Raw genomic sequence first — 144,179 nt, forward strand, 5'->3', positions numbered from 1 at the left:
GCACATCGGAGAAAGGTGTGCAATTTCTTCAGAGTCATTCGATCCCCTAGTGGAGTGGTGCTTGAGGAAGTTTGAGCCATGGATGGTAGTGTTGGAGCTCGACATTCAGCACAGTTTGCTGGAAGATCTAGAGAATCTAGAATAAAGTAATTCATGACGTAGCTAACTATTTTTTTTAAGTAAATATAATTATATTCAAAAAATCATGAAAAGGAAACTGGGTGATGAGGGGTCACCGAGCTTCCAGTACAAGAAATCAGTACAATAAAACTATAAATGCTAACAGAAATACAAGTGCGTCAGTGGGCGCCATTAGGCAACAAGCCTTTACGTAGCCCGCAAACCCGTACCCAACCACTTGAGTTGCAAACGCTTCAATAGCCGACTCCAAATAGTCTGATGCATCAATGCGGTGGAATTCTCATTGCCTCAGAATATCCTGTTATTCATTTCTAACCAAACAATCCACATGACAAGGAGCCAACAACACCACAAGAAAAGTCATTGAGAGCCATAGCTCTTAATTTTCGCTGCAATGATTAGGTGATGTAATGGTGCATTAGACCCCCCATGGTATGCTCTTGCCATCCCAAAAGTAGCTAGTTAAACAAAAGAGCCGTACTAGAAGAGATGGTGTGTGTCCTCCACATGTACAAGGCATAATACGATTAGAAAAATAAAAACCTTTCTTCAAGTTCACATCCATTGAAACTTTGTCCAAGAGAACCAACCAACTAGTAAAAGCAACTCTTGTTGGTAGGCCATGACCTCACAAGGCATAGTTTAGGAGCCATCGTACCATGAGCTCAGAGACAAAATCAAAAGCAAGCTTAAGCAAGAGTTTGGTACCCTTATTCACATTCCAAGATAATTAGTATGGTACTCCATCATGCACCCAGGGGGGAGGGGGGGGGGGGAGACCCATTAATTGCATCCATTCACGAGAAACCAAATTGGAAGGAGAAGCCCTCAAGGTTATGTCCCATACCCTACTAGTGGACCACCTCTCCGCAACGAGGCATCCTTTATTCCTAGCTTCTTGGTAAAGAGAAGGGTCCTTCCAAACAAGCGTGCTTATCCCATTGCCAATCTTCACCATTGACCCATCCACAATATGCTCTATTTGTTTGCACAAAGATTTCCAAATACTGGAACCTACTTACCACTTATAGTTATTAGACCACCACCAAGGCCACCCATGGAGCTTATATTTGGCTTTCATAATCACAACCCATGCTTTATCCCCACGACACAAAAATCAAAGCCACTTAATATGGAGGATCACACTCAAGGTTCTCAAATCCTGAATATCCAACCCCTCATTATTGAATGGTTTAGAGAGAATATCCCATGAGACAAGATGGGGAGCCTTACCTAAATTAGGTCCGCACAAAATAAACCTCTTTAATGACCTTTGGATTCTCTTGTCAGTACTCTTTGACATGCTTAGGACTTGAAGAAGATGTAAGAGAATGAAAACCAAAACATGACGCACCAACACCATCCTCCCAAGTGCAACAAGAGCTTGCCCCAACCTACTTTTTGTCATCTTATTCACCCTATCCTCGACATTGGCCTAGTGTAAATCACGGATGACCCCGAAGTGCAAGGGGACTTCCAAGTAATTGGGAGGTAAGGAAGACCTTTCACTCCCAATTAAGATAGTGGCAGTCGTAGAAACCATCTCATCTATATTGAGTAGAATAACCTGACTCTTGGACTCATTAATGTGAAAACCATAAATCAATGAAAAGCATTGTAGGATCAACCATGAGTGCCATAAATTCTGTAGTGAGGTCTCCCCAAAGATGAGAATATCATCAGCATAAAGAAGATGATTGAACTTAGAACCCCTCTGAAAATACCATTCATAGCCGCAACCTCAAGTAAAGAAGTGAGTCCCTAGATAACAATGTCAAAAAAAAGAGGGGAGAGAGGGTCTCCCTGTTTAAGTCCACGACAAGGGGTAATCTCTTCTCCTTACCACCATTCAAACTGATGATAGTGGAAGACGAAGTCACAAGGCACTTTATCCACAAAATCCAATGATCACTAAACCCCATCTTCCCCAGGCAAGTGAACAGAAAAACCCACCTTATAGAATCGAAGGCCTTGGAAAGGTCCACCTTTAAAACAAAGGTTAATCTCTTAGACAAGTGGATATGATGCAAGGCTTCAAGAGACAACACCACTCCTTCATGAATCTGCCACTCAGGAATAAAAACACTCTGAACCAAATAAATGATCTTATGAATAATCCTTTTCAATCTTTCAACGAAGGCTTTTGAGATGGGCTTATATACACAACCAAGGAGAGCAATAGGTATCAGCTGCCCAATATGATCTACCCCCTCTTCCATAGGAATTAAGACCATCAAAGTCCTATACAGATCCCTAGGAAGTTTCGCATTTATATAAAATTGTGTACACAACCGCAGAAAATCTGCCCCGCACACTTCCATGATAGTGCAAAAAAACTCCATAGGGAAGTCATCTATACCCATCGCTTTAGATAAAGGCAATGCCCAGACCACCTGTTTAATTTTCTCACTAGAGAAGGGGCTCTCAAGAGAGAAAGCATCTACCATTGAAAGAGAAGGAAGTAGAAAGTTGCGCAAACAGTGAGAAGAATGTATAATAACACAGAAATGCTCATTAAAGAAAGAAGTTACCTTTGGCAAGACTGCATCACCCTGTACAGGAGAACCATTAATAGAAATAGCTAGAATATGATTAAGGCAATGCTTGGAGGATGTATAAGAATGAAAATAGCCAGTGTTTGCATCCCCATGTTGTAGCCACTACAATTGGCTCCTCTGCTTCCATTTAATTTCCTCCCTCAAATGCCATTCTTTAGTATTCTGTGACAAACCTTCTTGGGATAAAGAATTTAGTTGTATCTCATGATGTGTTAAATCATCTCCAAAGGAGTGTTGGAGGGCGCGCAACTCATCTTCCCAGGAGTTGATTAAATCAAACTTTGCCCTATCTTGTTGTTTTGATGACTCAATAATTTTGGCTCTGATATACTTTAAGTGCTTGGCAATGCATATAGCCGCCCAAGTACTATGTGGACCCATAGACCACCATTCTTTTAGACGATCATGAAACGGTAACACTCCAAAATTTTATCCCAAAAATCATATTTTTTTTATAGTTTGAAAATTATAGCGAAAATTGGATAAAGAGATTAGGTGTGTTGCGGGTTACAAATCTTTCAAACCATTCACCATATCAACTTGAATTTAACATTCACATAATTAATTGAATTCAATTCCACAAATTAAAAATAATATCAGAGTTTTAAATGTCCAATTGACACATGAATGTCCAAAATCTAAAACTTTGTAGAAAATAAAAAGATTTGGCTCATGTCCCACCACAACATCCTGCCATCACAATGGTCCTCTACTCAATACCTGTAAGATATATATTGGGGTCAGACTCATCAAGTCCCAAGTAGGAAGTACTATGCAACACAAGTAAATCAGAACCAATATACATGATCATATTCTCATAGATTCACACAATACATGCCCTTCAATAGCAACGTGCATTCAATCTCGAGCATGCAAAAATGAGCCTTTTCATGTCATGCCCCTTTAGGCAATTAGCACCTGCAGAAACACAATATTATATGTTGCATCTGCATGTTCGTTTAGCATTTAAAAACATAGGCTCAAATCATGCATTCATTGCATGCATTACTTATCTGGTTCATAGACGGTTTGAGACTCGCTTAGGTCAATATCTGCTCTGTTGTTTTGACTATCACTGCTCTATGTTCAGTCTCAGAACAGAGCTCAAACTTTTATATAATGTGCAAAATTTCACCAGCTTTCCAATGCAGCAAACCATTTGTAAAAACTTATTCGAATGAGAGAAACACGATCGATTTAGGCTCATACATGATTTTCTGTTTCGACAGTCACTGTTCAGTACAAAATATGCAAACTTTTGTCAGCTTTCCAACACCACAAATCATTCATAAAAACTCTTCTAGATGAGAGAGATATGATCAATTTACCGGACCAATGTCGAATTTCACACACAGGTAGAAATAACACATTCGGATGAAACGACTAACACATATTTGATATCTTCTTTTCACTAATTCTTCAAAACAAAAATCAGTAAAATTTTTGCTTTTTTTTATGGGTTGGGTTTAAACAAAACCCTAATTTTGATTTATTCAAGGTCACCAATGGTTTTGAAACAAAAAATCACATGTATGTTCTTTCAAAAAAACCAAAATTGCTTTTAGAAACAACAACTTGGAGTGTTCTTTCTCATATTTATTTATCAATCACGACGGTTTGAATGCATGCATATTATTCGTATCAATTATAAATTAGTCTCATTTATACTTCTACACCTCACTGTAGACAGTAATCGCTATAAATAATAATTGTTGCACACACACTATCATAGTAATCACTAACACAATAATCACTATATATAGTAATCACTATACATAGTAATCGATATCATAGTAATCATTATACATAGTAATACTGTGATCATCGCAAAATTTTTTCTCTCTCGTTTTTTGCTGGCCTTCCTTTATAGAGGAAAGGAGAAAACTCGAGAAACCAAACTTCCATTGCAGATCAATAGTGGGAGAGAGAGGCCAGCGATCGGAGGATGGAGGGCTCAATGGAGGCTTCCAGAATGGGGTTCGTTGAAGATTGAGGGCGGAGGGGAGAAAGGTTCGTTCAGGATGGACGATGGTGAGAACCCTTCTGCGATGGAGGCTTCTAGAGGAAAGATACGCGGGAGAAGGGCGAGCCTGCGGCCGTTTGTGATTTTCCCTTTTTCAAAAGGGAGGTCCAAAAAGAAACTTTTTTTATAAAATAGTTCAAAACTGAGGTTTTCAGCAAAAAGCGTTTTAAAACCTTGAGAATCATTTGTTTTTTTTGTAATTTTTCCCAATCTTTTTGGTTTTTTATGTTATCTTTCAAATTTTTTTGTATTTTTAGAATAAAATCCTAAAGTTTGTGATAAAACAAAGATTAAAACTAATTTTTTTGTGTTTTTGCAAAAATATTTACAAAAGGGAATTTTTCTGAGGATTTAAAAGCTATTTTGAGAAAAAAAATTCAGAAATGGGTTTGGATCCGGATTTTGAGAAAATATGGATTTAAAACACTGGATTCGGATCCGGAATCAAGTTGGATACATTAATATGGAATTTATTTCAGAAAATTTGAAGAATAACCGAATTTTGGCTTTGAAATTGCTTTTATCTTCTCAGAGAATGAAACTAGGGGAAAAAAGGTCATCTTTGTAAATTTTTGAAAAATTTGGGGTGTTCACAAATACCTATTACAGTAAATCATTTACAGTAATCGCTATCATAATAATCGTTATACATTAATCGCTATACATAGTAATCACTATCACAGTAATACCTATCACAATAAATCATGATAGATAGGATCGATTTACGTACCTTGGTCACAATTTTCTCCTCTTTATCCCCTCCCTCCATCCTTTGCCTTTCTTGTTGCTCCGTCACCTCCCACTACTTTTTTACTTCTTCCGTCCTTCTCTTCATCGCCTCCCTCCTCTGCTTTTTAATTTCTTCCTTCCTTTCCCTTTTCCTTTCCCTTTCCCTCTCTTCCTCCTCTTGCTTTTTTCTTTTCCTTTCATTTTCTTCCTCCTCTTGCTTCTTCATTTCTCTTTCCTTATCTTCCTCATCCCCCTTCTCCTTCATTTGTCTTTCCTTGTCTTTCTCATCCTCCTTCTCCTTCCTTTGCCTTTCCTTCTCTTCCCCGTCCTTCTCCTTCCTTTGCCTTTCCTTCTCCTCCTCATGCTGATGCTTCTTCCTTTGCCTTTCCTCTTCCATCTTCATCATTTGTCTTTCCTTCTCTTCCTCCTCCTTCTTCTTCTTCAATTGTCTTTCCCTCTCCTCCTCCTTATTCTTTTTTTGCCTTTCCCTCTCATCCTCCTTTTTTTTTGTCTTTCTCTCTCCTTTGCCTCCATCTTCATTTGCCTTATCTGCCTTTGCTTTTCAAAATATTTCTACTTCATCAATTGCCTTTCCTTCTCTTCCTCCTCCTTCTTCTTCAATTGTCTTTCTCTCTCTTCCTCCTCCTCCTTATTCATTTTTTGCCTTTCCCTCTCCTCCTTCTTATTCTTTTTTTGCCTTTCATTCTCCTCCTCCTTCTTCCTTTGCCTTTCCCTCTCCTCTGCCTTCTTCCTTTGCCTTTACTTTTCATTCTCCTCTTTCTTCTTCCTTTGTTTTCCTTCTCTTCGTCATCTTTTTTCTTCTTCTTTATCTTTAGTTCTTCTTCATTCTTCTTTTGATCTTCAGCCTCAATATCTGATGGATAATCTTTCGCATAATACAATTTCAATGCTTTGTCTCTGTCTTTATCATTCTCAATCTTCATTATATTTTGGTACCTTTCATAATGCTCATATAGATAGGACTGGAAGATAACTTCTCTAATATTCATCCCATAGAACGCCGGGGGATTTCTTGTCTGACGAGCTTTAGACATTGCTAACCTACACAACACATAAATTTAACTACATCATTATATGTTACAACTGTCTCCCCAAGTATATAATAATACAAATTATTCCATTCGTTACACAATCACCAACATTACAAATCATCACAATATTTGACTTCCTAATTAAACATTGTTGTAAGATTTAGCAAACTTACGTACAAATCAAGGTAACTTCATAAATACACAGCTTTAGTGCTTTAAATATATAAATCATTGTTGCTTCAAACTTACAAATCGTTGTATAAATCGCAACCTTCATAAGTACATATCGTTGTAACGTTTGGCATCATACGTATACATTGTTGTAGGATTTATCAAACTTAAGTACAAATCGTTGTAGTTTCATTAAATTGTTATTGTTTCAAACATATAAATCGTTGCTACATCGAACGTACATATCGTTGTAGAAATATAGCCTTCATAAGTACACATCGTTGAAATGTTTGACCTTCATAAGAACAAATCATGCTAACTAATTGTTTTTCGATGCTCAGAAGGTGGATAGGTACAAATCGATTTGTTTCAGTATGAAAATAGGCGTTATTTAGCATGAATAGTAAAACCAGTTGTAAGATTTGACATTCATATTTATAAATCGATTTGTTTGGATAACGAAACCTTAGTAATCCAACAGTGGAGGAGAAACACCCATAAGGTAGACGTATGTGATGGTGGCAATGATGTTGCCACTGCGCAGACGACAGCAAAGTATGCTCCAGCGACAACAGACGATAGAAAAGGGTGCTCCGACGACAACAGACGATGGAAAAGGGTGCTCCGATGGCACCAGAAGACGGTACAACTGCTACTCCGATGGCAGGAGACGATGACAAAGTTTGCATTGTCAAAGAGAGTCTGTTATAGCAGATGGTGCAAAAGTTTACTCCTTAGGGAAAAAACGAAACGTTTGGACTATAACGAGTTAACATCATTCTCAAACCGGCGTTTCACTTTTCTAGATGGAGGATCTCAAACAGCCGTTTCCCTTTTTTTGAATGGAGGGTATTTTTGTCATCTTTCTGAACCGTCATTTCATGGCAAGATTGACGGAAAAGGGTACTTATGTCTTTGCAATCACACCAAATTACGATGCTAAGTGATGCAGATACACAAGGGGATACGAGCCCCATGAGCTTATATATGTGGTGCTCATTGGGACCCCCAACACGCACTGTGGCTAACAGACGTCTTTGGGGGGGGGGGGGAGGACATATAACCTGCTTCGCATCTCTACAACATCTAGAGAAAGAAGAGAGTATTCATGGACATAGGTCTTTACAGACCGAACCACATTAAATCATGTGTTTTTGCGTGCATAATCAAACTTTGATATGGTATCAAAGCTTTCTTGACAACACCATGGAAACATCTTCTTTGAGCTCACCCTCGATGTCAGGTTCATGTTCTATTTTCGATTTGTTTCAGTCTCTGAATTCATTACAACATTTTTTTTACTACAAAGCTCACATTGGAATTTTATATTATGTGGGAGTTTCTGTTCCTCCTGATCTTGAGCTCATACGTTTTGAAAGGGTATAGGACGGCTCTAAGCTGTTCCCTTCTGAGTTCATTACCACTTCTGATGGATAACAAGCTGCATGGTTATATGCTACTCATACATGCGTGAGGACACATTCATAGCAGCCAATACTTTGACTGCATCCAGTGGTGGTCAGGAATCAAACTTTCAAAAATCAACTACGAGGTAGTCGTGACCTGTTTTATAGAGGCAGCTATCAAGGAAAGAACAATAGAGGCCAAAGGGTTTGACTCTAGCCGTGGTTATAGGCAACAAGAGGGTACTAATCGGGTCGTGCGTCAGATCTGCGATAAACCCCATCATGCTGCAAATCAGTGTAGACATATCTCACTCTTCAAGGTGAAAGTATGCAGCTGCATGCATATCATCTAGGACAAGCTTTGATCGGAGATAACAACTGGTACCTGGGCTCAGGTGCCACTCATTATGTCACCAACGATCTCAACCTCTCGGCTCATGCAAGTTATCTGGGCCTAGATATGGTAAAGATAGGTAATGGTACAAGCTTGTCAATAAAGAACAATGGTTCTACATATTTCTCAAAATAAATTTGTTATTTGCTCAAAAGTTTGCTGAAGATAACAATGTGATGTTTGAATTTCATCCATCTTATTGTGATGTTAAGGATCGAACATCCGGGACTCATCTTTTTCTAGGGTCGAGTGAAAGTAGTCTGTACATGTTGGATCTCATCGTGATATCTCAAAAGGAGGAAAATGTTAGTGAGTGTGCCACGTTTGATGTGTGACATCAAAGAATGGGGGGACATCCAGATACTGGCATTATGATTTTGCTACAACAGTGTATTTGATGAACCGTGTGCCTTCTAAAATTGTAAAAATTTGTCTCCTCTGAAAGTTCTTTTTAAAAGGGAACCCAATAATTAATTTTTCAAAGTGTTTGGCAGTGTATGTTTTCCTTGTCTTAAATCATATCAAATCAACAAAGTGTGTTTTTCTAGGATAAGCCTCTCCAGACATGGGTACTATTGTCTTGATATTAAAATAGGAAGAGTCTACACCTTCAGACGTGTTTGATGAGTCTAATTTCCCCTTTTCAAATATCTCACATAGGCCTTTGCTTAATCAATCCATGAAAGCTCCTATTATACCCATTGCACCTGTCTCAACCTCACATCAAAATGTCCTTGACATAGAACCGAGTTCACCTACGCTGCCACCCTCTCTATTAACCAAAGTCCAAGTCCTAGTCCAAACAAAAATGTGGCCTCAAGTGGTACCTCTTGTTCTTCTTCAAGTTCTATAATAAATCTAGTTATTGACATAGGTTCAAAACTTTGCCCAACATCAAGAGCCACGGCCTCTCCAAACTGGTTATGTCTGATTATCAGATTTGAGGACAAAACTTTGAACCCAAAAATATTTATGTCTACTAAGTACCCTATTCCCTACGGCTAAAACTTGTTTCTTACAAGCAGGCTTCTACAGATTCTCATTGGCAAGAAGTGATGAAAGCTGAGGTTAATGCCTTTCATAAGGATGCTACTTGGCCTTTTGTTCCTCTTGCTCCATGTCAGCATGTTAACATGTATACAAAATCAAGTATAGGTCTGGTGGTTTTCTAAAAATGTATAAAGCCCGGATTGTAGCAAAAGGGCTTAATAAAGAAGAAGGCATATATTTTTTTGAGACTTTCAGCCCCCTCTTGTGAAACCTAATACCATTTGAACTTGTTTCACGTGGCTGCTGTTATTGTCAATTTGATGTGAATAATGTATTTTTAAATAATTTTCTTTTAAAAGAGGTTTATATGAGTCAATGACTTGGATTTGAAGATCTAGACTGACCTAGTTATGTTTGCAAGCTTCTACAGGCACTTTATGGGCTCGAACATGCTTCAAGGGCCTGGTACTCACGGTTGCTTACTTAGAGACCTTGGGATTTAATTAGAGGCTCGCACACAAATACTTGTTTGTTCATTTTATCATCAATTTTGAGTAATGATGCAGATCACCTGCTTCCAAATTAAATTACAAAAAAAAGTACAAATAAAATTGATGATGGGTTAATGTATTCTCAACCAGTGTCAAGTTGGTACATCCATATCGAGTTATGTAGCTCATATTGTCAGTCTCTACCAAGCAATATAGGGTTGAATCACAAGCTTTCCTAAAGAAATAATAGCCACAGCACTAATAATAGCAATGAACTGTCTAGTCATATCATAGCTATACAAAATTCCATACCATGCTATAAAATTAAAGCGAAATCCAAGAGCTAACTATAAGAAATAAAATAATAATTAATATGGGGTTTAGAAAAAGTCTTACCAAATGAAGAGGGGAGGGGCGTGTTGAAGACTCTCTCTCTCTCTCTCTCTCTCTCTCTCTCTCTCTCATCACCAAACAAAAGGAAAACCCTAAGAATGGTCAGCAAGACCTTGAAGGGTCCATTAGTATTCTATTGTGTGTGGTTTGGCCAAGGGGAAAACCCCTCCCTCTTTTTTATTTTTTATTTATAACCCGAAAAAACCGCATCCAGTAAGATCTGGTCACACTGGATATCATGCCATACCTACGGTCATCGTGCCTGCCCCAAGAGCCTATGCTACGTGTTGGCTTGCACAATCCCCTCACTCCTCTTATGACCGCCCTTTCTGGGCTCCCCTCCTTACCCGCCAAGGTGGTGGTGGTGGTGGTGGTGTCATCGGGCACGGCTTAAGGCAGCCTGATGTGGCAGCCATCTATTGGTCATTACTTGGTGAACCATGGGTGAGGGGGGGTTGGACACCACAATGGGTCATATGGCGTGTTGGATGGCGATGGTTTGGTCTGAATCTTGGAGGGGAGGTAGATTACGTGAACGAGTAAGAGACATGGAGTTTCTGTCTTCTTTCTCCCTTAAATTATCATAACATCCTCCTGTTTTTTCCAAAATTACTTGCACGTTAGATCTCTTCAGCCAAAGTGCTTAGTGGTGGGGCCAATGACAAGGAGACTTGCCAATAGGAAAAACAAGATAAAAGACAAAACTGGCTTTTGAGCTGGATAAATGACAGAATTACCCTTGAAGCGTTTACATATAATCATATTGAAACGCCCCTTCCCCACAAACATTTTGATTTTTATCTGATAGTGAATGTGGAACAGGTTCCATACTGGGCAGATCAGGTGCAAATTTTTTGTGTTCTAAAATCACAACCGTCCGTGCCTTCAATCACTACCATTCATTTTGCAAACAGTCTGGTTCACGAAAAAATGCTGAATGTCATTATTTCACAACGAATGGTGAAGATGAAGTCCCCGGAAAAGATTTGTATTTTGACAAATCAACGAACTAAGGGTGTATTTATATATTTACCATTAATTAAGAGTCATCAAGTATTCATGTGTGCCACTGCACCACGTCCCTCCATCTTTATCTGACAGCCTGTTAATTGTGAGGCTCAACAGCAGATGGAGGGCAGCGGCACACTCAAAAGTGTGCAATGGGATTGCACCTGATCTGCAGTTCAATACTTGAGCCTTTTAGACTCCTCTTTCCATCTAGACTCTTCTTCTCAACCTTTCGTTCATGGACACCATTCACCACAGCTTTTGAATATGTGGGACCTGATCCAGTTGACCCGCGATCTCTAACAAGTTCTTCCACAGGTGAAACACATAAAACATCTTTTGTGTTGGTGCATTTAACCATGTCATGTTTATACAGATATGAGTATGAGTCAAACAAAGACGCCTCTATGATCAATTGGTGTAACTCCACGTGGCTGAATTAATTCAAATTTGTACGTGGCTGATTTTTGTTTTGATGTCTTAGTTTTTAGTAATATTTATTTCGTACATAATTGTTCACCTGTTTGGAATCATGCTCAATTGATAAATAAATATTTTATGAAAGTCAGTAATAAGCTATTATTACTATAACGTGTCTTCGTATGATCATGTTCACGTACATCTTTATTGATTCATATTATGTGTCGTTTCAAAATATAGAGACCAAAGAGTGGTATCGTGTGCATATGTCAAAATGACCAAGCCAACTTTTTTTATGACATTTTAATTAAGTAGAAAATAAATTTAACAAAAACTAATATCCGGCCACATTTTCTAACAAATAATATACAAGACGACATAACACGTGGATATGTTGGAGTATCTCTGTGGTATAACTTTCACATGTGCTGATGTATGTAAGCCATAGTGACAAGCGTTTTTTTTTTGGCAAAATCTTGTTTTTCAAAAACTCGTGAGAAATTGAAAAAATTTAATAAATCTCATGCTTTTTCAGCAAAATCTCGGCAATAAAAAATTTAATTAAAAAATTTTTTTATAAGAAAATATTAATAAAAAATATTTAAAAATAAAAATACATGTTTTTTTATGATAAATAGCCATTTAAAACATAAATAACATGTTTAAATCACAGTATTTATGTATTTTTCATAAATCTCACGAAATTTTGAAAATCTTGCAAGAAATTACCTTTTAAAACTTTTAGGGCAATTTCTCGTTATATTATCGCGAGATTTTCACAAATCTCATGATATTTGTCACTATGGTGTAAACTAGGATCATCCTACCCCCAAAAAGTCAAGGCATCCATTAGCTCTTCAAAGAATCATAGTTGAACTTCTTGCTTGATTTAAGCCAGTAATTACTCAGTAAAATAGATACCCGAATTTTGACGATGCCCATATGCTGATGTTTGGAAAAGTTTGTTTTTAGGTTCTTTGGAAAAAAATAAAACTTAGCAATTTTACACCTTAGCGTAGGAAAATCCCAAAAAACTAGAACCAACATAGTATTTTAGGAAAAGATTGCCCTAAAATGTCAAAACCCTAAAAATAACAAAATCCCTATTTTTTTCTTTGAGACACAAATGCAAAATTGACGTCCCATTGTCCATATGGATTTTAACACCTTTTGGTATGGGGCAGAAAACCTAGTTTGTCATCTCTATCAGAGTTTTATCATGCAAGCAAAAACACATGATTTAACATGGTTCGGTTAATACAAACCTATGTCCACAAATACTCGGGTTCACGTTTAATATAGCATGTGAAGGGTTCACATACATGAATGCCATGCAAGTAACCCCCCACTCTCCTCCCACTATAAATTAAGGCACGGTTGTTTGATGAGGACAACTAAGGTGCTCTTTTTTTCTCATTTTGGTTCAGGGTCCTGCTCACTATCGACTTGATGACCTAAGCTCATCGTGGACCCATATTCGAGGTGTCATCAGTGAAGAAATTTTTTAAATCTATTGGGGCAAGAATTATCAATTTAAACAAGATTTTATCTTAGGACATATGAATTAAAAAGTTTTTTATGGGTCTTGGTATAATGAACTCTATTGGAAGGCCACTAAAGATCTTATGTGATAATGAAGCTACTGTGTCTTTCTTGAATAACAACAAAAACTCCACCTCATGTCGGTAGATGGGGTTAAAGTACTTTGTTGTTAAAAAAATTATTGAGAATCATTTAGTATATATTAATACAATCAGTATGGAGAAAATGATTGTGGATCATCTTACTAAAGGGCTAGCATCGAGATTATATTCTCAACATATAAAAGAGACGGGTCTGTTTGATTCCTTATGATGTATGATAATATATTATGGTTATGTATGATCATATTTATAAAGCTAAATTGATTCTCTATGATTTTTATATATTGTTGATTCTATATAAAGATTTTTTCATTTGAGTAGAGTGAATAGCATAATAACAATATTAAAGGACCAATAGAATAGGTTAGAGACCAACTTATTCTTAACAAGCTAAAACACTAAAAATAAATAATATTATAGTGCATGAAAATATGATATCTCATATAGAGGTGTTCATCTTCATGACTCATATGATTTATTTTTATGATACAGGATAGCATGCGAACACATATGAAAGTTGAATCAAGATAATGGTAAAGAACTTCGATTATGTATCTTTTTGTGTCAATAGGTCAAGTGAAAGAATGTTGATTATTTCAGATTGGGTTCAACCATGAGTGATCATGTTTGACACAAGGCACTCTTAATTAAGGCACTAGTGGGGAGGGGGTTACATGAATGTGAAGGATTCACATTCAATATGGCATGTGAAGGGTTCACATACATGAATGACATGCATGAAACCCCCACTCTCCTCACACTATAAATTGAGGCATGGCTGCTTGATGAAGGCAACCAAGGTGTTGTCTTTCTCTCATTTGGGTTCATGCTCACCATCGACTTGATGGCCTGAGCTCATCGTGGGCGTCGATGGGCTGAGGAAAATGTTGATCACCCGCATCCACTGAAGCATCATTCGAATCATTTAAAGCCACATCCGATAAGCGGCTCTTTCGTGATTCATTTTATGCTAACAGGGTATACTCCTCGGTGGGCAGGAAGAGTCCTCAAGAGTTTTACCAATGAAAGGCTTCCCGATGTGCAATTGGTGATGGGGGTTTTCTTTGGATTAATGTTTGCTATCCTCGTGGGTAAGGCAAAAAACCCTCTAATGAAAATTTGTAATATTTTTATTTTTTTCCAATTTTTATGCATATATGACTCTTCATATGTTATCTGCATCTTAAGTTTAGTAGAAACTGTCCTTTGGATCATGCTTTTATGACCTATATGTCATAATTTATGAAGGTTGAAATATCAAAGGCCTACAATATACCAAATTTTCAAACCTCAAGAACACATATTTTTACGGTGAAAAACTATGATTCAATGGTCCATTCCTATCATTTTGACTATGCTGAGCCTGAACACATCCATGATATTAGATTTGGTCAAAACAACCTTCCTACATGAATTCAACTAGGGGTGTTCCTTACCCACGAGGGCAGAAATGCTATATCGTTTTCTTTTGGCCTAGCTAAAAAAAAGGCACATTCTAGTCATTATAATATGCTATAGGGGATTATACCTGAGCGTGCGAGCCTACTCTTGATTGAACAATGTCGTCATTTTCTTGAACTTTTGTTGTTGCTCAAATGATTCATTCACAATGGTGATGTTGTAATAATGTCCATCATTGAAGGTCTATACTTTCATAATTCCAATTTTCAAAAGGACCGCCTTGTTAATAACGATGATGAGTTGTTAGGAGCTTCACGTACACACTCTAGAAATCAAAAGCTTAAATTTCAATTCTCAGGCCTCTAACATCACTTCTAGGGTTCTTAATTTCTTTTCCCACTCTGTGAGAAAATTTCTGATGATAGATGAGGTTTTATATCGGGGGATCAGATCATCATTCTCTTCCTACTTTCTTGGTTTCTCTTCATATTGAACCAAGCTGTTATCATGTTCCAAAATTAGGGTTTCAGCGTGAAGTTGTTCATCAGCTAGCATGGTTGGTTTTCCCTAAGTAGATCTTATCACTGCTCATTTTAACACTAAGATTTAGGAAGGGTTCATCTTAATAAGCTCTTTTAAGTGGAATTTGATTCTACCATCTAAGTTTATAGGGTAGAAAGAAAGGGATAAAGATACATGGATGGTGTTGCTAAAGAGGAAACCCTTCCTCCTGGGTTCAGATTTCATCCAACTGATGAAGAGCTGATAACATACTACCTGAGCCCCAAGATCTTGGACTCATCGTTCACCAGCCGCGCGATCGCAGACGTGGAACTCAACAAATGTGAACCATGGGATCTTCCAGGTGAGAAATCTTTGTCCTGTTTTCCTAGTTATGGATAATGGTCCCATGTGGTCACCACTTGTTCATGGTAGTTGTGATCGTTGTAGTTTCTCCTCTTCTGATGGTCGTGGCCATGGTTTTACATGCATATAGACATTACACATGGTTCTCTCAGTTCATATTTCACCAGATTTACTAATTAATGCAACTATTGCAGTCATGATCATGACAACATGAAGAAAATCACCTTCTTTCAAAAAAAACGAAAAAAAAAACATGCAGAAAATCATCATCTTGTTTTCTTCGTCATCATAACCATCATCAGCACTTCCATCATCATCATCTTCTTCTTCACCACCAACATCAGCATCTCCATCATCATCATCATCTAGTTCTTCTTCCTCCTCATCCTTCATCATCATCATCTTCTTCTTCTTCTTCTTCTTCTTTTTCTTCTTCTGCTGCTGCTGCTTCACCTTCACCACCTCCATCACTGAAATCATCATCGTCTTCTTCTTCTTTACCACAACTAAAACAAAGAAAGGAACAAATTGCCTACAAAATCTTCCTGTTCTATGTAATGGGTTTGAAGTCGGTGGGCTTGACCTAATGAGTCCATGGGTGCACTCAAATCCATAACCATGTCGACTGAAATGCCTGGATACTCATAATTCCACTAACTTGAGCACCAACAAGAGCAAGAAAGCATTAGATGCAAACAGCAATTTCATCCAGAGGTGGTGAGTTTGGAGATTGATAAAAAATCATAAGATCACTGATCTATTGATCATAAATCGACTTTATTGTGCGCTCAAGTTGGGAGTAAAATGTATATATGATCAGTTCAAATGGGGTAAAACCCGATCTTGGGTGATACATCATCGAACCACAATTTGAAAAGAATTGCTTGAGAAGATAACCCAGTGGATTAGCTAGTCGTTTCTAACCTATTCTTGGCTCTTATTCAAAAGATACATACAAGACTCGGTTCTTTGTTAAAGGGACAAGTCTAAAGCAAGTCTTTTCTGGAATTTTAGTTCGGTTTCTATTGCTATTGTTGGAGAAAAAATTTGTTGGTATTCTTGTTTCGGTTTGTGGTGGTGGTGTTACTGTTGTTACTACTGCTACTTAAAAAAAGTATACTACTACTGCTACCAACACAGCGACAACCGCCATTACTTCTGACCTCTTTTACGGGCAAAATTTGCGGATACAATCCCTGCCGATGGGCCGTTCTAATCTTCTCTATGTAGTACACCTGAGAAAAACATATATTGATAGATATAATTTATGATACGAAGCATTGACCACATATTTTCTGATTTTTTGGCATTGCGTTGTCTTCTTCTTCTTCTTCTTCTCCTTACTATCAGGAAAGGCAAAAATGGGAGAGAAAGAGTGGTACTTCTTTAGTCTCCATGACCGGAAATACCCGACTGGACTCCGGACAAACCGGGCGACGGATGCCGGTTACTGGAAAACCACTGGGAAAGATAAAGAGATCTTCAATTCCACCACCTCAAAACTGGTAGGCATGAAGAAAACCCTAGTGTTCTACAAGGGGAGAGCTCCCAAGGGAGAGAAGAGTAACTGGGTCATGCATGAGTACAGGATCCAACCAAAGGCCACCTTCAGGTCCGCCAAGGTAAAGCCTGTGTACAATTTTTTTCCTTCAACCGAAAATATCGTGATTTAATAATATCGATATTAACATGATAAGAACACTTTTTTCATATTTTTTATATGTTTTCTTAAGAGTTCTATATATGTACACATTTCTCTTTTTTTCATTGAAGGATGGAAAAACCACCATCGGGATCAGTCGTGCTGGCTAAGCTTGACATACATACGGATGCTGTTCCGACTGTGGCGCACGAGAGGGTGTTGCGTCTTCTCCCCCGAACATGCAGTGTAGCTACAGTGCATGTTCGGGGTCCCGATTGAGCGCCGCATGACGCTCAGTCGGTTGTACAGGACCTCGTACACTTGCCTGCACGCGTACGGGGTCCGTGCACCCGACTGAGCGCCACACGGCGCCCAGTCGAGACCCCAAACATGCACTGTAGCTACAGTGCATGTTAGGGTGGGGGAAACATATAACCTCCCTGGGTGGTGCACCCCTTGCTCCTCAGAGAGTCACCAACTTCGGCTGAGCAAGAGCTTATCCCTTGCCCTCACTAACGCATAATGGAACCCTAACCACCCGACTAGTAGTCAAGGCCAGCCTTCACTAGAAAAGCAAAAATGTTTAATTATTGCAACGGATTTTGTGGCCGACAGTTTACTGATACTGAGATTTGTAACATTGGTCAAACCCACTCATCCACCTCACCTTCTCAACAACATAAATGAGGCCCTTCACATGCATGGCTGAACTGATACCCACAAAGTTGTCTTACATGTTACTTTATTTTGGCCAAGGAGAAGCTTAGCTAGGTTCGGTCACTTTCTCAATATCACAGTCTAGCTGAACCATGTTGAGCATATATATGACACTAGCTAGAATGCACCAAGAAGCTAAGGCTAATTAAGTTGCCTGATCTCTCATTTTCTAGCTTGGCGAGTTTGACTGTCGCTGACTCTTTCATCTCAGGTATGCAGGTGCCTTTAACTGGTGAGCTCTATAAGGTCTTGGATGTTAACGACCCCACCCCGGGTTTACCTCGTAAGGGGGCAAGCCCACTAAGTGACCCAGTTCTTGGTGAGGGTTTTTCATCATTAAAAAAAAAAGCTAAGCCTAGGATCAGTTGGCCGGCTCTTGACTATATACGGTAGGTTTTGGTTCACATGCAACCGAGCTGGACACAATGAGAATGAGGTCCATGGCGTGGTTGCTGGAAACCATACCAGCACCACTGAGGAAGACGTCCTTTTAATTTTCCCACTGATTTACTTATAGATGAGTCCAGTTTCAATTAGATCCAGATCGTGGTAGAAATTTGGAACACAAGATTTGCCTGCAATATTGGGTTCACTAGGAGTTGGCTTCTTCAACCTGACTTGACATACTTGTTGGACCCACTATGGTGCATATCCAGCCTACTATTGATCTATGTCACAGGAACACACCATTTAGAGTCCCTTGTCTAAGGGACACGACCAGTCACACTATGGCATCTACGGATGTCATTTATTATTTTTAAATTTGTTTTCTAATCATTTTCAGTTATATTTCAGTAAAAATGTTTTGAATATATTAAAATATAAAAAATTATTTATTCATCAATCAAAAAATCAAGAGATTTCGTGTCATTGTGTTCTATTTCTAAAAAAGTTTGCAAACTTGCATCTTGAACTCTCATGGTTCTGCCCGTGCGTTTGTGACATAGCTATCGGTTTATCAGTAAGGCTAGAACAATGAACAAAGATGGGACTTCTTACTCCAACTCATAGCAATAGCAAACCTTAGGCTTGTATTGGACTAGCTAATTATATTTCTTTCAAAAAAAAAAAAACTATCGGATCGATGCCTTAGTTGGTGAGGCCAGCATAGTGCCTTAGCCTAGGTAACCAAGTCTCTATGGTTGACTTGGAACCTTAGTGAACAAGGTCCTTGTCAAGCCAAATCTAGAGTCAAGTCTGTGTATTTGGGTTCTTCCAGTTGGTCAGGGCAATATGGTGCTCTAAGCCTAGTCAATGTGGTCACCAAAGAGGGATATGAAGATAGGGATGACATAGGGGATGAGTGGAACCGATTTTGTTTATTTCCTCTAGCTAGATTGCAGTCCTTGATGATGTTTACTCTTGAATTTCACTCCGTTATTTTGGCATGCGTTGTTTTGCAGTTATTTTACTTGGTCACCGTGATTATAGTTAAAATAAAATGTTTTACAGGACGAGTGGGTCGTTTGCCGTGTCTTTCAAAAGAGCTCTGGGGGGAAGAAATTTCCCCAAAACCCGGTCCAATTAATCAACCCCTTCAACCTTGATGTGGGCCCGGCAGCTGCACTTTCAAGCCTTCTACAGCCAGATGCATGCCATGTCAACATGGGGAGAGGCTATGTCAATAATGCTGACCTAGTGGACCTGACCAGCAGGGTCTTTAGGGGCTCAGTCAACATGAACCTCCTCATGGGCCAAGGACAGCTACCATTCCCAGCAGGCTTCCAGCAACCGGGTCTGAACCTCAACTTCCCTACCTTGCAACCGGGTGCACTACCGGCTCCGCTGGTCAGCAGCCACCACCAGCCGGTGAAGATGGATGTTCCCACTTCAGCTATGTTGGCAAACATTGCCACTTGCTTTGGTCCAGATTTCAGCCCTGCCGGTAACATGCAGTTCCAGTCCGTGGACCGATGCGCGGATATTGGAGCATACTGGACAGCTCCATACTAAACAGGAGTTATACAAGTACCTTTGCCTGATGAAGATATCTTAATGGTACCTTATGATGCTGCAAGTGCCCCTTAGAATTTCTCTCTTTTTTGTCATTTTGATGAGCTATAGGCTGGTTTTGTTATCGTTTGAGCAAAAACATATGTAGATTTCCAATTTCATACCCCCTCTCTAAATGGAATGGTGGTAATAATAGCATGGTTATCTTTTTCTTATTCTATTACTTTGCTAGTGCACCCAACACTATTGGACCATGGTTTACACCATAGTTACCAGGATATGAAATGGATACGATAAGCGAAACTCAAAGCAGAAGTGGGGAAGCGAGTATTAAAAGGTAGCATGAAGCGGGAAGCAGGATACATTTGTGAAGCGATTATGAAAGTGCATGAGAAACGGAAAAAGAAAATGCATAAGAAACGATGTAGAGCAGGAGTAGAAGCGAATAGAAAACAACATAAAAATAAGAAACTACATAGAATTAATGTGCAAGCTTTTTATTTTATTTTGATAAGCAAGCTAGGATTAGGCAGACCCCCACCAGTTATACAACCGTACCCTTGGTTTTGAACTCGCAACGTCCCAACACAAGGTAATGTGCACTAATTGCTCCAACCAGACAAGCGGAGCCCACGTTGGTATCAATGTGCAAGCTTGAAGCTTGTTAAAACAAAAAAATATTATTTTTTGATATGAAAAACATAAGAAGGAAGGGAGCCAGGATCAGGTGCCATCACATGGCACACTTTGAGTGTGCCTCTGCACTTGGCTGCCCTCCATCTGCTTTTGGGCCCCACAACTGACAGACTGTCAGCCAAAGATGGAGGGCATCAGGTGCAGCGGCGCACTTCAAAGTGTGCCATGTGATGCCACTTGATCCTGGCTTGAAGCGAGGAGAGAGCTAGGGGTTGTGGCAGGAAGCAAGAGAGAAACACTTATGAACCGAGGGGCCGGAGACCGCATTTTGCGGGACTTCCCCTACTTCTCGCAAAGTGATGTGCTTCACACTTTGGAAGCATGTATCGGGGTCACTATGGTCTGCATGCCTGGTTAATGTCCAGCCAGATCTGACCTGCTGACAACCCTAGACATGCATACAAGGGTGTGGGAATGGGACCATATCCAGGTTTATATGTGGTCAAACTTGGGAAGACACCCAGCTCAAACTAATAACCAGGCCAACCAGAAGGCAGCCATAATCATGATGTTAGGGATGAGGATGAAGATGACAAAGAGAACATGAATTTGGTCAAATAAAAAAAATGATAATAACAATGTTGACCATGATTTTTTCCTTTCCCTGGTAAAAAATAATACATGATTATATATAATAGCCAAATATATCCTAGTTTTTTTTCTAGATTATTGATGGGGAAGAGAATGAAACTCCAAATTTTCTACGTGATATCAATAACTAGTGTAACTATGAATGTCTCCAGTCTTATAAAATATAGCAAACTATATGAGAATAGCCCTAGTAGTGATTATAATTATCACAGAAACGTATGATTGACGGACAGCCCTTGATGAAAGCAAGGGCAAAGTCAAATTCCACCGATTGTTTCATTTGCAAGACCTTCTGGTCACGAAATAATTGGTGAAAAGGAAATTGAAATGAAAAAAAAAATCCCCAAGTGGGGGTTTGTCGTCCATTAGGATATCTTTAGACTTGTTTCCCTAAGTCGGTTACACAATTGCTTTCATTTTATGAATTTGTTTAGCATTTTCAGAGACGATCTGTCATAAATAAACTCAAGGTTGGCAACCTATCAATTTTCAATTTCAAAGTGGTCAGCTTTCATAAAATTTTAGTCTAATCCTGGGGCCCACACATGATTTACTTGTGTAGTTGCTGATGAGGGGTAGATCCAGGTAATCCTGCTGCTCCCAAGCCCAACTAGCTTGTTGTTTGACCTGGATCTGGATCCAAATCTGACAGAATGCAGCTATTGAGATATACAGCTATTGAGAAACATTATTCACCAAATCCGTAAATATGAATGGATCCTAAATATGGAAAGCAATATACTTGACATGGCCCAGGTATAGGCAGAAGTTAGATCCAACTTAATTGCACCTGCTTGTGTTGGACCAAGGCAATGTACCTTTCACCGACTCAGATCCAACTCATTCTTAGTCTGGCAAACAAATCTGATGCATATCCTCACGTGAGTATCAAATCAGTCAGATCTGACCCTTTGAAGCCCTAACATAAACCAATAAATAAATTACAACTTTTTGTGGTTGTCCTATAACGAATTATTATATTCACTATTTGTTGATATCCTGAAATCGTAACCTGTTAAGAAAGGGTACATGTTTCTTCACTATATCAAAAGGTGTCCTTGAATCAGGGGACTTGATATGGTTGTTAGCACAAATTAGACTATTTTCAAACCTGTGCTCTTCAATCATGGACCTTGATGTGTCAATCCAAACCAAGTTGTTTTTAAAATTGTCATGATTAACCAATTATATATGCTTATTCAATCACTAACATCATGATTAACCAACTATGGTTATTTAATAAGAGATTAAGTCTAAAAAGACTTATTTTTATCAAACTTGCATTTTCTTCATTTTGTTTAGTCATTTATTGGGTAAGCTGGGTTCTCATATAAAATCATTTGGACCTTCTAAGCTTGAATTAATTAGAAGTAATTGTTCAGACGCTTGTTTTCGGTTAGGATCTTTACACCCACCAGGCTTAATTTAAGGATTACCAAAGGACATGCTTAATGTTAGTTAGCGACAAAATGCTGCGTATGTCAGTTGTAATGTTAAGATCAAGGTTGTTAAATGTGATGAGGCGAAGCGAGGCGTTGAGCCTGCGCTTCGCCTCTGAGGCGTACGCCTCTCACAACACTGGTTGTATGTCGGTAAACTTTCTTGGGGTGCTGATGATCATTTACGCCTTGTGGGCTCTCAAGGAATGGAAGGCCGAAGAGAAGGCCGATGGTAGCATCTCCGAATTGCCTAAACCATGGTAAATCCCGTGTATACTTTTTTTTATATTTACTTTAAGTGCATCACAGCAACGCCTCAGTACCTTGAGTGTGCGCCTCGCCTCTGAGGTGTACGCTTCAGGTACTAAGGCATACGCCTCTCACAACACTGGTTAAGATCACTGACCCAGTGTTTCCCTCGACTCCAGAAAAACAGTTGATTTCCGAATAACTAAACGAATTACTCCTGAAAACCAGTCTATAAAGGCATGGTTATATATATATATATATATATATATATATATATATATATATATATATATATATATATATATATATAGAGAGAGAGAGAGAGAGAGAGAGAGAGAGAGGGTAGGTGCCTGATGCTTTTTGTGCCTACTGCATGCCCACAGAATTTGGATAGGAGTTTTCAGGTTGTTTTTCAAAAATCTGACCCTACAGATGTGTTCTGCAAGATTGATTTACTAGGAAATCACATTTGGATCATATTTTTTTGAGAAAAAAATGAATTTTTAAGCATTGAATATTTTTTAAAATTGTAGACCATTGAATTTTGGATCTTATTAAATCCTAACTTGGTGTTGGAATCTGACGATCCAAAAGTCAATTCCCACAAAATAAAAAATATAGATCATATGGTCAGATTTTATAAAAAAATAGAAACAATCTTTCCAAAGCTTGGTAGGCACGGGGTAGGCACAAAAAAGTATCAGGCACCTACCCCTTTGTATATATATATATATAGAGAGAGAGAGAGAGAGAGAGAGAGAGAGAAACACTTTGTTGGGAGGGAGATTTTGGTTAGTAGTACGTAAAGGGCCAAAACACGAGAGTAAATTAATGTATTTATTTTTTAAGTAAATTGATGTATCGTTGTGTCATTAGGTCATGTGAAAGCTACTACTCTTAAAAGATTGAAATTAAGATGTTAATACCTTCTTTTCTGGTAGGTATCTAAAGTCCATGAAGTTACCCTTGTGAAATGGAAAACATAAATAATTTAATAATTTACTGTTTTCTTTGATCTACAAAGATCTGTGCGTGTGTGTGTGTGTGAGAGAGAGAAAGAGAGAGAGAGAGAGAGAGAGAGAGAGAGAGAGAGAGAGAGAGAGAGAGAGAGAGAGAGAGAGAGAGAGACTGGTTTATTGAATATTGAATACTAACCTGTTATAGGTTGCCCTAAAAACTTGGTCCTTTAAACGTTCTTCCAAAGGGGTACTTTCCACTGGACAGTTGCATTATCTACACAAAGAATTGCACGTTGTTCTTTGACATGCGTTTATAAACAAAGTGAAAGGAGACAAAGGGAAAACGCATAGAAATTTCATGAGAGAGAGATGAATATTATGGTTCACGAATAATATATTTTTCAACCAAGCTCCAAATAAACAACAATTTTATTTATTTAGTTATTGACTTGCTTGAGTAGGCAGGGAGTTCGGTTCCACTGATCCCCTATGCCATCCCTCATCTTCATACCCTTCTTAAATCTTATGATGCAAGTTGTTTTGATCAAATCTGACCTTATAGATGGATTCGGCATGGTCTATTTAATAAGAATCGACCAATGAGTTATATTTTTTTATGAATATTTATTATTTTTAAATCACAAATTTGTGCTTTATAAACGTTGATTTTTTAATCAATCTTCGAAAAATCCTGCACACAAGTCGGGTATAAAGATAGGGTATAAAGAAAAAGACGTAGGAGATGAATGGAACCGATTTCATAGGAGTGGGTTAAGGCAAACATCATAGCCGACCTATCCACAAATTATGAGTGTTTATTGGTACAATTTTGTAAAACTAGCCAACCAGGCCACAGCTGGGTTTTTAGCCAGTTGCCAAGAATTAAGCAAGACCAACGTCACGTCATCACCCATTCTAGTCCTTTACTAAGCTTAGGCATCGGATCAATCTTAGAAAAGGTACATGGTATTAACATAAAGAATAAACAAGGTATTGAATGAAATTTGAGCTTCATATGCATGAATGTTGTAAAAAGAATAACCGGAAATGGGTATATCATACTATATTGCATTGTTAAGATACGAAAAAAAACATATTTACAAATTAAAAATAATATATATATATACATATATATATATATATATATACATATATATATATATATATATATATATATATTAAAAATCATAGAATCAATAAAAAACAAATTTAAGCATTAGAAACAATTACACATAAATATGCATGTGAAACAGTATGTAACTAACAAAATAAAATATTTACTACTAAATAGTCACATTAGATAAGAAAACAATTCTCATGAAAAGGCCACGTTCGCAAAAACCAATTCCCTAGAAAGGCATTTGTTTCATCATGCCCTTTTCCTATGAAAGAACCCTCTTTCGTCTTTCCTAGGTGAAGTGGAACAAACATCTCCATGGAAAATATATGGTCAAATCCCTTAAACAGATGCAAAAAAAAAAAAAGGTTCACTCCTCTTCCCACGGGAATGCCCTTTCCCTCTTGTGCATCCCTTGCAAGGGAAAGTAGCTGCCTTTGGGTAGGCATGTAACAAACTCACCTCTAGGGGAGGCCGGATGAGTATAGGTCCCACCCACCGTGTAAGTCATGTGGCATTTATTTCATCCTCTGCAAAATAGCCCTAATTTCATATGCAAGTGGGGCTTAATAACTGCGAGTCTGCGACTTAATCTGTTTCATCACAAAAGCCAAGAGTTGGTACAAATGTTTTCAACACTCCAAGTCCTCTGAGCAAATCTTGTGAGAAATCGTTCCTGGAAGGCTATGCTGTGTCAACACGTCATAGCTGATTGGGCAAATAGAAGCAGAAAGTTGCAAAGGAAATGGTCGTTATACATCTGCAAGGTTAGATATATTTACAACCCTGAAATCAGGTTTATATTTAAAAAAGACGATTGTAGGTACAATCTAGTTGGAATCTCACGATGCAAGTTGTTTCTGACTCGATCTAACCTTGCAGATGCATGACGACCATTTCCTTGGATCATGTTTTTTCAAGGGAAAACACCTTTTTTTAGTTGAAAAAAATTGGTGCGTTTACAACCATCCATTTTTGCATCACCAAAATAACCTCTATGCAGGTCCGACTCTGGCGATTCAAAAGCCAGTTCCCAGTAAAAACATGTAGATCACAACAATTACGCATAACTGGTAGAACGAACACGCTCCATAAGCCAAACTTGTCGTACAGGTTACGATCATGTGCAGCGAGTCTCATAACCCAGAAACCAGTACATACGAACACACAATTTGCAAAAACCAATCTCAGAATATTTAAAAGGAAATAGTATAATTCATTTATAACAAACAGACCGGGAGGGAGAATAGGACCAAAGAACATTATTGCCCTACAAAAATTACAGATAAATGACTACCCTTTGAAATCTTAAAGCTGTAATCCTGAAATAAATAATCGTTCCCCGCCCCCCCGCCCCCCCCCCCCTTTCAGTCATTTTCACACGATTCACAACCCACATATCTCGATGTCTACAGTCAGGATCACAAACCGGTAGAGGTCAAGAACACAAGAGCGCAATGGTCACATCCTACCATCTGCAAATCACAAAAGAATTTTATCAACACAATATTTGTGGTAGAATTCCAGAACTGCAAAACCAAGGTACATTAGGACTTTATCAAATATACAACTTAAACAGTGGCACGCAAAAAAAATCTACTTGGATGAGAGTTGATCAAGATCAGCAGACTTGGTTTCCATTCCCGAACAACGGAAGGCAGCCTTACTGCAAAGACGGGTCTCAACCCAGTCACCAAGTTTACAAGCCACATTTCTCCAAGGAGTATGACATGGGCCACGGCCTTGATTCCTAGCCTACAATGACACTACCTCATAACCTTGTGTGATGCAAGGTGATTAAGAACATATTGGCAATTTCTGGAAGAGATATTAAGATAATTTAGCTGCTAGATAAGCAGAAAACTTTTTCCAAGGGCATCTTACATCATTTTAGTACTCAAGACATTTTCTAATCTTGGATATATATATATATATATATATATATATAAAGGCATATCACAGCATCTCCTTGAAAAGAAAAAACAACTAAGAACATAGAAACCATTAAATGTGGCACACCGCATGTAAAATACGAAATGAGACATAAAAAAGAGTAGAGAAACGAAGTGATCTAAAACCAGAAAGAATGCATGAAATTCCCTCCACTGCAGCATATGAAGTCTGTAGAGGAACCTTCAATGTTGCATGTTGGGGTTCTCTAACTTGTCCGTTTTGCTTGCCACATATAATCCTAATTCTTTTTTTTATATTTACACAGAAAAACCAGCCCCAGGATCAGAGACCTAGCCGCGCTGGCTTTATGCCGCAGTCCTGGAAGCATAAAACTCCGCAGGCTTACCTCTTGCCCCCAGGGACGCTTCGGCTTGCGCAAGGGATGACACCCATGGGACTTGAACCTAGACCACCTGCCTAGCGGCCTAGGTCCCATCCTACTAAGCCAAACCCCTTTGGGGCATTCCTAGTTCTCTTTTTCTTAGTAGAAATCTACAAACCCAATGACCCAGCAAGCTCAGTACGACCATAGAATATTAGCTAATTTACACCCTTCACAAGAGTTGCACATGATATCATACAAACACGTGAAAACATGAAATGTAAAGGACAAAGTAGACAGGCAAACCCAGATGGACTGAAATACACAGCCTGTATCACAACAGATCGAACACACAACTAAGACAAATATCATATACGGGTTCACATCATGTGAACTACAAGGAACCTAAGCCAAATTAATCACAACCATTAAAACAGAATGTTAACTGCATTCAGGACAGATGCTTATTGGCATTAATCAATCCAAAATCAAATGGACAAGCTAAGAGTGATCCTGCTATTCTGGGCATGAACTAGAACAACGATCTTGACCTCATTGGATCTGCTTAGCTTTTCAAAATATCTATCATTTTTTACATCAAATACTGTGAAGTTCTACAAGAAGAAATACTTGAGGCATATACATACCTTGTAAGGTTCTACTTCTCTGCATGTCTACGTTTAAACCTGCGGTGAACATGGTGGCCGTTCCGAACAGGCACCTGCCCTCTCTTACTGCTAACATATGAAATTGAACTCAATACGATCAAAGTGAGAAAACATGATGACAAAAAGTAACAGATAATATCATTCTGCTATGAGATTACATTCTGTAACACAAATCAAACATTAACCTGAATAAGGAGCAGTAGACCCTAAAGATGATAAGTATTGGCAGAGCCAATAAAGCAGACGCCTGCAAAAGTTTTGATAATAGTACATCAATGCTTTCTCCTTTACCATATTAACATGCACCAAATAAAACATGAAGAAATACCGTAATCAAGCATACCATAAACCATACTAGCTCCTTCGTTGCTAAAGCCCTTGTTAGTTCATGTTGCTTCAAAGATCTTCTGATGGAAGATTGAACCTATGACATAATCAAGAGACGTTACATAAAAAAGTGACAAAAAACAGTACTAAACTTAGTATTAAACACGAATGCACTGATCCAGTCAGAACTAAATTTTCATGCTTCAAGTGGTGATATGGAGTATGGACAAGCCATCTATAAGACAAACAGTAATGACAAGCCCCAGTAATAGCAACCACCTTGTCATCTCTCAACATGCCCCTCTCAAGAAGACCAGTTGCATTCATCCATATACTACAACAGGATGTATAACAATACAGAAACAGATTATCTATAGCAGAAACAAATCTCACCCAGATCAACATAGTATGGTAGTTCATCTTTATAATGCACAATATACAAAGTACTGCAGTCCAGGCACAACAAACTAACACTCATAAGCCCAAATATGTAGCAGGAGGATTCTTAACCTATTACATCATTTAGATTGAGTTCACATTGTTTGAAAAAGCAAATAAACAAGGGGAATAATATCCAATAATGATTTCATTAGCAGCCTGGTTATGTCTGGAAAATGATGAGGACCTGTTACTTAAGTTGGATGTCTCTCTGTTCACCTTTGTGCACAAAAGATGGATAGCAAACAACACTACTGTAGTGGGCTCTCATGCACGCACAGAGATGTCCAAGTTTGGGATGGGAAATATAAAGCCCCTCATTTTTTTCCTACAACTAATGGAGCCTCACCTGGTTGAGTTTCAATCAATATTGGCATCTTTGCCTAAATAAAGCTCCAATCCATATAATTGCAACAGAAATTTTCATAGATGAGGACCTGTTCTTTAACAGCAGATAGAAACCGGAACAAGCAAACTATCATAAGCACCATAGAAACATGGGGAAATTCTTTTATTTTCTTACGGTAAGCCACCAATTAATAACACGTATATTTGAAATTCATCAAGTCAAGCTTCATGCAAATCAGACAGACATGCTGCCAGCCCCCATAAGAAGTGTGTTGCAGCATAGAGTATGAGCATCTCAACTGGCTCCAAGCAATCACATCTTACAAGTATAAAACTCAAGTACGCTACTGCTTGGTATCATGGGTTTGATTGGCTCCAGCACCAATGATTAACTTATTATCCAAGACACACCTTACTTATCTACAAAGAAAATGGCCAACAGAAAGTTTTGGGACAAATTGACATTTAAACCACAAGAAAAACTAAACAAACAACAATATAAGCAGAGTCCACCAGACAAAACCTTCAAGACCGTAATTAGTGGACACTTTGTGATACAAACTAGATAAGCCTAGATAATTTATTTAATTACCTCTCAGTAGACGAGTTTGTTTCACATGTTCACTTACCAACTAAATTTCCACTTGTTCATTATTAATTTAATCCTCCAATCATGTTATGTGCATGAACTTAACACATGAAGTTCATATGCAATATTTCCAGAAAAAACATACAAGTACGTCAAGAAAATTATCAACTGCCCACTTTCATCATCAATCTCATATTAATAGCAAAAGAACATAAAAGAGCAGCTTATTTCCAAGATCATTTTGAAAAGGCTGCAGCTCTTAAAGTTGAAATCCCATCATATAATGATTAGCTGTAAAGAGTGTTAAAATGTAAAACTGTACATATATGTATATATAATAATATTATATTATATATATATATAAATACATTTTTCATTTCTTTTTTTCTGTAATTTTTTTCCTTTATTTTTATTTTTTGTCTTTATGTCATCTAGTTCAGTTTGAACTAGAATGACTGTTGCTAGTCAAGTCCTGTCCAGACTTGACTAGCAATAGAGCTGTTGGACTGACACAGTCCAACAACTCTTAATAGAGCTGTTGGACTGTGCCCAACAGCTCTATTGAGTCCTCTTTCAGCTGTGTATATAAAGGGGTGCAGCCCCTCTTGTATTTTACTCCAATGCTTCTTAAGCAATTGGTTTTTCATATCAATAAAGAATACATTTTTATTTTTATTTTGTTTCCAGTTATACCCTTTTTAAGGGTTATGCTTTAGTGTCATTCTTGACACTTGCTCTTGTTAATCTAAGCTCGTGTTTCGAAGATCCCCATTTCATTTCATGGTATCAGAGCCGCGGAAGTACTAAATCTTGAGGAAAAGCTGCCTCGGTTTCCGTGCCCGTTTGCAAAAGTGTTCGCCACTTGAAGAGAAGTGTTTTATCACTTCATTGGAGAAGATTTCACATCTTGTTGTATTGTTTTTTTTTTTTCTTTTTAATTTTCCTTCTTGTTTCTCTTCTATCCCTATTCTTTCTCTCCTTGTAATCGATGGATGACAATGATAAAGTCACCATCATGCCTATGAAACTAAGCGATACGAACTATGTAACATGGGCTTCAATCATGAAGCACCATATATGGGGAAAAGGCTTATGGGGGATTGTGGATGGTTCCGATTCGGAACCTAAGCTATCTCTTACTAAAAAGGAGGGAGATAAAGAGGTCCCTCTATCGGAAGAAGAGAAAATCAAGGCTATTGCCTCATACGAGAAGAAATGGAAAGAATGGAGAATATCTCATGTGAAGATAATGTCATGGCTTATCAACAGCGTTGACATTAAAAAATGCTCAAGTCTTGTCAAATTTGATCATGCCGATAAGGCATGGGAATACCTTAAGAATATGTATTCCCTTAAAGATATTGCACACGTGTGCAACCTCCAAGAAAAAGTTCGAATGATGACACAAGGAGACAAAACTATTCGTGAATATTACAATGGGTTGTCCGAACTTTGGGAAGAACTTTCCCTTTTAGAACCAAAGTGGCATTGTGCCGAAGACATCGAGCTTCGTCAGAAACAACTCGATGCTGAACATTTTTACCAGTTTATCACTGGATTAAGGCTGGAATTTGAAACCACTAAATCGGCCCTACTTCACCGGGGAAAAATTCCTTCTATTGTTGAAACTATTGAAGAGTTAACAATGGAAGAAAATCGTCTCCGAAAAGGTTCTTTAAAAATTGAAGATGATTCCGTTTTAGCCGTGTCTAGACCAGGGAATCATGTTCGATCATATAGGCCTCCTCACTTTAACCGACAAAACGGTGACTATGATAAGAAGAAAGTTATTTGTCATCACTGTCATGAATCGGGACACTACAGACCACAATGTCCCAAACTTAAGGAGCTGAGAGAAAAAAGAGCTGCAATTGCTGGATCGGAGCCTAAAGATCAGGATGCACCAGTTTCCCTGGCCCAACTAATGGAGATTCTTCAGCCTCTCATCAAAGGTGACTCTTCCTCATCTGAAGCTTCAACCGGCGCAGCAGCCTCATCTTTTTCTGATCTAGGTAAAATTTCTTGGCTTCTTGACTCTGGTGCATCTTTTCATATGACCCCAAATAATCAAAGTCTATCCAAATGTGTTAAAAATAAAACAAGTGTGTCAAAGGTCTTTACTGCTGATGGGACTTCTCTTGAAATAGAAGGAATAGGAAATTTTGAAAAAAATTATAAAACAAAAAAAATTTTTATTCCAGAAATTAGACATGTTCCCAAATTAAATTTAAATCTTTTATCTGTATCTCAAATTTCTGATTATGGGTGTAATATTTCTTTTTCTTCTCATGGTTGTTGGGTACAGGATCGCCAGTCAGGCAAGCTGATTGGGGAAGGCCATAGAGAAGGAGGACTTTATTACATGGATTTTTTGGAAATGCCGAAGAAAGCTTTTTGTTATAATATTCAAAAAATAGAGTTGGAACTGTGGCATAAGAGACTTGGTCACCCACATATAGCCAAAATCCAACATTTTCCAAATCTAGGGAAATTTTGTAACTCTGAATCATTTGATTGTAAAGATTGTATTCTCGGCAAAATGAAAAGATTACCATTTCAGAACAGAACCTTTTTCTCTTCAAGACCACTTGAATTAATACACTCGGATGTTTGGGGTCCTGCACCAGTAATTTCTAAAGGAGGATTTGTTTACTATGTTATTTTTGTCGATGATTTCTCCCGACATACGTGGATTTACTTTCTCAAACATAAGTCTGAAGTATTTTCATACTTTCAAACTTTTCATAATATGGTTAAAAACAAGTTTCAAAATGATATTACTATTTTTCGCACAGATTCAGGGGGAGAGTTTTTATTCACAGATTTTCAAAATTATCTTAAATTGCATGGCATCACACATCAAAGATCTTGTCCTTATACACCTCAACAAAATGGACTGGCAGAACGAAAACATCACCATATTATAGAAACCACTAGGACTTTATTAATAGCAAATCAAGTCCCGAAAGACTTTTGGGCAGAAGCTGCCTTAACTGCCACCTATCTCATTAATAGGATGCCATCTTCTTTGTTACAAAATATCACTCCCATTGAAAAACTTATGAACATTTCTCCAGACTACTCTAGACTAAGAATATTTGGGTGCAAATGTTTCATATTTACTGACAAAAATGATAAACTTTCCCCTCGTGCGATTCCCTGTGCCTTTTTAGGATATGCTGAAAACCAGAAAGGTTATAGATGTTTTGACTTCAAAAATAATAAACTATATGTGTCTAGAAATGTTTCCTTTCTTGAAAAGGAGAGCTTCTTTGATTTTAGAAAATTAAAAGACGTCACTGAGTACTCCTTTTTGCTAGATCTAACATCAACATCTGATGAATATGACCTTGACTGTAACTTTGATGATGATCAAAGAATTATTGATCTTAATGTTGAAAATGAAGAAGTTCATAGAGATACTAGTATTCAATATTCCAGGCGACAAGAGTCTAATCCTCCATGTGCACTTGAGAAATATTCTAACATTCCAACTAGACAATCATCCCGAATCTCGAGGCCTCCAGGAAAGTTTGTATCATACGAGTCTTTCTCACCCACATATAGGGCAGTTATTGTATTAATTCACTCATATGAAGAACCATCCACATATTTTCAAGCAAAAAATGATATCAAATGGATAGAAGCCATGAAAGCTGAATTAGATGCACTTGAAAAGGCTTCTACATGGAATATTCAAGATCTTCCTCCAGGGAAGAAAACTATAGGATGTCGATGGGTTTATAAAATTAAAACCAAGAGTGATGGTACTCTTGAAAGATATAAAGCCCGTTTAGTAGCCAAAGGTTATGCCCAAGAATATGGGATTGATTATGAAGAAACCTTTGCTCCGGTGGCTCGTATGACTACTGTCCGAACCTTAATTGCCTTAGCTTCTATCAAAAAATGGTTTATTTTTCAAATGGATGTCAAAAATGTTTTTTTAAATGGAAAGCTAGTTGAAGAAGTATATATGGAACCCCCTCCTGGTCTAAGTATTCCTAAGGGTAAAGTCCTTCGCTTAGAAAAAGCTCTTTATGGACTTAAACAAGCACCAAAAGCTTGGTATGATAGGTTTAGTCGTGTTATGATTGATATTGGTTTTCAATTCTGTTTAACTGACACTGCTTTGTTTATTAAGAATTCTGATGCAGGGATCATTGTGCTTCTTCTCTATGTGGATGATATGATCATCACCGGAAGCGATAAACAGGGAGTTGAAACAATCAAAACACTTCTTAAATCTCATTTTGAAATGACTGATTTGGGCTTGTTGAGATATTTTTTAGGCATTGAACTTGCTTATTCTCCTAGAGGATATTTATTATCTCAGACTAAATTTGCTTTTGATATTGTTTTCAGGTCTGGTATTACTGATGATAAGAAAGTCGACACTCCAGAAGTTGTTAATGTTAAAATGAAGATTGATGATGAAGAACTTCTTGCAGACCCTACTCCTTACAGACAGCTTGTCGGGGCACTTTCCTATCTATCCATTACCAGACCAGATATAGCACATGCTGTTCATACAGCAAGTCAATTTCAACATGCTCCTACTTCTGTTCATATGGGAGCAGTCATGCGTATTATCAGATACATCAAGTCCTCTCTTTCACGAGGACTTTTCTTATCTTCCTCCTCTTCTCTTGATTTAATTGCATATACTGATGCTGATTGGGGAGGTGATCCCAATAACAGACACTCAACCACTGGCTTTTGTGTCTTTTTAGGGGAATCATTAATCTCGTGGAGGTGTAAAAAGCAGCAGAAGGTATCTCTCTCATCCACCGAAGTTGAATACAGAGCCATGGCAACCACGACCATGGAAGTAGTTTGGCTCCGACGACTGCTTGCTGACATGGGAGTTGAAGCAACAAAAGCTTCACAAATGTGTTGTGACAACAAAAGTGCGATCTACATTGCCAGTAACAGAACATTCCACGAACGCACCAAACACATCGAAATGGATTGTCACTACGTCAGAGAGGAATATCTACACGGGATAATTGATCTGCCATATGTCACTTCAGAATATCAGTTAGCAGACTTCTTTACAAAGCCTCTCGCTGCTCCCCGATTTCACTTTCTCTTAGACAAACTTTCGCTCATTGTACCGTAAGTTTGAGGGGGAGTGTTAAAATGTAAAACTGTACATATATGTATATATAATAATATTATATTATTATATATATATATATATATAAATACATTTTTCATTTCTTTTTTTTCTGTAATTTTTTTCCTTTATTTTTATTTTTTGTCTTTATGTCATCTAGTTCAGTTTGAACTAGAATGACTGTTGCTAGTCAAGTCCTGTCCAGACTTGACTAGCAATAGAGCTGTTGGACTGACACAGTCCAACAACTCTTAATAGAGCTGTTGGACTGACACAGTCCAACAACTCTTAATAGAGCTGTTGGACTGTGCCCAACAGCTCTATTGAGTCCTCTTTCAGCTGTGTATATAAAGGGGTGCAGCCCCTCTTGTATTTTACTCCAATGCTTCTTAAGCAATTGGGTTTTCATATCAATAAAGAATACATTTTTATTTTTATTTTGTTTCCAGTTATACCCTTTTTAAGGGTTATGCTTTAGTGTCATTCTTGACACTTGCTCTTGTTAATCTAAGCTCGTGTTTAGAAGATCCCCATTTCATTTCAAAGAGGAATGACATATGTGCTTTGATGGTACTTTAAAACAGATACCAATGTTCATGCCACTTGGGCAGATTTGTAAAATTAATATCATAATGGGCACCACCTTTGAGCAGCATGTTTGCAATATTAGTACAAAAAGGGTATTTTCATTTATTAACCCTGACAAGAATACAGCTATGTATATCTAAGGAGCCGACCCCTGAGGATAATTAAGAAGGATTTCTATTCAGGTTATATGTTCTATTTTCTCTCTTCCTCTCTCTCTCTCTCTTCATTTTCATTCAAGTGCAGTGATTCTACTCTATTGCTTCGGTTTTTTAAAACTATGGCCCCCGGAGTCAACAATGGGAAAGTGAATGAAAATCAAATACCCTAAGGCTATCCCTTGGGAAGATGTACTTGGAAGGAATTGATGTAAAAAATCCAGGAAGAAATGTGTTTGGGATCATCTAGCAACTCCTCCAAGGATTCATGTAGCCAATTCTTTCGATTTTCTGGGAAATAGTGAGCCTAAGATAATTTGCTGGAGGTTTGAAGGGAAATACAAATTGGTGGAGAGAGCTTCAATTCCCTTACGCCAAACATAAAAAGAAAGGGGAATCCTTGATTCCCAAAAACCTTTCTGGCTCTCTTAATTCTTACCAAATCCACTTCCTAAACAGGTCCTGATAGCACACAGTACTTTAGAGAAAATTGATACTGACAGCAAAGTTACCTGGTGATGATAAGTGGTTGCTGATTTCAGAAACTTCCCATAAGCATGAACTACTCTTTTAGTATAGGGCTTCAAAACAACCCTAGCTTTGTCAGCATGAGGTTTTGTAATAGTAGCGACCTGATCAACATAGGGCTTGGAGAGCTTCTTCACTTGCTGTTATAACATGATAGCCGATCACAGATGATAAAGTCCATAATTTATCAAAATGGAAAATGTTGGATTTTCAGCAGAGTAATGTTCCATTAATACCTTCAGGTAGGGATTTGCCTTTTCTTTCGCTTTGACAACATGAGGTGTAATGACAGCTTTTGAATCCTCATAAACCTTAACCATTTTAGTTGTGGCAGTTTGTACATGCGGCTCAATTGTGGTAGATAATATCACCCATTTTTCCTGCAAAACTGGAACCCATTTCTGCACAGGAAATGTAAGAATCATGATGTCAATATTATAGATACAACCATATGTAGTTAGCACAAAAAGCAGTCATGAAAGCCAAAAAAGAAAAAAAAATCATGCATAACAGGTTAAATGCATCAATGATTTGCTCGGCAGTTTACATCAAGGCTTCATTAATGTCCATGGCCTCGCATGGATGTCACATGTTCACCTAAAAGGAGTGTATCATAATATGTCAGTCTTCCTAAATGCAACTAATAAATGTCTTTTTGTAGAACTTAAAATACCCATGATGGTGAGATTAATACACAAGACCTCCACTGTCATGAGCATAGAATTTTCTGCGAGCCCGTGCAGCGCCAAACTGCCCAGTCTGGTCAGCCTAACGGCCAAAGGCCTCACACAAACTCATTTACGTGTGCTGAATCATTTTATTGGCCCTACGCACCAAAGCTGATCAAGTCCATCTCCTAATGCATATTCTACCTGGTCCATGCCACTGGCTCCGGGCATCATTCCTTAGCACATCGCCATCGTGCTCGATGAATAACAAAAGGGGTCGCCGTCCATCGCCTCATGCATATTCTACCTGGTCCATGTCACTGGCTCCGGGCATCATTCCTTAGCACATCGCCATCATGCTCGATGAATAACAAAAGGGGTTGTCGTCCAAGTCTAAGGAAGGGGTGACACTCAAACCCAACCGAACAACCAACCAATCCAAACGACAACGCCGCACTTCTAAGCCTGCAGTGCGACCTCCTGATATCATCACTCGAGAAGGCTTTGCCGGTCTATAACGAACGGGGGAAGATTAATCTCAAGATCGCCCAGCCTTTCGGCCAGTTGATAGTTGTTACGGCATAACAAGCAACACTACCCAGATTGTTCACTGACGCCTAGGCATTCACTCGTCCAGCCCTGAGTCACCATACTCGGTTGAAACTACCTAAGGTGATCCCTGGGGAATTAGCCCTAACTCACACGCACCCCTGTGCATCCAAACAACTCGCAAGGCATGAAAAACTCATCCAAGTCGAGAGGTCCTTAACCAAATCTCCAAAGGCAATATCCTCTGATCCGCTGTCACTGCTTAACCAAACAACGCTCCACGTCTGTGCCGCTACACACTGTTGCCTATTGCATGCCATGCTACCACCGCACGTCACCGATTAAGCCAACGCATACTGCACGTTCCTACACTCGATGCATTTTCCACTCAGTAGAGCTCTGCACTGCACATGCCCCATTTTGAAGGCTCGGTATAGGAGATTCTCCCCCACCCAAACCATTATCGTCCTCGACAATGTCAGTGCAGGTAAGAACACGGCCCTTACTAATACGTCATTTTTTCTTTGCACTTATCTTTGGTCTTTTTTTTCACCCTACTCAACTTGTTATGGTTTCCATCCACCATCGCCGCCACCTTTAGCACGCCAAGTCTCATTCCTCAACGCATCTCAAATCACTTAGACAACGATCTTTCGCTCTATCAACATCGAGTATTCTTCGTTCGTGGGACCACAGTGTAGTCTCATACACAAGCGGGTCATCCTCGCCCGCATGAAAAACTTGTCGTCTTCACACTCATGGTTGAGACGCCTTCTGACCCCAACAAGAGTCCAAGCCCTTCGTGGTCCTCGCAGAAAAGAGAGACCATCAATGCATGCCGCAAGGATATCAACTCCCTTAAAGCACCGACTTGTGGTTTTTCAATAGTCCAAACTAGTCCTCAAGTAGGGTGATGACTACTTGCATTTCACCCCAAAGAGGTCCTTCAAAGTGTCTTCCTGGTCACTCGTCCACACAAGAGGCAACTCACGGCCCAATGCCGCAACTCACATCTAGAGCCAGCACGCTTAAACTTTCATCCGGAGACAGCAAACATGTTCCTATAGTAACCAAACCGACGAGCTACGAATAACATTTTTTTCCGCACACAATCCACAGAGGAAATGTCAAACTCAAGGGACCAAAACAATGAACATTTTGCTCAAGATGGGCCCTCCGCTAACCTACAATCTCGAGAGAGAACATAAAAGTTTGATTGAGTCTCCCATGCTCAAAGGTGCAAATTTGTCCAGCTGAATCCAATGTGCATTCTCTCCAAGAACAAGGCAAACGACACGCTTCACTTGCGATCCTGACGCACAACTAGTAGGAATCTTTGGCTTATCAACGTTCTCTTAGCCAAGTGAACAACTGTTAAAATGTAACATATACATAATATAATATAATATAATAATAATAATAATATGATATATTATTATTATATTATATATATATTTTTCTATTTTTATTTTTATTTCTTTTTATTTTTTTATGTTATTTACATTATCTAGTTCACTTAGAACTAGATAATGGGCTTTGGTCAAGTTCCAGTTGGAACTTGACCAAACAATCTAGTCGTTGGAACTAGTCCAACGGCTAGATTTCTAGTCGTTGGAAGAAGGGAGAGCTCCTTATGAGCTCTCCCCATTGCTCTTGTATAAATAGGGGTTCAGCCCCCTCTTGTAAAACCACTTCTTGTAATGCTTTTTAAGCATTTTCTTACATAAATAAAAGTGTGTTATTTATGTGTGTGTTTCCATTTTTACCCTTTTGTGGGTTTGCTTAAAGTGTCTTTTAGACACTTCCTTTTGAGTGATGTGCATTCGTGGAAGATCACAATTTCAATACATGGTATCAGAGCAGCGGGATTATTAGATCTTGGAGAAAGGCTGCCTCGATTTTCGTGCCCCTTGTGCAAAAGGTGTATTATCACCTTATTCTTGCAAAGTGTTTCGTCACTTGGAGAGAAGTATTTTATTACTTCATTATTGGCTGCAAAACGCATCATTTGAAGGGCTTCAACATCTTTTGTATTGTATCTCTTTTCCTTCTCACATTTTTTTTTCATTTCTTTTCTTCTATCTTTTCATTTTCTCTTCTTGTAAACGATGAATGACAATGATAAAGTCACCATCATCCAAATTAAGTGACACAAGTTATGTAACATGGGTTTCAATCATGAAGCACCATATATGGGGTAAAGGCTTATGGGGGATTGTGGATGGTTCCGATTTGAAACCTAAATTATCCCTTACTAAGAAAGAGGGAGATAAAGAGGTCCCATTATTAGAAGAAGAGAAAATCAAGGCTATAACCTCCTATGAAAAAAAGTGGAAAGAGTGAAGAATGGGACATGCGAAAATAATGGCATGGCTTATCAATAGTGTTGACATTAAAAAATGTTTCAGTCTTGCCAAGTTTGAACATGCCGATAAGGCATGAGAATATTTGAAGAATATGTATTCCCTTAAAGATATTGCACATCTGTGCAATCTTCAAGAGAAGGTTTGAATGAAGACCCAAGGAGATAAATCAATTCGCGAATATTACAATGAGTTGTCCGAACTCTGGGAAGAACTCTCTCTTTTGGAACCAAAATGGCACTGTGCCGAAGACATCGAGCTTCGCCAAAAGCAACTCGATGATGAACATTTTTACCAGTTTATAACTGGGTTAAGGCCGGAATTTAAGTTCACCAAATCGACTCTCCTTCACCGGGAGAAAGTTCCTTCTATTGTAGAAACTATAGAAGAATTAACAATGGAGGAAAATCGTCTCGGAAAAAGTTCCTCTAAAGCTAATGATGATACCGTCTTAGCTGTATCTAGGCCTGAGAATCATACTCACACTTACAAGTCACCTCATTTTGGGAGGCAGAATGACGAGTTTGACAAAAGAAAAGTTATTTGTCACCACTGTCATGAACCTGGGCACTATAGACCTCAATGTCCAAAGTTAAAGAAAAGAGATGAAAAGAAGGTTGCAACAGTTGAAGCCGAGCCAAAAGATCAAGATGCACCCGTTTCTATGGCTTAACTTATGAAGATTCTTCAGCCTCTTCTCCAAAGGGTATCCGCTTCCGCTGAAGCCTCAACTGGAGCAGCAGTCGCAGCTGTATCCGGTCCAGGTAACTTTCCTTGGCTTTTAGATTCTGGTGCCTCATTTCATGACCCCAAATTATAAATGTTTATCCGAATGTCTTAAAAATAACTCAAATATTTCAAAAGTCTTTACAGCAGATGGAACATCTCTCGAAATCAAAGGAATTGGATGTTTTGAAATAAACAAAACCTTTTGTATTCCAAAAGTTAGATATATCCCAAAACTAAATTTAAATCTTTTATCTGTTTCTCAAATTTCTGATTATTGATGTAATATATCCTTCTCTTCTGATGGTTGTTGGATACAGGATCGCCAATCAGGAAAGCTGATTGGGGAAGGCCATAGAGAAGGATGGCTATATTACATGGACTTTTTGGAACTACCAAAGAATGTTTTTTGTTTAAATATTCAGAAATTGGAAACAAACTTATGGCACAAAAGACTTTGCCATCCTCATATGTCTAAAATCCAATTCTTTCCAAGTTTGGGAAAATTTTGTAAATCTGAAAATTTTGCTTGTAAAGACTGCATTCTTGGTAAAATGAAAAGATTACCGTTTTCTAGTAAAACATTTGTCTCTACAAAACCCCTTGAGTTAATACATTCGGATGATTGGGGACCCACACCAGTTATTTCTAAAGGCGGTTTTGCATATTATGGCATCTTTGTTGATGATTTTTCTAGACATACTTGGATTTATTTTCTTAAACATAAATCTGAAGTTTTTTCCCACTTTCAAATATTTTATAAAATGGTCACAAACAAATTTCAAAACAATATCTCCATTTTTCGCACAGATTCAGGGGGAGAATTTATGTCTGGAGAATTCAAAAACTATCATAATTCATATGACATTATTCATCAACGATCTTGCCCAAATACCCCTCAACAGAATGGTCTAGCAGAACGTAACATCGTCACATTATGGAGACCACCCGGACTTTGCTAATCGCAAGTCAAGTGCCTAAAGGGTTTTGGGCTGAAGCAACTCTAACTACCACTTATCTCATAAATAGAATGTCATCTTCTTTAGAAAACATATCCCCGATTGAAAAACTTTATGTTGTAGCTCCAGATTACTCCAGACTAAAAGTGTTTGGTTGCAAATGTTTTGTATTTACAGACAAGAACGATAAATTCTCTCCTTGTGCAATCCCATGTGCTTTTTTAGGATATGCTGAAAATCAAAAAGGGTACAGATGATATGTCTTCAAAATGGTAAATTATATGTGTCAAGAAATGTGACCTTTCTTGAAAAAGAAAATTTTTTTGAAAGTGAAAAATCCAAGGATATTACTGAATATTCCTTTTTAATTGATTTAACTTCAAAATCCAGTGAAGAGGATGTTGAATGTAACTCTGACAATGATCAATGTCCTACTATCTATGAAAATAATAGTGAAGACCAAACCAGTAGGGATGTTAGCTTACAGTATTCAAGACGAAGAATTGGAGAGCAACGACCTCCATGTGCGTTAAAAAGTTTTTCTGAAGCTCCTTCTCGCCTAGACCTCCTGGAAAATTTGTCTCTTGTGAATCTTTTTCACCCTCGTATAGGGCAGCCCTTGCATTATATCAATCCTATGTTGAACATTCCTCATACTTTGAAGCAAAAAATCATGAAGAATGGATTGAAGCTATGAAAATAGAGTTAGATGCATTAGAGAAGGCAACACTTGGTCCATCAAAGACTTGCCTCTTGGAAAGAAACTTATAGGTTGTAGATGGGTCTATAAAGTCAAAACCAAAAGTGATGGGACCTTCGAAAGGTACAAGGCACGACTCGTGGCCAAAGGTTATGCTCAAGAGTATGGCATTGACTACGAAGAAACCTTTGCTCCCGTGGCCCGAATGACCACAGTTCAAACTTTAATTGCTTTAGCTTCTATCAAAAAATGGCTTATATTTCAAATGGACGTCAAAAATGTTTTTTTTTTAATGAGAATCTTATTGAAGAAGTGTACATGGAAGCTCCACTGGGTATCAGTCTTCCTAAGGGTAAAATTCTTCGTCTTAAGAAAGCTCTTTATGGTCTCAAACAGGCACCAAAAGCCTCGTATGACAGATTTAGTCATGTTATGACTGATATTGGTTTTCATTCTTGTTTGACTGACACTGCCTTATTTATTAAGCAATCTAATGTAGGTATCACCATTCTTCTTCTTTATGTGGATGATATGATCATCATTGGAGGTGACAAACAGGGAGTTGCCAATATCAAAACTCTTCTTAAAACTCATTTTGAGATGTCTGACCTAGGACTATTACGATATTTTCTAGGAATAGAAGTTGCTTATTTCCCTAAAGGGTATTTGATATCTCAATCTAAATTTGCCTTTGATATTGTTTGCAGGTCTGGCATTACAGATGATAAGAAAGTAGATACTCCAGAAGTAGTTAATGTTAAAATAAAAATTGATGATGGAGAATGACTTGAGGATCCTATTCCGTTTAGACAACTTGTTGGAGCACTTTCCTACCTTTCCATCACTCAACCAGACATCGCACATGTTGTACACACAGCTAGCCAATTTCAGCATGCTCTCACTTCTGTTCACATGGGAGCAATTTTACATATTATAAGATATTTAAATAGTTCCCTCTCACGAGGACTCTTCTTGTCTGCATCGTCATCTTTAGATTTAATTGCTTATACTGATACTGACTGGGGAGGTGATCCTAATAATAGGCACTCAACCACTGGTTTCTGTGTATTTTTAAGAGAATCTCTCATATCGTGGAGGTGCAAGAAGCAGCAGAAGGTTTCTTTTTCCTCCACTGAAGTTGAATATAGAGCCATGGCAACCACCACAATGGAAGTTGTTTGGCTCAACCGACTGCTAGCTGATATGGGAGCTGAAGCAACACAAGCCTCAAACATGTGTTGTGACAACAAAAGTGCAATCTACATCGCAAGCAACCGGACTTTTCATGAACACACCAAACACATAGAGATAGATTGCCACTATGTTAGAGAGCAGTACTTGCATGGCACCATTGATCTACGATATGTTACATCAGAATACCAATTAGCAGATTTCTTCATCAAACGTCTTGCAGCTCCCAGATTCCACTTCCTTTTAGACAAACTTTCGCTCATTGTAACGTAAGTTTGAGGGGGAGTGTTAAAATGTAACATATACATAATATAATAATAATAATATGATATATTATTATTATATTATATATATATATATATTTTTTTTCTATTTTTATTTTTATTTCTTTTTATTTTTTTATGTTATTTACATTATCTAGTTCACTTAGAACTAGATAATGGGCTTTGGTCAAGTTCCAGTTGGAACTTGACCAAGCAATCTAATCGTTGGAACTAGTCCAATGGCTAGATTTCTAGCCGTAGAATGGAGAGCTCCTTATGAGCTCTCCCCATTGCTCTTGTATAAATAGGGGTTCAGCCCCCCTCTTGTAAAACCACTTCTTGTAATGCTTTTTAAGCATTTTCTTACATAAATAAAAGTGTGTTATTTATGTGTCTTTTTATATTTTTACCCTTTTGTGCGCTTTGCTTAAAGTGTCTTTTAGACACTTCCTTTTGAGTGATCCAAGTGCATTCGTGGAAGATCACCATTTCATTACAACAACCATACACTTCCGCTTATCATCGACAAGATGACCCATACCACCCTGCCGACAACTTGCTTTTGCTGCGCAAATTCACATAAATGGGACAAACCATCTCTTGTTGGTTTCCAACTTACAAACGATCATTGCCCTCTTCAGTGTCGCAGTCATCCGACAACAAGATCTCCGTGAATCTTTCTGCTCTAATGTCAATTTATCACAGGCATAGAATTTTTTGCGAGCCCGTGCGGCACCAGACTGCCCAATTTGGCCAGCTTAACTACCAAAAGCCTCGTACAAACTCATTTTTGTATGCTGAATCATTTCATTAGCCCTACACACCACCCCGTGCACAGTTGCCTAAGCGAAAGCTGATCAAGCACATCTCCTCATGCATATTCTACTTGGTCTATGCCACTGGCTCTGTGCATCATTCCTTAACGCATCACCATTGTGCTCGATGAATAACCAAATGGGTCATCGTCCAAGTTCCAGGAAGGGGTGACACTCAAACCAACCAATCCAAACGGCAACGCCGCACCACTAAGCCTGCAGCACGACCTCTTGCTAGTGTCACTCGAGAAGGCCTTACAGGTCTGTAATGAATGGGGAAAGATTAATCCCAAGACGGGTTAGCATTTTGGCCAGTTGATAGTTGTTACGTCATAGCAAACAACACTACCTAGATTGCCCATTGACACCTAGGCATTCACTCGCCTAGCCCCGAGTCACCATACTCGGTTGGAACCACCTAAGGTGATCCCTAGAAGAATTAGCCATAACCCACACGCACCCCCGTGCGTCCTAACGTTACGCATGGGAAACTCATCCAAGTCGAGAGATCCTTAACCAAATCCTCAAAGGCAACATCCTCTGATCTGTCGGCAATGCTTAACCAAACAACACTCTGCATTTGTGCCGCCACACACCGTCGCACCAACGACGATATTGTTGCCTATCGCACCAACCCATCACCGATCAAGCCAATGCATACCACACGTTCCTACACTCGATGCATTTTACACATGCCCCCATTCAGAAGGCTCGGTCCAGGACATCCACAGTACTTTCAATTTGTCATGGGAGAAAAAAAATTTGAACTTGCTAACATCCACATGAATCACACTGACAACATTCTTTACGTAATAAAAAATAACAGGTGATGGAAGGTCTCCCAGATCTAAAAAGAATGTTAAACAAAAAATTACATTTCAGGTGATGGAAGGTTCCCCAGTTATAAAAAGAACATTAAAGTTACATTTCAGCTGCTTGTTGAACATTTCTAAAACTTAAAGAAAGATGTTAAGATCACATCTCAATTGAAAACAACAAATAAGTTGCAGAATTCAATAAAAGACCTAATCTATGCATCCAAAGAACCATTTGCCTACAAGCTTCTTTTTCATTCCACCAGTCTTCTTTTCCTTTTCCCCTCACCAAGCAAACTCCTAGGCCATCTTCTGGCAGTGAAACAATCAAATGGTTATCTAAGACCAAATGGCTAATGGTCTTCCGAATAAGAGTAACCAAGCGTATATGAGACAAACTAGCATTTTTGTGTAAGAATGATACAAACTAGTATGAGCATCAAATACTAGTTGAACTTCTTCCCACCATATATTAGGAAATATGCTTACAATCATCCTATAAATAAGGCGAGGCTTTTCCAATGAAAGATTACAGTTTGCCTTTAAAATTTTATGAGCAAACATCATTGAAACAGGATAGTATAGATATTTTTATGGAAAAGAAAAAGACAAGACTTTATAAATCCCATGAAAATTTCATAACCTTTTATTGGTATCACAGAAATTCATGTCAAGTTTTCAGATATATGGGCAATAGTATATATAAAAGCTCAGGAACATTTGTAGATAAAGTGTCATGCCACTGAGCCAGACTTACTGAGGGTAAATTTGAGTTGAAAATTTGGCATTTTTTCAGTCCAGTCTGAAAATCCAGACAACAACAACCATGCCTTCATCCCAAAACAATTGGGGTCGGCGATATGAACCAAAAAAGAAAATCATTCTGGGTCTTCCACATGAATCCTTCTCCTCCAATCATTTTTATCCAATGTCATGTCCTCGGTGAGGTTCAAAGCATTCATATCCTTTCCTCTCATCTCCATCCATGTCTTCCTAGGCCTACCCCGACCTCTTTTAACTAATATATTTTCTCATTTCTCCATCCTTCTAACTGAAGCATCATTAGGCCTTCGTCGAATATGTCCAAACCACCGTAAACGATTCTCTCTCATCTTATTTTCAATGGGTGCAACGCCTACCTTCTTACGTATCTCCTCGTTCCGAATCTTATCTTTTATTGTATTTTCACACATCCATCTAAGCATACGCATCTCAGCTACACTCATTTTTTGAATATGATGTCTCTTGGCAGCCCAACATTCCGTACCATATAGTAAAGCGGGCCTAATAGCCATCCTATAAAACTTTCCCTTCAACCGCAATGGCATTCTACGATCGTACAACACTCCAGTTGTATTTTTCCATTTCATCCACCCAACCTTTATCCTATGATTTACATCTCCATCAATTTCTCCATACTTTTGAATGATAGATCCCAAATATTTAAAACAATCATCCACCGGTATTTCTTGCTCACCAAGCTCCACTACACTCCCATCACTACTTCGTTGCTTACTAAACCGACATTCCATATATTATGTCTTACTCTTACTCAACTTAAAACCTCTGGCTTCCAATGTTTGTCTCCATAATACTAACTTAGCATTAACCCCAGCTCTAGACTCATCAATCAAAACAATATCATCAGCAAACAACATACACCACGACACATTTTCTTTAATTGATCTCGTAAGCTCATCCATCACTATAGCAATAGGAAAGGGCTTAAAGCAAATCCTTGATGTAACCCAACCGTTATAGGAAAATTGGTTGTCACCCCTTCACAAGTGCGGACATTGGTTACTACTCCTTCGTACATATCTTTAACTATACTAATGTACTTGATAAAAACACCTTTCTTCGCCATTATCCACCAGAAAACGTCCCTAGGTACTCTATTGTATGTCTTATCCAAATCAATAAAAATCATATGCAAATCTTTGTTCCTCTCTCTATTTCTCTCAATAAGTTGTCTAAGAAGATGTATAGCTTCCATAGCTGATCTTCTAGGCATAAAACCAAATTGATTCTCCGATATCATGACAACCTCCTTCAACCTAGACTCAATCACCCTCTCCCAAAGTTTCATAGTATGACTCATGAGTTTTATACCACGATAGTTTGTGCAATCTTGTATATCACCCTTATTCTTATATAGAGGCACCAAAGTACTCTTCCTCCACTCATTGGGCATCTTATTTGTCCGCCAAATCTTGTTAAAAAAATTTGTCAATCATTCTAAACCTTTCTCTCCCAAGCATTTTCAAGCCTCGATAGGTATACCATCTGGGTCAACTGTGCTTTTTAATTTCATTTTCTTCAAAGCTTTTGTAATTTCTTTCTTTTGAATCTTGCGCATGAAGTCACGATTCATCTCATGGAAAGGAATGGAGAAGTCTCCAAGATCCTGAGCATGACTTCCATTAAATAGCTTATCAAAATAATCTTTCCATCTCTCCTTAATCTCCTCATCTTTGACTAAAACCCTTTGTGTTTCATTTAAACAAAAATTGTATTTAAGCATCTACAATACACACACTTTTCAAAGGAAGGGTGTGCCTATTAGTAATCATAGTAATGATCCGATCGCTGAAATGAGCAGTCCTTAGAATACAAGGCCTTGGATCTGAGGAAACTCTAAACTTGCATTAGGTTTAGATATTCTCAAATGAAGCACAAAGGAAAAGAGGGAAGGAAGTTGACTATTCTTCTCTTATCAAAGAACAAGAGTCCCATTTTCTTTTTTTTAAAGGGTCGACCTATGTCACCTGGGTGTGGGTGCGGGTGCGGGTACGGGTACAGGTACAGGTACAGGTACAGGTACAACACGGCAATTCCAAAAGGTGTGGCTACGGGGACACGGCTAAATATATACTGAAAAATATATATTATATATATGTAAAATATATATTATATATATGTAAAATATATATTATATATATGTAGAATATATATTATATATATGTAAAATATATACTATATATATGTAAAATATATATTATATCTAAAATATATCCTAAAAATATATATTTTATATCTAAAATATATACTGAAAATATATATTATATATCTAAAATATATATTATATATTGAAAATAAAATATATAATATAATACAATATAGGATAATATAGGACACGACAAATGCCATGTCCAGGTACCAGTATCGTGTTGACACAAGTACGACACCCTAAGTGTCGTGTCGCGGTAACATAGGGGTCGACTCTCACTATGTTACAAGGTAAGAACAAAAAACTAAAATATACATGACTAAACTACCCCTAATAATGAAATAATATACAAGGGAATACATAAATAGAGGGTAGCACAAGACTAGTAAAACGATATTTTACATAAGTCTCAACACTCCCCTTCAAACTTGGAATGAAGTAACGGGATCATTCCAAGTTTGGAAATGAAAGAGTTAAAATGTGAAAGAGCAAGACTCTTAGTAAACACATCTACAACATGATTCTTTGAGTTCACATGTTCCATAAGCATAACTCCATCTTCGTAAGCTCTCCTTGTATAATGACAATCTATTTCAATGTGTTTGTTTCGCTCATGAAACTCTATTATTTGCAATATGAATAGTGCCCATATTGTCACAATATAACTGAATCTTGTCTACACTGGAGATTCTCAACTCATTCAATAACTATTGTATCCAAATAATCTCAGCAATGATTTGAGTCATAGCTTTTTATTCTTCTTTTATGGATAAAGAAACCCTCTATTGTTTCTTGCTTTTCCATGAGCAAGGAGCTTCCAAAAAAATACAGAAGTCAGTGGTAGAGTCGATCTCGAGTAGAGCCTTCAAAATCAACATCACAAAAGACTCTTCACACTGTGTCTGATGATGATGAGAAGAACATACCATAGTGCATAGTGTCTCACATATCTGATGATCCTGAGTACAGCGTGAAATGAAACAAGATGTGCACAATTACAATGGCAACAAAAGCCAACACAAGTGCACAAACACAAGAGGGTTTCTTAATGGATCGATTACAATCATATAAAAGAGATACACAAAATCACAATCTTCACAAGAACATATTATAAAATAAATATTTTTTTATTACCACAAATATGCTTATAAAAAGCATACATACTCACATTCAACGGGCTCTATTTATAGAGCCTATCATAGAAGAAAAGGAAGGAAAAGGGAGGCAATCCATCACTTGTTGGACTACTTCCCAACAGTTACATTTTAAATCTATTACAAAAAAGAAAAGAAAATAAAAGTAAAAAAGACTATACAGTCCCTGCTCACCAAAATATATATTGTATTTTAACATTCCCCTCAAACCTATGGTGAGATCACCGAAAGTTTGTTAAGAAGAAAAAGAAAACGTGGTAGAGGAAGAGCTTTAGCGAAGAAGTTCGCAATATGAAATTTGGACTAAACATATAGTAAAGTAATTGTTCCCTTTAAGTGTTCTTCCCGAACGTAGTGACAATTCATCTCAATGTGCTTCGTTCGTTCATGAAATGTGTGATTGTTGGCTATATATATAATACTTTTGTTATCGCAGCATAACTTTGAAGGTTCTGAGACATCAACAGTCATATTTAAAAGTAAAGATCTCATCCACACGACCTCGGTTGTTGTTGTAGCCATCGCCCTATATTCAGCTTCTGTGGAAGATAAAGACACTTTCTGCTGCTTTTTACATCTCTAGAAAATAAGAAAACCACCTACAAACGCACAAGAACCTGTAGTTGAGTGTCGATTATTAGGATCTCCTCCTCAGAATCAGTATAAGCAATAAGATTTAAAGATGAGGAAGATGATAAGAATGGCCTTTTAGATATAGTCTTCTTGATGCATCAGACTATTCTCAACACAACACTCATGTGAACTGACATAGGCACAAGATGAAACTGACTTGCAGTACGTATTGCATGCGCAATATCTGGTTTAGCAATACACAAGTTCATTAGTGATCCAATAAGTTACCTATAATGAGTTGGATCATCTCATAAAACTGTCTTCAGCTCTCATTTTGGCATTAATCACTTTAGAAGTGTCAATATATTTTGTGTTTGTGATTGCCGAACGTGCAACGATATCAGCTGCAAACTTTATTTGAGACAAAACGTATCCTCTTGGCGAATATGCTACTTTAATACCTAAAAAGTATCTCAAAAAAACAAGGTCAGGCATATCAAAAGATTTTTTAAGCATAATTTTAATTTTCTTAATTTCTTTCAGATCATTCTTAGTGATAATCATATCATCAACATATAGGAGCAAGATGACAAGCGAAGTAACTGTAAATCTTATAAAAAGAATAGTATCAATATAACATTATTTAAATCCAAAATCTAACATAGTTCCACTAAACCGATCATACCATGCTTTAGGGGCTTGTATAAAGCCTTCCGAAGACGAAAACCCATATCATTTTCAATAGTCGGACAAGGAAGAAGATCCATGTAAACTTCTTCATTTAAATTTTTATTTAAGAAAGCATTCTTAACATCTAATTGATATAAAGGTCAATTTCCAATGGATGCTACTGCAACTAGAGTCTTACCTGTGGTCATGCAAGCTACTGGAGCAAAGGTCTCCTCATAGTCTATATCATATTCCTAAGAATACCCTTTTTGCAACCAACCTCGTTTTGTATCTTTCTAAGGATCCATCACTCTTTGTTTTGATCTTAAATACCCATCTACATTCTATTGTCTTCTTTCCCTTAGGAAGATCTTAGACTTTCCAGGTATAGGCCTCATATAATGCATCTAATTTTATTTTCATAGCCTCTACCCATTCTTTTATGTCTTTGACCTCTCTATAGTTGGATGGCTCATGATATGAGTGAATCGCTAGAAGACATGCCTTATAGTTTGGGGGAAAAGATTCATATGAAACAAACCTACTTGGAGCTCTAGGTATTCGTGCTCGTTCAGATCATCTAACACTAGTTTCTCATCTATATTTAGTGGTTGGCTATATTTTTCAAAAGCACATGGATGCTCCTCGTTATCACGTCTAGAGTATTGTATAAGGTTATGAGTTGGTTTTCTTTCGTCAATTGGTTTATCATTTGGCTCAACATTATCACTAACTTCATCATCATCATTTTCATTATTGAACTTAGGCAATAAGTTCAACAAAAAGGCAAAATCGGATTCTTAGGATTTTCAAAATCAAATCTCTTTTCTTTTTCAAGAAGTAACATTTCTAGATACATAAAGTTTATCATTTTTTGAATTATAGCATCGATAGCATTTTTTATTCTCAACTTATCCAAGAAAAACACATTTAATAGCTTTAGGAGAGAGTTTGTTGTACTTTTCAAGAAGCACAAAACATTTACATCCAAAAACCTTTAATCTTTTCAAACTGAGATTAATCTTAAAGAGTTTTTCAATTAGAGATTTGTTTTCTAAGAATTGAGAAGTCATTCTATTTATCAAATAAACGATGGTGAGAGTGGCTTCAGCCCAAAACTTCTTTGGAACTTTCTTTGAAATAAGTAAAGTCCTAGCAGTTTCAATAATATGACGATATTTTATTTCAAAATTTTCATTTTTTTAAGGGGTCCTAGGACAAGATGTTTTATGCAAAATATCATGGGTTTTTAGATAAGATTGAAATTCATTAGAAAGAAACTCTCCTCCTGAGTCAGAGTAGATCTTAATATTTGTTTTAAATTGATTTTTAACAAGATTATAAAAGTCTCTAAAGCACGAAAAAACTTTGGATTTGAACCTAAGTAGATCCAAGTATGTCTACTAAATGATTGTAACGCATGATACAAATGCATAGAATCTGATAATAGAAGCAAAATTCTTGATATAAGCTCCAGGTGCAAATTTGGCTTGGGACCATGTTGGAATGAGTATGCAAGAGCCCAAAACTAAGAAAGGTGTTGATCTACTTTTTTGAAACATATAGCTTTGATGAAAAAGCATTACTCAACAGAGAGGGCCTTGTTAAATTTCTCACATAATCATACATCAAGCCTGACCAGTATACTGATCAGTTCAACCATATTACAACAAGAATTTCAAACAGTCTGTGCTACAGAGCCCCATATATGGACACGTGTCCAAGTCAAACCTATATCTAATTATGACAGCCCACATATGCACCTGCACAACCCCATACCTGGCCTGTTATCAAACCTCACAACTGCATGCTTGCACACACACACAAATGAATTGATGTATGTATGCATGTGTTGTGCATGCAAGCTTCCATGTATCTGTCAACATAATTATGCATTAGGGAGTTAAAATCCACAAACACCGGTGGATGGTATCAAGTGTTAAATTGTAATTCATAAGACAATGTATTAGCTGTAGGGGCATATTCATGTTTTTTAATATGATTGTAATTCCTGTACAGTCTGTTTAAAAAAGATAGAGGTTGGGCTGATTCCCAACGTCTCTAATAAGAGCCGTTGGGAATAGCCCAACGACTCTTTAAGTATGCTTATAAATAAGGGCTATGTGAGCCCATTTGTGGTGTAAAGCTTATAAACACTGTGCATTTATTTTGTCTTAAGTGTTTGAAGTATCAAGTTATTTGAAAACTTGATTGTTTGCAAGGATTCTTCACATGGTATCAGAGCAAGGTTGGAGAAAGAAAGATCGTGTGGATTCTCACTTTTTTGGGTGTCTCAAAAAGCGTGCCTTCGATTTTCTGATGATTGAAGTGGATCCTCTTGTTCATCCAATATTTTAGAAGACTCTTCTACCAAGAAAGGTCTAAAAATCCTTTGTGGTACGTATTCTTTTTCATCATCTCTCATCTCTAATGGGTGAAAAAGACTCATTTTTCTCTTGGCTTCAAACTCAATAGGTTCAACTATCACGTTTAGGCCGGAAACATGGAGTCTCATATTAAAGGAAAAGGGCTTTAGGGCTATGTCCAAGGCTCGATTCCCGAACCAGAGCCAAAGATAGAATCTAAAAATTTTTAGAACTGACTGGTGGAGAATACCTTTCAAGTGAATTCAAAAATTATTTTGAAAGTCATGGTATTCTTCACTAAAGATCTTGTCTCAAAACCCCTCAACAAAATGGATTAGCCGAAAGAAAGCATAGACATATAATAGAGACAACTCGAACATTATTTGTTTCTCAAAACATCCCAAAAGGTTTTTGGGCTGAAGCGGCTTTAGCATCTGTCTATCTGATAAATCGGCTACCTTCTAAAAACTTGAACAATATCTCGCCTTTTGAAAAATTGTATACCAAAGAACCTGACTATAGTCGGTTGAGAATTTTTGGTTGCAAATATTTTGTTCTTACTGACAAGAACGACAAGCTTTCACCAAAAGCCATTGTCTACACTTTTCTTGGATATTCTGAAACTCAAAAAGGGTTTCGTTGTTATGATATTAAGAATGACAAGCTATATGTCTCCATAAATGTGTGTTTTCTGAAAAAAGTTAATGGTTTTGAAAAGAGTGAACCCTTTGAAGAAAACATGGATTACTCTTTTTTATTTGAAATGTTAGCACATGATGATGATAGTGATGACGATTTCATTCATAATGACGTCAATGATAAAGAAGATGGCTCTTCCCATCCACCGATTTCTCAAAATAGAAATGAAAGAGCATTGAGAGATCCTATAACATATACCCATAGAGATAGAAACAGTTTAAGGAGTGCAATTGAAAAATTCAGCGAACCTAGTGGGTCTAATTCAACAAATGATGAAAACCTACGAAGAACTGAGAGAAGTAGAAAGATGCTTTCTAGGTTTATTTCATATGATTCGTTTACTCCTAAATATAGAGTCTGCCTTAGCGTCATTCATTCTTATATAGAACCCAGAAACTTCGAAGAAGCCAAAAAGAATGATGAATGGCTGAAAGCAATGGAATGTGAGCTTTCAGCTCTCAAAAGGACAAAGACTTGGGAGTTCTAAGATCTTCCTAAGGGTAAGAAAGTAATAGGGTGTAGATGGGTATTTAAGGTAAAAACTAAAAGCGATGGATTTCTTGACAGATATAAGACTCGATTAGTTGCAAAGGGATATAGTCAAGAATACAGAATTGACTATGAAGAAACTTTTGCTCATTTGGCCCGAATGGTCATTGTCTGATATCTCAATATTGTTGCCTCAATCAACAAATGGAACATCTATCAAATGAACGTTAAAAACGCCTTCCTTAATGGTGATCTGAATGAAGAGGTATATATGGATGCTCCACCAAGAATGGACTCCCAAAAGAAAAGTGTTTCGACTTCGAAAAGCACTTTATGGTTTAAAACAAACCCTCAAAGTTTTGTATGATAGATTTAACTCCGTAATATTAGAAAATGTTTTTTCTTCCTGTTTTACTGGCATTACCTTATTTGTTAGAAAAACCAATGCAGGGATTGTCATTCTGCTCTTATATGTGGATGATATGCTTATAACCGGAAGTGATTCTAAAGGAGTTAAAAGCATAAAATCAATTTTGAATGATAGGTTTGAAATGTCTGATTTGGGATTTCTAACTTATTTTTTGGATATTAAAGTAGCAAAATCTCATAGAGGGTATTTTTTATCTCAAACTAAGCTTGCCTCTAAGATTATTGACAGGTCAGGTATTACGGATGATAAGGTTTGTAAAACTCTTGCTATAGTAGGAGCCAAAATGAAGATTGATAATGGTATTCCTCTCTCCGATCCCACCCCCTACAGACAGCTTGTGGGATCTTTGATGTATCTAAGTATTACTAGACCAGATATTTCTCATGCAGTTCATACTGCAGGTCAGTTCCAACATGCACCAACATCAGTTCACATGAGTGTCATCTTGCGAATTGTGAGATACATAAATGGCACACTAAACAAGGGAGTATTCTTATCATCTTCTTCTGAATTAAAATTAATTGCTTATACTAACTCTGACTGGAAAAGTGACCCAAATAACTGCCACTCCACCACTGGTTTTTGTGTGTTTTTAGGAGACTCGCTGATTTCATGGAGATGTAAGAAGCAGCAAAAGGTGTCTCTATCCTCAACAGAAGCTGAATATCGTGTCATGACGACTACTACTATGAAAATTGTATAGATTCATCAGCTATTAGAAGACATGGGGATCTCAATAGAAGGGCCCACCAAGCTATGCTGTGATAACAATAGTGTAATATATATTGCCAAAAATCATACTTTTCATGAGCGGACTAAACACATTGAGATGGACTGTCACTATGTTCGAGAAGCGTATCTGAAAGGAGTTATAGATCTTCCATATGTAACTTCAGAATATCAGTTGGCAGATTTCTTCACAAAAGCCTTGTGTGCTCCGCGGTTCAATTTCCTCCTTGGCAAACTTTCGGTCATCTTGCCCTAAGTTTGAGGGGGGGTGTTAAATTGTAATTCATAAGACAATGTATTAGCTATAGGGTATTTTAGTTATTTTTATATTTTACGCATATTCATGTTTTTGAATATGATTGTAATTCCTCCTTTTTATTTTTTCTTATTTTTGTAATTTTTTTATTTCTTATTTTTGTTTTTTTTATGTAATATTTTTGTACACAGTACAGAATACAACAATCAGCCACTGACTGTTGTACACTGTTTAAAAAAGATAGACGTTGGGCTTATTCCCAACGTCTCTAATAAGAGTCGTTGGGAATAGCCCAACGACTCTTTAAGTATGATTATAAATAAGGGCTAAGTGAGCCCATTGTAAGAATGTATTACAGTAAGGAGTTGTCTCCTTAAGCTTATAAACACCGTGCATTTATTGCACTTCTTTTATACTGTAAAGCTTATAAACATTGTGCATTTATTGCACTTCTTTTGTGGTGTAAAGCTTATAAACACTGTGCATTTATTTTGTGTCTTGAGTGTTTGAATTATCGAGTTATTTGAAAACTTGATTGTTTGCAAGGATTCTTCACATCAAGGTCACTACATTATCTTGCCTCTAACAAGTAATAAAATTCTATGAGATGTTTCAGATCAACCTTGTCCAGTCAAAATACTGCATGGGTGCCAATATGGTTTTCAAAAAATTGTTAATGGCAAAACCATTTTTGCAGGTGTATTGAAGCATCCACACACCCTCTGCTCAGACAGAGGCCATTTTGAAATATCCATGCTACACAATTAAAATCAAATATTTATATATATATATATATATATATATATAATTTATAATGATGTAATAGGTAAATACCCATTAGGGGTATTTTGGTCATTTAAGTCCTTGTAATAGGTTGTGCTCATTATGGGTACATTAGTACTTTTACTTTATTCTTTTCTTTTTGTCCTTTTCTGTTTTCATAAGGACTATTTGGTTAAATACCAAATAGATCTAGTCAACATAGAGTTGACTAGTCAAGAGAGCTGTTGAGGTCTCTTGTATGTGTATAAATAGGGGCTTTTATCACCTTACATTTCTTAATGCTTCTCTTAAGCATTCATGCTCAATAAGATGAATATTTTTTATGTTTTGTGTTCTTCTCTTTAGTTCTTTAATGTCTAGAGTGCACTTAGTGCTTGTATTGTGCCTTTGTGGTCTTGCATTGTCCCTTAGTTCGACTACTTTGTGTTTATGATCTTGTAAGCCCTTAGAGGCCCTCATTTTGATTTTTCACATATTTCATTACAGACGCTATAACAATAGACACAACAAAAGAGCATTTGAGGTACAATCTCTGGAGAAACCAACAAGGCCAACACTGGCTTTAAACGCAGTAACTGCCTCAAAGCGTTTTAATCATAGCTAATGACATTACTACTTGGAAAATATGAAATTGCATGATTCTCTATGTGAATCTTAAGGATGGTGTTTGCATGTTATCAGGTTTTCTTAGGTGTCAGGGTGTATAATGAAGTGAACAAGAGGAGATGGAAAGTGTTTGGGCCCATTAAAAAGCTCACCAAATGAAAAATCCATAATTAAAACTGTAAAGTTAAATTGCCTTGAAAGATGGAAGGTTTTGTAGAACTTACTGAATTAATTTCTTCAACGTAAGGCTTAGCCCATTCTTGAACCTTTGCAGTGTTTTCCAGTGCCTAAAACATTTATAAACATATGGACTATATTACAGGTGATTAAAGAAAAAAGTCAAGAATGTAACAACTGAAGCTGTTCCACTGGAAGATTATCAATGCAAGACAACCAGCTATCAAATGAATTTGCATCTATAGCACGATCAAACAAAAAAAGCAGTACCTTTTGAGTAGCCATATCCCAGGTAGGCTTTCCATAATCATTCCAATGTTTTGCTGCAGAAGACTGCCACACAAAGTTAGCATCATTTTGTTGAAATAGCCAGTCACCACTTCAGGACAATGAGGATCTTGTCAAACTCACCTGAAATTGAGCAGAGTGTACTGCAAGCCAGTGTGGCAACCATGAACTTTTGACCTATTCACAAGTTCATAAATCCTAATTTGATTAATTAACAGCAAATAACAAAAATGTAGTGCAGGAAACTTATGACACGGTATAAATTAAGATATTTATTGTAGCTTAGAAACAAAATCTCAGGAACCTACCAGCTCTAATTTGTAATTTCCCAGAAAATATTACTCAAGCCAACATTATAGGTTTCCTTAAGGATGTGATATATTAGGAAACCATGAAAGCAAATTCATAGAACGCATTTCCCACTCAGTGAAAGTTATTCAATTACACTCCATACTCTAATGACCTTCGACTGAAGCCAATTGCATTGATAAAATAGAATCACAACGAGATCCCCTACTTCGAACTAGGGAAGGCGATGAATCAAAACATAGACCAGACACCCAAGAGATCACTAACCCAGAGTGCGAGCCATGTCCAGATTAATGAGGTGAACCTACATTTCGTATTTTATGCACATAATCTGCATAATTAGCAACTCTGTATCTGATAGAATTTGGATCTTAATTTTAATCCATTTTTTATGACTTACTAAGACCCACATCCATATGCACTTCATATAATGAGGACAAGAATTGGTTTACGGCCTGCCTACCTCAGACAGCTCTTTGGCCTTTGATTCAGCATGTTGCTGGGCGTGCAACATCTTCTCCTGAAAAATAGGAGCAAGCACACAGTGAGCCAAAAAAAATGGAATGAACAATGAGAAAAGTTATACATGAAAACCTACCTCAGACAAACGAAGTGCCTTCTCCAATTTACGGATCTGGTTCCTCTGTTCTTCACTTATTTTTTGCAACTACATAATGATAAAGAATATAAGCACAGGAGACCCAGTGGCTTGTCTGTATCTAAAGAATTTATAAAAATAACACATCAAATCACACTCAAAACAGGTATTGAGTAGGTTCGTTCACCAAAATTTTCAAGAGCAAAACTTCTACAAAGTCTTGGTAACAGAACATTATAGCATAAGCACTGAGCTAGGGGCAGCCAAAAGTATGTTGGAATCTTTTCTTACCCTCCCAAATCTGATATTCCATGTCCGTTTATTTGAAGGTTGTTAAGTTATTTTGATTTGACTCAATGCAAGCAGCATTGAGTGAGTATGCAAATCAGTAAGTAATGATCAGAAATACACTTAAACCATAGTTGCCAGAACTGGGTACCAGTACCTGTATGCAAAGGTGTAGAAGTATCAAGTACACTTTCTACTTGAGTTGCATATTTGCAAGATTTCAACTTTGAAATGAGTCTTTGATATGGTTTTTAAAAGAATTAATATATATTTTCTAAAATCTGATAAAATATAGGAATAATACTCCACTATATATTTTTACACAGACACCTAAGAATAGCAGCAGCTAACAACTTTCATATTTCAAATGATTCTCGTATTGTTGATGTTTTTAATAGTTCAAAATATTAGATAGGTTTAAATGAAAATGGCATGCTGCCATTTTTTTTAAGAAATGTTGGAAGAAATGAGTTCGATACCAGGCAATCAGCAATCCCTTACATTTCGAGGTGGACTAGTATATTGATCATTTAATAGAAAACTAATCACCCAGAATCATCAGAGGTTGTCTTATAACTGTCCAAACCATGACACAAAATTAATTCACCACACGACAAGATAGCATGCAATTAATTCAAGACCAATGCATGAAGAAATGGCAGCAGATATTCCAGAAAATACAGCAGAAAATAATAATGAAAATGCAGCCATCATTGCATCACAGGATTCCTCCTTACTGGTACAACGTTCAACTAGAACAATTTGTCATATTGAACATTTTTTTACTTAGGAAATATTCTTAGTTGAATCCCAGATAATTCATTAGAACATATGAGACCCTGATTTTACAATGATGCCAAAGATCACCCTCAATAGATTAAAGCCATGAACTAAGAAATGGTTGCATTGCATCAGTGTGGTACATCAGAAGTTGATAGATCCTTTGACAAGAATATGATAGGATCCAAATAGGTCTATAAAATCATATACAAATCAAATGGTACTGTTGAAAGGTATAAAGCCCGGTTAGTCATAAAACATTACATGCAAGAGTATGGGTCAATTACAAACAGACGTTCAGCTCAGTCACAAAGATGAGAACCAATACTATATTATTAGTAACTACAATATATAGCTAGTATATGGAACAATTAGACATTAAGAATGTTTTCCTCCTACATGGAAGTCTGAAAGAATATGTAGTAGTTGGCTGGTTATAGTGAAGGTGATATAAGATTGACGGTATGTGAATTGGAAAAAACCATATGTGGACCCAAACAAGCTTGCTTGTGATTCGAGAGTGTTTGTAATGTAGTTTGCGAATATAGATTTCATGGATGGTGGATTATTCTTTATATGTATTCAAGAAGGATAAATGCATAACAATTATCTTACCATATGCGGAAGATATAGTGATAACAGGGTACCCCCATGCACATACATCAGAGGTTAAACAATTGTTACATGAGAAATTTCACATAAAGAAACTTGATCCACTAAGACATTTTCTTGGGGAGGAAGCAGATCGAAGGAAAGATTGTTTGTGCTCTCACAACACAAGTATAATCAAGATCTCTTCAAGTATGAATTACTGTAAACCCACTAGGACACCTGCTGCACTAAGGAAGTGATTCCAAGATAATAAAATCTTATTGATTGTAAAGAATTTTATAGAAGTCTTGTCAATACCAAAGTTGTCAGTCGAGGAAGTGGGAGCGAGAAGCAATTCGAGAAACGGAAGCTGAAAGCGAGGCACTTTCAAAATTTTAGGAAGAGGGAAGAGTGGGACGACTTAGAAGCGAACCGGGTATGGTCTCGGAAGCGAACCGGAAGCGAGGGGGAAGCGAAAAAAAAAAGAAAAAGAAAAATACAAAAAAAATGAAAAAAAGGGGGGAAGCGAAGTGCGCTAATTTGAAAGTGGCACGTTTCGGAAGCGCGATGTTTCGTGCTTTCGAAACGCGCTTCGGAGAAGTGCACTTCCCCATTCCTTATGACGCTTCCAGTAACTCTGGTCAATACCTTGCAGTACTTTTCTTTTATCAAACCTAATATTGTTTTGTTATGAACTAAGCTTATCAATCAATGCATGCCCCAAGGACTTCCCACATGGAATCGGCAAAGAGGATTTTATGGTACTTAAAGCAACCATAATGGATGGTATTATATATAAGGTTCTTTAATAGTGGGCTCTGTCATCAATTCCATTGAAAATCATTGCTTATTCAAATGCAGATCGGGAAAGAGAGCCCAAAACTAGAAAATCCACATTGAGGTATTGTATATAATAGAGTGTAATGAAAGAGCAAAAAATATAAATAGATGCCTCTTATGGGCTTACAAGAACACAAGAACACAATGACCACTTATGGGTCAATACGAAACTCATACACATAAGCCACTTATGGGATTGAATCACAAGTAATAATAATGAATATTATTGAGAGATTGGGTGCTTGAAAAAGCAATGCCCATTTAAGGGGAAGCACTCCTATATATACACAAAGGACAGACGATATGGATTTTGGGAGCATCCCAACAACTATATTTGGGCAATGACAATATCGCCCATTACAAAAACAAGAATTTACAAAACAGAAAAAAATAAAGGAAACAAAAAATATACAAATACACTAGTGCCCCTAGTGGGAACAACCTATACAGTGATGACAGAGATACCCCTATTGGGTATTGTCTATTACAATGATATATATATATATACAACTTAACATTCTCCCTCAAACTTACGGTGTGATCACAGAAAGTTTGTCAAGTAAGAAGAGAAACTGGGGAGATGGAAGCTCTTTTGTGAAATAGTCAGCTAGCTGAAATTTCGATGCTACATAGGGCAGGATAGTAGTCTTCTTAAGATATTCATCATGAACATAGTGTAATGAAACGGAAAATACACAATAAGGTGCCTCTTATGGGCTTACAATCATACAAAGAGAGCACAAGCAAAGACCACTTATGGGTTAATACAAATCACAAGCACAATAGCCTCTTATGGGCTTGGAACACAACATAAAAATATAAGATTTTATATATTCAAATGTTCTTGATAACAAGCATACATAATAAAGGGAGAGACACCCTTTATATAGACAAAGGAGACCACTTATAGCTGTTGGGATGCTCTCAACGGCTATAAATATAGTTGTTGGGAGCTCCCAACAGCTATAAATATAGTTGAGAGCTCCCAACAGCTATAAATATAGCTCTTGAGAGCTCCCAACAGCTATAATGGTCAATGACTATTAAGCCCTTACAAGGAATATAAAAGACAAAAATAAAGAAAATAAAAATAACATACAAAGGACTAAAGTGCCCCTAGTGGACACAATCTATTACATGGACTGAAAAACCAAAATACCCTTAACGGGTATAACCTATAAAAATGACAGAAAATATATATACATATTTATATTATATATATATATGTACAAATCCTAATATACACAATTTAACACATAGTAGCAATCCATCTCGATGTGCTTGTCGCGTTCATGAAATGTATAATTGTCGGCTATGTAGATGGTGTTTTTGTTGTCACAACACAACCTTCAAGGTGATTGCAGATGCATCCCCATATCTCCCATTAATCTTCTCAACCACACGATTTCAAATGTCATGATGGTCATTGCGTAATACTTAGCTTCCGTTAAGGATAGAAACACCTTCTATTGTTTCTTGCATTTTTAGGACACCAATGAATCACCTATAAACATACAAAAAACGGTAGTTGAGCATCTATCATTAGAGTCTCCTCCCTAGTCAGAATCTGTATATGCAATTAATTCAAGTAGAGAAGAGGAAGACAAAAAAATTCTCTTAGAGACAAAATTTTGTAAATATCTAATAATGTGCATAACAACACTCATGTGCGCAGTTGTAGAAGAATGTTGAAACTGGTTTGTTGTATGCACTACATGATAAATGTGGATCGGGTGATCATTAAATATGTAAGGGACCCAATCATTTGCCGATAAGGAGTGAGGTCTTCCAACCCATCATCGATTTTCATCTTTGCATTGATAACTTCATGAGTATCCACCCTCTTTTCATCTGTAATGCCAAACTTGTTAATAATCTCAGTGGTAAACTTGGATTGAGTTAGAAAACAACCACGAGCAGAATATGCTAGCTCAATCCCTAAAAAATATCTAAGGAACCCTAGATCTGTCATTTCAAAACTTTGTTTCAAAATATTTTTTATATAATTAACTCCATTTTATCTCCTCTAGTAATGATCATATCATCAATGTAGACAATAAGAATAACAACACTTGCGTCAGAGTGTTATACAAACATAGTAGTGTCAGTATAACAAGACTTAAAACCAAATTTAATCATAACAGAGATAAATCAATCATATAAGGCCTTAGGAGCTTGTTTCAAACCATACAAAGCTTTACGTAAATGAAGAACCTTTTCAGTTGAAATTTCATATCCTAGTGGAGGATTCATATATACTTCTTTTAATTCCCTATTTAAACAGGCATTTTTGACATCCATCATATAGATAAGTCAACTATAAGAGTTCTAACAGAGGTCATCATAGCTACTGGTGCAAACGTTTCATTGTAGTCTATTACATATTCTTAGGAATAATCCTTAACAACTAACCTAGCCTTATATCGTTCAAAAGAGTTGTCACTCTTGATTTTAACCTTATATACTCATCTACAACCTATGCTCTCTCTCTCTCTCTCTCTCTCTCTCTCTCTCTCTCTATCTACCTAGTTCAAATGTAAATTCCTACAAGAGGCCGAAAATGACAAATCTTACAATGTCATCATCCCCAAACTACTTACCTCATGTGCAATCATCATTGACACTCCCTTCAAGCCATCTTACAGTATCATCTCCAAACTATATACCTCATATGCAATCTTCATCTGCAGCAATACCTTTTGTAAGTGTTGTTCTTTACTATATAAAACACCATTTGTTTCCTTTAGGGTTGAAAATGGTTTTCACTAGTAAACTCAATTGGTGTTGTGTTACTTTTGATGTATTAAATGACTCTTGTTTGGATTCTGCATCTTAAGCACAGACGTGATGTTATTAGCTCATGTGTGCTGGTACATGTGTAAGTTGTGCACTTTTCTTGCATAGTTTTTGAGTGTCATGATTCTTGTGATATGTGCTTTAAATCTTTACTCTTAAAGTAATGGATTTGTTATCTGATGGTTGCTTGTTATGTTAGACACATTTTAGAGACAATGAATGGGTTGAAGATACACCTGTGATAGTTGTTTCCTTTGCTTATTCAATTGTTTTTAATATTTGGGCAGGTTTTGTAATGTTTGACATGTTTTTTTATCTTTTACTTATTGGTGATTGATTTTATGTTGCATACATGTTTGTTACTAATTTTGGTAGTTCATTTGCATATTTTTTAAATTTTTAGATTTTTTTAATTAAGGTACCAACTAGTCCACCCTAATCCCGCATAGTCTCCGACTAGTCTTTTTAGGGGTCCACCGACTAGGCACCGCCTAGTGCTTTTGACTACATAGATCTTTACAGTCCACCACACTATCTTCAAATACAAAGAGCAATCAAGGAGCACCAAGGCTCTGATACCATGTAATGAAAGAGCAAAAATTACAAAAAGATGCCTCCTATGGGCTTACAAGAACACAATGACCACTTATAGGTCAATACAAAACTCATACACATAAGCCACTTATGAGCTTGAATCACAAGTATAAATAATGAAATATTATTGAGAGATTGGGTGCTTGAAAAAACAATGGCCATCTAAGGAGAAGCACCCAATATGGTTGTTGGGAGCATCCCAACAGCTATAAATATAGTTGTTGGGATCTTCCAACAGCAAATGACAATATTGCCTATTACAAAAACAGGAATTTATAAAACAGAAAAAAAAATAAAGGAAACAGAAATACACAAAGACATTAGTGCCCTACTGGGCACAGCCTATACAGTAAAAAGACTGAAATACCCCTATTGGGTATTACCTATTACAATGATATGAACATATATATATAATTTCTTGGAGCAGCAATAAGCAATGGAAGGTGGTTTGATGGAGTACGGGGGCAAAATATAGTCATGGCAGCCATGACATCAAAAGTAATGTGAGAAATTTACTACCCACACAATATCAAAGTCTGTCATATTCAAATGATAAACGTGCAGTGGTAAATCTTTGAATTGAGTGCAGCACAACAAAATCAAGCAGGATGAGCTAGAAAATCATGTTATACAAGAGAAAATTGAATCTCAGGAGCTTAAGGCACATTTCATCTATGTAAAAGAAGTGGTGGATTTGTTTACAAAGGCACTTACGAAGCTAAGTCATTGGGATTTGAAGAGCAAACCCTTCATGGTCATAAACCATGTATAGCTTGAGAGGGGTTATTCAACCACGAAGTGGATCTAGGTCAAATCCAAAATACAGACCCAGATCAATGATGAGCACTTGGTAGAACAGAGATTGCTTGCAGTACGGATGTGCCTTGATGGTGTGGCACTTTTATAATGTTATTTTGTATCCTATATGGTTATTTAACTGTTTGGGATATTTTTGCAATTTGTCTCAATTTCTACATCTTAATGGGATGTCCAGTCCTAACACAAAATACAGGGTTTTAGACTTTCTGCAAGTCATCCTCATCTCTTGTCCTTTCTACATCTTTATTCTGATTGTTATCAAATAGCTTATTACTACAAATGGAAATAACAAATACCCATGCACTGGTCAAATTGTAATGGTACCCTAATATACAAGGCAAGCGCCCCTCCATAACAAAGTCCGAAAGACAGCATAACATGATCAGTGCATGTGAGTGATAAGAAATCCTTCTATTAGATGGACAATTTGACATGATGTGCAACTGAAATAAGCACCTTAACATCACAAATGTGTATAATAAAATAAGGCAGAAAATGGTTCAGCGTTAAAAAAAAGAGCACAAATAAATGATAATGACAATTGAAAGTCATTTATTGGTTAACAACTCCATCTAACAATACAGATACTAATGCTTCCTATCCAGAATAGCAGCTCCCATAAACCGAGGTCTTACATTTCCCATTTTAGTAGACAATTCTTTTGTTTTCTTCTCAGCATCACTTGCCTGAAGTTCCACAACCTGTTGCTGCCTATTTTGTAGATCAATTTTACTCTTCAAAATTGCAACCTGCCAACCAGATAGATAACATCAATTAAAACCAATGAAGAGAGACCAAATTTACAAAGCCAATCACATGAGGAAACTGCTTCCTATCACCTGGTTTTCAAGTTCAGTGGCTTTTGCACGAGCCTTTCCAATCTGTTCTTCTGCATCTGTTGCCCCCTTTCTCTACAAAGCAAGATAGGAATATGAAAATTCATTAGAATAGAAAAATGGAAAGGTTACCCAACCCCAGCTTTTATACAATGAGAAAATGATCAATGTTTGGAACCAATGATTTATGACAAAACATTTTACAAAGGGTAAAAATATCCACAATGAGAACAGAAATTATGGCCAACAATAAGTGATGCCTCATGCACCACGCAAAACATTAAAACACCAACTATACATTTGGTCATATCCATTGCTTACAATCAACCAATAAAACAAAAACGAGGCGACGTGACCACATCTAACTTTCTTATCTTACATGAAATCAGAGATAACCTTTGTCCAATTGCACAAATAAAATTTGAAGATAAATCAATGATTTCACACATTTTTAAAAAGCATGAGTAAACTACTGGATGACAAGCATACTTGAAAATTTTAGGAATTTCAACACAAATAGGTTTGCAAGTGCATACTTCATCAAATCTTCCCAATTTCAAATAACAGCTCTAAATTCAGCTCATGGCATAAAATGTTACCCAATTTCCGGAACTAGAAAGAAAATGTGTACGGATTCGTCCTAGATTATCCAAATGTGTGGCATATAAAAAGTTCTAATTTTTCTGGAATGTAGATATCCCTGTCCATTAAGCATTTATTTCCACCCAATTCGCACAATATCTAAATCCTACAAATGTCACCTATGACTTCTAGAAATTCGAAGTTTGATTTTGTCTCTGTTCCATGTGGTCAGATCCAAGTTGGTTTACAGGCGAACCTGGATCTGGACAGGCAGATACCAGCAAAACAAAGAAAAGCAGGTCAACCAATTAACACTTGGCTTGGGTTTGAACTTTATTTTTGGCAGGTACTCAACCCGAGTACTTTGCATGTGGCTTAGCTAAAATACATATATTTTACTCTCATATGATTGACTTGAACGACCCAAACCTGATTACATTGTCAGGTAGATCGCATGCCCCAAATCGTAACAGATTATCTGACTGTTGCCAGCCCTATGTAAAATCTACATGATTAAACCAACCTAACCCGATGTAGTACCTGAAAAAACAATCTAGGTGCAACCACCTCTGAGCCACCAATTCCTAACACAACCAAGACCAACTTGCTTATCTTTATCTGAACTTAACTTAGCCTTGGCCCATCCCAACCACAGCCGAACATGGACCTGTTTACCCCATCCACTGAACTCAGGGAATGGTCAACTCAACCCAACACCCAATATAACCAAAGCCCCATTATTACCCACTAGGGTCATGGGCTGTAGACCGCAGGTCACTAGGTCGATAGGGACTCCACGCACAAGGTAGGACCTTTGTGAGAATCCTAATAACCAGCCACAATAATCAAAATAGAGAGGTTAGCAGCGACATGCCCAACCTTTAATCCCAATCCAACTCATCTTTTGTGCAACTTTGACATAATTCAAAACATGCAGTAGTCTAACTGAAACCAACACAAGCCCAATTTTGTCCAAAAAAACCTCACATTAACCCGACCAACCCAATTCAAGTCCCAAAGAATGACGAGATAACATACTAAAAATGGGTTGAAACAGTTTCATCTGGAGTTTTGATTAGGATATCACATTCTCCAACTCTAATCCAAATGTTAATAAAAGCAGGAACCTAACAGTAACATCCAAGTCCAGGAAATCCATGTCACATGAATACTATGTTTCTTTAAAACATTTGGCATTGTTCTTTAAACTAGAATCCTGTCTATTCCAATGACAGGTTACTTGAGTCCCCCTTTCATATGATTAAGAATAACGTTGATGACAATCGACTTGCATTAAGAGTATTCAAGGCTGAACCTTGATAAGCCTATCAGATGAGTTTAGCAATATATACACCCTACAAGAATAAAATATAACACAGAAACCAAAAACTGTAGTAAAATAGCTCTAGATCGAGATGAAGAAAGAGACCAAAAAGACAAGTTATTCTTTACATTAGATAAGGGAACTGTAATCAACACCATGTTCTGCAAATGAAAACATCAGCTCAATTAAATTTAAAATTTAGGACCAACACCAACCTGAAGGGAATCAATTTCATTCTGCAATGATGCAAGATTCTCCAACTTTTCCTGAATGATCTTTTCAAGCCGAATGATCCTATCATCTTTACTTTTCAGCTCTTGGGTTTTCTCTTCAATATTAGACTCTTAAAAATAAATAAACAATCACAACTATAAGCTACATGTTGGTTTAATAACAAAATAATAATAGTAAAAGACATAAAAACACAAGGCAAATCTCTATTTGAAAGATAGTTCTAAAAGAATAATGAAGATGTTAGTTAAGATACTGATGAAAGTAACAAAGGCAGAAGGATAAGTGAGTAACATGAGCATGATATACCATACACCTGAGCGTATCAGATAATGTATGCACTAATACTGGTTTCCAGATATCAGGCAGATAGAAGCAAGTGTTGTTGGTGTTATTAATAAAGATGGATCCACTTCCACTTCTAATTCTACCAACATCCTTTTTCTTGCATAAGAAACAGTACAAGCATGCCCTTTAGATGGATGTTCCACAATTTAAGTTGTTTGCCAGTCTTAAACTCAGATTGTCCCACTCCAAGCCTTCAGCTGGCATCAGCCTGTTATCAGCTGGGCTGAAAAGTGAAAACCAAACAGACAGGTTACGGGAACCAACCGTAGATGGTAAACGTGACTAAATTTCAACCTAAGCCACTGTCCCATGATGCCAAGAAATACAAGTGTATTCCTTGTCTGATACACACACGAGTGTATGTGCAAAAGTGCGCATAGAATATTTGAAAAACTGGTTGAGAGAGAGAGAGAGTTAAAATAACTACCACGTGCACATATTTCATCCATACCACTAATGAAAAATATGTTTTCTTATTTTACATCAGTAGAAGACCTACCTATTACCTAAATATCTATTAGATGGGCCACTCCAATATATCAGTCAACAGTTTTTGCGGAGTTGAGGCACATAATATCATAAATTTTTACTAATTCTGGTTAAGCTAAAAAAAATAGCTGTTCAACATTTTTTGGATTATGCTGGTCTTTTTCTCTTAAAAGCGCACTTTCTATACCCAGGCTTTCAACCACATTTTGTTGAGATTGGGTAAGGGAAAAATGCTTTAAATGTAGCTAAACTAACTGGAATATTCTTACTTTAAATATATCTAGACCAATTATTTGGACCAGTATGGTGCTGAAAATATGATTCTTTACAAATTTCAATCAAAATCAACAGTGAAACTTAGTGCCTTGTATCTCAGACTTAAAGTATCAGGTTTGGCAAACACGTTGGCCAACAAATAAACCACTGATGTTTGAAAAAATGGAGATGTGAAATTTAATTTTTTAATAGCTGGGATTTGTTGTCAGCCCCAAACAAAATCTGATCCCTTGAATGTACTCTAAAGATTTGGATTTAAGGGATTTAGACACAATCATGTTCATCTGAGTAAGTTTTATGGAAAAAATGAAATGGTATATATAAGGAGACATAAATGCATGTATTCCATTAGTTTTAGTATTCCAATATAATTTTTCCATATTTCTTAAAAAAATATTGGAGTCTCTAGTCAACCGACTAGTCCCACTGAGGCACCGAAAGGCCTTTTAAGGGCATTGTGCCTTGGCAGAGCCCAATTGCTTGTTACTACCTAGTTTTCTATCCATGATAGAATTGGTTGTAGATTAGCTCATGCCACCCATTGCTTCTTATGGCTACTTCAGCACATCCAACCTGTTCACACTAGAGTGGCATCATGTCACTTAATGGAATACAAAACCACCTCAAACAACCTTTCTCACTCTTCTTATCTAAGGGAAATGCTATTAAACTTCCTCAAATATATGCACTTTAGTAATTTTCTTTTTCATCCATCAAGTCAACCAACTTGAGACATGCATATCATCTACAGGCATTTACCTTAGAGTTGTTTCGCCCAATAGTATCAGATCTGCTGCATAATGCAATACGAGCACCCCTACAGTCTGAGTAGTTCACATTCATTGCATTATATATTACTAGCGTGCTTCGTATCATCAGTCTGCACCAATCTTGTTATATTTATCATGTCATACAAGCTGAACATCAGAACACACTGTACTGTCTCAATCAAAAGAAGATGCTTTATTGCAACCATATGAACCCCACACCTCTAACTTTGCAGTCTATCTAGTGCATAACTCATCATTACTCATCCACTTGCACATTGTTGCCATCTATGGTTTTAACAAGCAAGGTTTTAAAACTCGCCGAGTCAACTCGGCTGACTCAGCTCGGCCCTCCAGCGAGTCAACTCGGCTTGCCTTGACTCGGCCGAGTTCTGGGATATTTGAATTTTGATTTTTTGGGTATTTCAAAATAACAGTTCAATAATAAATAATAAATTACAAGACAAACCAGTTCAAAGATACAATAATCTATCAATCTTTATGTGTTGATTAAACATATTGGCAAAAAAAATGATTCAAAGATCTAACAAAAAAGTGAAGCATACACGTATCGGTGCTTGTACTTCATGTTCTGGTGTTGGGTGCCTTTGAGTGTTGTTTTATGAACACATATCATATCCTTCATTGTATATAAAAATACATTTTTGTACAAAGTCTGTATTTGCTTATCTTCGTATTCTTGTGAATTTCTATATTTGCAATCTTAAATACACCTCGCACTTTATGCACTCATATCATATCCTTCATTGTATATATACAAATATATTCTTGTACAAAGTTTGAAATTTTGTATCTTCATATTCTTGTGAATTTCTTTTTTTGCAATCTTAAATATACCTGCACCCACACCTGTGCATAACAATCTGTACCCTAGCATCCTTATTTTTTGACAGAAACACCCATATCATACCAGTTGTGTTGATCTTGTACGGTATGCTTGTGCATGTATCCATGTGACAGCATTTCCCTTGCTCGGTCCCTCCTTTCAGTCCTTTGTCCTGCCTCTTCTAACCATTTCTTCCAACCTAGATGTTCTAGGCTTCTAGCTGGGGACAATCAATATTCATCTAGCTAAACCTGAGTCAAATATGAGCAGCATGCTTTGGCTCAATAAGCTAATCACCTTTGAATTTAAGGTATTCATTAATGTCCTTTTTATTTCTATTTATCTTTTTGCTGTAGTTGTATTATGGTTCATCAGCTTCTTCATGTAACTTGATCTTTCCATGTGACCTTGTTATGAAGAAGTTTGTACTTTTTCTACTCTGAACTTGCAATTTTTTATTCTGTCAACTCTTTAGACTATATGTTTACTGAAAAACATGGTTTGAGACAAATTATATATTGTTTTTCTTTTAAAATCAAAAGTTAACAAAACCCGGTCCGAGTCACGAGTCAATAAAGAACGAGTCGAGTTCCGAGTCACGTTCCGAGTCACGGGTTTTAAAACCTTGTTAACAAGTACAAATATTTTCTTGGAGTAAGTTTTCTAACCCCTTAGATGGAAAAGTCTCTTTAACCAATATCCACTGCTAAACTTTTGTATCTGAACAAGAAAATGTCAAATAATTGAAAGTACTGTGAAGGTCTTGTTATTAATCTCAGCATCATGGGTATTTTAAAAGGTTCTACAAAAAGTAAAACACATTTCAACTGCTTGTTTCAACATCAAACAGACATTCAACCTCTTAGTATATATCACCAACATGCAACAAATGAAAAAACAAAATCCAATTTTCCATATCTTTGACATGTAGAAAAAACATCTTTTGTCAACTCCTCGTAATTTGCTTGTCCCAAAATTAGATCGTCGGTAAATAATAAATAGCGATCACAAACAATGAACTAATTAATGTAACATTGTGGTATCTAAAGCAAATTTACTAACTCTTAGTGTGTGTTTTCTTTGAAATTTGCACACGCAAGAACAGAGAGAGAGAGATTCGTATCTTAAAATCCAAGTTGATGCAAGCGATAATTAAGTCCTAACTAATTTCCCTGTGAACTAATAACTCAGTAAAATCATCAACTAAAACAGAATCAAATCCAACGATCCAAGCTTAGCATATCCTCACGCTAAAAAATACGTCGATGAGCAATCGAATAAGCTAATCGTCGAAGACCGCAAAAAATCCACTCATTACCCTTCCAGGATCAACACAGAACTCTTCAATGAAGTCAACATCATAAACCCTCCATAATTCCAACAGATTGCAAAAGCAACACAAAGGCCAAACTAAAAAACAGGATCCAATGCATCGAATCAGAGAATGCCCGAGACGCTGCGGACGGAAAAGAACGATCGGGGAGAGAAATCGTGTGGGCGACCAACCTAGGAAGGCAATCTTAGACCTGAGCAGCCCCAACTCCAATTCCAACTCCTCCTCGAGCGAGTGCTTAATGTCCGACGGAGCGGCGTCGATCTCCTCCTCCAGCGAGTGCTTAGGGTCCGCCGGAGCGGCGTCGATCTCCTCCACCACCTCCTCATGGGCGCCGGCGCCGACGTCCGCTAGCGTTCGGACTCCGAAGAGAGCAAAGAAAAGGAAGAGGAAGGCGACGAAGCAGAGTCTCCGTGACGCCATGGCTTCCACTTCGGACGGCTTCTCCTCGATTCAATTGCGTTCCTAAGACCACGCTTTTTTTTAATAAGTCGGAGGGGGCAGGTGGAGCCTCTCCGGGACACGTGGCGGTTCCCAGGAGAAACACGGACCCCCTGGGGAGATTTCAGTTCACCATTTTTTCCTTCCTCTTTTCCCATGCAATATCCTCGATATTTTTCAAAATCCCGAGTTCGATTTCGCAGCAGAATTATTTCTCCGTGGGAAAGTAGTAAGAATCATGCGTGGGAAATGAGAGAGGGCCTCCGGGGAAGAAATCCCCGTTTGGCTGGTGGCTTTAATCCTGTTCGTTGGAGGAAACCCTGATCAATGTGGAAAGTGTGGCCGTAGTGTTGGCCCGTGATTAGGTGATGGCTCGCTCCTACCTTCCAAGAGTGTTGTTCTACTTTATATATGTCCGTGCTAAACCCATTTGGTGTTAAACAGCGTGTTAAATGGATTTTTTAGCTTCTTCAATGCTTTTTATGCATTTCCAGCCTTATAAATGTGTTGGGCATGGTAGTTTTACTAAAAATCCACACCTAGGTTATGTGTTTTATGTAATATAGTGTATTTTCACACTAAAAAATTGGCTAAGTGTAGAGAAAAAATTGGTAAATTCTTTGTTTTAGGCCGATGTTTGTGGGTCTGGGCTTGACCTAGGCCTCATAGACAAGGCCTAAATAAGCAACTTAAAATGTGATAAAAAGTTTTATTTTTAACTTTTAAATTCAAGCAAAATTTTGGTTATTTTTAAAAAAAAATTAGGTTATTTTTGAAAAAAACTTAGGTTATTTTCAAGCGAAATTCAAGTTATATATAAGGTTGAAAACGTGAGAAAAAGTTTGGCTGGCCTATCAGACCTTGGCCTCTTGCGTTAGCCCAACCATGTGTTGGATAGGCATGATATTTAAAAAAAAAAGGTGAACGGAAAAAAAAGAGATAAAAATATATACATGTGAGTTTTTCATTGTGTATGTTGCAACTGGGTAGCCTAGCAGCCCAGTCGAGTGGCTCGACTGGGCAGGTTTTGGCCCTATCCAGCCACTTGGTTAGACTGGTATAGGTCTGGCAGACCTCTGCCAAGCCCAGTCTGCATGATTTTAAAAAAAAAAACGGGGGGGAGGCGGGGGGTAATTTTAGAGCCCCAAGCCAACTGTCAGTTGGCTGGGTACGGTCTTGGCTTTAGCCCCCAACCGACTGTTAGTTGGTTGAGCATGCATTTTGGTTATGGCAGTCAATATATATATATATATATATATATATATATATATATATATATATATATATATATAACATATACATTTTGGGCAGACTTTGGGAAAAGAATATATATGCAGAGAAAGAAGTTTTAATGCATGAAAAATATCCAGATTTCCTATATGATTTTGTTCATGCATCGAATCCCTTTTCATGCTCAGTTTATGCTTAAATAAGGTTCAGATTTATACATGTTAATATTCAATTTTTGCTCATTGTTGTGCCTATTTGAATATGGAGTAGAGTTCAATTTAGTGTACTAAATTTCCAGATTTGCCCATTATAAAAGCTTTGGTTATATGTATGCAAATGAATGAAGTTTTCATACGCTTATACTTGAAATATCATGCTCGATTCAAATGTCATTGCAAATTTACCTTCATGCGCATGTGCAAACTTGAAAAATGCATGATTTGTGAACACGTGCATGAGAATGTTTTTAGTTCATGCACATCTCTAAATTAGCATATGTGAATGTGCATTGTAAAGCATATGAAATGGATGCATAATAACATGTTATTTATGATTTTTGCATATGAATGCATCAATGATCAAAAGTGGATCATCGTAGGTCATGAGAGCCTTAAGCATATGTTGTTCCTTGTTTGATTGTTTATGCATGACAAAAATCACACTTGATATTATTGTTTCAGTTGCACTGTTCTATATTGCCACGGACTGTGGTTTTGTGATAGCTTCACATGTTAATTTGTGAACCTGTGTTATTAATTTTGCATGTTGAATTGCAAATTAAAGAAGTTGAATTAATAATAAGATGAAAGAAGAGAACAGTGCAATTTATGCTTCCTTGATATCACTTATTTAGTATGAAAAACTTGAATATTGCCATGTTGAAAAAGCGTGCGGATACTAAGACTCTCTGTGCGTTATTGTGCCCCTGAACCCCGTATTGAGGTTCACCTCCCGGGTACAGTTTTAGGGAGATTCTGTCACTTTTCCTGAAAGTGGTGTGTAGACACAACTGTTGTTTTGGTATACCAAGAAAGTAATATTATAGTTATTGATTTCTATAGTGACCCGACATTTGATGTTGATTTCTAATATTACGATGGATGGTACTGATTCATGATATTGATCATGGGCTAAGTGTGGAACCCAGTAATAAAATAAAAATTATGTGTTAAGCTACAACTGGGGACCTAACTTGACCTCAGAAATTTTTACATGTTTTAAGTATCTGCGGGCAGCAGTAATAAAAAGATGAACTAAAGCTTGTGTGCATTTAATAAGGACTTGCATATAAAAGAAAACTCTGATAAAAGATAATAATTTATTCATGCATGTGCACTGAAATCATGCACATTCCTGTTATGCATTAGATCATGCATATTTACTTATTCTCTTGTGATATATTGGTGATTGTATGATAATTGCTCTTTATTGCATGATGAATGTCGTTATTGCTTAATTGATGTTCTATGTTGTTTACAAATTGTTCTCTCTTGTTTAACAATTATTCTCTATTGTTTGAATGATTATTTTTTATTATCAATTTGTCATAATTGCATCTATCTAAAATATTGTAGGATTCTTATTTATATTCTTTTTACTTATTTGATTCATTAGAGGGACATATACGCAAGATCTTTGATTATGATACCCTTACTTTTGTGTTTTTCACAGTTCCTAAGGCTCAATGAAAGAACATGCTTATGCGAGAAGCTACGAGGGCTACACGACTACTTGACAGACTTTTCTTGGGACAATGTGGCTCCCTGTTTTAATTTATTTATATGCATTTGCTTATGTCTTTAGACTATACGAATTCAATTAATAAAGTTGGTTTTGTTGGGATGGTAGTAGTATAAGATCTATTGTGGTTGTGGATGTGTTATAACTGTTAAGGCTCTGGGTCACTGAGAATGTTTTCGCAATTATTTAAAAAAAATTACCAGTTTTCAACGGGTATGAGTTGGGGTCGTTATAAGTTTGGTATCAGAGCATACCACAAAATCTTATATTCTACCATCTTTTTTGTACCAAAAGTCTCTTTTTGGTAATTGAGCCTTATCCAAGAATGTCATCAAGTCGTGCCTTATGCTCCAGAGCGGTCTCCATCACTGATAAGGTTATTTGATGCTTCTAAGGATGTTTGAATTTTTGTGATGACATGCTAGTATAGCTAAATATGAATTTCTTTTTGTGTATGTTATGAATGGCGATATGACTATATTAATGGGGGTGAGTATACAAGATCAATCCTAAGAGAATAAGATCGATCGGGGTATAACTTTTTCAATTTTTTCATATTCTAGATGTATCACCGCACCCGTGCTTCTTATTCTTTTGGTGCTCCCACAAACTGGCAGGAGCAAAGGGACTTCATGCTGAATACCCTCAATACTCTTACGACGATAATGGCTACCAACGTGTAGGTGCAGGCAGTGCCAACTCTTACTTGTGTTCATCCTGTTGAAGTTGCTCTGAACCCCGGTGTAGTCACCTATGAGAAATTCTTGAAGTTGGATCCACCAACTTTCGTAGGGAATGCCAACCTAGAGGCAGCTAAGAGTTGAGTCGAGAAGACTGAGCGGGTGTTCGATGCCCTGCCTGTCTTTAAAGACAGGAAGACCGCTTTTGACACGTATCGTTTAAAGGGCAATGCCAAGAAGTGGTGAGACACCTTGCAAAGGGTGAAGTACGATGGAGTAGATGTGATTCCCTAAGAGTTTTTCAGGAAAGAATTTTTGGATATGTACTTTTTCTCCTACGTGCGAAATGATGCATCAGAGATTCCTTGAGCTGGCTCAGGAAAGTATGAGTTTGGTGAACTATACCACCAAATTCAGAAGTTTAGAGTGGTATTGCCCAAACCTATTCGCTGATGATAAGGCGAGGGCAACCAAATACATTCGCGGGTTGAATGATGAACTTAGAGTATGTGTGATGATGAGCCGACCTACCACCCTCAATAACGAGATATAGTCTGTGACTGTCCTGAATGAGGAGTGGGAGAGGTCCAGGGATGGGTCGCAACAAAGAGGCGGCAACAAAGGTGGTTCTACGAGCAGAGCAAGGAAGAACCCACCTGCAGGCGGCAAGATGCAGGGGGGTAAGAGGAAGCGGACCTAGCAGGGACGCCAATAGGGAGCCCAACAAGGTTGACCCCAACAGAGACATCAGCAGAGGAAGGCCCCATACGTGTGTTGCAGGTACAACAAGCGCCATCCTCAGGGCTTTGTCTATTATTGAGGAGAGTCTGCTACCAATGCCAGCAGCCTGGGCACATTGCTACTCATTATCTGAATAGGCCGACCACTCAGGGAGGACAACAACAGCAATAGAGACTTCAGCAGCAGTAGGGACATCAAAGGATGAACGAGCGAGTTTACGTTGCTACAGTTGTCGTATAGGGTGATCAAACTGATATGATCGAAGGTATTTTCCTAGTTGAAAATTATTATGTGCGCTCTATGTTTGATTCTGGTGCTACTCATAGTTTTATATCATCATCGTTTGCGAGTGTGCTTGATTTAGTTTCGTCTAGCCTTGAGAAGGCTCTAGATATGATGACACCTATGTGTGCATCCTTTTTTTGTAAAAAATATTTTTCTGTCGTTTGCATTGTTATCGAGGGGTATGAGTTGTCTGCCGACTTGGTCATAATAGATATGACTTTCTATGATGTCATTCTAGGTATGGACTGATTGTCCAGACATAATGTTGCCCTCCAGTGTTGGGAAAAGAAAGTCCTTTTGTAGCATCTTGATTTGTTTGTGTTAGTATTTCATTCGACTAGATCATCTAGTGAGGTGAAGATAGTCTCAGCATTGAAGATCTTGAAGTACCACAAGCAGGGTTGCATGGTGTTCTTGGCCAGCATGTCTGTGCAGAATAGTCAGGCGACACCCTTGGAGCAGTTAGATGTTGTTCAGAAGTTTTTTGAAGGATTTGCCAAGATTGCCACCGCATAGAGAGATTGAGTTTTTATTGAGTTAGTGTCTGGTACGACACCTATTTCTCGACCACCGTATCGCGTGGCACCTGCAGAGCTAGTGGAGTTAAAGAAGCAGTTGTAGGAGCTTCCTGACAAGGGCTTTATTAGGCCGAGTGTATCTTTCGAAAGTGCACTAGTTCTCTTTGTCAAGAAGAAAGATGATTTCATGTGACTTTGTATTGATTATCACATATTGAACCAGATGATTGTGAAGAATAATTACTCATTGCCTATGATCGATGATCTGTTCGATCAACTGATGAAGGTTAACGTGTTCTCGAAGATCGACCTTCATTCTGGGTACCATCAGTTGAGGATCAGGGTGAAGGATATTCCGAAGACCGCATTCAGGTCCAGATATGGGCATTATGAGTTTCTGGTGATGTCTTTTGGACTCACCAATGCCCCTACAACATTTATGGAAATCATGAATTGGGTCTTTAGTTTGTGATTGGATTCCTTTGTCATCGTGTTCATTGACAATATTCTTATATACTCAGAGAGCGTAGAGGAGCACCGAGAGCATCTGTGGATTGTCTTGCAGACACTAAGAGAACATCAACTTTATGCTAAGTTCTAAAAGTGCAAGTTTTGGCTTAATAGAGTGATATTTTTCGGCCATGTGATTTCTGTGAAGGGCGTTGAGGTCGATATAGTCAAGATAGAGGCCATTTTGCCATAGGAGCAGTCGAAGGTTGTGTCAGACATTAGAAGTTTCTTGAGATTGGCAGGCTACTACCGTCGATTCATCTAAGACTTCTCGCGTATAGTTGCCCCAATGATTCGACTATTGTAGAAGGCGGTGGAGTTTGATTGGTCACCTCGGTGTGAGGAGATCTTTTAGGAGTTGAAAAGAAGGTTGACTACGGCCTCGATTTTGATGTTGCCTTTTAGGACAGGTGGATTTGTTATGTATAGCGATGCATTAGGGACCAATTGGGTTGTGTTCTTATACAATATAGAAAGGTTATTATGTATGCTTCTTGGTAGCTGAAGGTGCATAAGAAGAATTACCTCATGCATGACTTGGAGTTAGCAACAATGGTCTTCACGTTGAAGATCTGGTACCACTACTTATATGGAAAGTAGTTTGAAGTCATGTTCGATCACAAGAGCCTCAAGTACATATTCACTCAGCGTGATTTAAATTTGAAGCAACGTAGGTGGTTGGAGTTCCTGAAGGACTATTACTTTTCTATCTTCTACCATCCTGATAAGGCAAACGTGGTGGCATATACACTTAGCAGAAAGGTGTCTATCACGACAACCAGTCTGATAGGGCGTAGTTGGGATTTGATCGAGGAGTTTGTCAGATGACAACCATTTGTAGATGAATCTGGACACATCTTTTATACTGGAATGCAGGCGCGACCAAAGATTATAGATCAGATCGAGGAGCTTCAGTCAACTGATCTACATTTTAAGAAGTTATGTGTGAGTGCTCAAAAGCTAGAGGTATAGTTTCGTCGTGAGAAGGACAGGACCATCATGTTCGGAGATAGATGGTGGGTTCTGAAGGCATTTCAAAAGAAGCTGATGAGTGAGGCCCACAATTCTACATATTCTGTTAACCCTAGTTCCACCAAGATGTTCAAAGATCTTCAAAAGACTTATTAGTGGAATGGGATGAAGTGAGACATCGCTAATTTTGTATCTCGGTGTCTCACCTGTCAGCAGGTGAAGATCGAGCACTAGAGACCTGGTGGACTTCTGCAACCACTATATATCTCAGAGTAAGAGTGGGATGATATTTTGATAGATTTCATCATAGGATTGCCGAGAACCCAACGACAACACGATGTCATTTAGGTGATAGTGGACAGACTGACAAAGAATGCCCACTTTTTTCCTATCAGGATCAGTCAGAGCTTGAAGAGTTTGTTTGATCTCTACATGGATGAGATTGTTAGACTTCATGGGGTGCCACATTTGATAGTGTCAGATCAAGACTCTCATTTTATGTCTCGATTCTGGCACCAACTTCAGAAGACCCATGACACTACATTGAAGTTCAACATGATGTTTTATCCACTGACAGATGGACAGATGAAGCGTACAATATAAATATTCAAGGACATGTTAAGAGTGTGCGCTTTGGATTTGGCAAGAGATTTGAACAAACATGTGAAGCTTGCAGAGTTCTTGTACAATAATAGTTTTCATGCCAGTATTGGTATGGCTCCCTACAAAGCTCTATATGGCAGACCATGTAGATCCCTTGTGTGCTGGGATGAGGTTGAAGTGAGAGTAGTGGAATCTCTAAAGATCATCCAACATTATGCAAACCAAGTGTGTTTGATCCGGCAGAGGTTAGTCGCAGCACAGAGCAGTCAAAATGCGGAGCAACAACATAGAGAGCTCAGTTTTGATGTGGGCGATCACGTGTTCATTTAGATCTCGCCTACAAAGAGTTTCTTCTGATTCAGGAAGAAGAAGAAGTTGAGTCCTCAATATGTGGGACCCTTTGAGATCCTTGAGCGGGTTGGAGAGACCGTGTACCGTGTGGCACTTCCTCCTCAGTTTTTGCAGATCCACAATATTTTTTATGTCTCAATGTTGAGAAAGTATGTACCTGACCCCTCACATGTGATTTACTATGAGGCAATCGAGGTACAACCTGACTTGACGACATAGGAGAAGCCAATTGAGATTGTGTATTACCAAGAGAGGACGCTTCGTAGTAGGACGATCTTGTTTGTTAAGGTACACTGGCAACATCACAGACTGAACGAGTGCACTTGGGAGCCTGAGGCGAATATGCGTCAACACTACCCAGACCTATTTTGTATGTTATAATTTCATGGACGAAATTCCTTTAAGGGGGTAGGGATGTAATATCGTGTATTTTCACACTTAGTCATTTTGAGATTTTTCAAAAATTTGGCTAAGTATAGAAGAAAAATTGGTAGATTCTTGATTTTAGGTCGATGCCTTTGAGTCTGGGCTTAGCCCAAGTCTTATCGATAAGGCCTAAATGAGCCACTTAAAACATGAGAACAAGTTTTATTTTTAACTTTTAAATTCAATCGAAATTTAGGTTATTTTTGGGCAAAATTCAGAAGCAAAATTTGAGTTATATATCGTTGGATGCGTCTCAAAATTCTGAGTATAACGATATTTTATTTTTCTGAATTTAGGCTATGATTGGTCCAAAAATCATATTTTTTTAAAAAAGATCACCTCGACAAGCCGGGTCTGGATTTGGATTGGACTGAATCCAATGCTTATGATCCAAATTAATATGGATTTGGACTCTGCCCAATACCCATATTAATCTGGATTTGATCGAACAACCCAAGACCTAATTGTATTTTGGATATAGATTTGGATCTTGGATTTGAATCTAGATCCAAAACCCATACCCAACAAAAATATAGCTTTAAATTTATTTTTTATATGTAAATTGAGGTTATTTAGAGTTAAAAAGACTTCCAAAGGGATAATGTACCCTCTAGAAGTTTTTAAATATTTAATTATTAATAAATAAATAAATAATTTTAATTGATTCTGAATTTCACCTTTTGGTTATTAGTTGAGACTCTTTAAGTGAGTCCTTATATAGGTTTAAGAAAGGTAAAGAAGATTTGAGAAAGACTTTTAAAAAAACAGAAACTTTGAAAAGTCAACAAAAAAGGAATTTTAAAATTTTTGGAAAGTTGAGAGTGGGAGTCCCAAAAGGGGAGAGCTCTCTCTCCAGACCATCTAGAAGGCGGGGGGTTACCCCCCTTGTGGTCTATAAAAAGATAAAAAAAAAGAAAAAGAAAAGGGAGAAGAGAGAGAAAGAGATGAAAAAAGAGAGAAAAGAGAGGAAAAGAAGGAAGAATAAGAAGGCTTTTTTTCCAAACACCCATTATTTTTTTTGTTTTTTCTCGATCTACGAATAAGGTATAGGTCTTTCTCTTGTTTTGAATGAGAAAAAGAGCATGGATTTGAATTTCATGCAAGGTTTTAGTGAAAATCCATGGGAAAAGAGTAAATTTGGATATTTACTCTATTATGCATGGATTGATATTAACGATTTTCCCTTTTCGGGGTTTAGTTTGGGAAAAACACATATATCAAAAAGTGTATTGTATATATATCTCATTATGTGTCGTGAATCCCTAAATTGGGACATATTTGTCATGCTTGAAACATGCGCAAATCTGACCCAGGTTTAGCGTAGTTAAAATCTTGGAAAGAATAAGTATATATTCTACATCTAGTTAAAATTCCTATATATGTTTGTTCTTATGATAAAATATAATCTTTATTCATGTTAAAAGCTGTATATCAAGTACTTGTTTATGGATCAAGCATAACCGAATGAAAATATGCATATTCATGCATATTTGATACATGAAATTTTGCATATACATGCAGCTTGAACATGATTGTGCATATGCATGCATATTCGAAAAAGAATATGTTTAAATTCTTGTATATTGAAGTTTTCTTTGCTCATGTTTTACATCTGTTATTCGGCTGACTGGAAGCCCAGTCGAGTCACACTCAACTGGTCTGTCAGGCCCTGGCAGATCTGCACAAGTTTGGTTTGCGCAGGGTGTTTGCCGGGTTTTGAAAAACCCCAACCGACTGCTAGTCGGCTGGGTATTTATTTACTTACATTGGTTCGACTGGCTTGTCAGGCCTTGGCCTCTTGCGTTAGCCCAACCAAGTGTTGGCTGGGCATGATATTTAAAAAAAAAGGTGAAATAGAAAAAAAGAAAAAAACATTTATATATATTTTTTTCATTGTGTGTGCTTGCAGCTGGGTAGCCTTGCAGCCAAGCTGAGTGGTTTAGCTGGGCAGACTTTGGCTCTGTCAGGCTCAGTCCAACCACTCAGCTAGACTAGGTCTGGCAGAGCCTCTGCCAGGCTCAGTCTACATGATTTAAAAAAAAGGGGTTTTATTTTCAGAGCCCCAACCGACTGTCAGTTGGCTGGGTATGGTCTTGGCTTTAGCCCCAGCCGATTGTCAATCGGCTGGGCATGCATTTTGGTTGTATATATATATATATATATATATATATATATATATATATATATATATATATATATATATATAATAGATGTACATTTTGGGTAGATTTTGAAAAAATATATATGCATAGAAGAAGTTTTAATGCATGAAAAATATCCAGATCTGCGTGATTTTGTTCATGCATCGGATCCCTTTTCATGCTTAGTTTATGCTTACACGAGGTTCAAATTTGTACATGTTAATGTTCAGTTTTTGCTCATTATTGTGCTTGTTTGAATCTGGAGTAGAGTTCGATTTAGTGTACTAAATTTCCAGATTTGCTCATTGTAAATGCTTTGGTTATATGCATGCAAATGAATGAAGTTTTCACACGCTTATACTTGACATATCATGCTCGATTTGGCTGTTATTGCAAATTTACCTTCACACGCATGTGTAAACTTAAAAAATTGTGTGTTTTCAGCATGTGTATATTGACATGAGTGTTTATATGTTTACTTGAGCCCATCCTTGAATAAAAGCATGTAAATGACATGATTTTGTGAACACATGTATAAGAATGTTTTTGGTTCATGCACATCAATAATTTAGTATACGTGAATGTGCATTATAAAGCATGTGAAATGAATGCATAATAGTATGTTATTTATGATTTTTTGCATATGAATGCATCGATGATCAAAAGTGGTTCATCATAGGTCATGAGAGTCTTGAGCATGTGTTGCTCCTTGTTTGATTATTTATGCATGACAAAAATCACACTTATTATTATTTTAATTGCACTGTTATATGTTGTCATAGGTTGTGGTCTCGTGATGGGTTTTACATGTTGAATTACAAATTAAAAAAGTTGAATTAATAACAAGATGCAAGAAGAGAACAATATAATCTATGCTTTCTCGATGTCTCTTCTTTGGTATGTGAATCCTGGACATTGTAATTTTGGGAAACCGTGAGAATACTAAGACTCTGTGTGCATTATTGTACCCCTGAACTCAATATTGAGGTTCACCTCTCCGCCACAGTTTTAGAGAGATTCTGTCACTTTGTCTAGGGGTGGTGTATAGAAATAACTGTTGTTTTGGTATACCAAGAAAGTGACATTATAGTTGTTGATTTTCATAGTGTCCCGACATTAGATGTTGATTTCTAATATTTCGATGGATGATGTTGATTCTTGATATCAAATGAGGGCTTAGTGTAAAACTCAGTAATAAAATACAAATTATGTGTTAAGTTATAATTGAAAACTTAACTTGAGCTCATGATTTTTTATCCGTTTTGAGTATCCGCAGGCAACAGTAATAAAAAAAGGAACTAAAGTTTGTCTGCATTTAATATGAACATGCATATAAAAAAAACTCTAATAAAAGATAATAATTTATTCATGCATGTGCACTGAAATCATGCATATTAATGTTATGCATTAGATCATTCATATTTACTTTTTCTCTTACTTGTGATATATTGGTGATTGCATTATAATTGCTTCATATTTCATGCATATTTACAAATTATTTCTTCTTGTTTAGCAATTGTTCTCTATTGTTTGAATGATTATTTTTTATTATCAATTTATTATAATTGCATCCCTCTAAAATGTTGCATGGTTCTTATTTATGTTCTTTTTATTTATTTGATTCATTAGAAGGACTTGTACGCAGGATCTTTAATTTTGACACTCCTATTTTTGTATTTTTCACAGTCTCTGAAGCTTAGTGAGGGGACATACTTGTGCAAGGAGCTATGAGAGATACGCGACTACTTGACAGACTTTTCTTGAAACAACATGGCTTTATGTATTGATTTATTTATATTCATTTGCTTATATCTTCAGACTATACGAATTCAATTAATAAAGTTGGTTTGATTGAGATGATGGTAGTATAAAATCCCTTTGATTGTAGATGCGTTATAAATGTAAAGCCCTTGGGTCGCTCGGAATGTTTTCACAATTGTTTAAAATTTTTTTTGCCACTTTTTAATGGGTATGAGTTCAAGTTGTTACATTTTTTATGAAAAAAATGATGTTTGGAGCCTCAAAATTTTATAAAGATTTTAGATTGTTTATTTTCTAAAACTTATAAAAACTCATCCATGTGCTGGAATCAAATGCTTTAAGAGCTAATCCCTATAAAATCAAGTACATAGATCACATCTGTACAGTTAAAATTTAAAGATAAAATGAAAAAGCCCCAAAAACCTATTTAGCACCAAATAAGTTTAGTACTGACCCATAACTCTCTCTCTCTCTCTCTCTCTCTCTATATATATATATATATATATATATATATATATATAAAGCTATCCAACTGCATCTCTACCATATGATACCCGATTGATTTGGACAATCAATTTTTGGTAATTTTTAAAATTCTAACATTACATATGTCTAATTTCATTGATTTACTAAAAATTGATATTTATATATAATCACTAGAAAATGAGAACTAAAATTATGGGCATTTCCAACACTTTCTTTGCAAATTCAACCATGTGGATTTGCTAGGAATCAATCATGGGATCGTGTATTTTGAAAGCTTGAACATTTATGAAGATTGTAAGCCATTGATTTTACAGCTTTTAAAAAACTTATTTATGCATCAAAATTAAATTATTCAAAAGTGGGTTCTTATAAAACCAAGCATGTAAAAATTAGTGAATATATATATATATATATATCACCTGGTACTGTCCTTGTTGCTTTGTTATGCATCGGACATGGTTTGGGAGCATACGGAAAAAACATCTCCAGTACCTTTATATTTTCAAGGGAGTGGAGAATCCTCTTCTTCCTTTATGGGGTATCCGACTAAATTTGATTTGGTATAGTTGCATTTGTTAGGTTTCGATCATAACCGGATGCAGATATGGTTTTAATTTTTCACTACAGACACTGAAAAATATCTGAATTTGAGAGATCTAAATCTGTTTACATGTAAAAAAACGAATCTGATATGAGCTTTTCACCGTCCTAATTCCAATTTGTTTAGCCAACATCTGATTAGTCGAATATAGTATTGACCACATCCAATCTGAATTGAAACCGTTTACATCCCTAGGTGAGACCCATTGCGTTGCAAGTCTAGTCGAATCTGGACACTGATTCAGCCTCGGATCCATTAAGAACATGACCTCAATTAACAAGGCTCTAGGCAGGTGTCTGATAGCGAATCATAGACAGTTAGGTGATGAGCCAAAGGCAAACCACAAAATCCCAACCCAAGCCTGCCCCAGATGAAGATGAAACTTGATTGCCAACCGATCTAGCCCAGGTAAAGTTGATGGGCTAATGGGTCAAAAATAATGGGATGATGGGTCCGACAAACCCAGCCCACCAAAAGGACTTTGGCTAGGCCCAAATTGAGCCTAGCATCAAACAGGCTTGGCCAACTGCAGTCTACGGGCCTGCCGGACTGATATCCAGCCCAAATAATAGAACTAAATTGTTTAAACCCTTCAAATTTTTAAATTTTGTTGTGCATGTTTGATTCAGTACATTCTCAAGTTGGATTATGATCTGGTTTATAGACAACCAAGTAAGGTCCGGGTCGGACTAGCAGTTGGGTCCTGCATGTCAAGCCCCAATCCAATTGCGTTATTCCGCATGCTTTGCAAGAGTGGATCAGGTCAGGGTAGGGATGAACATGGTTCAGATTTTGGATCCCAAAATACATTGGGGAGTGGGATCAGTTCGGATTTGGGACAGCCAAAATTTGCAAAAATCCTTTCATGAATCCGATCCGTTTGCTACCTTAGGTCACCGGTGCCATGACGTTGTTCCTTCGATGACGTTCAATTCAATCAAGAGATGAATGGTGTACAACCATTAAGACTGGGGTCGAGGGGTAAGCCCTCAGAGTTTTACGCTGACCTGGATAGAGACCGTAAGTACGGCAGGCTGAGCTAGCGCGGTTAGGTCGCTTCGCCTGGTGCGGTTTCTTCAAGTAAAAATTCAAAAAAAAAAAAAAAACTTTCTGATCATTTCATGTTCATTGTTGGTTTCAAGTAGGGGTGGCAATCGGGTCGGGTTAGCGGGTTGGCGGGTCGGGTTGGTGGGTCAGCATACCTCAACCCGAACCCGACCCGTTTATTAAATGGGTCGGCTGTGGCAAACACGAACCCGACCCGTTTAATAAATGGGTAACCCGACATGACCCGCCAACCCATTTAATAAATGGGTTGGGTCGGGTAAACGGGTTTTCAGGTTCGCGGGTCAGGTTGGCGGGTCGGGTTGGCGGGTTGACAGGTTGGCGGGTCGGGTTGACGGGTTGATGGGTCGGGTTGGCGGGTCGGGCAGCCGGGTTGGCGGGTTGACCCACCCGCCTAACCCGTTTATTAAACGGGTCAGCCGGGTTGGCGGGTTGGCATACCCCCAACCCGAACCCGACCTGTTTAATAAACGGGTTACGCGGGTTGACCCGTATATTAAACGGGTTGGCTTAAGCCCAACCCGAACCAGCCTAAGAGGCGGGTTGGCAGGTCGTGTCAGAAATTGCCACCCCTAGTTTCAAGCACCATTTGACGTTTGAGAGCGTACCTTTTCCCTAAAAAAAAAAAAGGTACCCCTCTTTATGCAAATCACCTGGTAGTTGTACCCATATGGTAATAAATTGCTACATCATTTACTAAATTGTTGGCTATTTCCCCAAGAATAAATTAATATTCACAACAAAAGTATTGCCACATAGGGTTGAGCCAATGTCTCAAATCTCGGTATTGAGGCTATGTTGGCAAGGGAAAATCTCATGTCAAATTTAAAAACTGCTTTTAGAGAAAATTTCCAAAAAATATTTTTGTATAAAAACTGTAAAAAAAAAAATTTGAAAACATGATAATATCATGATAAAATCAACAATTTAAGGACTTGTGACTTAAAAAAAAAATACTAATACATATTTGAATCATAAAGCAAACATTTTAAATATTTTTGCAAACCACACATGCTTGCACATGTCGATTGTTTCTTTTAAGACAAGCTCAGTTATACAATGATACCATTGGGATTCTAACTTGCAACGTCCCAACACAAGGTGACATGCACTAGTCGTTCCTACCAGACAAGCGGAGCCCCGTTGGTACATGTACATGTGTTTGTCATTGCTAATTTACTAAATAACATGTTTTTGATAGAATTGATTTAATACAAAAAAACTTTGAATATATCAATATCAAGTTTTGGTGTTGATATGAACCATGGACTTTTTATAGCTCTAAGAAAACACATATATGAGCATGAAAAATACATAATTTAATGCAAGTTTATATATGTGAGCTTGCAACACATGACATGCATACACACATATATGAGCATGAAAATACATAATTTTAATGCAAGTTTTATATATGTGAGCTTGCAAACACATATGACATGCATAGGCACACAATCAGCAACCAAGTTGACATGCATACACACAGGGACATGCCATTTTGGTGGCATGTACTTAGTGACATGAGCGGACACGTACTGACATGTACAATCGATATTTCAATACCATTTTATTATTTTTTAATGTTTTAAGGTTTTATTTCAATAAAAAAGGTTCGTAACACTAAAATATCAAAAAGTTAGTCTTTTTATTGATTATTTTTAAAAAAAAAAAATCATGTCCTCGTGTCCTACTTTTCAACAAAGAATTCAAACCTGCAAGTCTCCCGCGTGTCACGTACTGAATTGGGGTGCCAATGGGTCGGGTTTACCCAGACCTATTTGGTGTTATCTCTTCTCATCCTACTCCAAGTATGAATCCAAAATCCAATTAGGAGGAATTTAGCAATACCCATCCAAGTTCGACCCTTGTGCATATCTAAGTGGAATGGTGGCTAAAGTCGTTTTCATATCACAAGCTTAACTACTAGACGTATAATTTTTTATATCAAATGTTCACTTTGTACCTAAAGGATTATTATTATTATTATTATTATTATTATTATTATTGGAAAGCAAGCTGGGAGTAGGGATGTAAACTGTTTGAATTCAAATAGAACGTAGCCAATACCATATATCCGACTAATCCAATGTTGGCTAAACGGATTCAAATTCATATTCGGAATTGGATGGTGAAAACCTCATGTCTGATCCATTTTTTTATGGAAACAGAATCAAATATCCATCCAATTTGGATATTTCGGATTTGGTAGCAAAAAATCAAAATTATATCCACAACCGATTATAATCGGACATGGTTTTGCCTTAATGAATGCAATTAAACAGAACCGAATTTATTCATATATCAGATAAAATCTGATTCATTACACTACAAGAAAATTGTTAATTAGCGACGGAAATTTGCGACGGATTTTTTCCGTCGCAAATTAGTGACAAATTAGCTAGAGAAAACTTTTTTCATGAATCCGTCGCTAATTAGCGATGAAGGTTGTTTCATCGCTAATCCATCGCTAATTAGCGATAGATTAACGACAACAATTTTTCGTCGCTAATTCTCAATACAAGAAAACCATTTTAGCGAGGGATTTAGCGAGGGAATTTTTCCGTTGCTAATCCCTCGCTAATTAGCGACGGATTAGCGACAGAAAAATTCCCTCGCTAAATCCCTCGCTAATTTTCGATTTAAACCGAGCGCGAAATTTTCCCTCTCTCATCGTTCGAAATTTAAATCGACCGCGCGATTTAAACCGCTCTCTCCCCGTCGAAGAGCGCGCTGGAGAGCATGACGGCGATGAGGCAGATTGTTGGAGGACGGCGACGCCGACGGACGACGACGACGGAAGACAGCGACGATGGAGGACGGCGACGCCGGAGGACGGCGACGCCGGAGGACAACGACGACGATGACGGAGGACGGCGACGATGGAGGACGGTGCCGACTTCGAAGGACACAGTTTCATGGAGGACGGCGACTCCAGAGGACGGCGATGACTTCGGAGGACGCCGTTTCACGGAGGACAGCGACACCAGAGGACGGTGACGACGTCGGAGGAAGGCAACGGTGACGACGGAGGACGGCGACGAGTTCGGAGGATGCCGTTTCACGGTGGATGGCGACGAGGCTGAGCGATTGTTGGAGAAAGGCGACGTCGGTTCAAGGAGGATGGCGATGCCGGAGAGCACCGATTCACGGAGGACGATACAAGTCTGTGAAATCCCTGTCGGGTGCGGTATAAGTCCGGCTTATTGCTGCCGGAATACCGCCCAACAGGGATCAATTTTTTTTTTTTTTAAAATTTAGCGACAGATTAGCGACGGATAATGTCCGTCGCTAATCTGTCGCAAATTTGTGACGAAATTAATGACAAATAAGTTTTTTCGCCAATTAGCGAGCAAAAATTCGCGATGGCCTCTATCCATCGCTAAGCCGTCGCTAAACAGTTTAGCGACGACTTAGCGACGGATTAGCGACGGATTTAGGTCGTCGCTAATCCACAGGTTTCTTGTAGTGTTAACACCCGTAGCTGGTCAAACCCGACCCCATGATTGATGGTGCTAGCTCACCATCCAACTATCTTTTTCGACCAATTTGTTGGATATTCTTTAAAAAAGTAAAAGCAACATCCCAATGATCAACGGAACATGATTAAATGTATAAAGTTGGCCTAACATGCCCACTAAAAGGATGAGGGTCAATAGCGGCGAATCTTTTCCAGCGAGAAAAAATCTTGCCGCTATTTATTAAGCAATAACGATGAGATTTTTGTTCCCGTTAATAACTTCATCAATAAGGGCGAGCAATGAATCTCACCATTATTACTCTACTACGGCCATGAATCTCACCGCTATTAGCTTCATCAATAACGACGAGTTATTGGATATACCCTAGAATGCCTTACCCTTGCACAAATCTTATTGTTAAAGACATGTATAACGACAACATTCTCTGGTTGTTAGATATTGTAGTTAAAACATTTTAACGACTATATTTAACGACCAAAAAATCTCATTATTATAGATCAATAATGTCAATATCTGGCTCTTGTCATTATAAGGTTTTACTTTATAACGGGGACAATTATGGCGCTACTATTGATCTTTGACGGTAGTACCTAATGGCCAGAGAATCTTACTGTTATAGATCAATAATGGCGAGATTTGACTCTCATCATTATAGGAACCTATCTCATCGTTATTGATCTTTAATGTCAATATCTAACAACCAGAGAATCTTGCCATTATAGATCAATAATGGCAAGAGCTAGATCTCACCATTATAGGGTTTTATTCTATAACGATGACAATTATGTTGTTGTTATAGAGTGAATTTATAAAAAGGGCATGACAAACCCTTTTTATATTTCCCTCTCTCTCTCACATTTTTTTTTCTTTCTTCTTCGACGAGGGTGTGAGGCCGACGGTGAGGGATGAGGTCGACAGGGGTTACTGGCGCCTGTGGTGATGTCGTCGGCAAGGCGCGGTAAGGTCTCCTTCTTCTTTGCTCTTCCCCCTCCTTCGTTCTTCCCTCTTTTCTTCGTCCTTCCCCCTTCTTCATCATTCTTCCCCCTTCTTCCTTTTCTTCGAAGTCCTCTAGAGGTAAGAGAGAGCGAGAGCGAGTGTGCGATATTTGCTTCTATTTGTGCTTCTCTCTAGATTGATAATGGAACCATCATTTTGGGGTTTGTGTATCGATTTTTCATTTTTATGTTTTTAGGGCATTCTATGTGGAGTTATGTGATGGCTTCAGATAAACAAGGTCAAACATCTTCTCATCTCATGTTTTTTTTTAAAATAAAAATCTTTTTTGTAGAACATTCATGCAGTTCACTTCATTTTTGTCATTGTTTTCCTTTTAGTACCTTTTCTCATTGATGTATGTAAAGTTGAAACTATTGCTTCAGATTTATAATGGTAATTTCATGTTTCTAAGGTATATTATCCATGTAGCAGGTTTTTAGACAGTTGCTATTTTCATGAAAGATAAATTGCAGATGGACTTAAGGTATAATAATATTTATGGTTGATTTCTGTACGAATTGCAGATGGACCTAAATAAGGTAGTTTCAATGGTTTCATATTATGCTTCCTCATCTGAGCTAGCACAGGTGCAAGGCAAAACAATATATATTCAATATTCAAATAGGCAAGAAATCGTCAACAATAAGAGCTCTGGTGTTGTTTCTGGAAATGTCTTGCTGGTGACCATTGAGGGTGTAGAAGCCGGAGATGTCAGCATAGATGTCATTTACTTAGTAAGTTGGAATGGCCAACACATTTTATTTGGACGCATAAAACTAACTGCATAGGTCTTGTTTATTTTATGGTTATGCATGTATATGATATGATAGTAACTCGAGATCAACTTTCTACACGTAAAAGAAGCAATGCGAGAGAATTTGTTTTGCTCTAAACATTTTGTAGAGCAAATGTTGTTGTACTTGGTCTTTGACTTCTGGTTGACATATTTTGCATGGATCAATAGGTCCATTTTGTCATGGAGAAATCTTCGTTATCAGCCCTACTGCATTGGAGAATAACATGTTTGTTTTGCTCTTTTAGTCATTCTACTCTTAAGACTTACAGCCTTGCATATTTACTTAATTTGTTTTTTGTCTAATTGCCCTCCATTCACAATGCTTAATTCGAGATGTAGGACCAAATTGACCTGTAAGAAAGTTGTTTTTAAGGTTAAATCTTTGAACTTTTTTTTTTTATCTCATATATATCTTTTCTTTTCACATTTTGTATCTATTTCATTGGCATAGAAAAGTTACACATTTATCCTCCATATATTTTTCACTTAATCTATTATATTGAGATTCTTGCTTCACCATTCATGGTGGGTAGAGCCATTCTTTTTTGCCTATTTTTTCCTTTGTTTAATGTTGTTCTAATAATGATAAGCTCATGCGTATATTTTCTATGTTTGGTTGCTTTACTGCTTTTCTTTTCTTTTCTCATTTACTTTGTTTTGTTTGGAAGTAGTGTTTATATAAGATCACAAGCATTATATTGCTTTTTAAGTGTATTCCAATATTATGACGCCTCTGGTGTTAAGATGAATGTAATAGTCTTACCTTACCTGGCAGGTATTTTTCTGCACTTAAACGTGTCTTGTTGATTATTTATCTTTATCTGATATGCATGAGGGATACTTGAAGTTTTTGATGATCTATTTCAGCTTTCTTTGATGTAAAATAAGGATATTTGGATAATGTTACAAGTGTTCTCTGCAATCATGTGTTTACAAAAACAGGTAAAAGGTGGGTCTGAATAGGAATTTTTCCTATGTAGTTCATGTGCCTTTGCTCCATTCTATTGCATTGTGTTGGCTTCCCAAGTAATGATTTTTGCTAATGCCATGATGTCTATAGTTTGAAAATTGACTGGCTTATGGTTTTTTGAGTTTTTTTGCTTGAAGATCTTTATAGAAGATATTTCAAAAGCCTTATCATCTAACATGGTAAGTTTTTCTTGTTTATTCTCTTCATATGTGTGACAATGATTATCTCGCAAAATCATTTACATGTCATCTTGTTCCAACAAAATGGACTGTAATCATGTTCTCTTGTAGTGTTTTATGTATTATATGATAAACATCTACCTCAACCTTTCGTTACTTTTTCTCGTGAAAAAAAAACTTTATTAACTATCTAATTGCTATTTAATCTTTTTTTGCTTGTTTTGCCTTCATTATTTTTTCTCACGAGGAAAGAATCTTCATTACTTTTTTTGTATGATCTGATCTCGAGTGGTATATTTTTATTGCCCTCAAGATAGAAAATATGCAAATGGGCTTAGAACAAATAGGGCGACATTTGTTAATTATTTTTTTCCAGGTTTATAGCCTATAACGATGAGACCCAAGATCCCTGTCTCCCCATTATAGTCTATAATGGAAAATCAATTATCTCTGTTGATAAGCTAGGGATCTCACTGTTGTTATATCCTATCACGCCATTAAAATTATCTCACAGTTAAAGATTGTCACGCCGCTATTGGTGTTCCCAGTTTCGATGAAATTCATCGCTGGTGTTGGTTCGCCCTTTAATGATGAACTATATATGTTGTGGTTATTACTCAACAAAGGCTAAATTTTTTCAGTGACTTATTGGTGAGAATTCTTGTTGTTATAGGCCTATAGCGGCCATAAACAAGACAATAGCGACAAGATATATCACCGCTATTGAGTTGCATCCTTGTAGCGGCCATATCAAGTTATGATTCCATTATATGCTTTGATATTTATAAGAAGCAAAACTATTATGTTGGGTGCAACAAATACTAGTGGCTTTTTCATGTATGGCACATTTAATTTAAAACTATTACCAAAAAATGACTTGCTATTTTTTGCATTATCAACAAAAGGTAATGATCATTATCATAGTTGCTAGCGATGGATACTTAATGGTATGGGTATGGGATTCGGGCATGCATACGTTTTCAAAAGTTTTGGGTACATTTTCATTGAAATGTGTATCTAAAAATTGAGAGAGGATCATGTCAGAGGCAACTCTAACAGTAAACCGTTAGAGCTGTATATACTATATATCCAATATTGTTCATCTATATGATGAACAACCTCCCAAACACTATGAGAGGGTGCTTTGTATCTTAGATGGGTCCTATAATTTCTTTTTTGAACCATTGATGCTTTGGATGAAGGGCATCTAGAGTACAAATAATGAATGGCTAAAAATAAACCCAAAGCATTGTGTTTGGGAGGTTGTTCAATGTGATGTAAACCGTGAGAGCCCGATTTATGAGAAAAATAACCCACTATGAATTATCTAGAGAAAACATGAAATTTAAAAAAAATGCTGAAAAACAATAAGAAATTACTGGAAATAAACAAAAATAAGAAATAATTGGAATAATCTGGCAATAACAATTTTTGAAATTCAATTATGATATTAACTTTCTCTAATCCTTATATCTTCCCTATATTTATAGGGGAAGAATTCTAATATAATAGACTCAATATACCATTTTTGATAAGCATGAATTTAGAAGGCAAATCTTAATTCTACTAAACTACTAAAAGAGGACATGGATCAATTATTGATATCCAATATTCATTATAATGACCCAAGTAAGAAAATATCCAAACTAAAATAAAATGGATCTCAAATGATCCAATAAAGGAAGTTCACTCAAATATGCATCGCTCAACTCTTGCATCATTCTTCCTAGGTTGAGGAAGACTTGCCCACAAGTCTTGATCCCGCCTACACTTCTTCGAGTTATGATCTATTCGCAAGAAATAATAAAAAATTGAAACCTTTGAAAGTCATAGATCTGCTAGCAGTAGTGCGATTCGATCCAAAGAATGTTCATGCAAGTGTAGAATAAAGAACCAATCATCCAATGGCCGGTGTAGCATGTAACCAAATGGGTCTTCATGTAGAACAACAATCAAACAAAAAAGATCCATTTTAAGATGCACTTGAGTCCAAGTTAAATCAACCAGATCCAAGTTAGTCTTAATAGGACCCTAGTGGGTTATGGTAGGTCCAAGTCAAATGGATAGGTTATGTTAGGAATATGAGTTGGCTTCAAAAGGAGTCAACGCTAGATTGGCCCAAATGCGGTTAGGAATGTTTTTGGGTCAAAAATAATTTTAGGGGTTCATATGGGGTTAAATGGGCCAAAATGAGGGGTATTCGGGCTAGAACTGGATCCAAATAGAGGGGAAAGGGGAGGTCAGGACCGGGTTTAAGTGAGAAATTGGTTTTGTTCTTCGGTTCTTTGCAAGACATGAAGGAAACCAGTTCAAAACTAAATTAGTTCCAAACCCATCTCTCTCACCCTCGACGGTTTAGATGGAGCCCTCCCTCTCCCACTGCCTTTGGGAATCCGCTTGTGGGTCATCAGTAGGTGGCCTGCTAGTCCGCTGGACTGGAGTGGCCCGGCTGTGACTGGCCGACGGGATCCTTGCTGGCTGGGTAAGAAGGAGAACAAAAATAATGAAGAGAGAGAGAGAGAGAGAGGAGGTGTAGTCGGAGGGGCACCTAGCGGACTGATGGTGGCAGGCTAGGCCACGCATGCCGCCAATCTAGAGTGGCCAGCGACCACCTTTTGATGTCATCCTGGCTGGCCTGCACCCCACCACTGGTGGCTGGATGAAGGGAACAAAGGGAACAAGAAGTAGAAGGCGAAGCCGAGGAAGGAGGATGAGGGCTCGTCATCGGTGGGATTGCCCCCGCTGGCCTGCCTCATCTGGCAGAAACACGTTGGGCGATGGCTAGTCATTGATGGGGGTCCCCACCATATGCCCTTCTGTCCCCCCTATTTCGGGTGGGACGATGGATTGAGGCCCACCGCTGGCCATCCTCATTGGTTGGGTGGGCCTTCGTTGGCCTATGCCCCCTAGCAGAGATGAGCCAGGTTTCTCAGAGGTGGTGGTGGTCTTCTCCCTACCTTATGAGAAGTTTGGTGGTGGTGGAAAGGGGAGGGGGGTGTTGAGACGAGCTTTCACCGCACGACGATTGACCGGTGGGTCAGTTGTGCCTAGACAGAAACGAGCGGGCAGGTTATACGCCCCCCCCCCCTCCCAAGGAACACACTGTAGCTATAATGAGTGTTCTTGGGTCCCCCACGCGCTCAGTGGGTTGTAAGGGGAGCTGTACACCCCACTGAGCCCCATGCAGCGCTCAGTGGAGACCCTGAACACGCACTGTAGCTACAATGCATGTTCCGAGGGTGCATACACAACACTCTCTCCAGAAACAAGGAGGAAGGGGAAGAGGCAAAGAGCACCCTCCTGCCCTCCTTAAATCCGACTAACGGTAGGGGATATGGGTTCTCTAGTGGGTTAGGCAACTGACACCCTCTTCTGTCGAGTAGGAGGATGCCGAGAGGGTGGTGTGTGTTCTCCTCGAAACACGAATTGCGTGTTCCTGTGTGTACAGAAAAATATCTTGGGACCCACGATAATTCATATGCTAATGTTGTCCATGATGACATTATAATAAAATAACATATGAAAAAGATAGATATGCTTTTGCCGGAAATGTCCTTCGATAAGATAGATATACGTTGGATGAAAATGTCCTCCTGCTCCCCGTAAATAGATTTGCACGTTTCGCCTTTGTTTTTAGCTTGTGTTACAACACATGACAGACTTCTCGTTCCTGCTCGATGAGTTGTGGAGCCTGATTCATAGTTTTTTCTCTTACAGAAAGGGGGATCCGGGGGTTCCCTCGACGTGGGTCGGGGGGGGGGGGGGGTCTCTGGGGGTAGCGCCCCCCAAAACAATTTTTTTGGGGCTTATGTTTGATGTTTGAGACTTAGTTTCTTATGAATCAGACCCAACTTGTTTAGGTTTAGGGTTGTCGCCCTTGCCTTGTATAAATTCTTTCTTTTCTTTCTCTCTTGTAATTGTTGAAAAGAGCAATAAGATTTTTCTCTGAGTGGCCGTGGTTTTTTTTATTCTCTCTCTATTGAAAATAGCGATTTACAGTTGAAATCAAATCAGAGATTAGTGATTTACAATGAAAATCAAATCAAAGAGTAGCGATTTACAGTAGAAATAAGATAAGAGAGTAGCAATTTACAGTAAAAATCAAATCAGAGAGTAACGATTTACAATAAAAATCAGATCAGAGAGTAGCGATTTACAGTAAAAATCAGATCAGAGAGTAGCGATTTACAATAGAAATCAGATTAGAGAGTAGCGATTTACAATAGAAATCTGATTTATACTATAAATCACTATTCTCTAATTTGATTTCTACCGTAAATCACTATTCTCTGATCTGATTTCTATTGTAAATCGCTACTCTCTGATTTGATTTTTGAAAGTGTTGTAGGATCAAAACAACGAGCACTAGAGGGGGGGGGGGGGTGAATAATGTTTTTAAATAACGTCTTTAGAATTTTGAAGGATTTTGAAATTTACACAACAATCACACAAAGAACACAAGATTTTATCCTGGTTCGGTCTTCCTGACCTACATCCAGTTCTCAAGCAAAACCCGTTTGAGATTTTCACTATCAACCTTGTGTCACCATAAGAACATACAGACCAAATCCGGTCCCACTTTCAGTAACAATCCTTCTGAAAGCAAACGATTCCTTTAAACCAAGGAATCATTTTTCCTTTTACAAAAAAATATAAGTAAGCAAACTTACAATCAACCTACGAACCTTTCTTATAAATGCAATTGGCTTTTGAGGTTGTTGAAATACTCAACTCACGAATTCACTATCTCTCAAAAGAATTCAAGTAAAAAACTAGAGTGAAAATATCAAGTGAGTTAGAAAATAAACACTTGAATGAATATGAGTGAAAAGAAAAGAATTTGATCTTTGTAATTTAATGTAATTTAATATTTTTGAGTGTAGAATTCACTCTTATTTATAATTGAAAGATTTCATACGTTGAGGGTATGAAAGGGTGTCAAAACAATCACTTTTGAACGACCAATTCGTTTAAAAAATGAAAAAACACTTTTTAAAAGTTACAAGAAAACAACTATATTAGTCGACTGGAACCGTAGTTAGTCGACTGAAATCAAATATTAGCAGTCTGACAGTTATCGTCAGTCGACTATTGTGTTTAACAGAACTGTTTTAAAATTTGGAGTTTGAAACTTAGTCGACTAAAGAAAAGTTAGTCGACTGACGAAAATCATCAGTAGACTGAAAAACCTTTCAGTCGACTCTTCCTAAATTTTTCTGAAAACAAACATTCTGTCTGATCGACTAAGAAAACCTTCGGTCGACTCCTGCTAAATTTTCCAAAAATCAAACATTCTGTCCGGTCGACTAAGAGTTGATTAGTCAACCAAGAGTCAATTAGTCAGCTAAGAGTTTATTAGTCGACTAATAAGAAAGTTGACATTTTTGCCTTAAAAAATTAGCGCAAAAAAGTTAGTCGACTGGTGAGTCTGGTGGTCGACTAATAAACATAAAAAATTAAGTAAAGAGTTTTCTAAAATGATTTTCATGATGGGTTCTTTTAGAAAAGTTTTTCTAAAAACTTTTTAGATAAAATGCAATTGAAATATGCACTCTAAGTAAGACTCTTACAAGAATCTAAGACATTTAATGAAATTTACATTTGCACATTTGTCTTCAAAGATTCTTTATTGAATTCTTCAATTTTTGTCATCTTTCTTCATTGCCTTAGCTAAAATCCAGTTGATTCACTTGTTCATCATCAAAATCTAGTTCTGAAAATATCATATACGGCTTCGTTGTCGTAATAATCTCTCCCTTTTTTATGATGACAAACTAATCAAAGATGGAGCATTTAGATGAAGATTTTACTTCCTCTATCAATATGCTGCAAAACATAAGAAGTTAGCACAATCAAAGCATATATATATCACATATTGATTGTTTTGCATTTCCATCATTACTTCATGCATTTCTATTTCATTTTCATGAAATTAGTATCAAGTTCTAATGCAATTTTCAATGTTTTCTCATGCAATTTCTATGTTTGTCTTTTTTTCCCTCTTTGTCATAATCAAAATGAGTAAGTGCAGTTATAGTATGATCAAAATGCAAATTCAAGTTCAAAATATTACAACCTAGAAATTATCAAAGTTTAGAAAAAAAATGTTGTTTTATAAAAGCAATAACAGTAAACAGAGTTCAAGAGAAGTGTTGCTTGATCATCTCCTTGAGTTCAACAATATCATTCTGAATTGACGAAAGTTGTTGAGTCACATCCTCATGAAAAGTGTGTTGATGTAGCTTCAAAGCTTCTATTCATTGCAAAACTTTATCATGATCTTGATCAATAGAGACTTTCTTTCGTTTCTTTGAGATGGAGGTGACATAGGAGATGATGATGGTTCAGAAGATGTAGGGGAATCAAAATGTGAAGGAGGTAGATTGGTGAGTTTCATGCGTTTAAAAACAATTTCATCAAAGATTTTTTTTTTGCGAAACTGATTTTTTATTAATCAAAGGCACTTTGAAATATTTGAAAATGCGGGTAAGAAGACATCCATACAGAAGAAAGGGTTTTTGTTTCCACAACGTAGTAAAATATACATTTGCCCAATTTGCAGAAATATTTTCAAATAAGACATAAAGAGCAGTAGAAAGATCTGTTGAAAAAAAAAATCAAACGATCCAATTTTAGGGAGAACATTATAGGCAAAAATTTGTTCAGCAATGCGAGAGCGAGGTTGAAGATTGCTATTTTTGAAGGGAGGACAATGAGGTGTACCGGGAAGAAGAATTTGTTCAAAAATATTTTCATTATTAAGTTCAATAGAATTGAATGAAGTACTCGAAAATCGAACATCGAGGATTTGCCCAAGGAGTTTAGAATCAAACTCGATTTCAATGTCTCTAACAAGAGAGGAAACAAAACCAGTATCATGATTGATTTGCAAATTGGTGTAAAACAAATGAATTAAGAACGGATAATAATCACGATCGTAAGATGCATAAAAAAGATGTGAAATCCCTGTAAATAATACCTCAAGATCATATCGTGAATAAACGTGAAAAAGAACACTTCTACCGGGTAAGATGAAAAGGGCAGAAATAGATCCAAATATATGACATAGAAGGGGATTTCTAAGTAGGCTAAGAGAGAATCCATGACGTTCTTTGCCTGTAGGTGTGGATGAAGAAGGGGAACCTTGTGCAGAGGCGGCTTTTTGATGAGGCATGGTCGTCAAGAATCAAAGATAGAAAGAGTGAACATGTCAAGGAGAAGCAGTGTTGTAGGGAGTGGCTGATCGACGAGGTCACAGAGAGGAACAAGCGGAGACGCTGTGGAGGATAATGTCCGGTGAGAAGATGATGTCGTCTGATGTCGTGGAGGATAACCAGTGTTGCAGAGGTATACTGAGGCATCACAATTGTGAACTATTGTAGAAGCACTTTGTCATGGTCAAGAAAGTTTCGACGAGGAAGAGGAGTGCGACCGACAAGAGATTTGAGTCTCCTTGGGTTTGTAGAAGAGGGACAGAAATGGCAGAGAAGAGGGAGTGTGTTAAGCTTCTGAAGAGAAGAAAACACACGGGCGTATTTTTTTTTAAATAATAATGACTTCCCTTTTAAACAAAAACAAGGGGTATCAGGTCCCTTCCTTTTAAAAATTCTAAAACAACCATCAGTCGACTAATCAATTTTCATCGATCGACTAAAAAGTTCAATTTTGAGATTTTTCAAAAACAAATATTCTAAAACAAATTTATAAATCTAATAATGAGCAAATGCCTAGTTCTCTCCTAATTCTCATAAAATCTTTATTTTTAAGTGGTTTAGTAAACATATTGGCATGCTGTGCATTTGTGGGTATAAAATTCAAAGAAATATCTCCTTTTAATACATGACCTTGTAAGAAATAATGTCACTTCAATATGCTTAGTTTTTTAGCGTTGAACATGATTTTTTGAAAGATTTATAGCACTAGTGTTATCACAATAAATAATTATTATGGAGTAATTCAAACCAAAATCTTTTAAGGTTTGTTTCATCCATAGAACTTGTGAACACGCTAAACTAGCCGCTATATATTCTACTTCAGTTGTCGAGAGTGACACTGAATTTTGCTTTTTACTAAACCAAGAGACTAAAGAGTGTCCTAAGAAGTGACAAGTTCCACTAGTACTCTTGTGATCAGATTTGCTTCCAGCAAAATCTGCATCACTACATGAAACTAAATCGAAGGAAGATGATTTTGGGTAAAACAATCCAAAGTCAGAAATATCTTTTAAATATCGAAGAATTTGTTTTACTGCAATTAAGTGAGATTCCTTCGGATTAGCTTGGAATCTAGCACACATATAAACACTAAACATTATATCAGGTTGACTAGCAATTAAGTATAATAGAGATTCAATCATACCTCTGTAGAGCTTAGTATCTATAATTTTACCATTTTCATCTTTGTCAAGAGAGGTAGTTATGCTCATAGGATTTCTTCTTGATTTCGATGAGTCCATGCCAAATATTTTAAGAAGTTCTTTTGTATACTTGGCTTGGTTGATAAAGATTCCTTCTTCTGTTTGCTTTATTTGAAGTCCAAGGAAGTAGTTTAATTCGCCCATTAAGCTCATTTCAAACTCTTTCTGCATAGCTTTAGCAAATTATTTACAATGAGAATCATTAGTAGAACCAAATATTATGTCATCAACATAAATTTGCACAATAAGAATATCTGAATTAAGACTTTTAATAAATAAAGTTGAGTCTACTCGACCAATGAAAAAACCAAATTATTCTAAAAAAATTTGCAGTCATTCATACTATGCTCTTGGTGCTTGTTTGAGTTCGTACAAAGCTCTTTTTAATTTGTAGGCATTTTCTGGATATTTCTCATTTTCAAAGCCTAGAGGTTGCTCTACATAAACTTCTTCATTGATGTATCTATTTAAGAATGCACTCTTAACATCAATTTGATGTAACTTAAAATTCATGTAGCTAGCAAAAGCAAACATCATTCAAATTGACTCTAATCGAGCCACTAGTGCATATATTTCATTAAAATCTATACCTTCTTCTTGATTATAGCCTTGTGCTACTAGCCTTGCTTTATTTCGAATGACTTCTCCATTTTCGTCCAGCTTATTTCGGAAGACCCATCTTGTTCCAATTACCGGATGATCCTTTGGTTTATCAACTAGATCCCATACATCATTCATAGCAAATTGGTTAAGTTCTTCAGACATGGCCAAAAGACAAAATTTATCATCACAAGCCTCATTGATATTCTTTGGTTCTATTTTTGATATGAAAGCAATATTTGCAATATATTTTTTAATTGCCTTCTAGTTTGAACACCACTCTCTATTTCTCCAATAATATGCTCATGTGGATGATTGAGAACTTCTTTTCAAACTGGTGGAAGAGGAATATTTTATTGAGAAGTGCTCTCTATTAAAGGTTCTCATTGAAGTATGACTTCTCCTTCACTTAGAGGTATAATCTGCTCACTATTCTCATCAAATGCAACATGTAAAGATTCTTCAATGCAAGATGTTCTTTTATTAAAAACACGATAAGCTTTACTTCTAGAAGAATATTCAAGAAATATTGCTTCATCTGATTTTGAATCAAACTTATCAAGATTATCTTTGGTATTTAACAAGAAGCATTTACTACCAAAATTTTTGAAATATGAGATCTTTGGTATACGATCATAATACAATTCAAAACATGTTTTACGTAAGAATGATTGAATAAGAACACACTTTAAAACATAACATGCTGTATTTATTGCTTCACCCTAAAAGTATTTTGGTAAATTTTTATCTTCAAGCATGGTTCTAGCACATTCTTGCAAAGTTCTATTCTTTCTATCAACAACTCCATTTTGTGGAGCCGCTATAGGAAAAGCAAAGTTGTGAGATATACCATGTAAATCACAAAACTTTAAAAACGATTCATTTTCAAATTCACCACCATGATCACTACAAATGGTAATAATAGATGTAGATTTTTCATTTGTAATTCTTTCACAAAGTTTAGAAAATTCAGAAAAAGCACCATTTTTGTTTTTAAAAAAAATCACCTAAGTAAAATGAGAATAATCATCTACTATAACAAAAGCATATTTACTACCATTCAAACTTTGAATTCTAGATGGTCCAAATAGATCTAAATGTAAAAGTTCAAGATGACGCTTTGTTGAAATTATATCTTTTGTTTTGAAAAAACTTTTGATTTGTTTACCCATTTGGCAAGCATCACATAAGTGATCATTCTTATATGGTATTCTAGGTAGGCCTCTAACAAGATCATTCTTGGATAACTTGAAAATTAATTTAAAGTTAACATGTCAAAGTCTCTTGTACCATAACCATTGAATTTCATTTAAAGTGATAAGACATTTTTCATTAAAAGTGGGTATCTCATCTAGATAAAGTTCATATACATTATTCCTTCTTTTACCTTTAAAAATGATCTTTTTAGAACAAAAATCAGAAATTAAGCATAATCATGTTCAAAATAAATGAGAAAACCTTTATCACATAATTGACTAATAGACAACAAATTATGCATTAAATCATCGACTAAAAGAAGATTTTCTATCAAGAAAAATTTTGGATTACCAATGTTACAAAAACCGATTACTTTTCTCTTGTTATTGTCACCAAAGGTGACAGTTCCTCCATTCTTACTTTGGAGGGTGGAAAATAACTCTTGCTTTCCAGTCATATGTTTGGAACAACCGCTGTCCAAGATCCATTTGCTCCTTATTTTGTGTACCTACAACAAAATTGGAAGACAAAACATTTGACCCCTTTTTATTTTCGGGTCTATGAGCGTTAGTCTTAGGAACCTATATCCATTTGGAGTTTGATTTCCTTTGAGAGTAAAAATTCTTTCTATAAAAAGATTTAGCATTTCTAGAATAATCATGTCTAGGCTTATAAGCTTTATAAGTACCATAATTAGATGCATTTCTATTATGACTAGAAAATTGAGTTATTTGAACCAATGATTGAGAATTTTGACTTTGATTATTTACCACATAATTTGGTCTATTTTGAGTATTAAAGAAACTATATTCCAATCCAGTTTTATTAACCGAGCATCTTTGAGAACCAATAAGTCTTTCTAGATTTTCTTGGCCATTAGTGAACTTAGTCACTATAGAAAGAAGATCATTTAATTTTTCTTTCAAACTTGATATTTTTTCTTGTAAGATATTGGTTCAAATTCTAATTTCTTTTATCTCAGATGCTTGATAAGAGTTCTTCTTCTTGAGATCTTCTATCTCTTAAAGTAACACTTTGTTTTGAGAGTCAAGAGTTGAACTTTCAGTTTTTAACTCTTTGTTATTAGAACTTAGACTCTTAAATTTAGCATATAAATCATTAAATGCTTCTAATAAATCATCATACTCAAATTGACTTACCGAGTCTTCTTATGCTACAAAGCACATGTTGGCGACTTTTTCATATGATTGTTCGTCGAAAGAGGAATCACTTTCATCCCAACTTGCTTAAAATGCCTTTTTTCTTCTTGAATATGTCTTTAGTCTTGATTTTGAGAGGAGGACAATCTTTTTTTATGTGTCCTGCCTTTTTGCGGTTAAAGCACTTGACTTCATTAGGATTAGAAGAATCAGTTTTCTTTACCTTTCTTTGAAATCTTCCATTTTTGATGAATCTTTTGAATTACCTAGTGATGAGAGCAATATCTTCATCTTCTTCTGAATCTTCAGAGTCAGAAGTGGCCTTGAAAGCAAAAGATTTCTTCTTGGGTTCTTCTTTTGTCTATCATGAAGTCGGACTTCATAAAACATTAAGTTGCCAATCTAATCTTCAAGAGAAAGGGAGTTTAAATCATTTGCTTCCTCTATTGTTGTGGTTTTTCTTTCCCATTCAGGAGTTGAACACCTTAAGATTTTTCTAACTAAATCTACTTGCGAATATTCTTTTTCAAGGGATTTTAGAGTGTTAGTAATATCAATCATTCTTGTTACCATGTCTGATATAGACTCATTTTGCTTCATTTTAAACAATTCAAATTTATGAACTAAAGAAGCAATCTTAGATTCCTTTACCTTTGACATACCTTCATGAGTAACGAGAAGAGTATGCCAAATTTTATTTGCTATAGAACATTGAGAGATGCGATTGAACTCTACCTTATCAATGACACAATATAGCGCATTCATAGCTTTGGCGTTGAGTAAAACAGTCTTCTTTGCTTCATTGGTCCATAGGCTGAAATCAGTTGATGGTGCTTGGCACTTTTCTAAAACAACTCTCCAAATCTCGAGATTCATAGATTGTAACAATATTGTCATTCTTACTTTTCAATAGCCATAATTCATTCCATCAAAGAGAGGAGGACGAATTGATGAGCATTCTTCTTTGTGCTGAGAAAAAGTTGCTGTTGTCATGCTAGAGATGGTAAAATCATGATATAGCAAACCTTGCTTTGATACCAAATGAAAGTATTATAGAATCGAGGAAACGAGCAATAGAGGAGGGGTGAATAGTGTTTTTAAATAACGTCTTTGGAATTTTGAAGGATTTTAAAATTCACACAGCAATCACACAAAAAATATAAGATTTTATCTTGGTTCGATCTTCCTGACCTACATCCAGTCCTCAAGCAAAACCCGCTTGAGATTTTCACTATCAATCTTATGTCATCACAAGAACATACAGACCAAATCCGATCCCACTTTCAGTAACAATCATACTAAAAGCAAACAACTCCTTTAAACAAAAGAATCCTTTTTCTTTTTACAGAAAAATATAAGTAAGCAAACTTACAATTAACCTATGAGACTTTCTTATAAATGCTAATGAAATGCAATTGGTTTCTAAGGTTGTTGAAATACTCAACTCACGAATTCACTATCTCTCAAAAGAATTTGAGTGAAAAACTAGAGTGAAAATATCAAGTGAGTGAAAAATTGAATACTTGAATGAATAGGAGTGAAAAGCAAAGAATTCGATCTTTGTAATTCAATGTAATTTGATTTTTTTGAGTATAGAATTCACTCTTATTTATAGTTGAAAGATTTCATACGTTGAGGGTATGAAAAGGTGTCAAAACAATCACTTTTGAATGATCAATTCATTTGAAAAATGAAAAGACACACCTTTTAAAAGTTATAAGAAAATAGCTATATTAGTCGACTGGAATAGTAGCTAGTCGACTGAAATCAAATATTAGCAGACTGACAGTTATCGTCAGTCGACTACTGTGTTTAACAAAACCGTTTTAAAATCTGAAGTTTGAAACTTAGTCGACTAAAGAAAAGTTAGTCGACTGATGAAAATCATCACTAGACTGAAAAACCTTTCAGTCGACTCCTGCTAAATTTTTCTGAAAACAAACATTCCGTCCGGTCGACTAAGAAAACCTTCAGTCGACTCCTGCTAAATTTTTCAGAAATCAAACATTCTGTCTGGTCGACTAAGAGTCGATTAGTCGACTAATAATAAAGTTAACATTTTTGCTTTGAAAAATTGGCGCAAAAAAGTTAGTCGACTAGTGAGTCTGTTGGTCGACTAATAAACATGAAAAATTAAGTAATGAGTTTTCTAAAACGATTTTCATAAAGGGTTCTTTTAGAAAAGTTTTTCTAAAGACTTTTTAGATAAAATGCAATTAAAATATGCACTCTAAGTAAGGCTCTTACAAGAATCTAAGATATTTACTGAAATTTACATTTGCACATTTGTCTTCAAAGATTCTTCATTGAATTCTTCAGGTCTTGTCATCTTTCTTCATTGCTTTAGCTGAAATGCAGTTGATTCACTTGTTCATCATCAAAATCTAGTTCTGGAAATGTCATATACGACTTCGTTGTCGCAACAATTTCTACTGTAAATTGCTACTCTCTAATTTGATTTGTACTGTAAATCGTTACTCTCTGATTTGATTTCCATTATAAAACACAACTTTCTGATATGATTTTTACTACAAATCACTACTCTCTGATATGATTTTTACTGTAAATTGCTAGTCTCTGATCTGATTGCTACTGTAAATCGCTACTCTCTGATCTGATTTCTACTGTAAATCGCTACTCACTTATCTGATTTCTACTATAAATCGCTACTCTCTGATTTGATTTCTACTGTAAATCACTACTCTCTGATCTGATTTATACTGTAAATCGTTACTCTCTGATTTGATTTCTGCTGTAAATCGCTACTCTCTGATCTGATTTCTATTATAAATCGCTACTCTCTGATTTGATTTTTACTGTAAATCGCTACTCTCTGATCTAATTTCTACTGTAAATCACAATTCTCTGATTTGATTTATATTGTAAATCGCTACTCTTTGATCTAATTTTTGCTATAAATCGCTACTTTCTGATTTGATTTCTACTGTAAATCGCTATTCTTTTATCTGATTTCTATTATAAATCGCTACCCCCTTATCTAATTTCTATTATAAATCGCTAGTCTCTTATTTGATTTTTACTGTAAATCGCTACTCTCTTATCTGATTTCTATTGTAAATCGCTACTCTCTGATTTGATTTCTATTGTAGATCGCTACTCTCTTATCTGATTTTTATTGTAAATCGCTACTCTACTTAGTTTGATGTTGTCACCATTATCTCTATTGTAAATTGCTATTCTCTGTCTACTCAGTTTGACATTTATACCCTTATATAATGATGAACAATAGACAAAATACTATTTTTTCTATTAGTTCAACTATTTCTCACGAACATACGACGACAAAGGGTGCTCCGACGATAATAGATGACTGCGACAACAAAGAATGCTCTTGCGCCAACATATGATAGCAAAGGATGCTCTGACGACAACAGATGATAACAAAGGGTGTTCTGGCAGCATCAGACAATGGCAAAGGGTGCGTCATCAATCGAAGCTTATGTTACAGCAGATGGTGCATCGCCAAAGGGTGATCTATAATGTTTAGGGCAACATATTGCAAGATGCTCCAGTTAAAGCATAGGAGTTTACTCCTTAGGGCAAAAACGTTGATGATTTTAACCCTTTGTGGGAGTAGGAGATTTTTGTCCTTTACTCGAAACATCATTTTATGACGCTAATGGCGGGAAAGGGTACTTAAGTCTTTGCAAATGCACCAGACTCCGATGCTAAGTGATGCTGACAAACACAGGGAAATGAGCCCCATGTGCTTACATACGTGGTGCTCATTCAGACCCTAGAACATGCACCTGCGTGTTTCAGAGAGGAACATATAACCTACTTCCGAGGATGCCAGAAGAGATGTCAATGGTGGCCTTGTCAACCTTGCCCAACCGTTGCCAAGAAAACAAAGGTGGGGGGGGGGGGGGTGGGGGGTGGGGTGGTGGAGGGGAAGAGAGGAGTGAGGTTGAGGAAGGGTTTCTGGAAGGTCTGACTCTAACGTAACAGGGACATGGTATGTTGTTGCATGATCGATTGGCAACAATGATGGAGAGGAGAGAGTAGAGGATGATTGGGAAGGTGGATGTGTATCAAGGAGGTTGGTGGGGGGGGGGGGGTTGATGATGGAGAAACACGTGGTGAAATAGGGAGGTAGGTGGTGATTTTAATGGTAATGAGAAAAGGAATAGATGATAGTGGTATTGAATTTGCTAGCAGTTTCTGATATGATTTTGCAGTTTGTTGGTGAAGTATTTTCATCATCAATACTATGTTCAACTACATTGAGTTCAATCTTTGATCCAACTCATCATATAGTTGATCCCACTCTGCATCGAATTCTACACTCTTCATGGGCGTCTCCATGATTTCTTTGCTTTTGTTTCCTAATGTCGTAAACTTGATCTTAACTTTAGGTCTGATACCAAACTGATGTAAACTGGGAGGACTCGATTTATGAAAAAAACTAACCCGCTATGAATTATTTAGAGAAAACATGAAATTTAAAGAAAATATTAAAAAATTGATAGAAATTAACCAAATAAAAAAATAACTGAAATAAGCCAAAATAACAATTTCTGAAATTCAACTCTGATATTGACTACCTCTAATACTTAGATCTTTCACATATTTATAAGGAAATAATTCTAATCCTAGTAGACTCAATCTAGTATTTTTTATAAACATCAATTAAGAAAGCAAATCCTAATTCTACTAAACTACTAAAAGGAGACATGGATCAATTATTGATATTCAATATCCATTACAATGACCCAAATAAGCAAATATTCAAACTAAAAAAATGGATCTCAAATTATCCAATGAAAGAAGTGAACCAAAATATGCATTGCTCCATTCATCAGAGTGAATGGTAATAGAGGCAATTCTGACAAATTATCATAAAAGCTACCATTGATTTGATCTATTTGGCTAAAAAATTTGGTATAAGTTTCTAATAGACATTGATATGAGATTTTGGTGCGTGGTTTTCTTAATGATGTACAAGATTTTGGAAATTAAATCTTATCTTTATGTTATATAAATTATGACATATATATTATGATAGAAAATACTAATAAAAGTAATAGCAAAAATCAAAATATCACATAATTTCACCATGTATAGTTATAGGAATGGACCAATGTCTCGAGCTACATGTAAAAACAAAATGTTTTAAGATAATAACCAAATAAAGAAAAAACATATAAAAAACTAATATGGCCAAGGACATAAAGGCTGCCTCTTGTAAGAATTTGTGAAAAGTTCATGCAACTATGAGCGTGATAATTTGCATGTCTTCTCAAATCTCAATGATAAAATTGATATAAAAATAAAAAAATCAGGTTTAGATTGAAGAAAAAGAAATAACCTCTCATGGCAACCTCAATGAAAGTGAGAAAAGTCTATTGATGGTTTCAATGGAAGGAAGCTAGATTTACATGTATAAGGAAGGTGCAGGAGGAGCTATGGAGGTCTTATTATCCAATGTCTTACCTTATTTGAGAGGGATACAACCATTTCCATTGCCACTGCCACAAATAAAACTAGGTTGGATACTAGTTTCTTTTATTCTTATGGATATATGCATTTGGAAACAAGTTTCTTAGTATTTTTAAATCAAATTTCAGTATTTTTTTAAATCAGTTACGTACCAGTACTGATACATAGAAAAAATAGAGTTTTTATACAATGATGATCATTAATAAATGTAATTTTATGATATAAATTTATAGTTGTGATTGGGGCCACATATGAAATATAATTAGCTTTTGAGAGAGAGAGAGTATAGTCTATACAGATAAATTCCTATAGAATTTTGAAACCCCATGCAATTAATATTTCTTATTTGACTATGCAAGAGAGAGAGATAGCAAGGTGGAGTATTTATGTTTTACAGAAATTTGAAAACTCACATTAAATGTAAATAATGCTCTCTAACTGAATTTGTTTATTTTCACTACAAGAAATCTATTGATTAGCGATGACCTCAATCCGTCACTAAACAATTTAGCGACAGATAACTTTCATCGAAAAATTCTAGTCGCTAATTAGCGACGAAAACTATTTGTCACAAGTTCTGTCACTAATTTGCGATGAATTAGCAAATGACATTATTAATCGCAAGGCCGTCGTTAATATACAGAGATTTGGTTTGGTGACAAATTTTAATCCATCGCTAATTTTGTCGCTATTGTAGCGATGAATTAAAATTCATCGTAAAAACATTGGCTGATTCACTTTTGCGATGGATAAATATTCATCCCTAATCTGTCGCTAAATTAGACGTTGATACTAAATAGCAACGGATAATATCCGCTGCTAATCCATCGCAAACAATAAAAAAAATTTTAAAAAAATTGTTTAAAACATAAATATCGAGAAAAAAATTCTCGTGATACAATTTACATTTCCTGTACATTTTATATTTTTTGTGTATAAAAAAACAAAGTACACATAAAAAATACATATAAAAGCAACTAAAACAATTTATCGATCCACTATAATCCTCATCAAGTTCTAATTATTTACAAATGAACATTTACAAGTGAACATTTACAAAGATTTTCTTTTGAAACAACAAGTAGGTACAACAAATTCAACATATTAATCTAATCATCACCAAGATTCTATGTGTCATCTTCTTTATTGTTTTGATCGGCCCCTTCAGCTACTCTACACTGATTATCTCCGGCATCCTACAAGAGAAAAGAAATGTTAGTATTGATAAACAAAATATAATTAAATAAATTATATGCAATGCACCTAAGTTTAGGCAATCAAAGTAACATGAGTGAATTACACATAATCTAGCTAGCAATAAAGTCAAGGATATTAACAAAATTCAGATGTGTTCTAAGGCTGACATAAAAAATTCATAATGATTCAATCATGCAAATATGTGTTCTAATCATGTATATACTAGCTTGAAATCTAACGACATGAAACAAATCACATGAAACTTTCATACCTGAGAGGCACCTGCAGATGAAGTTTCCCTGTCTCGAAAAAAGCTACACAACTCATTACGGGCAATGTCGAAAATTATTTCATGTAAATAGTCACGTATTGTGTCATTAACAAGCTGACAGACACCATCTCAAGAATTAGGCAGGTCAGTTGGATGCTTGGAGCTGATGGGAGAAGTCTGAGAGCCGTGACTAGAGGAGGCAACAACTGATGAGGTATTCATATTACTCCAAAACCTGAACACACGACCTTTTTTGGGTTCACCTGTTGCAGTCACTCATGATGTAGGATCAAAAGGCGGATACTGAGTGGAGTCATCGCCATGTCGCTCTACCATCTGTTGCTTGTATGACTCCTACAAAGTAATGAATAAAATATAGATTAATAATTAAGAATTATAATATTTATGATAACTTGTATATTACAATGTTTATTAATACAATAAATACATACCGTTACCGTTCTCGCCTTTTCTGATACGAACTCTTTCATAGTCTTACATTTATGTGTTTCAACAAACACATCCTTGTATGACACAATGCCTCCTTTTTTTGCTTTCTGCGAAGTTAAATGATAAAAAAATTATTTAACAAGTATGCAACAATACTTATAAAATTGACAATATATATATTGATGAGTTATCACTTTCTTTAGGTGACTCTCAAAAGTCCAAGATCCACCTGTGTGTAGATGGGCATCAGGCATCTTCACTCGGTTTTGTGCAACATTCGCTAAGCGGTTTCAAAATTCACGCCCCTCCCACTTGTCGCACATTGCATCCCAAATATCTGACCTAATAGTAGGAGGGTCATGACCCTTCCACTACAGTGGATCATCTATCCCGCCAGATACTTTTCTTGCTGCAGTCTTTATATTGTGCAACATGTCTGCAAATCGACTGACAACTACCTTCTGCCACACCTTCCTCACGTCCTGCTCCTCCATCGTAGTCGCAAAGTGATTCGAAACCTACAAATAATTTCAAAAAGTTAATAGACATGACTATAACAAAAAATTAAATATGAAACACATTAACTATGAGAAACGATTGTATACCATGAATGAGAACCACAATCTATCCAACACCTCCTTCGAGTACTCTTTTCATTGAGCGATCGGTCCTGGTAGATGTTGAATTAGTGAATGCCTAATCTCTCGTATTATCTCTTGTGGCTCGAACTTCGCACTGTATATGAATTGATACACATTAACTATCAATGTACAATCTTTATAAGATAAGTATAGGATAAGTGAAAATGAAATACTTACGGTCGATTATCGATATATACTATTTGAATGAGTCACCGTGTGTCAGACTGAGAAGATCGTGCATCTAGCGTTGTCTCGTGACTTGTATGAACAACTGGTGTAGGCGGGTCATGCACAGACAAACCATCATCTATAGAAAAATGAGTCAGAAATTTACACGTGTATTTAAACTAATCAAGTATACAATTAGTTAAATGATATACCTATTGAAGCAACCCATGAAGATGAAGGCTGAGACTGGCTACCACTGGGTGTTTGACCACTGTAACCTCCACGAATCATATTCTAATAAATAAAAAATGTCATGCAATACATTCAAACATTGCAATACCTTCAAATCATTGTAATACATTTCAATATATTCAAATCATTCACATCAAATATTGAAATACATTAAAACATAAGATATGACATCACTTGCTAATCATGGATAACTTATTCTTAACTTGTAATACAATTTGATCAGTTACACAACTCTATATCATTATGGATACATAATCAAATAAAGAATAACTTTATGCAAGACATTCAAACATTGCAATACATTCAAATAATTCAAGTCATTGCAATACATTTCAATACATTCAAATCATAACTCTATACCTATCGAAGATACATAATCAAATCGAAAATAACTTCATGCAATATATTCAAACATTGCAATATCTTCAAATCATTCAAGTCATTGCAATACATTTCAATACATTCAAATCATTCATATCAAAACAATGTCAAACATGTACCTGCAACAAACATACTCCAATATCCTACTAACTACTACCATGACTAGCATGGAATCCGAACTCCAAAAATAACAACACTTCTGTTTTCATACATTAAAATCATGCTCAATATGATCTCCGCACTCCATCAAAGCGGTCTTAGATATCTACAACTAAGTGAGTGAACAGAAAAGTGTTGCATCCAAGAAATTAAATAACCTGTGATGCACATGCATCACTTACTCACACGGGTATTTACCCGATTTGCATTGCTTTTTCCATTGTATTTTTTTAATTTCGTTTTGCATTGCATTTTTAACTGCATACGACGCTTAGTACTAAGCATCGTGCAATTAGCTCAGCTACGTACTTGCAAAGCACAAATATGCAAAATAATACAATACAAAACAATCTACTGGTGAGAGGGAGACCATAAGACAGGGCGATAGGGAGGGGGCTCGACCCCTCCATGACGAAAAAAGAACAGGGAAGGGGCCGAGCCCCTTCCCAGCATCCTGTAAGATAGGGAGACAGGGAGGGAGCTCGACCCCTCCCTAACAAAAAAAAGAACAGGCAGGGGGCCGAGCCCCTCCCTCGCATCCCGTAAGACAAAGAGACAGGGAGGGAGCTCAGCCCCTCCATGGCAAAAAAAGAACAGGGAGGGGGCTGAGCCCCTCCCTCGCATCCCGTAAGACAGAGAGACAGGAGGGGGCTTGATCCCTCCCTGATGAAAAAAGATCAGGGAGGAGTCCAAGCCCCTCCCTCGCATCCTGTAAGACAGGGAGACAGGGAGACAGGGAGGGGGCTCAGCCCCTCCTTGGCGAAAAAAAATCAGGGAGGGAGCCAAGCCCCTCCCTCGCATCCCATAAGACCGAGAGACAGGGAGGGGCTCGACCCTTCCTTGGTGAAAAAGGAAATGGAGGGAAAGAGACTCGCCGATCGGCGAAAAAAGAAAGAGAGAGGAGAGTCGGGGGTTACCTGAAATCTCTCAGCGTTGGTGTCAATAGACGAGAGAGATCGAAGTCGGAAGATGGAGACGAGGTGAGGTCGAAAGGGGGTTGCCGAATGGGGCTCGCTGGCGGAAGGGACGACGGGTGGCGGAAGGGACAACGGGGTGAGGTCGGAAGGGATGACAGGTGGCAAGGCTCGCTGGCGGAAGGGACGACGGGCAGCAGGGTGAGGTCAGAAATGACGATGGGTAGCGAGGCTCGCTGGCGAAAGGGACGACGGGCAACAAAGTGAGGTCATAAATGATGATAGGCAGTGAGGCTCATTGGCGGAAGGGACGATGGGCGGTGAGGTGAGGTCGGAAGGGATGATGGGTGGCAGAGATCGCTGGCGGAAGAGACGATGAGCGACGGGGTGAGGTCGGAAGGGAGGACGAGCGGCGGGCAACCGATGACGAATGATGGGCGAAGGCCAGCGAGCGATGGGCGGGGGATGAAACAGAAAGAAAGGGAAAGAAAGGGGTTGGCATTAGGGATTTACGAGAAAACTTAGCGACATAGTAGCGACAAAAAAATTCTGTCGCGAATCTGTCGCCAAGTAGCGACGGTGTAGTGACGGAAAATTTCTGTCGCTGATCCGTTGCTAAGTTGTGACAGAGTTTGAGACACAATGTTTCCGCAGTGAATCCGTCTGAACCCGTCTCCAATTAGCGATGGATTAACAACGACATATTTTTTGTCGCTACTTCCGCAAAAAATTTGAATGTTAACGACAAATAGTTTTCTCTTGCTAATCCGTCGCAAATTTGCTATAGAAAAAATTTGTCGCAAATTTTTATCGCTAATTAGAGATTTTCTTGTAGTGTTTCTAGTATTTCATATTGCGTGAATTATCAATCATTAAATTTTCAGCTGATGCAATGGCCGTATTTAGGGAATAGGGGCACCAAGAGCACCCATTATTACTCATAGATAAAGGTGTCCATCAAAGGCAACGGTAGAAATCCAAATTGAGGTGGGCACAAATGTGCACACACACACACACACACACACACATATATATATATATATATATATATATATATATATATATATATATATATATATATATATATATATATATATATATATTAGAGTGTACTAAACCAAGTCTCCATCAAAACTACTTCTTCAATATCACAAAGGGAATTCACAAGAAACTTATAATGATTAAAATATTCTAACATGCCCTTTTCTTCTTTCATAATGTTTCTAAGGCCACGTTTTAACTTGAGGATCATAAGACTTGAGTAAACCTAGAGGATTGTTCCAATGTAATCCATGCATTTCAGGCAAAGGAAATTCAAATAATTTGCCTTAGTATGACTTCGGTATAGCTTTTATATAACTCAACATGAGTTGGTCTTCCTGTTTCTAAAAACATATTCAAGATTAATTTTGAGTTGCTCACCTTCTACTGGCATGACACTGAGTATGATTAATCCATGCAATTGATAAGATATTGACTTTACATAACATACTTTATTTGAGAGCGTCATAATAGGTAGTTGTTTTGATTCAATTTGATAGACACTAAAGAAGAAAATACATTCCGTTGAATGATTTGTAAACTAGAGATGATGAGCTTGATGACATCACCACCAATAAGGGAAGAGACAAAACTAACACACCAACTCATTAGAGCCAATAGACACTGATACAAATTAAAAATAGTGAAACTCAGAAATTCTCTCTCACACAAACACAAGAAAACAAAATTTTAAGGTGGTTAGATGTGACCTACGTCTACTATAGGGTCTCTCTCTATTTCATGCCACAGAAAGAAGGTCTCTCCTCCTTTTTATTTACAATCCCAAGAGTTACACATTTTTGAGTTTCTCTCGAGATAAAGAAACCCAGCCACATTTACTCTCTGTGATTACAAACATATTCAGAAGTCCACTCGTTTGAATTCTTCTTCGAAGAGGAGTCATTCTTTTATTTATTTCCTTCAATTGCCTTGTGTGGGAGGAGTCCTTGTTCAATGCAGTCATCCAAATAAGAGTCCTGATTGAGACTTATATTTCCAACATGAGGATCCATTTCAACTTGTGGGTAGAGTCAATCTTAAAGTGTGAACCTGTCTGGCGAGATCCATTTCAACATGTTTAGGATCTGGATCTTCCTTCACAATCTTCTCTCTCTCTGTTGTCTAATTCTGTTGTTGTTTGACAATTTAATGCACGCGTCACTAAATGCTGTAGATGTGCGAAAAAACATGAAGGGTAGACTGGCCCTCTCTAAAATGGTGGGAATTTGGTGACAACAAAGAAAATGTATTCAACAAATGAAGAGGGGAATGATGGTAATATGAGTAAAAAAAAACTGTTGGGGATTAGCTGATTCAGCATTTCAATTTTGGTTTAGCAAGAGCTAGCCAACCAGTTCCATAACATCACAGAAGAATTGAAGGGGATAGAAATAAAAGGTGGAGAGAAGCCCAGAGAATAGGACAGTTTTTCAGAGAAAGATGAATGGTGAAATTGTTCCTATCCTGGTTTGATACAGGACGGAAACTAGGAATAGCAGCAGATCAGGGAACTGACAGGACCAGATTTCAGAGAAGACGAATGTGAGTTATTTTCATGTTTTCCCATTTCTGTCATTTGCAGCAATAAAACTTCAATTATCTTAACCTCTCGAGGGTTCAATAGTATATCCTGGCATGATAACACAACACAGAGTATTCCAGAAAACCTTTCTAGGAGAATATGTTTTCGATGTGTACCATTACCAAAATAACAACTGGTTTTGGATTAACTGCAAAAGAGTTGCACATGGCTAGTTGAGAGATCGAGACATCTAATAGTAAAATACGCAACTGTAATTCTTAACTCTCTGTATGGTACTACCATGAAGTAGAATTGCCTAGTCAGATCGGGCAACTTTTGTGTCAAAGTCAAATCAAAGTCGGTTTTGTGGGCACCAACTTTCTTCTCTGGTTAACCATCTTCACTTTAGTACTAAAACACAGCTGAGCACTTGAATGCATAGTATAGAACAATTTGAGTTACATAATCTGGTATATGTAAAGGTGTGCACCTAAGGTCATCTATCCATACCTTTGCGTTTTGATCCTTGTTCCTTGTTTACTTTTAATTGTTTCGTAGCTTCTGCTGATCATTTAACTGGAGTGCTTCTGATCCTCATATCATCTAGGCATTGCATGAGAAGAAGAGAGCAAAATGTAGCCAAGGACAACCTGCCAACTCTCTCTCTCTCTCTCTCTCTCTCACACACACACACACACACACACACACACACACACACACACACACACACACACACACACACAGAGTGAATGTCGGCAAGTCATTCTTGGCTGCACACTACTCTCTGCCTCATCATGCAAAGCCTCTTAGATGAACACTCTGCATGCTTCTTTGCTGCTTAGCATCTGTTGATCTTATCGAAAGTGCTTGTCCCTCGTATCATCTAGGCCTTGCATGAGAAGAAGAGAGCACAATGTAGCCAAGAACAACTCGCCAACTCTCTCACTCTCTGTGAATGAATGTCGGCAAGTCATCCTTGGCTGCACACTACACTCTGCCTCATCAGGCAAGGCCCCTTAGATGAACTCTCCTCGTTGCTTCTCCTCTTTGAAGCTAAGGAGAACTCTGATCTCCTGCTTTGTTTGGGATGATATGCCACTGCTTATATAGCAGGCTAGATGGCTGGTCGAAGAAGCAAATGCTAATATTCTTCTCTGACTATTTTTACTAGTGGGTTACCGAATGTACACATTTCCAGCAGATATTTAAAATTCCAAAAGAGACGATCTACTATTTTGTCATGCACAGTTGCAGAACTTTAGCATCCTTGCTTGAGGAAGATTTTCCTTTTTTGGTGTCTGTGGTTGCCACTGTCATATATGGTCCCCTACCTTCCATTAATGGAAATAAAAAGAAGATGGAGTGTTATGCTTTTATGAGGGCAGTAAATCCTAGAGATAGTGAGGCTATGAAGGAATAGCATACATAGTAGTAGGGAACATGCTTGGGACATTCAATGATAATGGGGACCGTGTTGATAGGCTTGGGTTCTCTTTAAGGATTTTCATTGCAGTAGAAAAATTCAAGAATAGCTTTGCCTTATGGATGCTGCAAATGACAAGAACTGCCACGTGATTATGGATTAAGAATTTGTTAGATGGCTCTCTGGTTTTCTTTATACGAGAGACATGCCTAAGAATGATAGAGTATTCATGTTATTTAGGGAAAATTGAGAAGCATTGACTACCTTGTTACTTTTGGTTTTTATCATGGCCTTTTTCTAGTACTCGGTCTGAGTGAGCTTAATTTGGCTCCTATTCTTAGATCAAGGTTTTGTTGCCTTCCCCTGCTTTTTGCCTCCATTTTGCAACTTGGTTTAGAAGCATATTGGGGGTGTCTCCCACTTGACATGTGATTTAGTTTTTCCTAAGAATGTATTTTCTATTCTCTCTCTCTCTCTGACACACACACATGCAAGCATCATATCATCATTGTCACTAATTTATGTGTTAAAGGTCCAAAACTTTGTGATATGCATTATGCAAACAATACCCAAACTCGTCAGCCAAGTATTAGCAACCAAAACCATGGGGGTGGGGGGTCAATCTGTCCTTCATGTGCATGTCCTTGCATGTGATGTTCTTTGTGCAGATTAGGTAGGATACTCTTCCTGTTTGTTACCATATTCACATTTCATCGTGCAATGCATTAAGGTGTGAAAGTAATAGCACCTGTTTTTCTTTTCTCTCTCTGTGTGTGTGCATAAACCAAGTGTTGATGGAGCATCTTGGCTACTGATGAACATGGATATGACACGTTTGTGGTGTTGTCTACCACATCATGGATTGCTACAAAGTAACATATAGGACGTGCATTTCGAGGGATATGGTTGCCGACCAAAGCAATTTGCCATATTGACATCTCGTGGACACATCCGAGCCTCACATGACTTGCTTGATTCCCCACCTTTTTCCTGCAAAAAATATTTGCATTTGGACAAATCTGAAAAAAGCAAATCCCTAAATCAAAATAAACATGTAACGTGGAAGAGGATATTGGGAAATCCGTGAGCTTATTCAGCCACACACTTTTATTACAAGGATATTATTGAAAAAGTTTCTTTTCACTGTTCAATACCTTCAAAGACGACAATTGGTGCTTTTGCTACTTTAAAAAGTTGTAAGGCAAACCTCCTTTTTTGGAATTAAAATATTAGCTACTCTTTATTGTTAGAGGGCCCCAAGGGGGTTGGCGTAGTGGGGTGGGGCCTTGGCTGCTAGACGGGCAGTCAAGGTTCGATTTCCATGGGCGTGACCCTTCTGCACAAGCCAATGGGTAGCATAGGCCCGGGGGCAGGGGTCCTAGTTTCAGAGTTTTACGCTGATGGCACGGTTACAGAATCTATGGCAGGTTGAGCCAACGCAATCAGGTCTTCGTGCCAGGAGAGGTTTCTTTGGTTTATAAATTAAAAAAAAATGGCTCAACCAGCTTTTCAGTCGGTTGGGTCAACAAAGGATGTAATTTTAATTTCGGAAGCTACTACTTGACCTTGCAATTGCAACGAGTGATCCCTCATCGCTCGTTGCTCTGATGTTCTGTTACAATTCTTCTAATCTTTTAATGAAAGTTAACTTTTTCGCAAAAAAAAAAAACTCTACGGTCTATACTACAAATTGGCACTTTTTTTCTTTCTTGATGTTTAGTTTCTCAAGTCCTATCAATATGATCTACTTACCTTATTTAATCAAATCCATGTTTTGGATCATTACACTGCTTTGCATAATCAGATTTTTTATAGGAGGTTCAAAAATCAGCAACTCAATGCACTAAAATTTCATAATTGAGAAAATCATGTGTTGATGTGAGGCAACTCATCTCAAAGTGTGATTTCTAATGATCAAATATTACTGAACTCAGTTCTAAGGTATGGTTGTGTTGGATCCGTATTGGATCCAATATTGGCCACTTGGTCTCACTTAGGAATCCAATAACCACCAACATAATGACCCTTTTGTGTGCAGTGACAGTGGGGGTGGTTATTGGAGAGGGGTAAGTTATCCACAATTTTGTGGTAAATCTCTACTTTATCTAGGATGATGGCAACACCAGGGGTGAGGGAAAAAATATGAGAGGTGTAATATCTATGAAATTCTGAATAAATAAAAGAGAGAATTAACATGTTGAGTCAAACTATATAATATATATACGTGACATTCTAGAGAAAAAAGAAAGTTAAGGAAAAAATCATAAATTTTTTGATATATTTTCAGAATTTTAAATATGAAATTATATTCATATTAAAATTCTAAGAAGAACGCTATTGATTTTACAAAAATCAGAGTTATAACGCATATGGAGCGCTCTCAGCAAGTTCTAGGAGCATAGTGGTATTTTTTATGAATTTTAGGGACAAATATGACATGAAGATCATAATTGTCCCAAAGATTCAATCAAATCCCATAGAACTCTTCTTTATTCAAAATCATATTTTTTAATAAGCTTAGAGGTGAAAATAAAATTTTCAATAGGGACCTACTTAAAATTAGAAACTAAGTAAAAAGATAATTAAACTAACCTAAGTAACTAGACTAAAAAGCTAACAAGCCTAGTTGGAACCTAACTAAACCACCTCTCAAAACCATGGGGCAATCCATGGTTTTAAGCCCCTTGATTTCCAAAGGAAGGGGCACCTCCCCCTTGGTCTTTCCAAGTGACAAGTAGATCTTGCCACCTGGCATCATCTCCTTCACCACTAACCCCCTATAAATAACCCCCCCTCTCCTCCCTTTTCACTCATTCTCAACTCAACTCTCCTCTCTCATTCCTTTGCTCTCCCCTCTCACCTCTATCCCTCTAGATGCCCCCCCCCCCTCCCCCTTGGTGGTTAGCCTCTTTGTTGATTCTCCCTAGCCTAGCCTACTTTCCCCTAAGACCAAGCTCGGTTTGATCTTAAACCTTGACCTACCTAGTTTCCCCCACCCTCTCCTAAGTATACCTAGTTTGACCAAAATCTTATTAGGTCTAACTTGACTACGCTCCACCTTTCTCCCCTCTAGCTAAGCTCTGCCCAAGTTAGCTTAGTCAAGTGAGGTTCAATTCCACCTCGACAAAGTTATGCCTTCAGAGGAATCGTCGAAGTCTTCAGAGGAAAATTCTCTCAGGTTATTTTGGAAAATTTTTGCTTATATTAACGAGCTATCAAAGATAGAATCTTCTCCTGTCAAATGCCCATAAAATGCATAATGTTTGATATATGCAATTTGACTTATGCAATGATGTTCTTGAAGTATTTGCTCTCTTATGACTTCTCGAAAACATTGACCCATTATGAACATTTCTTTCAAGAAAAAATTGGATATTTTACAAATACTTTCCAACTAAAGAATGTTTCTAAAAAAAATAAATATTCTTAGAAAAGAGTGAAGTATTTTAAAAAAGATAAAAACTTTCCAATGTATTCACCCTATGAAGAATAAATGACTTTTTTAGAAGAAAATATATTTCAATACCTTGTAGAGGTTAATCCTCAAAGAAGTGGATATTTGGCAAATATCCCTCGAACTAACCATGATTTGCAAAAATACTTTTTAGATAGCCAAGAATACTAAGTTATGATTTGTGAAAACCCTAAGAACCATAGTGACCTATAAAACATACAATCAACTCCAAGAATAGAGCCAAGGTTCAAGGAACCTTCGAGATTTAACCTAAAATATTTGAAGATGGTGAAAAATATGATAGTTAGGATCTTCCTAAATAGGCAAAGTACTTAGAAGGTCCAAGAGTGCCAAAGCAACACTGAAAGATCAGATAATCACCTTCGTCTTTATAAGCGCAAACTTGTATAGATTCGCTAAGATCGACAGAGTGCTCAGAAAGGCAAAGAGTACTAGAGCAATACTTAAAAAAATAAGATAATCTATACACACATCTAAAGTGACATATGCCTTCACCGACATAGACTCGCATATACAAAGTTTTCACTAAATGGAAGAGAACATATAACTGTGTCATAAAACACTAGCTACCCAATCAGGGTATGCATGCCATCAATGCCCTGAGAATGATGCCCAAGAGAAGGAGTCATAGTAATAAAATACCTACTAAGAAAGAAAAAGTTCATGTTTTCTATTCAGATTTAGGCCTACCTTGGAGAGGATAAAAGGTACAAACTCTGATGGATACTGTTGTTAATATGGCCCTTAAGTGGTAATGACTCAACGTCCCTGACCATTGAAGATACAGGGCATGATCTACTAGAGATGAATCATAGGTGTGTAGTTTTTATACTTATGCCTTTTACTTGGAATTGATAAGATGCCTACCAAACTCTCACAAGTCTGACCTTGTTATTGTAAAATTTCATGTGAGGAGATGACATGAGACAAGGGCAACATTTTAAACCAACAACTACTAGGATCTCAGGACCAATGCTTTTTTGTAATATTATTTTGAATCCTAAGTCTTCTTGAAGTTGTAAAACAATTTTTAAAACTGATATATTAAATAAATATGCAAATTTTGTTATGAAACTTTGTTTGTACTTTGATTTGGGAGAAAGTGCTATCCTCGACTTAGCATAATTTGATTCTCCTTGTACGTGCTCCTCCTTGAACGTGCCTGATCGAAAGGCTCGCCTGAAAACCCATATGCCTTCCAAGAGATTCGATACCGACTGAGAGTCACCCTCCGTCCAGATGGACTCGGTTCAATACGCTCTCAGTGATCTCGAAACCCATGCTTCATCACCGTCAGCCGGAAAGCCATCGACCGCTGAATATACCGACGCACCGCCACTGACTGCTGGTACCCACGCATACCCCCAGTTGGATCCTACACAAGACCATTTGTGACATGCCGTCGAGCTTTCTGTCGGGAACTGACCCCAACGTGGCGACGGAGACTCTGTTGAAAAGGGTTGAGCAATGTTTTTGGCTCCCAACTGCTTCACCCACCTTCCCCATCTCTGATTTCCTCTCCAGATGCGGAGGGAGGGCCGACCACCTAACTGCTTCACCCACCTCCCATATCCCCATCATATTAAAAAAAAAAAAAAAAAGAAGAAGAAGAAAGAGAGAGATGGTGTCTCTGCATGTGCCCAGCCGCAGCAATGGCTGCACCATCTATAAGGCATGCCACCTCCATGCACTGAATGTCATCCACGGCAACTGCGATGCCTCTGCACGACGGTAGGCGATTTGCGAGATGGAGATCCTCATGAAGATAGAGTCGACCTATGTCGTGCGGTGCCACGACATCTTTGAGACCGCTACCGACGATATGTGCCTCGTTGGAGATCTTCGCTGTGTTTCCTAAAGGTAGTGAGGTGGGACCTCGCGGTCAACGTCCCAACTGAGGACGTAAGCGAAGATCTAGCGGTGGGTGACACTGGCTCCTACTCTCCACCCCTTCCGCCTCCTCTCGCTGCAGTCGAAGAACTAGCATTTCGCTGCTCCTTTCCGCTCGGACGATGTGACCTGGAATGCCCCTCATTGCCCCCTCTATCTCGGCACACTCTCAGCCCTACAACGGAACCCTGGGTGAGATTACGACCATCTTCGGCTTCAGCAGCCGGCCGTGTAGCCGCATCCCCTTAGGCTTCGGTGGGGCGGCTACGTTTCCAACCCTTTATAGTCTTCCCCTCGGCTGCGGCTTGACAAAAAAGCGAGGAGATGAAGACTTCTGGGACGGCGATGTAGTAGTCGGGGTTGTCCGACGCCCCGTCGAGGTATTCTTCATGTGGTTATTTTTTGTTGTCATCGACAGAGGGCACCGAAAAGAGGCACAGGTGTCACCCCTCACCATTAGGCTGTATTGCGGGCCATCGATCGATTGACAACTTGGTTGTGGGGGGGGGGGGTCAGCTTCCCTGATGGCTGACCCTCTTTCTCTTTTGTGTCATCTGAGAAGATCTGAGGGCTCCAACTAAACCCCTTTTATGTTGCATCGCCAGCAGGAGGTAAACGAGGTGCAGCGTTGACCACAGAGGGCACCTCATCATCAGGCAGTGTTTTCCAGCCATCGTTTTGCCAACAACCTCCCTGGGAAGGATGATGTCCCTCGGCTGCACCCTTCCTCTTATTTTCCCTATATATATTTTTTTACCTTATTACAGAGAAACCCTAAATCAATGGCTCTTTTCCTTAAAAAAAAAATAAGGTTAAAATTCTGGAAATTTCCACTATAAGCAATAGTGTTTTTAATGACGACTCTTTACCAGTGACAAAAAAGTTGCCATTAAAAACCAGGCAATAACGGTGTCAAAAGTCATCGTTAACACCAATTTTAAATATAGTGTCTATAACGACGACTTTAAATATCACTATGATAGCAATAACGATAACTTTAAATATCACTATGATAGCAATAACGATAACTTTAAATATCACTATGATAGCAATAATGGCTATATCTAATGACCGTTAAAACACTTTAACGATAATATTTGATGACCATTAAATGTCGCCATTATAAATAAATAACAACAACGTTCTGGTTTACTATATAATGATGACTTTAAGTATGTCATTATTATATAGTTACTCTATAACAACTTTGCATGTTGCTGTTATATAGTTACTCTATAACGGTGATAACGACAACATGCAAAGTCACTGTTATAGAGTCTATAATTAGAGCCCCATCAGGCCCTTTCATATTTCTCTCTCTCTCTCTCTCTCTCTTTGTGTGGAGGTTGCTGGATTGCCCCCTCCCTCTTCCTTGCTCAGGTGACATCGCTGGATCTCTCTTTCTAGTGATACTACCAGATTGTCGACCACCACCTCCTCCCTGCTCAGCTGACACCGCTGTTCTTCACGTCTCCCTGTTCTCTCTCTCTCCTCTTTGCTCGGACTTCCAGCGATCAATGGACCACTGACGACTCTCTCTATGCCCTCTGCGAGTGTGTGGGTTCCTCTGGATATGCACACTTTCTCAACAATAGATCTCATTTTCCTTTACAACCCATATTAAGAGCACTCCCATTTCCATCTAACTAATGTATGAGGTCTCCTATTGGAAATCCCAAATCCCATCTAATTAATGCATCTCTTATGGATATTGTTTCTTCATCTTCCTTCTTGTTACTTTTGCTTATTGAAAAACTAAGGTCTGTTTAACATATTGCTAGTGGGATAGATATAGTCTGTTGGGTGTATGTTTTCCATTGTTGGTTTGTGGAAGGGGTACTTTCTGTATGTAATATTTTTGTGAAAGCTAAGTGCTATTAATTGCTGGTGTAAGTTTTATGAAATAGATTTTTAAAAGATAATTTTAATGAAAATGATTTATGCAAGCAAGACACCAAATAATAAAAACTGGATCGCACGAGTGATGGAGTCTAGGTCGATCTCATGGAATGAAAGAAACACTTTGTATTTTATAGAAAACTAATATACTCTTTATTACCTTGAAAAATAAAAAAAATTAATTAATTAATTAACTAAGAGTATGGTCATCTGTAGAGGGCTTAAATAAATAAAAATAATTAAGTGGCCTTATTAAAAACCCAAAATGAATAAATAAATAAATCCTAAGCTAAAAATAAAAGAAAAAGGGTCTTCAATGCTTGAACTTCTAGTCTCTTTTGATGCCTCTGCTTTAGACGAACCCAGAGTTACTAATGTGTGATTGCAACCTGCATCTGCAAGCTTCTGTACTCTTCCCTCAGGTGATAAAGGCTATATACTGAAATGAAGGGGACTTTGAGGCACTCAAAGGGGCCTTTTGAGGGGACTTAAGAGGGCTCTTCAGGGGCTCGTTTGAGGGCTCACCGCATGATCAACCGTTTTCCTGCAAAACACAAACACAAACACAAAACAAGAACAAGACAATGAAAAATTAGACAAGTTCAAGGTTAGTTTGATAAAAAATCACAAAAACAAGAATATAACTAATCTGTAACAAACTAACTACATGTAACAACTATGAACAAATATGTAACAAACTAAAGCACTAAATGATAAAATAACAAAATAACAAAACAAACTAACAAGAAAGAAACTAATTTATGCAACAAATTATGAGATTCTATAACAAACTATGCAACTAAATAATTAACTTAAAACAAATGAAACAACTACTTAAAAAAGTTGTGAATTAAATTAACTACTACTTGAATTAAATAAAACCAATTACTTAGTTGAACATAAAAAAATATGAATCTAACTAACACTTGATGAAATCTAACTTATGATAATCTAACTAAGAAATTAAGAAAATAAATAACCAAAAATCAAGAAAGTAAAACTAAACTACGAACATGTTAAATAACTAACAAACAAATAGGGTTGCTGTATGGGATAACTAACAAGCTAATTAACAAGTCTGGAGCTAAACATAAAAAAAAACTAACCTACTTAAACAATCAATACTCAATCAGCCAAATTCAAGATAAGACTAATAATAAATTAAAACAAGAAATAATTAGTATGCATTGACTAGGCAATATAAAACTAATCTAGCTGTAGCTAACCTGAATAATATGAATTAACTAAACTAACTAATTGACAACAATTGACATAAGGCAATAACAATAAACCAAAAGTGAAATCACGATACCCTAATTCAACGATAATTAGTAATAAAAAAAGACAAAATGATAATTAATGAATACTGATCACATATCTACTGAACATTGCAATTAAAGATTCTGACCTTAACTTGACATTAACTGCTGATAAATAAAAATAACACTAACTACTCGACTGAGTAAACAAAAAATTTATTTAACGACTACTGCTTTCACTGATTAATCTATTTTATTCTAATACATGAAAAGAAACTAATTTATTAGCTAACAAATATCAAGAACACTAGCCAAGCATTAAGTAAACTACTATCCTACTGAGAATAACGTGATTAATGAAAAGGATCTAACTACTCATACTAACTCAATTAAAATACAAAAAAGAAAGGTTAGGCCCGAAGACCAAGAAAATTAGCTAAAACTAACTTAAGCTTTTTTTTAGATGATAAAATAAAACTAACCTAAACTATATGCAATGAATAACTAAACTATATGCAATGATGATTCATGATTAATGTATGCTTTGAAAGAAATAACACTAATCTAACTACGAAACTACGAAGAGATGGGGGAAAAGAAACGTACCTTTCAATTCATTTTCGATGGAGGGGTTGAGAAAAAGAAAGTGGTCTTACCTTCGAGCTGCACATGCCTCCGTCGAGTGGAGGTAAGAAGAATCGATGCCAGAGAAACGTTAGAAGCAAGATGAAACCAGGGGAGAGGAAGAGATCGAGGAAGAACTGATTGGGAATAAGAAAAAGGATGAAGAGAAGATAAGAGAGAGAAGAGGTATGCATTTTATCAAGAGGCAAAAACATGGGGTGAAACTAAAAAAATCATATTTATACTAAAAATTCTAGGTTACACGATTTCTATGGAAGTCTAGATAATTTTTAAAAATTCCAAAAAGGGTCTTTCTCTAAAAATGTGTTTTCCAAAAAAGAGACTACTTCTAAACCGATTAAAATTAATTAATTAACTCCTAATCTAATTAGACTACAACTTAAATAGTTCTAAACTAATCTAAACACTGAAAAACACAAGGAAGAGCTTAAAATATGTGATTTTTCTATATTTTTAGTTTCAATGCAATTTCTCGAAAGTAAAGATAAGAATGAGTTTTTAATGCGATTTTTTGATGGATCATGCATAAAATAGTATGAATAAAATGCAAAATATATGCATGATCAATTGCCTCCTATCTTGCTGACTTGGTCACCCTCTATATGCTTATTGGTTTGTTTGTGCTATGATTTTGAATCCTTTGTTATGTTTTTAGGGTTTCTTTTTCTTTTTTAGTATTTCTTGTGATTAAGTATGAGTTTGCTTTGATTTATCTTGTGAGCTGTGTGGAATGTTGATGCTATGTGATAAGTATTTTGTTTATTGTTCCCCCCCTACTTCATATATTTCTTGTAGTGGTTTTATTGTTGAGTTGGTTCATTTGTTCTAAGCTCTTTGTTTGGTGGTACTGATTCTACTCACTGGCTTGGTTCTATTTGTTCAACTTTTTTTGTTGGTTTTGCTTAGCTTGTTACCTATTAGGGGTAATTCTTGAACAAAGGTTAGACTATTATGAATTTTGAAAAAAAATCCAATTTCTTTTTATATTTTCTAGAATAGCCCATGTGACTCAGATTTATGCATTTGATAATGTTCTTAAGCTTTTGTCTTGAGATATTACAGATTTGTTATATAATACGTAACATTCAGGTGAAATGCAACAAGCTAACTGCACAATATACACACTCTCTAATCATAAAGAATCAATTTTTTTATCAGTGTGGTATTTTTTGTTTCATCAAAAACAATATTTTTTCACTTGCTATTAGAATATTGAATTTAGCTTTGCAATATGTTTGGTTGATAGATATTACAATTCCTCAGCATTAAACTTTTGGCAATTCTTTGCTTGACCATATGATTAAAACTTCATGGTTGTTCTAGTTATCTTGATCTACCTATTAGAGCTTGTGATAGACTTTATTATTTTCTAATGTAAAATAGATTTTGGGGTCACTTTCTTACTTTTCTTATATGATTGTCTTTGTGCCTGCTACTTTTGATCTATTATAAGTTAATGTTGTTGGAGAAAGAATAGTTGTTGGCATGACACAAATATTGGTACCAACAGGAAGGCGCACTTCTTCTGATTTTGTTTCACACTATGTGAGCCATTTGGCTTACTCATGTTTGTGTTACTTATTATGCTACAGGGATCCATTAAAATGATTTTTCTGTTATGCATAGGGATACAACCCACATTTCTTTTATGTTGCATCATTTTTATGGACCACAATAATATCATTCACCTTTCATCATACTGTTGTTAGGCATAAAACAGATGTTGAGGATTTGGGTCCTATGTTCCACTTATATGTTTGGGATAAGTGTTGTCTCATGATTAATTCTATGGATGTAACCATTTATTATTGTCCATGCTTTGTATTCGCTTTTTGTTTTTTTGGACTTTTCTAGATTGTTATTCAAAGTATAGTCTGAAGCATCTCATATTTTTTTAGTGCGGCAAAATTTGCTTCTAGTGTTCATGATTGCATTCATATTTTCTGTGGAAGCTAGAACTCCTATTGCCTTCATATCAAGCATGTAGGCTCTTTTTACAAAGTCTTCCTGTTATATTTGTCAGGCAGCTCATAAACAAAAACCCTTTAACCTTCTTGCTCATTTGCACACCTCTATGTAAATCTCAATTTCAATGCTTCTTATGAAAAACAAGAATTCTTCTTGATGCTAATCACTTGTATACAGGCAAGTTCTACTACTTCATGTATTTTAGGTACTTTGTTGGGGAATTGCAGCATGCATAAAGTCTATTTAGACTTTCATTGATGTAGCATTTGTGTATTGTCATATCATGTGACAACCACTTCTTGCATGCTGCTTAGTGCCACACGATCCAATTTTTTCTTATATTAAGCTTTCATAGGCATACATAAGAGAATGAAAGTTGATCAAACATTTGAGAAAGGCGATTGTTGACAGGGCTTGTCTATACTTTCTATTTGCTATATTATATTGAGTTCAAAACCTTTTAAGTAATTCAACCTCAGAATTTGTATCCATGCTTGTTAAGAGTTTCTCAACTGGATTTTAGGCATGAATGATTTTATTATTATTTTTTTTCATTTCTGTAGTTTCTTTATAGTTTTCACTTATTAAACTAATTTATTATTGTAGATATTGATGAACTGTAGAGAAGTGTCATTGCACTATTTTTTTATTGATAAGCTGGGGTTAGGCAGAACCCTACCAGGTCTAATTCAGACCTAAACCTATTCCATTAGGCATTTCATATGCTGATATATATTATATATTATATATATATATATATATATATATATATATATATATATATATATATATTCGCACCTATAGCAACAACAAAAAGTCATCACCAAGAAATGACCTTTGTTGGCCAATAGCGGCAATTTGTTTGTCTCCGTTAAAGGGTGAACCAATAGTGGCGATAAAAAGTCATTGCTATTGGATATATGGCCAACTTTTTGGCCACCACTATTGGTTCACCCTTTAACGGAGACAAAAAAAAATCACCGCTACTGGCCAACAAAGGCCATTTCTTAATGACGACTTTAAGTCATCATTATTGGCCTATAGTGGCAACATTTTGGGCAATAGTGGTGAGAAAAACATATCTATTGACCCTCATCCTTGTAGTGTCCATTTTTAATGGTTTAAGTTTTGTTTAATTAAAAAGGAGACTTTCTTTTGGTAAAATATCATATGCATGTCAGAACTTATAATATTTACAAAGAGGATGCCAAAGTTCTTGATTTTTTAGAATAGCTAATTAACCTTTGATAATTTCCAGAAAAGTGTTTTAGTTTCAGATATTTGCATTTTAGTGCAATGGTTGTTGATATTTACTGTTTAAGCTGTAGTGAAATATAAATTGTTGATTAAACTTTTAAGTTCTTCTTTACAGAAAAGTTGTTACAATTGTTTTCAAATTCTAGAAAAATGACTGGAGCTTCACTTTTGATTGTGGAGTGCATAATGACTATAATATTTACATTTTAACTGTTATAATATGCTATATCTACAGAATTGTTGTTTAAATATTTTGGTTTACTGTTTAGTGCTTGTGACTTTCTGGATTTTGCAAAAAGGTTGTTAGAGCATGGAGATTACTATAAAATTGCAACAAAATTGTAGAAAAGAATATTTTCATGAGATATTATACAAATCATGTGCCTTAGCATGAATACTATTGTTTTATTTTGTCTGGCATTTAAAAAAATGAATATTATTTCCATTATATGGATCTTGAATGTTGGATCTATTTTTGTTTATGAAATGGGCAAGAAAATGATGTATATATTATAAATTTAGTGAATAATGGAACTTGCCTTAAGTGAGATGATTTTAGTATAGTGCCTAGGAAAAGCATATTGCATGTTTTTTTTATTTCTTTAATGTTAAATGTACAAAAAAAGTGAGAGTATGTTTATATAACTTTATGGGCAAGTGGGAGAATGTCAGTTATGTGCCCATACAGTTAATGATTGATTATGACTTATTGTGAATTCAATTATTGTTAGGCTTGAATTTATACCTTGAATAAAATGAATATGAATATAGATTACTAATTGAACTTAGATGCATAATGACCATAACTTGGTGTTTTATACATGTTGATGTATGTGTAATACATGTTTGATTTTTATGTGAAAGTTTTTGTGATGGATATGATAATATACACAATATTGTTACAAGACATGCTTATCATGCTATATGAATGTTTAACGATGCATGTGTTGCACAAGGTTGAGTATGTTTTATTATGCATGACTTTTGCCATTCCAAAGTTGTGAGGTGACACATGTTTTAACTAAGTTAGTTGCAAGAGAATAATAATTGATAAATATGGGCATGACCCTATACTCTCACTGATATGCATGTAGAAACATGTTATATGTATATTCCTATGTCAAATAGCTCTTGAAATTGTCTTATTCATCAACATGGTGATTAAATAAGTAGATGTTGATGAAGTGAATCCAAAATAAAGACTGGGATCCAAGTTTATCTCAACAATTTGATAAGACACATTGAAATAAAATATGTTTGATTGATATAAGAGTTATATCAAGTTAGGACTTGAATGATTCATTTTCTTGTTGTTTAATATCAAACATGATTATTTTGATTTGTTCTTATGTGGATCTTGATTATCCCATTCATATTTATATCATGAAATGATCCATAGTGTATAAGTTTGAAATTGGACTAAACATTAAGGCTTTAAAATTAAATGACACAAATATGTGTTAAGCTCTCAATGTTATTATACTGGATACATTATGAATTAAAAAAAAGGACTGGTTTTATCCTTGTTATGACATGATTAAAATTCTAAAATGCTCAATTGAATCATATCAACTGTTATAAAAGTGAAAGTAACAATCTTTTCACTTGGATTGTTTTCAAATTAAGCTAATTGTTTAAAAACATGATTGCATGTTTTTTGCATATTTTGAATATTGTATAGCTTGCAATCATATATTTGGATATATAGATTTAAGGTTCATATGTTGTAGTGAACCAATTTACAAAATTAGAGCATGACTTTGAAATATGCATATATGAAAGTAATATTTTTAATTTTTGCATTATATACATGAAATGTGACAGTAGAATTATGATTGTATGCTTTCTGAATGAACAATTTGAATGAGAATATGATCAAATATTTTTTGACATGCTTTGAATGCTTAATGCATTACTTTTGTTTATAGTTTTGGATAACAAAACATAACAATTGAATATGGATACATATATCTAAACATGATATGATTATGTTCTCATCAGGTTATGATTCACTTTGAGAATGTAAGAGTAAATAACTTTGATTGCATGTTTAATAAAGAACATGCTTATATTTTTCATAATGCACATGAAAAGTGGAAGCATTTGCCATATTTTAAGAATTGATTAAATAAACTTTGTTTGATATATTTAAAGGTTATGGATATAAATTGCTTGCAGTATGATTGGATTTTTTAATTTGAGTCTAGATAAGGGTCAATTTGTGTTGATTTTAAGCATGAATATGCTTAAAAATTACTATTAATATAGATGTTGACATGAATATCTTGCTTCAATAGGTGATGAGCAGTACGTCAAAGAACCTATTGCTCGTTAGCAATATGAGTAGTTGATATTGAACTAATTGTCAGATAGTCACCCAATGGGTGATCATAAAAGGACTATACAATACTCCTAAAAAAGATATGTCAGAAGGATTGGTGGCATGATGGCCTTTCGTTGAACTCATGTGGTTAGTGGAAGATGGTCACCTCCACTAAACACGTGAGGAGATAATCATGATTAGTGGATGCTGACCACCTCTATTAACCATGTGATGAAATCTTCTTTTACTGAACGAGACAAAAAAATATGGCATTGCAATGCATAGAAAAATGAGAGATGGATTATAATTTGCACATGTAGATATTTAGCATGAATATTTATTTTAATGCATGAATGAATGCTTTCTTTTTCATACTTTAGACGCTTTATGCATGGAATGCAACATGACAATATTAATTTTTGTAATAATATTTATGACTATTTGGATCTAGATATATTGATTTAAAATGATCAGGTGGTGATTAACCTGATCAGTGTTTTAGCATGTTGCATGTGACGATGATGCACATAAATAGTTAGAGTATAGTCTCTAGTGAATTCTTAAAATGTAGGAGCATAATTCATGTTTGACAAATCAATTTTTTATGAATCTATGAGATGTTAAAAATCCATAGTACTCTACTAATGTGCATGAAGATTTTGTGCAAGGTTATTAGGTCATGATGATGTCCTATAACATGGTCATGGAAGAATAATATGAACCTCATGACTATTTAAAAACTTAGACCCTCATTATGATATATATGCAAAATAATTCATCATAATGATACATATTTATTTGCTTCCAAACTATATACTGCATAGTTAATGATGTAGTGAAAGTAAATAAAAATAAATTTTGCACATAATTTTGCACATTAAGGGTTATGATCGATTTTTTTTATATGATAAAAGCTTATATAGTTATGTAAAATGAGTGCATGAAAGGATCATTATGAAAATTTAACCTAGTTTGTGAATATCCTTATGATTGAGATACATAATGAAAGAAAACTTTAACTAGTCTATGTAAAACCTATGTCATGACTAAACTCATACTATATGTGAGAAAGAATCATGATTCATATAATGATGAAAAAATTATGTCTATGTAAGAAAATGACTTAGCATGTGAAAAAAAATATCACTCAAATATTGATATAACCCTTAGAATTGTGCAAGGTCACTTGGTGCATGATTAACTATATATGATATATGATGCACCAATTGGGATATAAGGTGCTAGTTCATCCCTATGGCCAAGTGAGAGATACTGGATCCAAGTATTGGATCCACTGTTGGCCATTGGGTCTCACTTAGGAATCCAATAACCACCAATATAATGGACCCTTTAGGGTTCAATGAAAGTGGGGGTACGTAGTTATTGGAGAGTGGGGTAAGTAATCCACAATTTTGTGGTAAATCCCTTACTTTATCTGGGATGATGGCAACACCAGGGTCAGGGAAAAATCTAGGGTCTCAAAAAGAGACAATAGTTACAACAACATGAGAGAAATCCCCAAAAAGCAAGCCATCACACCCCCAAAAAAACAGATTCAGGCAACAAGTAGGTGCCAACAGGTTGATCATCTAAAGTTCACACCCATTAGTTTCTTCGAGAGAGTATGGTACAATCAAGCGTAGCCAATATTTTCTTTTGTTACATGCTACAAACTATTTGAACTATATATAGATAAAGTTTTTTTGCAGGTTTTAGCAAATCTGATCCCGTATATATATTTAGCATGGTTTATTTGTTAGAAATCAAAGGCTGGATTGCATTTTGTTTTTGAGGAAAAAATATAATTTTTGAGGCTTGAATATCTGTTAAAATTTTAAGCTGTTGATTTTGAAACCTTATAAAAACCTACCCAGGTATTGGAATTGGGCAATTTAAAAGTCAATTCCTGTGGAATCAAGCATGTAAAACACATCTGTACAGTTAGAATGAAAAAAAAAATTTAAAGATCCCAGTTCATACAGGAATTTGCTTATTCTCACAACCTTATATATGTCTTGATTTTACATTTTTGCACATCTATTCCTGCATATGCAAAGATAGATTGGTGCAAAGTTCTTTACATTGATAAGAAACTCAACACTAATATTATTCTCTTGGTATAGTCTTGTGCACGTTAATTGCAACGCACGATGAGAGTGAAGTCCAATGCTGTCAATATCATATCGGACCTTGAATCGTTTTGACAATGACTCAGGTAAATTGGCCGATTCTGATTGGGAGCTGAATTGAACTGAATCGGCCAACTTTTAACCAGAAAATGACGCCACAAAAATATTAAAATAATATTTAAAAATATTAAAATAATATTTAAAAATATTAAAATAATATTTAAAAATATTAAAATAATATTTAAAAATATTAAAACAATATTTAAAAATATTAAAATATTAGTTTACCCTTCTTTTTTAAATAAACGGAATCAACCTTGTATTGTATCAATTTCAGGATATTGCTACAATACGAATCAATGATTCAGGTTGAGTCGCACCGATACTGACAACACTGGAGAAGTCCCTAATTTTTATAAAGAAATATGTAGAAATAAGCAAGCTGATATTTTATCATCTTTAAATCTTGATTTTAAGGAAAAACACGGACTCTTTTTTTCTCATTCGTTGGATTCTTTTGTGCTTAATTTATAGATTGAACCTTTTTTATAAATCAGAAAGATCAACTTCTAATCGAAACCCATCATAAGCTAAAATAACGAAGCTTTATTTTTAAATTTGAAAAGGTTATTCTTTAATTTGGACACTTCGTTAAAGATAGCCTGTTTTGGGTAGTACAAACATGCACAGACACAAACAAACAAAACTGGTATAAAGTGTGAGTACTTAAAAAGAAATTAATATATTCTATATCTATATCCTGTGGCTATAAAGTTCTTCCTAGACGGTATAAGTTTCTTTTTTTTGATAGGCAAGCTGGGGTTAGACCGACCCCTACCAGTTATACAACGATACCATGGGATTTGAACTTGCAACGTCCCAACACAAGGAAACGTGCACTAGCTGCTCCTACCAAAAAGCAGAAACCCCGTTGGTAGATGGGATAAGTTTCTAATGAAATGGGATCAGGTCAGTGTGAGCTCCAGGTGCTAAATTGTTTACATATATGCTCTATGTGGTTAGATTGAGTAAATACAACTTGCACCAATGATTTCTAGCTCAATTTCTTACCATTATTAGTAGCAAATATTATATATATGTGTGTGAAAAGTGGTAGGCAACAACCACTTTTTTTGTCTTACCACAACTACACAGGTGCTTTTGGATAGTTTTTCACAAATCTACCTTAGAGATGTGTTTGACCTGGTTGATTTTTTAAGGAATAACACTTGGATCATGTTTTTTGACAAAAAAATATCTTTTTAAATTTTAAATATTTATAAAAATCTTATGCTGTTGATTTTTAAGCCTTATAAAAACCTACATGTTTGTTGGAATCCGACGATCCAAGAGTAGATTATTATAAAATCAAACGTGTAGAACACATATGTGTTGATCAAATTAAAGAAAAAATGGAAAACTCCTTATAGGTTGACAATAGGCTAGAAAAGTGGTAGGCAGCTCTCTCTCTCTCTCTCTCTATCTATCTATATATATATATATATATATATATATATATATATAGTAGGTGGTAGCTGCACAAACATTAGAAGCACAACAAAAAATGGGACGCACACTTAAAGACTTTTATTACTACTAAAAGTCTCTGTTGAGACTTTTAGTGGTGACCTTTGTCGCTACTAAGTCTTTAGCAACGAAAAAAGTCACCGTAAAGATCCCAGACCTTTAGCAGACTTTTGTCGCCGCTAAGTCTTTCGGTGAAAAAAAATGTTGAGCATCCATTGTGCCAAGATGGATGCTCAGCATCATCCCGCCCATAGCTGTGCAGCTAAGGGTTATGCAGCTATATATATAGGGAAAGAGACCATTCAACCAAAGAAATGTCCAAAATCTACAATTGATGATAATTAACTATGTTTTTTCTCTAACAATCGAGTTTTTCATCGATCAAACTTTACATATTAGATTTTTATCATCCACTTAGTGAGTGTCATATTTTATATTATAAAATTTTGATGTTTGTGTTTTTTAAAGTGCTAAAAATCAACGGCCCACAATACTTTGTATTGTAAAGTTTTAAATGCATTGTAAGCTATTGATTTGTCAAGTTTTGAAAAATTTGCCTATATGTTGTAGTCTTTGTGTAAAACATATTTCTTACTAAATAAATTATAAAAAATAAATATATGAGGTCTGATAGATGAGATTCTCAAGCATTGAAGAAGGAGAACTATCCCATCGTTGTTAGTTGTAGATTTTGGACATTCTTTCGGTCGATCCCCCTTCTCTCTCACTCTCTCTTTCTCTCTCTCTCTCTATATATATATATATAGAGAGAGAGAGAGATACTATAATCACATGATCATCTAAAACTTGTTTTGTACTAAATAATACTTAATCAACTAAAAAGTTTAAGAAATTTGATACTCTAAAGCTTTAATTAGGTACACTGAGAGCACCTTATATATATATTTATATATATATATATATATATAGAGAGAGAGATACTATAATCACATGATCATCTAAAACTTGTTTTGTACTAAATAATACTTAATCAACTAAAAAGTTTAAGAAATTTGATACTCTAAAGCTTTAATTAGGTACACTGAGAGCACCTTATATATATATTTATATATATATATATATATATATATATATATATATATATATATATATATATATATATATATATATAGAGAGAGAGAGAGAGAGAGAGAGAGAGAGAGAGAGAGAGAGAGAGTTACCTAACACTTTTTGGCCTACTGCCTTTTGAAGGGTTTTTTCCTTAAATCATACCTTTTGAATGTGTTCTAATTACTTAATCTTGGATCATCTGATTCCAACATGCAAGTAAGTTTTCATAAGATTTAAAAAGTCAATGGTTTAAACTTTTCATAAATATTAAAGTCTTAAAAGTCATGTTAGATATAGAAAAAGCTTGATCCAGGTGTTGCTTTCTAGCAAATCAACCATGTTGACTATTTTTGCAGGGTCAGATTTGCAAAAGATAACTTGAAAACACTTGTTCATTCACAGAAGGCTGTTGGTAGGCCAAAAAAGTGGCAGACAACAGCCACTTTTCACACACACACACATATATATATATAGCAAACTGAAATATGTAAACTAGAAAAATATGTAAATTAGTATGAACCAAGATTTTTTATAAGGTTTCTTGCAAATCTAAGATGCATTTAGCGTGGTCTATTTGCTTGAAATCGACTATTGGATCATCATATTCGAATCAAGAAATGTGATTTTGTATGCTTGAATATTTTAAAAAATTCTGAGCCGTTGATTTTCAAGCCTTAAAAGATCATTCTTATATCTAAGAGTGTCTCTATAAAACCAAGCATCTAGATCGCATATTGTGAAATTTTAGAAAAACATAAAAAAAAACCTATAAAAATCTTGGTGCATACCAGTTTACATATTTTGTTGGTTTACATATTCCAATTATATATATATATATATATATATATATATATATATATATATATATATATATATATATATATATATATATATACACTTGAGATCTCACAATGCAAAAATTGTTTTACTCAATTTAACATTGTAGATGTGTTCAATATGGTTGATTTGTTGGGATCGGCCCTTAGAGCATATTTTTTTTATGAAAATTTGTTTTTTAAGGCAAGAATATTTGAGGCACATGGTTGTTGATTTTCAATCCAAATGTTGATATACCTAAAGAGAGCATGTATATCATAATCATGGGGTTAGATTTGTGAAAAAAAATGATTTGCTGTCGGTTGTATACACAAAAGATTATGACAGATACATTCTTTTCCTTTTTGCTAGGCCAACGGAAAACTCCTCGTTACCAATCTTAAATTAGCATGCTTTGGTTGGTAAAACCCTTGATGTCCAGTCCATAGTCACCAGGAAATGAAAAATGAAAAGGAAGCAAAGCATGGACATAAGCAAATAAAAAATGATAAAATATATAAAACTAATACACAAGCTTGTTATAAAAAAATATTATTTTTTTATAGAAAAACATAGAAAGTGAGTGAGAAGTAACAAGAAGCAAGAGAGAAACATTAAGAAAGTGAAAGGGAATCCATTTGAGAAACAAGGAAGAAGCGAGTTTTCCACTAAAAAGAAAGAGTTTCCTAAGTTTCCTAGCTATGTTTTGAAAATGGGTTTCCCGAATCTTCTCCTTCTTTTGGGGAAGCGAGGAGTTTCCCGTTTCTAAAGCAAGCTTCCCCAATCACAAAAAACTTCTGGTAACTATGATCCTACGTCCTCACTGAAGAGTACACCAAGCCCCTCTTGGGTTTCAACCTCGTGACATCCCATCAACTAGGTGACATTCACAAGTTGCCCTTACCAAATGACGGGATCCCTTTTATATATATTGGATATCAGCCTGTCCATATGTTGGGGCCTATAAGACAACTGAAACAGTGAAAATACTAATCAACGCAAGTTTTTATTAAAAAAAATAGCAACCTAACGTCCTTAAATACCAAAACATTCATTTTTATGAGAGAGAAATCAAAACTTTCATATTAAAAAAACAATCAACTAACACAAAAAGTTTTCCGCGACGTGAGAAACCTCAAGGGAACCTCTTACCTCAAGGAGAACGATGGACCAAACAATCAAACACAAAGTAGTGACTCAAAATATATACTGAGTTTGAGAGAAGAATGACTTCATCATTACACTTTGTTCAAAAAAGTGTGTTTCTATTAAACGAAAAAGTCCCTTTTCGCATGTGTCTAGCTAGATTTTCTACTACCACCACAACAGAAAACCCCGTTTTATAAGGTGAAGCTGATGATTCATATATATATATACACAAAAATGTGTAGGTGCATGATCACTTTGGAATATGACCAGAACAAACTCGTGCTGAACATACAAGTTTGCGTCAAATAACACCTTTAGCAGTTAAAGGTCTACACTGAGACTTTTAGTGGTGAAAAAAGTCAGCTAAAGGTCCCAGACCTTTAGCGGCAAATTTTGTCACCGCTAAAAGTCTTCTTGGGAAAACAATGCCACTGAGCGTCCATCACGCGCGTGATGGATGCTCAGCGCAAGAGTGGTCATGCACCTACTCTCTCTCTCTCTCTCTCTCTCTCTCTCTCTATATATATATATATATATATATATATATATATATATATATATAGGGGTGGCAATTTCTGACACGACCCGCCAACCCGCCTCTTAGGCGGGTTCGGGTTGGGCTTAAGCCAACCCGTTTAATAAACGGGTCGACCCGTGTAACCCGTTTATTAAACAGGTCGGGTTCGGGGTATGCCAACCCGCCAACCCGGCTGACCCGTTTAATAAACGGGTTAGGCGGGTGGGTCAACCCGCCAACCCGCCAACCGGACCCGCCAACCCGTCTGCCCGACCCGTCAACCCACCAACACGACCGCCAACCCGACCCGTCAACCCGACCCGCCAACCTGCCTACCTGCCAACCCGATCCGTCAACCCGCCAACCTGCCTACCTGCCAACCCGATCCGTCAACCCGCCAACCTGATCCGCGAACCTGAAAACCCGTTTACCCGAACCAACCCATTTATTAAATGGGTTGGCGGGTCGTGTCGGGTTACCCGTTTATTAAACGGGTCGGGTTCGTGTTTGCCACAGCCGACCCGTTTAATAAACGGGTCAGGTTCGGGTTGAGGTATGCTGACACGCCAACCCGCCAACCCGCCAACCCGACCCGATTGCCACCCCTATATATATATAACATATATATATCAATGAGACTCTATATGTTATACATTCAAGCCAACCCCATGCATATCTAAGGTTTCCTTGTGTTATGACTATTAAGAGGGACAGAGAGAGATGTTTCCTCATTTACTGCGCTTAATAAGGGAGAGATGACTATTATGCTTATTAATAGAGAGAGAGGGTATGGAGTTTCTCTATGTTTATGGCAATTAAAGAGAGAGAAAATAAAAACTTGGGAATGTTGAGAATCTAGAGACGTTTTAGGTAGGGAAATTGGTAACTCGTGAGTAGGGGTGTCAACAGGTCGGGTTTAACCGGACTCGGCCCGGAACAAACCCTATTGGGTATGGTGACAAATAAGAAGACCCGATTAAGATTCGGGTTCGTCCCAAATGTCCGATTAATACATGGACCTGGGTATAGTTTTTGAAAATTTATACCTGACCCGGACCCGACCCGAGTTCCAATTAAGACCCACAAATTGTTAATGTAAAAATTATAAAAAATATTATTTTACCGGGTATCGTTCGGGTCTGGTTCATGTAGTTCTTATCGGGTCTGGGTATGGTTTCTCTTATAGTAGACCCAAGTCCGGATCTGATACCATACCCAAAAATCTGGTTCCACTTGGGTCGGAACCAAACCCCACCCGTTAACACCCTACTCGTGAGAGAGACATATGGTTATTATGCTTAATAATAGAGACAGAATGAGTTTCTCTATGTTATGGAAATTAAAGAGAGAAAAAAGAAAACCTTGGGAAGGTTGAGAATCTAAAGAGAGAGATTTATGGGAAGTGAGAGAGATTCATAGTGGGAAGTGAGAGAGATTCATAGTATCGTACCGATTTTCTGCCAATACGATACGTACTTACAACATTGATCCAAATTAATAGTAGTTGTTGATTGATCTTTTGTATTCATCCATGTATTTTCCATAGACAATGACTATGTGCACAACGTGCATAGCAGTGTTTATTTTATCGTATGGTTTAAAAAGGCAAAGTGTCTAATTTACTTTCTTAATGTGAATGCTTGAACTCAAATAGCAGTGTGTGAATGCACTCAAAGAGCAGTGTGTGAATGCCCACGAGAGCACCACACACTTTGCTAGGTAGGTTGGTTTAAGGCGTTCAAGCTGATATATATATATATATATATATAGGAAAACCCGTATCTTCAAACAGGTTTTCCTTAATTTGAACACGTTTGAATGCGCGGTGTAATGCCGCACATCCTTTTTTTTTTTTTGAAAAAGAACATTTATATAGCGGCCGCCGCTAAATGTCATTTTTTTGCCAAAAGATTTAGCAAACCGCCGCTAAAACTCATTAGCGCACAAAAAAAAATGATGAATGGGTTACTCTCTCTCTCTGTATATATATATATATATATATTATATATATATATATATATTATATATATATATACAGAGAGAGAGAGAGAGAGAGAGAGAGCTGAACATACTAGGTCCTCTTTTCTCGTTCTGCCCCATTATATCCTATAGTTTGAAGTGTTTTATGATAGATCTGAACCGTTAGATGTGTTTAGCATGCTAAATTTAGTAAGAATGGACTCTTGGATCATGTTTTTTGATGAAGAAATATATTTTTATGAGCCAGACAATTTGATGTCTTCATAGCCATTGATTTTGCATCACCAGAAAAACCTGTATATAGATCAGATTCTGGTGTTCCAAAAGCTGGTCCCCACAAAACAAAACCTATAGATCACATCTATGGTGTTAGATGTAAGAAAAAATACCAAAAACTATGATTTTTTAATGTGCCTAATGGGGCAGAACGCGCACATTACTCTCTCTCACACACATATATATAACTCTTTTTTTGTTAGGTCTTGTTAGGCCCTATAGTTTGAAGTGCTTTATGATAGATCTGAACCGTTAGATGTGTTTATCATGCTCAATTTAGTTGGAATCTACTCTTGGATCATGTTTTTCGATGAAAAAATATATTTTTATGAGCCAAAAAAATTTGATGCCTTTATTGCCATTGATTTTTAGATTACCAAAAAAATATGCATACAAGTAAGATTTCGGCGATTCAAAAGCCAATTCTTACTAAACAAAACCTATAGATCACATCTATTGTGTTAGATATGAGAAAAATACTAAACTATGATTTTTTAAGTGAGCTAATGAGACCTAACAAGAAAAGGGGGCCTAAAGAGCACATTACTCGTATATATAAAACAGAAAATTATCGTACTGTATGGAAAAAATGACGTGTTTCGAAAAAATGCCCCACAATTCACCAAATCTACCGAATGGACAATCTTGCAGGTTCCCAAAATTTTCTTTATGCTTTTACCTTTTGCAGGTGTGAATATTTTATTTTCGCACATCATGATGCTAAAATCATTAACCCACGAAACTCATCAACAAAATCGCATCTAATGTTGTGATTTTATTTTAAAAAATGTGAAAGTCTAAACAATTTGTGAAACTCCGTGCGATCACCTTGTAATAAGGTTATTCATGATGTAGATGTGGAGGAGAAGGATACTACAACCTTAATAGCTAAGCGGGAAAGGATAATGTAACCTTGTATGAGGTGGAGAGAACAACTTTCACAGAAATCATCAAAAGGATTGGAGTTCTAGAGGGAGGAAGAAGATTAAGGTAATTGTGTTTTTTAGATACAACAAGCAAAAGGAAAAAAAAACTAAACGCACATTTATGTGAGACAAAAAATTGCAAAGAAAAGAAATTTCACAATACAAGTGCAATTCAAATAAAAAATTTTGCAATATCGAACTTTCACACATATTTTAGAATTTCTCAATACTTCATGTGATACTCATCCACAATTTCATAATTATCAGACTTTCACAAATTTTATGATTTTCACAAGTGATCATGCAAAACTCCTGACGAGTTTCGTAAATTATTTAGAATTTTGCTAACTTTTTTTGGAAAATCGCAACCTTATGAAATTTTGTTGACAAGATTGGTGGGTGTATTATTTTAGGGTCATGACATGTGAAAATGAAAAAATTGCACTTATGAGAGATAAAAGCGTAAAAACAATTTGAGAACCTACGAGATTGTCCATTCAACAAATTTGGTAAATTGAGAGACATTTTTGAAAATATATCATTTTTATTGTGTAGTACCGTCACTTTCCATATATACAAGAGGAAACCCAAGTTCAAGAGGTGGATTAGGGAGAGAATGACACCCCACCTTATAACCTAGTTTTAAGTGGTTAAAATCCTTTGGTAGCTCTCCTTAGCCAACATATAACTTGTTGCTTTAGCTTTGCTTCATGCCACTATATATGAAAAATGATCGTATTGTACAACAAAAATGATGTATTTTTTTAAAAACTCTATAATTTTTAAAAATTCACTTGATGTCCAAAACTGTAAATATTATATTCAATATCTGTGACAGACTTTGCCACTGATATTATACTCATAAAATGAGGATTTCAGAAAAACTAAAAAAATAAAGAAA

At 36.6% G+C, this 144,179-nt stretch overlaps 1 protein-coding gene and 1 pseudogene across 2 annotated transcripts; one reads left to right on the forward strand and one right to left on the reverse strand.

Annotated features, from left to right (window-relative positions):
* Positions 1–15,516: 15,516 nt before the first annotated feature.
* Positions 15,517–19,999, forward strand: LOC149833808 (NAC domain-containing protein 92 pseudogene; annotated as a pseudogene).
* A 6,222-nt stretch (positions 20,000–26,221) lies between these two features.
* On the reverse strand, positions 26,222–72,403 carry LOC149833809 (uncharacterized). Of its 2 annotated transcripts, none has more exons than XM_090011035.1 (15): positions 72,122–72,403; positions 67,873–68,000; positions 65,755–65,826; positions 65,551–65,664; positions 58,208–58,276; positions 58,073–58,129; positions 57,424–57,477; positions 57,283–57,345; positions 57,060–57,122; positions 36,319–36,483; positions 36,067–36,222; positions 28,337–28,417; positions 28,179–28,240; positions 27,973–28,059; positions 26,222–26,525 (listed from the first exon to the last, which is right to left on the reverse strand). In XM_090011035.1, the coding sequence occupies exons 1-14, from the start codon at positions 72,369–72,371 to the stop codon at positions 27,984–27,986; spliced, it is 1,410 nt and encodes a 469-aa protein (XP_089867161.1). In that variant the 5' UTR covers positions 72,372–72,403; the 3' UTR covers positions 26,222–26,525; positions 27,973–27,983. The 2 variants fall into 2 exon arrangements, with proteins under 2 accessions (XP_089867161.1, XP_089867160.1); XM_090011034.1 differs by having other exon boundaries at positions 27,973–28,062.
* Positions 72,404–144,179: the final 71,776 nt, after the last annotated feature.

Source organism: Nuphar pumila, chromosome 6, assembly GCF_984573655.1.
Source record: "Nuphar pumila chromosome 6, dmNupPumi1.hap1.1, whole genome shotgun sequence".
Taxonomy (NCBI): domain Eukaryota; kingdom Viridiplantae; phylum Streptophyta; class Magnoliopsida; order Nymphaeales; family Nymphaeaceae; genus Nuphar; species Nuphar pumila.

Excerpts from the sequence above, each read along its gene's own strand:
- LOC149833809 (XM_090011034.1), bottom strand. The coding sequence starts at position 72,371 with ATGGCGTCACGGAGACTCTGCTTCGTCGCCTTCCTCTTCCTTTTCTTT. Across the intron at positions 36,484-57,059 it reads ACGTTGAAGAAATTAATTCA|AAATGGGTTCCAGTTTTGCA; the intron begins GTAAGTTCTACA and ends TTTCCTGTGCAG. Across the intron at positions 28,418-36,066 it reads CAACCACTTATCATCACCAG|GTTCAATCTTCCATCAGAAG; the intron begins GTAACTTTGCTG and ends ATTATGTCATAG.